Below are 144,179 nucleotides of genomic sequence, written 5' to 3'. Positions count from 1 at the left end.
GACTGGGAAAGAGGCAGGATATAAATAAATATAATAATAATTTTGCACAATGCATTCCCAGTCCTTACTGGAGATGCTGGGGATCAAACCTGGGACCTTCTGCATGCAGAGCAGATGCTCTGCCACTGAACTATGCCCCCTCTCCCTTCTTGATATTTTGAGGTGAGTTATAAGAGGGCTTGGGTTCTAGCTTCTGCAAAATTCTGCATTGGTTTATCACTGATGTGTTTTCTGCCCTGGGCACCATGAGGAGGATGGGGTAGGATATAAACTCAATAAATGAGTAAAATAAGATCATTCTTACCTTCTGGTCAAAAAGGTGCCCTGCAAATAATATTATTTCCTTGTTTTCAGTTGTTGTTGTTTCAAAGTCAGCCAAAACATATTGCTAGGTTGAAACGAGAGAGGGCCCTTAATCAAACCCATATATGTACTTTTTATCCAAGTTTGGGGGTGAAGGCTCAGATACAGCTCTTACGAATCAAAAGCACCACATGAAACCCAAGAGGTTTGAAATCAAGCAGAAACCCCAACATTTGGCCATGGGAAATCCAGACCCTGAGGGCCGCTTCATAATCCGACACTGTTTAAAACAGAGCATATGTTAGCTTCTGCCCTCCCGAGGGCTAGTCAGCCTTGAGGGGTGCTCTTTTTCACACACCAGTGTTCCTCACTGGACCATGAATGCTCAAATATTAGCTTTCCACCTAACAAGACGAGACAGGGGCACAGTAAAGCCCTGCCTGTTTCTTTGCCTTGATGCAGGAAAGCCATATAATTCTGTTAATCCCGTGCGCCCCCCCCCCCCCGCCCCACTGCCGTCTTTAAACGCCACACACTCCAGTGTTTACTCTACCAGGAGGGTAATTTTATCAATTCCCAATAAATGCCGATTTTTGCAGAAGCAATTTATTGCCGGGGGGGGGGGTTCACTCCCTCAACAAGGAAAGGGGGGGAGGGAAATCCTTCGAGTATACAAAGGAGGTATCCTTTCCTTCTTCTTCCCCCTCCTTCTGTCGTCGCTGCCTGCCCCCACCCCTCTCTCTTCTTCCTTTTTTTCTTCCATAATTTACATGTTGTCATTTCACTCAGGCTTCCAGTCCGTCTTAAACAGTCCATTTAGGCTGCTAGCTTATTATAAACTCTACCGCAATGGTCTCCTTGAATTGACCACCCACCAAATCAGGCTGTCTAAACAGCATCTGTCTAACTCGGCGGCACATCCAGTGAGTTAAAAATGGACTCTGTCCAGATTTTTCTTTAAAAGGGAGGCTTCGGGGTGGGTGGGGGGAGAGATGTCAATAAGGGGAGAGAATGAACATCACCAGGAGGAGAAGTTCATTGCAATCAAGACACAATTGACAAGAGAAGCTGAGTAAATGCTCCTTTGTCTTCGTCTCGCCCGCCTTGCCTCTTGACATTTTCTCTCCAGGTTAATTCATTTCGCGAGCTAACGAAAGACAAGGCCTCCCTCGCGGCCAACGTTACCTCGTACAAAAATAATAATAATCTTGGCACCAATTATGGGCTTGTTGTGTGATTAGCGTTATTAGTGACTCGCAGGCAGTTCAGGCCTAATCCCAAATGCATTATCCAGCAAGTCTTTCCATGGCTTCTCTGGCTTAAAGTATCAGGAGGTTACTGCCTCCGATAGGTAAGTGTCGTCCCAAAGAGCCTTCCCAGCAAACCGGATCGTCTTCTGAAAGAACACATTGATGAGAAGCTTGCTTGCTCTGCACTCGTCTCCATTCAGGTCATTTGGAGGCATTTTGGAAAGATTAGGAAGGATTAGCCATTTGAAGCATCACATTGTTTCCAGCTTAACCACAGAAAAGAGCTAAAATGGGTGAAGGAAAAGTTGCGCCATTCAGTTGTCCCAGTCAGGAAAGGAAACTGTTGTAGGCCAATGGTCCCAAGGTATGGCCTGAGGGGACATGAGGTTGCCACTTAGCTGAAGCTAAACTATTTCTGGGTCTGGTCAGTGCCTGGATAGGTGACCACACTGGAAACACAATTACACTACCTCGCCGGGGGGGGGAAAGGAACTGTTAGTGGTCCCCATGGCCTGGATGCATGGGTTGTAACCACCAGGAGCTGTGCATTTAATACTGTGGGCTCAATTTTATGAAATGCGCTTCTAGTTGAGGTCAGATTGGCCCCTGCCCTACTGATGACTTCTTTTATCACAGCAAGCATTTAATTGATTTTATGGTTTTAACTGGTTTTCGTGTCTCTGCAATGCATCTTTGTACAGCGCTCACAGGCTATTGTAGTTAAGTGGCAAATAAATTGTTTATATAAATTAATAGGAAGTGATGCATATCCCAGTCCGTATCTGTACTGAATTTGAAACTGTTAGAATATATTTAATTTACTTGACAGTCTGAATGACACTTGTAGGTCCTTTCCAGATCTTTGATTCTGTATCCAGTGAGGCTTGAAATCTAATAGAAGAAGCTGCAAAACCAGTCAGACCAGTCTCTTTGTTAATGTAATGGCCTTAGCTAGCCTCTTAAGTACTGCCCTTTACATGTCCAAAAAGGTTGCCCTGTTGCCATAGAGACAAATGGATGGGGCTTTCCCACCCCACCTGGTTGCATACCACACCATCCTAGAATGGAGAACAACAGGCCAAGGCGGGCGCTGGACTGGCTCGTGTGGGAAGTTGGAGAGACAGAGACTTCTATTACTCAGTGCTGGAGTCAAAGCTATGGCTTGGGAACCTAATGGGGGGAGAGATCTTCTGGAACATTAGTGCTGTGAGCCCCTCCATCCTATGCTCAGATGGGATATCTGTGTAAATGAAACCATATATCCTGAAGATGACTTCCATTCCAAGGAACTCTGGCTAAGCCCTGGGATCCCAAAGGTCTCTCCAAGCTTAGAGAGTGGGGTGTGTAAAAGAGTATTGTGAAACTGCTTTGAGATGCTTCCTAGGAACCAATTCATAAATTAATAATAATAGTAATTCACAATGCCCCCAGCATGGCATTGCTCTGAGGCACTGTGAGAAATAAAAATCCAGCTACCAGGGCAGGCATCAATGCCAGTCGGCTCTGCCGGAGCACCAACATGCTGGGTGCCAGCTCAGGAACTGCCACACTGAACATCCAAAAGGGCCAGCTGTTTCATTTAGCCAAGAGCAAAGGCTTCAGCAATGCCATAGACCACCTCACTTTCAGGAAAGGGTGCCATTAATTTGCCACAACTGTGATACATGGAAAAATCTTCAAATACCAGCTGAAAATTAATCTTTCAACCCAGATGCTTCCTTCTTTCACTTATCAGGCTCTCTTGGAGGAGAACTCTTTACCCTTCATAAATGTCTAAGGCCTTCACACTAATGAGCCTGCAAGAACAGAAATCATTACCAGGTTTCACACAGATAGATATTTCTGTATAATATATCTATCTTAGGACAAGCTTCTCCAATTAGATGTACCAGCAAATATCAAGAGATAGTTGAATGTTAAATGATTTTCACGTCCAGGAGAGATCCATTTTTACAACCGCGCAACACAGTTCAAATGTCAGCCTGTGCTAATTGGATTAATCTGGCACTCCACATTATCTTCCTCTCTCCAAAGGGGTCTGCTGTCATTTGGTCTCATTAGGGTCACATGCAAAACTCCCGTTTAATTTTCTCCAGGAGGAGACCGGGATCCCACCCAGCCACTCACCCCGGGCAATGCCTTCATTTCATTTGCCTACAAGAAATGGAGCCCTATCACAACGTCCATTTTTCTTCTGTCTGGCCCTTGCTTCTGATATGATAAGGACGGCACTCTCCTTTGCTGGTGACTCCATGCTTAATTAGCTCCAGATGGGGGCTAATTTGGCCGTCTGTGCCAAGCGGATTGCTCCATTCATTGTCACTTGTGTGGTTCTCGCCACCACCACCGCCCTTCACTGTTGCACAGATGAACAAGGTCGAACATGGAAAACAGATGCTGAAGGTGTGGACCAGGCTCCATACAGTGTCTGCAGAAGGACAGATTAAGACCTTTAGAGGCCCCAAGACCAGAAAAGATCATGGTGCCCTCCCCACATATGCAATTTGAAATAAAAACCATGCTAAACCATAAATTAAAATTCTAAAATAAAATACAGATTTAGTGCAATGCACGACAAGATCTAATTTCCCTGCATTACTTATATCTGCATTAGTAAGATGAGATCTATAGGTATAGGGTGATATACAAGAAAGAAAGAAAGAAAGAAAGAAAGAAAGAAAGAAAGAAAGAAAGAAAGAAAGAAAGTTGGAAGGGACCCAGAGGATCTTCCAGTCAATGCAGGAATCTCAGCTAGATCATACCATGACAGATGGCCATACAACGTCTGCTCCAAACTGAATCTGCATAAGAAATTAAAATCCTAAAGAAAATTTGCACCAAATTTGGTGCATTTCCACTAATACACACATTTTAGCATGCACTACAGTAATACCTCCGTGAACATCTGCCTCCTCTAGTATCCGTTCCGGTGAATGTCCTTGGCAAACCCAGCAGTACCGGAACGGGTTACTTCCGGGTTTGCTGCTCAAGCATGCGCAGAAGTGCTAAATCGCACTTCGCGCATGCGCAGAAGCACAAACTGCTCTGTGCATGTAGACGCGGCACTTTGCCCTGAGTCCTTTTCTGCTAGCAGCCGGGGCTCCGGAACGGATCCCGGTTGCAAAACAAGGCACGACTGTATCGCTGAATATTCGCATTTTAGCATGCAATTTTGCTGAATATGCACATTTTGTAAGCAATTTCCCCTAAATCCCTTTTCAGGGGTGTTATTTTCACTAATGCATGCATTTTATGCACACTTTCCCCTAACATGTCCATTTCTGTACATTTTTGGTTGGAGAGCTCCACTGCAAAATTCAGAGAGGTGCAAATTTTGAAGCATAACAGCTTTGCAGGTTTGGGTGACTGCAGATTAGGAAAATTCTCATTAAAATGCAGACCAACCTGAATTCTTCCTCCATCCCTGCTCAGCCATACAGCCCAGTGAGTTAAATGAGTAAGTGCAGTGGCGTAGCCTGGGTTATCAGCACCCGGGGCAAGGCAAGTAATTTGCGCCCCCTAACCCATGGATTAGGGACGCAGGTGGCACTGTGGGTTAAAGCCTCAGCGCCTAGGGCTTGCCGATCGAAAGGTCGGCGGTTCGAATCCCTGTGGCGGGGTGCGCTCCCGCTGCTCGGTCCCAGCGCCTGCCAACCTAGCAGTTCGAAAGCACCTCCGGGTGCAAGTAGATAAATAGGGACCGCTTACCAGCGGGAAGGTAAACGGCGTTTCCGTGTGCGGCTCTGGCTCTGGCTCTGGCCAGAGCAGCGATGTCACGCTGGCCACGTGACCCGGAAGTGTCTCCGGACAGCGCTGGCCCCTGGCCTCTTAAGTGAGATGGGCGCACAACCCCAGAGTCTGTCAAGACTGGCCCGTACGGGCAGGGGTACCTTTACCTTTACCTTTAACCCATGGATTTGCACCCCCTAACCCATGGATTTGCGCCCCCTAACCTGTGAATTTCCCTAACCCCCAGATGTTGCACCCGGTGCGGCCGGCCCCCCCTGCACCCCCCACGCTACACCACTGAGTAAGTGTGCTATATAGTGTTGCACGCAGAATCGGAAATCTCCATCTGCGGTCAACCTTCTGCCCCCAAAATAATGCACCCTTCACATGTAGGTCCTGAAAATATTTGGTGTTTCAGAGCAAAGAAGAAGAATAAGTCCCAACTAATTGATACCTGACTATATATTTCGACTTTTGTCTCTCTTTGGAACACTAATCCAAAATCAGCACAGAGGATGAATTAAATATCCAGCTTGTGAGAGGAGAAGGAAGACAAGGCTGTGCCCACAAGACTCTTTGGGACACAGAGGTTGAAAGGGTGTGTGTCTGAGTGTCCATGTGGTTTTTATTAAACTGCACGAGGCTGACAACAAATCAGGGTATTAGAGATAATTGACCTCTCTCAAAACTAACTCGACAATCACAGAAGCTGCGATTGTGCGGGGAGGGGGCAGAGTCTGAAAGGCTCCACACAAGTGGGGCAGAGGCCCCACTGGAGTGGAATTACACCAACTCGTTTCCAAAGACAAATTTCCTGAAGGTATGTAAGTAATAGGGTAAAAGTATATTACAGGAACAGTGCCTCTCCAAAGAAGAGGAAAACACTCAATCGGAAGCTGGCGACTCCAGAGACTGTTGGCTGCAATCCTAGGCACATTTACCTGGAAGTAAGATCTGCTGAGCGTTGTGAGGTTTACACCTGAGTAAACATGCAGGGACTGGATCCTAAGCATATATACTGTGGAGTAAATTCCATTCAGTTCAGTGAGGCTTACTTATGGGTAAATGCATTGGCTGCTCACAGCACTGGCTTGTCACGTATGAGTGCAGAAGAAGGTTTAATAAGGAGAAGCAGATCTGAATCAGAGAGCATCTAAATTAGAGCAACAGCAGGGAACCTCGGGCCTAGGGGCCAAATGCAGCCCTCCAGGGTTCTCTGTCTGACCCGCTGGATTCTCCCCAGGCCACACACTCTTTCCTGAGGTCTCATCCCTCACCAACCCTGCTCTGCCCCCTTCTTGAGTGTTTTTGCACAGCTGGGGTGTATCCTTGAACTGTGATCATGCCCCTTGCTTGCCTCGGTGCAATGAGATTTATGTCTAGTGTATGCCTGTTTAGAAACCTCTAACTTCTGTGAGGCTAGAATGCATCCTACTGTTCAAAAGCAAGAATCACTTCCATTGCTCTGCCCACTTTTGCCTATGGCCCCTCCCGCTACTGGTATGTGCCCCTCCCAGGTATTCTATGAAGCAATGCAGCCCTCTGATCCAGACATTATATTCTCTGTCCCAAAAGCGAATCTCCCAAAAACCAGGGGGAATGCAGATCCAGGAATGCACCTCCAATAAGAAGTGTGGCATTCTGTCCAGATGCCTTTTTCTAGCAAGATGGAAATGGCATTCCATACATGATCAAGAGCACTCTTCACAAGCTGACAAAAGGCATTCTGCACATGCTGGAGGCACTCTTACTCTTTGGGCTCCTGGCACATACAGTGACTCTCCCTTAGTATTATTGCACACGATCCAGAACTAAAACCTTTGCATGCTTCAGTGAACACTAGATCAAACGAAAGCCAAGGGTTTTTACTCATTTAGTTTAAAAGAGCCAAAATTTCTTATTTTTTACAGTTTGGAATTATTTTGCCCTATTTCTGCGCCCCCCCCCCTCAGTTTTCCATCTGCTGTGCTGAACAGCAGAGACTTCCTGCTGCCACCATCTGGGGTATTTGGGAACTTGTTGGCTCTTTCATCTGCCAAAGACATGCCAAGAAAGAGCCATCAGCAGAACACACTGTTATTCTTGGCCATTCAGAGCAGGAGGGATGTAACTGAGCATGCTTCTCACAGTCACCGACAGGCATTATACAAGATCTGACACAGTTCCAAAAGTGCAGCCTCTCTCCCGCTCCTTTTCTCTCTTTTCCCCCCTCCAGGTGCTGTGAGCTGAACAAAGATGTAAACCAAACCAAAAGAAGAGTTGTATCCTTCCAGATGCAATTTATTATTCAGAATTTCTATGGCGTAAATTTAAGTGTGTGTGTGTGTGTGTGTGTGTGTGTGCGCGCAAGGTGTTTTTACAAGGTCAAAAAGGGCAGATTCACACAAGCAACAAGTTTCTCACTTCACAACTGCTGCATCTGGGGATAACTCAAAAGCCTGGGCAAGATATCACAGATTCAACACCACCAATGCATTTCACACACACACACACACACACACACACACACACACACACACAGCATGATGCCACTTCAAACAAGGTCTGAGGGAGAAATCGAGGTCAGTTTCCATTTAAAGATGAACCTACCTCATTAGCATTTTCTGAAAGAATACACAAACTGAAACACAGCCATCCTATGGAATTTGAATTTCTTCACATTTCACAATGCGGTTCTCCAGCCAAGCAATGTGTACAAAAATGCATATACTGAGGTAAAGTGGGGGGGGTGTGCATAATTTGTGAAAATGGGGGGGATTGCTTTGCAAAAATGTGTATATTAACCAAAAGTGCATACAAACATATGTATATGAGGAGACATTCATACCAACATGTTGATGATTTTCCATGAGAACATGTGGGGAAATCTCAAGTTGTTGGGGAAATGTGGAGAACTGAAAACTGGGGAAATGAGAAACTGAAAGAAGCCCCAGATTGAAGATTCACCCATTCCTACTTCAAATGCAATGGGGTTTTTTCCAGTGGAATCAGTTTAAAGCCACACAGCAGCCATTCCATAGGAAGCTGCTTTATACCAACTCAGACCATTGATCCCTTTTGCTCAGTATTGCCCACACTGACTGGCAGCAGCTCTCTGGGTTTCAGCCAGGGAATATTCCCCAGCCCTCCAGGAACTGAACCTGGGACCTTCTGCTCGCAAAGTGGATGGCTCTGCTGCTGAACAATCAAGTGATGCATAGGTGAACTAGTTTGAAGTACCTTATTCATATTAATGGGAACCCTGTGAAGCTGGTCATTCATGATCCCACTTCACAGATGGAGGGAGAAGAAGATGAGGCCCAGTCTGCATGCATCATGTCTTTTGGTGGCCCTTTGGCTTTTAAGAAATTATTTATTTCAAAGCCATCCAAAAACAGTCAAGCAATATGACAGCAACATACAGAAGTTCAAAAGGGGAGTGTTTTGTTTTGTTTTACCTACAGAGACACTGTCAAGCTTTAACAGTGAATTAGATTGACAACTATCTTTCTCCCTTCTTTGGGTTGTGTTTTGTGTGGTTTTATTTAGACCCCTGCGCCCTATGTTTCAGCTGTCTGCGCTACATTCCAGCAACCATAAGGGCTATTGCAGCAGCATTAGCAAACTGGTTTATCCTGGGGGAATGAGAGGTAAGCCACCACAAGTCCATTGGATAAAACTAAAACCTGCATTGAAGTGATTTATATCCAGAGTAGGCAAAACTGTAGATTAATGTGCAGGGAGTTTGCTGGAATGCCAATTGGGATGGCTTGTGATTCAATCCATGCCACAGGAGGCTTTTTGCTGATGGATGACCTCTGGCCTTTGACCCCACAAGACCTTCCCTGTTCTGGCCAAAGGAACTACTGTCTGTCCTCCGATAACCTTAGCAGTGACATCGCTCAGCTGGTTTCAATTCTTCAACTGGGCTGTTTATTAAAAAAGATGCTACAGGGCCCCTGTGGAGGACCAGCTTATTGAGCAGTCATCCTGAGTTGTTTGCACAAAGCTTACACAGAGGTTAGATTACATCTTGTCTTTTTTGAGCATTCATTATGATTGGTTTGTGGGCTGATTGTATTCCAATGTGTCTTCATCCTACATTTATCCTGATTTGCTTTTGAGGTGTGTACACATTTTCCTGTTAGTCATTTGTCCATCCAACACTTTTCAATGCATTTCCCTCTCACTTTCTAAACTGCAAGAAGTCGGGATTATTTTTATTTTTTTTTAGAGGATTCATTCTACTGGGTTAACAGAACCTTTAAATACACTTTAATTGCAAAATTATTACTAGAACATGAGAATGCAGAAAGCTGCCTTATACCGAGTCAGAGCAGTGGTCTATCTGGCTTAGTACTGCCAACACTGACTGGCAGCAGTTCTCCGGGGTTTCTGACAGAGGTCTCTCTCCCATCCATACCCAGAGATGCTGGGGGTTGTACCTGGGACCTTCTGCATGCAAATCAAGTCATGCTACTACTAAGCTATGGTCCTTCACTTAAAATAGTTTCACTGAATGAAGGGCTGGTTTAAAAAGGAATGTAGAAAGCTGCCTTATATCGAATCAGACCAATGGTAAGAACAGAAGAAGAGCCTGCTGGATCAGGCCAATGGCCCATCTAGTCCAGCACCCTGTTCTCACAGTGGCCAACCAGATGCCTGTGGGAAACTTGCAAGCAAGACCTGAGCACAAGAGCCCTCTCTCCTCCTGTGGCTTCCAGCGACTGGTATTCAGAAGCATTGCTGCTTCTGACCATGCAGGCAGAGCAAAGCCACCTAGGCTTATTAAAACACTTACCTTCCACGAATTTCTCCAGTCTTCCTTTAAAGCTGTCCAAGTCGGTGGCCACCATTGCCTCCTGTTGGAGTCAGTTCCATAGTTTAACCAGACAGAGGGCTTTCTCGGTAGTGGCTATCCTATTTTTAAAAGACATCTGAAGGCAGCCCTGTTTAGGAAAGTTTTTAATATTTAATGCTGTATTGTTTTTAACACTTGATTGGGAGCCGCCCAGAGTGGCTGGGGAAACTCAGCCAGGTGGGCGGAGTATAAATAAATTATTATCAATAATAATAATAATAATAATAATTAATAATAATGCATGAAGACATGCTTTCTTTTATCTGTTCTGAATCTTCCAGCATTCAGCTTCATCGGATGCCCATGAGTTCTAGTGACGTGAGAGGAGAAGAAAAACATTCCTCTATCCACTTTCTCCATGACTTTTGTGTAGCCAAAACTTTTCTCTACCCACTTTCTCTCTAAGTACATCTAGCTCAGCATTGCCTACATGGACTGGAAGGGACGCCACCGCCCTGCCCCCCTCCAGGGTTTCAGATGGGGACATTTCAAGTGCTACCTGGAGGTGATGATGACTGAACCCAAAACCTTCCACATGAAAAGCGAATGCTCTGCCATGCAGGTACAGCACTATTGGTACATTAGAAGACACTGGTCTTCTTCCTTTAGGAAACATGTATTCTGTTGTTAGCCGCTCTGAGCCCGGCTTCGGCTGGGGAGGGCGGGATATAAATAAATTATTATTATTATTATTATTATTATTATTATTATTATTATTGAGTCATAGAAAGAAATGTCTAGAAGTGCAGCTTACCCTGTCAGAAAGTTCTGCAGAAGCAGCAATAGTTTTGAAATTCTCACTTCTGCACAAAATAATGGCAGTCTCTAGGAGAAATGCCTTTTGGGGGCCACCTGCACTCCTGCACAACTGCATTTTGACCCTTTCTAATGCAGCCTAACACTAGCTTATCTGGATCTCACTTTGCACTGCATGCAGGCAGAGGAGAGACGTGGATGGGTATCTGGAATCTGCTAAGCAAGACAGTACTAGATGAAAGCACCACTGGGGCAATTTGGCCATTGTAGGATTTATGGTGTTCACCTTCCTCTTCTCACTCCACCCGCCTCCTGACACTAAAGTGATTGATTTTGTGTCGGTGTGAAAGCAGAAATGTTCCATTTTGTAGCTGACGTCTTCCAAAGCTGAGGATTTACAAAGCAAGGCTGCAATCATGTGCAAGACTGGATGGAATCTTTCACTGATAATTTTTTTTTATCACTGGATCTTCTCCCTCCTTAGAAAGCTTCTACTAATCTTGGATTTTAAGCTGAAAGGCAGCTAATGCCTTTTTCTTTCAATTAGCATTTTTGATGGTACTTTAAAAAGAAGAAGTTTGTGCTGTATCTGGGTGTTGTTGCTTTTAAAGTTTCTAAAGCTGGGAAGAAAGTATAGTGCAGAGCTTAGAGAGCTGCTAGCCTTCTGGGTGTTATTGGACACAAGCTCCACTCAGCTCCAGCCAGCATGACCAATGGTCAGAGATGACGGGTGTTGTACTTTATTTGTTATTTATTTATTGCATTTATATTCCAAGGAGATCAAGGTGGCATACATGGTTCTCCCCCTCCTCATTTGAGATGTGGGCAGGAAGTGGCAAAGAGATGTTGGACTAACCTAATGGCAAGGGAAATACCAACCTGGTCCCATTTCTTCTTCTCTCCCCATGCTTTTTCCTTTTGTATCCTGTCTGTTAGGCTATGAGTCTGTGGGCATGTATTGTTTTATCTTTTAATACATATACAGTGCTTTGTAAGCATATAATAATTGGAATTGCTATCCAATGCTAGTCCTACTTTGAGTAAACTCACTGAAGGTAATGGACACGACTAACTTAGGTTCATTAATTTCAACGAGTCTATTATGACTATAATTTAGTTGGATGCTATCCAGTAATAACATTGTTTATATGTCCAAATACCAGTGTGGTGTAGTGGTTAAAGTGCCAGATTAAGACCAGGGAGACTGGGGTTCTCGTCCCCTCTCAGCCATGAAGCTCACTGAGTGAGTAAGTCACTGTCTCTCAGCCTAACCTACCTCACAGGGTTGTTGTGTGGATAAAATGGAAGAACTACATCCACCACCATCCTTGAGCTCCTTGCGGGAGCTCAAATCAATCAATCAATCAATCAATCATTAAACAAAACAAAAAGTTATCAGTGCTCTATGTAACTGTAAGCTCAAAAAACTTCAGAAATTTTGAAATCAAGTTAAGCATTTATTTTAAATTATCCCCAGAACCCTCCCTTTTGCAAGGCATGCAACACTCTCCTGAGCAAGTGTCCGCTACTTATCTTGAACATGCCAATCCATCTGGATGACAAATCTGTGCTCTGAAAAGCTAGAGAACTGACAGCCCTTTGCCTCGGCTGTCTTCTGTTTCAGATTATCTCCCTAGCAGGTATGACAGCAGCAGTCCAAGAAGGCCGACCTTTCGCTGCAGCGTCCTCTCACTGACCTCAAACCTGACCCTGCAGAGCTGAGACCACCGTCTTCACAGAGGCTGATGTTGCTTGTCTCTTGCTGGCAAGTCAAGCTTTGTGAATGCGTACATGAAATGAGAATTCGGGGAAATAAATTATAATGTGATGCACTATACAAAAAATAAAACAAAACATTTTCCCATTTGGACTGGTGAATCGGGCCTACAAATAAAGGAATGCTGGAGAAGGCACAGCCCTCTTGTAATTTTTTTTTACCCTACCCACCTTTGTGGGGGGGCGCGGGATTAATTTAAACATCATGGTTCTTGCATAAATGGCCACCGTAACATTTTCCCCACTACAGAGACCACATTCACACCATACATTTAAAGCACTATGATACCACTTTAAACAGTTCCCCCAAAGGATCCTGGTAACAGTTTGTTAAGGGTGCTGAGAGTTGTTAGGAGACCCCTGAGAACTTTGGAATCTGCAGTTCCCAGAGTTCCCTGAGAAGAAGGATTGTCTATTAAGCCACTCTTGAGAATTGTATCTCTGAGGGGAATAGGGGACAACTATAGTTGTCTCCTAACAGCTCTCAGCACCCTTAACAAATTACAGCTCCCATAATTCTACGACTGTTTAAAGTGATACAGCACACCATAATGCTTTAAACATATGCAATGAATGTGGCCATATTTGGCTGAACATTTGAAAGCTCTTTATCATCACATAGACAACATGTGGCACCTCACCAATGCAAGACCAGCAGTGCTGTAGTGAATATGGGGTTGTGTGTGGTAGAATAATCACCTTCAGCTTTTTCAAATCTGGGATTTGCAGCAGACAAATCCGTCAATTTCAGTTTCACCGTTTCTCATTTTGCCAAACTTAAATTCTGTTCTCCATATTTTTGCTTCAGTTTGCGAGTCCTCATGACAATTCTTCAGCATTTTAGTGCAAATTTCTCCCAATAGACACATATTTCTTTGCAATTTGACCTAATGCACACATTTTTTAAAAAGCCAACTTTCCCTAACAATGTGTTTTTTGTATGTTATTTTCACTAATATATGCATTTCTAAGCACGCATTGTCCTAGTGTATCAACTGTTGTGCCTATTACTTGGCTGAAGAACTGCATTGCAAAATACAAATTTGCAAAAAGTGCAAATTTCAAAAGGTGGCTGTGTTTTGGTCTGCATATTGTTTCAGATAGTGTGGATTAGGTAGGTTCTGCTTTAAATGTGAAGTGAATTGAATTTCTCGCCCTTCCCTAGTGCCAGATTACACTGCCATTTATCCTTAGGCCATAGCTACAGTTCAGACATAGTGGTTTAACATCCCCTCTTTCTCTCAGGAGAATTCTGAGAATTATAGTTCTGTGGTGTGTGTAAGGAATCCCAAGCAGAATTCTTAGCAACTCCACTAGCCAACAATTCCCAAGAGTCTTTGGGGGAAGCCACTGAGTATAGGTCCAGTATAAATCCATAGTGTAGACAAACCTCACCCTTGTCTGCAGGCCCATGCAAAGACCAGGGGGCAGCTGGATACACTTGCCCCAGGCCTCAGAGAGCTAAGCTGGCTGGGGGAGCCCGCAAGGGGCCTGCTGAACTTATGCTGTCATGCCAAGAATGCCTCATGCCTCCCAGCTGACCAGGGATTCCCACCCTGGGTCTCAGAGAAGCTATGCACCAGCCTGCTTGTCCGCCTTATCCCCAGACATGCAAGAGGTATTATCAGAGTTGAAGGACACATCCAGACAGGCAAAAACACTCATGGAGGGTGCAAAGCAGAGCTGTGGCTTGAGAAGAGGCAGTGTGGTTGGGAAGGGGTTTAGCCAGAAAATCCCAATGGCAAAACGGAGAAGCTTGGAGGGCTGTATTTGACCCTAGGCCTAAGGTTCCCCACCTTAGATTGTACTCTGTGTGAGTGATCTATAAGGTCTTTTCATTTAGCCAATGATGTGACTTCCCTGAATTAAAGGCTTCACACACAGCTCAGCTCCAGGGGCAGAGATGATCAGCCACCGAGATTTTGGATCTCTGGCAGCTGGTGAGTCAGCTGGAGAGAGGGAGGGACTTGCAGGCTCATCTCTATGTATACATTTTTGGGGGAATTCATCCATCGTGATGTGGTTTAAAATGTGCCCCGTCCCCCATCCCCCCAGTAAAAAGGAAGTCATTTGTCATGCACCAAAAAAAAAAAATCAGATCCCCAGACCTCTCCCACATTGACCACTTTTGTAGTACAAATGAGTCCATTAGCCTTTTTTTTAAAAAAAGACCTTGTCTTGACTGGATGAAGCTTGATATTAATGGATCATCAGGAAGGAACACCATGAGGGCCAGGTGTTAAATGGAAATGTTTCATTATTTACTTATTTAAATATTTATATACCACCCTCTTATAAAACATCAAGGAGATGTACAGCATATAAAAAGCTTTTTAAAAAACAACCACACAAAATTAAAAACAATACAAAGCAATCATTAAAATGACTGGCTACTGCTCAAATTATTAACAGCCCAAGGACTACTACTCACACTTGGGACTTTTGGGAAATGGGAGTAAGTGGTGGCATGATGGAAGTTTATAAAATTATGCATGGCATGGAGGAAACCCCCTCTCTCCTAACTGATGGGAATCCAGTGAAGCTGGAATCCAGCTCCAAGGGTCTTCTGGTGGTTCTGTCCCTGCGAGAAGTGAGGTTACAGGGAACCGGCCAGAGGGCCTTCTCGGTAGTGGCACCCACCCTGTGGAATGCCCTCCCATCAGATGTCAAAGAAATAAACAACTATCTGACTTTTAGAAGACATCTGAAGGCAACCCTGTTTAGGGAAGTTTTTAATGTTTGATGTTTTATTGTGTTTTTAATATTCTGCTGGGGAAGCCCAGCCAGATGGGTGGGGTATAAATAATTTATTCTTATTCTTATTCTTCAGGACAGATAAAAGAAAGGACTTCTTCATGCAGTGCAGAGTTAAACTATGGAAACTGTTCCCACAAGATGGCCACCAACATGGGGGGCTTTAAAAGAGGACTGGACAAATTCATTGAGGAGAAGGCTATCAATGGCTCTGCCACCATGGTCAGTGACAGTCATTGCTTCTGAATCTCAGTTGCTGGAAACCATAGCGGGGAGAGTGCTCTTGTGCCAGGGTCCTGCTTGTGGGTTTCTCACAGTTGGTCACTGTGAAACATAGGAGCCAACTCCTAGGGGATATGGGGGCTCCAGCCCCCACAATAAAATATTTGAGGGTGCTGGGCCCCCGCAAAGTTGAAGGGCATTCCCATTCAAATGGTGTGTGTGCACAGCATCATGTGATCCATTATGTGAGACGGAGCTTTCCTGGCCCCCACAATATTTTTTTCAAGTTGGCAGCGCTGCTGTGAAAACAGGATGGTAGACTAGACTGCTGGATCAGGCTCTTCTTATGTTCTTAGAGGATGGGGGAGTAGAATCATCTGAGGAACTGCAAAGTTTCATAAGACTAGCAAATACTTCTCACCATCAGCATACTTCGCAGACCACTAGGTTCTGTCCCAGAACTAAATTCATAGTAAAGTTGGCAGTTTCTCCTGAGTCAAAACATCTGAGGAATTTCAAGAAAGGCTAAAACAATGAGTGGCATTTCGATAAGACTAGCAAAATTTCTCAGAGGTGAGCCAAAATGGAACTCTTAACTTCACAGCCCTATTTGTATGCTGTGAACATGAATACACAGAGAGGGGGGAGAACCTGAGCACAGCCCTTTTAGGGGGCTCTATTCATTCAACTTTACTGTAGGCTTACTATATAGCAGGCACTAAAAATATTGCAGTGTAGGTACTTGCCTGATTTCAACAGAGAGTCCCAAAGTCTAGTTGCTGAAAGATCTATTTCTTGCAAGTGCGGAATAAGCATTATCCACTGTCCTGATTTAAGCAGGACATCCTGAAATTACAGAAACCACCTGGGCTTCTGACTGGATCCGGAATGTCCTGTTTTTTGGTCTAGCACTCTGGCCTGAGTCAACTGGCTTGTGCCAGAGTGCCAGACCAAAAGACACTCATTTTTTGACCTTGCACAGGTCAGCTAACTCCCACAAAAGCTCAGTTCCAAAAAACAAGTGTCCCAATATTGATCAGCAGGATGTTGGGCAGTCTGTATTATGTGGCACCTGTAATAGCACCAGATCCACAGATCAAAGCATTCAAGTGGCCACCTATGGGGTAAGGCAACCCCTCCCAGGACAGACAAGTCCCCACTTGTGCACAATCTACTAGCGCACGACTGCGCACATGCACAGCCCTGGGAACCTGGAAGTGGTGGGTGGCTCGTGGGTAGCCCCAGAGTAGACCCTGAAGAGGGCACCCCCTTTGGCCTCTGGGAAGGGTATCCTTGCAAGCCAGAGGTGCAGCGGGCCTTTGTTGAGGCTGCTCAGCCTCCTTGCCCAACAGCTGGCATGTGGGGTGGTACAGCAGCAACAGGCGCTTTCCCAAGCATCAGCTGAGCAGCCTCAACAAAGGCCCACTGTGCCTCTGGCTCACAAGGAGACCCTCCCTGGAGAGCGACTCCTCAGGAGCCATGAGGACTCTCCAGGGTGCCTCCCACTTACATGCATTTCATTTTTATACAAGGGGGGAGCAGCCTGTATATAATTGTGTAGAATATACACATTTTTGCAAGAATATGTCTGTAATAGAATGCATTTCTGTAAGTTATCTTTACTAACATATGCATTTCTGGGCACAGAAATTCAGCTCATGGAAGGGCCTTCTCTGTGGCAGCTCCTTGTTTGTGGAATGCGCTGTCTGATCCGTGTGTTGGTTTCCTTCATTAACATGCAGGAAGAACTTTAAAACCTTCCTGTTCATCCAGGCTGGAACTGACATTATAAACTGTGACTGTTCCTAAATGTTTTTAGAAGTTCTGGATGCTTTTCGGATGTTTCTTTTATTTTATTTTTAAGTGTAACATTCTGAGACTTTGTTGCTTGCCAAGCTAGGCTCATTTGGGAGAGAGAGAGAGAGAGAGAGAGAGAGAGAGAGAGAGAGAGAGAGAACAAATAAATAAATAATCTGCATGTTTTTGTGCCCAGTTTCTGGGTTGGAGCAAAAGTTCAAGAAACGTGAGTTTTTAAAGCACTTGCTGCATTTAGGTTAATACCAATTTCTCCTCCCACCCACTGGAGTTGTTTTTGTGACCAGAAGCTGTAGTGGATGTCACTTTTACAAAATCAAATTAAAAGTCATATATATGTCACAGTCGTAAAGGGGATTAAGAAAAGACCATAGACCAGCACTATCAGCCTGAACAGCTAAGGGTGCTTTCTAATCTCTCCCTGGCACTATAAATCTGTGGTCGTGTCACATTGCGGCCATCTGTCAGCCGAAAAGGAAGGGAGGCGGTTAATTTTGGGTAGTAAATTTGGGGTAGAACAAGCACTAATGGGCCTAAAATTAAGGAAGAAAAACACTGAGCTAAATGGTAGGAAGCACTTTATAACTGCAGGGTCAGCAAGACAATGGGATCACCCGTCAAGAGAGGCCGTGTGACCTGGATGCATTCAAGGCAAGATTGCAGAGAGAGGAGGGACGATCTTTGGGATATTTGTTTTATTGCTGCTTGAATTCCTTTATTACTGGGGCCTGCCAGGGCAGCTTGGAAGGATGTGGATGGAACAAGCATGGCCTGAATTAAAGAGACACTCTAAGTAAGATCTGGAAACCCTGTCTCTTAAGAGGGGGGCGGATCTTGGTGTGGTTACCTGGGGAAGGGAGTGGGGCCAACTCTGCACATACTCAGAGATGCTGTTTGTTTTTTATTACTTCACAATTGCCAGGACTAAGAAGCAATAGCTTTGTGGGATCACATAACACTGCGTACCCTCCAAATATTTCTCAGATGAAAATAGGGACATCCTACCATAACCTTCAAAATTTCTCTGATAAGGAAAAGGGGATCATTCCATGATCAAATCAGAAACCAGGATGGCTTCTGTAAATCTGGAACTGTCTCTGGAAAAAGGGACACTTGGAGGGTCTGATATCAGCCTGGAAAGAACTGCATCAACTGCATGGGGGTACACAGGAATTTTTCTGGGTGTGTGCAAATTAAAAGAATACTAGGAACTGTGGTTTCACCCTCACAGAGCTGTAAGTCCCAGCAGCCTCAACAAACTTCAATTCCCATGATGCTTTGGGGAAGCCAAGTGCTTTAAATGTGGATTGAATGTGCTTTAAATGTAAGGTGCAGATGGGGCCTTGGCCTAAGGACCATGCAAGCTTTGTGCAAGCAAATCAGGATGAGGGCTGGATAAGCAGGTCATCTGCAGGAGTCCTTATTTGTTCAGGGGGCTCTAAATCTTCCCAGGCAGCAGCTTTCCTGCACTCACCCACCTCTCTCTTTGATAGAAATTATTCGCTGCTGGAGTAACCCTAAGTAGCTCTGGCGTTTGTCTACCCTGGTGCTTGGACAAGCCTCCCGAGGGAGAGGCCTTTTCAAACGCTTGACATTTGAATATGTTGTTGAGGAAGAGGGTGTTTATCGCATGCACAGTAATTCACTTAGCTTTGAAAGCCACAAGTGGTATTTTGAATGGCAAGCAGCAAGTCGAGTTTGCGAATAAATGGCCTTGATTTATCAAGGCTCAGCTAACATGGGAAGCGACCCAAGAAAGGGGCCCAAGCGTAGTTGTTGGTTAATGCAACATTTCAAATCCGGTTTTTTATTTTTATTTTTTATTTTTTAAAATTTGATTCATGAATGCTGTGAATGGGGGAGGGGGGAGGAGAGGGAGGCTGGAACGGCTGGCAGGTGGATTGATTACACTGTAACGAAGGAGGACATCAACATGCCAAGGACAACTACCTGGACTTTGAAAATGAGCATTGAGCCGTGGCCGTGCAAAAATAGTTAACGCCAGCAATGCAACATAAAGCAGACCAGACTCATGCTAGGCCAGATCTGAGGGACCGTTTTCAGCCTGAGGGCAGTATTCCCTTCTGGGAAACCTCCTGGGGGCCACATACATGTGGTGGGCAGGGCCAGGGACAAAAGCTGGTGGAGCAATGAATTTGAATATTTCCTTTACCCCGTAGGCTATTATTTCACCCACTTCACTTCTCTTTCCTCCATTCAGGCAAGCGACAGACATGATCAGAGTTCAGGAACACATTTCAGCCAGGCAAAAGCCCTCAGGGAGAGTACAGAGTGAGACCGCTGAGCATGTGATCTCTTTGGACAGTTTATTATATTGTGGCCTGTTTGGGGGTGGGGAAGTTGTTTCTGTGTTGCAAGAAAACCACAAAGTATTGCAGTATAGCCAGTGAGAGATGGCCCCAATCGGTAACGCATATCCTTCAGAATGTTCTTAGCATTTTGTGCCTGAGATCTGTGCACTGAGGGTGGGTGGGTGTGCGAGCGCATGTGCACAATTTGGGGAACACATTCAGTGGTTGCCTTCAACAGCCTCTTTTGCATTCTGCCTGCTAAAGTGTCTTATTTCACTCTGAAGCTTTACATACCCGCCTCTACCAAAAAATGTTCATCCAACAGCAGGTGGTAGTGGTGGTGGTGGTGATTACTACTTTTATATTGCACCTTTCCACCAAGCAACTCAAAGGTGTTGTTACATCCCCCTCCTCCTTACCTCACAGCAACCATGTGAGGTAGGTTAGGCTGAGAGACTGACCTAAGATCACCCACTGAGCTTCATGGCTGAGTGGAGATTTGAACTCTGGTCTCCCAGGACCTAGTCCAACAGCCTAAGCACTCTGTGCCACATTTTGCTATATAAAAACTCTTTTGCACGTCGTGGATTTTCATTTCGAAATGCAGCTTTGCCAAACAAAGCAAACACTCAACCCTTTTAAGAGCATTCACCATCTTGCTACACCCTTTGAAATGGCTGGGGATCATAACGCTTCAAGGAAGAAAAGAAAAGAAAAACAACAACAGCAGCCCTGGCCTTGCTTTTGTCATTTCCCCAGCTGTGTAAAAGAAAAGGAAGCCAAGGCCAGTTACTTTAACCATTGAGTATTCTGTTGTTCCTTGGTTTGAGGGATCAAAACAGCCTTTAATACATCTTTTTCCACCACCAAGCTGTTCCCATATATATCAGTCCATCTTTCAGTTCCTGGCAGCCAGCTTAAGGTTAACAGCACACTGTTGTTCCCACTGAGGGTACGAAGTGGAGGGGTGGGGGAATCACCATGTTCTAATTTAGCAGATCCATTTAAAGCGCCACCCCCTGCCCCCACCTCCCTGCTCCAAAAGCCTGGAAACAGAGGAAATAGTTCCTGCCTGCACCCGCACGCAACCGACAGAGACCCTTGCCTCAGTGCTGTTTTCTTGCCCAGCTTCAATGCTTAAATGAGCATTGGTCAGGCTCCTTAGCTTGGAATAAGTGGCCAGTAAGTATGCAGAGCCAGCGAAGGCTAAATCTGAGACAGAGCATAATTCTGCTGAGCAAGCAATGCCCAAAGAGGCCCTGACTGCCTGCTTTCCCAATGTACCCTTTTTGAATGAGTTGAATGCCTTAGACATCATCTAGTCCAACTCAGAGGCACTGCAGGAATCTTTTAAGTACAGCATCCCTGACAGATGGGTGTCCAGCATCTGCTTAAGCACCTGCAGAGAAGAAGAGCCCACCACCTTTGGAGGCACCTCTCCCACAATCGGACAGCCCATTCTGTTGGGAAGTTTATCCTAATGTTTAGCCAAAATCTTCCTCTCAGCAATTTCCACCCATTGGTTCACCACGACTGGTGGGCAGCAACACCACAGTCCTTCTCTCCTCTCGGCTTCCCCCTCAGCTGCCTCTGCCTCCTCAGCCACCCATCCTCTGTCTCCTCTCCTCCATAAGTCCTCACCTGGTCCTGCTTCTTTCTCCTCCTCCTAATTTTCATCACACTGAAGTTTGCAAGGCTATCGCCATCTATCAGAAACCATGTGAACTACAATGTGACAGCAGTCTAGTTTCTTTATCATACAGCAGGATATAGCAAGTTGTCTTATGCTGCATCAGGCCACTGATCCATCTAGCTCAGTATTGTCCACACTGACTGGCAGCATTTCAGACAGGATTCTTTACCAGCCCTTCCAGGAGAGGCCACAGATTGAACCTGGAACCTTCAGCAAGCAAAGCAGGTATTCTACCACTAAGCTACATCCCTTCCCCATAGTTGGTGTGCGGGAGACGAGGGGAAGGTCATTCACCTCTTGTAAGACATGAAAGCAAAATGAGTGGATACTTAATCAAAAGGTGAATGTTTTCTTTCTAAGTACCTAATTCAATTTTCATTTTTTTCCAAAGTAACAGAGGACAGACAGTAGGATGAGTCGGCATAATCTCCCACTAACCTCAGCAATCACACCCCCAGTCAATGCACCCTTCTTAATGGCTGAGCAAATGTTGCCATGGTTCCTCTCCCACTCTCCCCCCTCACCCTGACAGTGCCCTTTAAAGCAGGGAGCCAAAAGGGCAAGGCAGATAAGCACTTAACAAATGACACAAGCCCAGCATTTACGTGGAAGAAGCTCATTTTCCAGGCAGCTCTGCTGCATATTCTACTCCCCCAGCCAGACCTCCCTCTCAGCAGCAGAAGAGAATTATCTGGGAATTTGGCAGATATTCCCACTCAAGCATCAGAATGGCAGGTCAAGGCAAATCCCGTGTGAAGATTCTTTCCAGTTTTGCCTATAGAGTGCTCTCCCAACAGTCCTCTGTTTACAGGGCTGACAGAAAGCAGTCCTCTACAGTGGTGTAGTAGTCCAGGATTGCAGGGTGTCAGAGACCTGTTACTATTTCTGCAGCAGGGTCCCTCTCTCAAGCATCCTTCAACCCACCCATTACCCCAAGAGGAGGGCTTTCTAGCTCCTGAGAAGAAGCCTTCTCACCCTTTGTGTTGATTGGAGTCAATCAGAGTGAAAGGAGGTGAGTCACCCACTGAGGATCGGCTCCTAGGTTCACTCTGGAGAAAGCACACAGAGGAGTTTTTCAGAATAGAAAAAACAAGGTGCTTCAGTTTCCAGAGAATGGTGTGCAGGTTCTGTTGTGTACAATACAACTTCATGGGAAATGCAACTCAACTTACTTTGAAATAAGATACTCGTGCAATCCAAATCATTCCCTAAGTACGTGAACAGAAAACAGTAGATCTAGCTAAAAGGCAGCTCATTGATTATTGCCTCCCTAATAATTATTGTTGTATAATCTCAGAAGTGGTGTGGCTGTGACTATAATGAAGAGACCCTGCACTTACTAATTTACCACGACAGCACCAGTAGTCTATTTGAGGGTGCTCTTTATTAGAAGGCTGTCTGGACCAAATTTAAAGATAACCTAAGATGGGAGAGAGATGCCCATCCACAGTGAGCAGCACCAGGACAGCAGACCAAGCAGGTGGCATGTAGGTCACTTGGTCACAGGCTTTACCACAATGAGATATACTGTATTTTAAATTATAATTCCTAAGTTTGTCCATTTACATGAACACATGTACTTTTTTGCAAATCATTTGCCCTCTTTTTTCTGTCAGGCATTTCCTTGTTGAGGGTGATGTGAGAGAGAGCCTTGAAGCCTTCCTGAACATTTTTATTATATCATGTAGTGTGTGGGGGGAGCAGTAACATTTGAATGATCATCCCCATATTGTCATTATTTTATTGCTTTTCATATTTGCTCTATAGAGCAATAGCTAGCCAGCCTCATGGCCTCCCGGTCAAGATTTCCTTCTCTGCAGCACAGACATAATGGCTATTCAGTGCCTGGTCTTGTCCAGCTTTTTGAGAATGTAAATCAACATGTCCCTGTTTTCCATTTTAGAACTTCCTCTTCTTCTAGCTAAAGCAGAACTGCCTTAAGTGTCCAAGGATCATAGCCTAATATCTCAGGCAATGTGTTGCACCAAATACTCTGTCCACCTTGCTCTTGATATGTTCCAGTGATGAAGATTTTGCAACACAGTAAATTGCCTTATATTGAGTCAGACTCACTGGCCCATCTTGTTGGGATGCATCTTGGGAGACGGGGGCAATTGGCAGGCCCCCAGCTGGCTCCAGTCCACCGGCCGGCAGCCGGGCGAACTCCAGTTCTCAGAACAGCAGCAAAACAGCAACTCAAGCCTCAGAGACCTTTAGAGACTGAGCACGCAAGCCAGCAGAGATAAGAACCCTTTGCAACAGAAGTAGCGGACAGAGGCATATGTAAGCATGTTTATTCAGCATTAGAACAAAGGAAAAACATGTCTGCTTCCCTTCGTGTCCAAGCAAAAAGCACAGGCAAAAGCTATATACAACAGAAGTTCCCAGCAGGCTGTGCTGGAAGTAAACAGACATGTGACATACAACAACTCCACATGCATGTTCTAAAGGTGGAATGGAACTATATCCTAACACATCTAGCTCTGTACTGTCTGCATTGACTGGCAGTGACTCTCCAAGATTTCAGACAGGAAGTCTCTCAATCTGTGAAAGGATTTCTGTGCTAGGATGGTGCTACAAATGGGGTCTTGAACCAAAGAGTGTCCAGGCACTGCATTCTCAAAGCCAGTGTTGGGCTACTCAGGGCTGCTAGCCAACCATGCAAGCAAACTGGGCAACAAACAAGTCAGCCAAAATTGTACGGGTGTGTCCACCTCAGTTGTGCAAATGTCTTGGACAGAGAACAACTTTCTGTATTTTTCAACGAGTTGTAGCAGCTCAACAGTTGGTTGGTTTGCCCGCCATCCTGACCTTGAGCTTTCTCATCGCTATTAGCAAAACACTTATAAAGCAGAGAAGTGATATTGAAGAGGAAAATTTTGCTACTCTGCATAGACCAAAGTGCAAGAGGGGAGGGCATGTGGACAAAATTTTAATTCACCTAGGGAAGTAAATTCCTTTTTACAAAATTTTTTAAAAAACTGCACGCTGACCATGTGGCTCACTATTAAAAGGATACTTAAGATAAGGCAACAGAGTCACGTACTTATCACCTGATCTCTGTCTCCCTTCTGGGAGCTATAAAGATGTTGTGAAGCAGCCCTCTGGAAATCTGCAGTGCTCTTTTAAAAACTTTTCTCGGTTGTCGTATCTGGAAACGCATTTTTCCTTTTCAAAGGACTCCTGCTATCCCTGATGGTTTCAGCAGCTGGCGCTTTATGTAGCCCACAAGCCCCCACCCAAAGCCCTCACGGAAGTCACCAGAGACAAAGCTGCCAAAAAGCTGTTCTTTGGGTGCCCCTTGATCAGAAATCCATCTGGAGCCATAAAAAGGCAAGTTGAAAGCTCCTGCGTTAGCAGAGCTGTGCACTCATTGTCACAGCTCCACTGTCTTCCTTGCTTTCATGCGCTCCTGTTATAATGAGAGGAAAGTGACGCATCTCCCAATCTACCCGGCAACGCAAAGATACCAGAAGGTGAATTTGTGAGTGGCTGGAGAATAGTCATTAGATGCCCAAGAGCCGCAATTTTTTGTTGTTGCTGTTCCATACCAGCGCAAGTAGGAAGTTTGCAGGATGTTATGAACTTCCCGTTTTGGTGACCTGCTGAGGAACTGCATGTAAATATGTCTCCCGTTCACCACACCCCAGCGCCAAACTTTTGGCTCCCGTCTGTAGACTGTGGCTTTTAAGATTAATGTGTTTTTCAGCTAGAGCTAGACAGAAACATACTGTTTATTGCATTTTTAGGATGCAAGTTGTGTGTAAGATGATGTAAGTTCCCAGGAGCTTCTGACCGAACAAAGTGGGCATTTTATGTATCACTTGTTCCCAAAGAGCATCCCCCTTGCTCAATAACAACAACCCACCTCACTAAATAACCCACATCATCTGTGCAAACAAATCAGGATGAATGCTCAGTAATCCAGTCTTTTGGAAGCATCCAGAGCATCTATGGCACCTTACAAGCTCATAGATTTATTATGGGATAACCTTTTGTGAGCTACATTCCCCTTTTTCACAGTTCTCAGAAGGGTACACCATAATAAAAGTGCTCTTTAAATGTATGGTGTGTATGCAACTGAAATCTTTAAGTCTCCGCAAAACTCTGGCTGCATACACTCAGCATTTTATTCTAGAATCAATGACAACTACTATTTTTTTTGCAGTCTGCACACAAACTAGACCTATTGTGGGGGGGCGGTCTTTTGCTTTCTAAACAGCGTTTTTTGAGAAACTGGTTTCATTGCAACAATAAAAGCTCATGGTAGGTGCCGGATTTATGTATAAGCTAAGCAAGCTATAGCTTAGGGCCCCACTCTCTTGGGGGCCCAAAAAAATTAAAGAAAAAAACTGGATGTACATTTCCAAAATATGAGATAAAAAACAAATAAAATAAAACCTATATGCAGCAACAGAGTTTTGTGTTGTGTAGGATCCTATGATGTAAGTAATGGGCCCCGCCTGCTGGCCTGCTCCCTAAAATATCACATATAAAGGGCCCCATTACCTTCAGTAGCTTAGGGCCTCATCAAACCTAAATCCAGCCCTGCTCATGGTATATTGTTTCTGCATAACCCTGTAGTGTGTCCATTTGAAAATGGATGTAGACAGTCCTCACAATGGGGAGGTGTATCCACACCTTCCCAGTGACAATGTATGTGAGGTGTATGCCAAGATTTCTTTCTTCATTCACTCACTCAGGGATATGCAGGTAGGAAAAGGCATGGATAACCTAATCAAGGTGACGGTTTTAAACACATATCAAGTAACCCCACCCATCCTTGTGGACATCAGGAACTAGAATCAATCTAGATTGAAAGTAGCATGTTGAGACAGAGCATGAATGATTCCAGATTGAGAAAAACCATGTTTTTGTGCTACAGATGGGTTAGTGTGTACACAGCCTCTATCACTGCAGAAGCCTCAGCTTCTCTGAGGGAACAGGAAGGTAATCACCCCTTGCTATCCCAAAGGCTCAAAAGACCTCCTGCTATCAGGAGCCCATCTCCTAACAATTTACTCCAATCAGTCCCCCTTTCTGTGCTGTTCTCCCTAACAGGGGAATGACCCCAGAAGGTATAACAACATCCTCTGTTTATAAAGCCCACAGTCTCACATTCCTGCTTCATGGATTCAAAGGAAAAGCAGCCTGGCATTTCCCATTTTAAAAACTTTTGGTGTTTCCCAAAGCTGCAATGGGCTCGATGAGAAATGGCTCCCCGAGGCAACATGCAAGCACAAAAGCACATGTAACTGAAACAATAAATTATTATCAGTGTCATCAGCCCTGCCAAGTGATGCTGTGGATTATGCCGTTTTAAGGCTGTGCTAATTTAACGCGCTGACAGACAGCCTGGCAGAGATAGCAGAGTATTGTTCTTGTGAGACTGTGTCTGTGGGGGAGCCGTGCAAAATCCGCTCTTTAAGATGATTCTGTGCCTTTTTAAAGGTCTAGCCTGTTAATGACTCCTAGCATTGCTCATAGATGCAGCGTAACCAGTTAGTCCATGAGTGGAGAACCTCCTTCAGCCGAAGGGCCACATTCCTTTCTGGACAACCACCTGAGGGCCACATGCCAATAATGGGTGGAGCCAAAGACAAATTTCACCTTTGCACAGAAGGCTGGTTTCTACACAAGGTCACATACCTCTCTCAATCCTCCATCCAAACAAGCAAGAGACATTATCTACAGAATATCTGTCACAAATAACACCCCTTATTAAGCATTCTGGTTCAAATAAGTGATCCCATCTTGACAGAAAAATATACCCCTTGAGTAAATAAAACAATTCCAACCATGAAACAAGGAAAGTGTAAAAGCAATTAAAATCCATATAAAAAAAGCAATTTAAAATAATTCCAATATATAAACAATACAAACATTGAAAAACAATTCCATAGATAAAAGCAGTTAAAAATAGTTCCAGTGCCAGAAGCAGACAGGGATAGCTGTCAACTTTAAATCCTGTTGAAAACGGAAGGTCTTCAGTAGGTGCCAAAAATACAACAGACACAGTGGTTGCCTAATACGTAGTGGGAGGGAGTTCCCATGGTTAGGTACCACCACACTAAAGGCCTGATTCCTCTATTACATAGAACAGACCTTCTGATAATACGTTATCTGAAGGAGACCCTCTCCTGCAGAGCGCAATGACCAAATGGGTAAATAAGGGGTAAGATGATCTGTCAAGTATCTTGGTCCCAAGCTGTTTAGCGCTTTGCACACCAGTGCCTTTGAACTTGCCTCAGTAGCTAATTGGCAGCCAGTGCAATTCTTTCAGGAGTGGCATAAAAGGTTGACAATTGTCTGCCACAATGAGCAGCTGCCCTGCTGCATTTTGCATGAGCTACAGCTTCGGGGCAAGCATCCAGGGCAGCTCCACATAGAGCACATTGCAGTAACCCAATCCGGAAGTCAGCAATGCATGGAGAACACCAAAGCCATAATGCCCAGAAATCAAGCTTGCATTCAGCTTCTCTGTCCCTCTGTCTCTGCACTGTTTTGGCTGACTCACTTCCTGATAGCTATTCCTTAATCTGTGCCTTCCCTCTGGGCCACATTTTTTTTTTTGCCCTATCTGTTGTTCACATACACTGATACAGTTGTTGCATACTCTTTAAAGGGGTATGGCTATGAGGGATTTGTCATGAGGAGTGTGTGCACTCTAGAATTTACCATTCTACCACTGGTCAGCTGTGAGCCCTATAGCAATAGAGGAACATTCAGTTCCACTTCCAGCTATAAACCAGCAGTAAATTCCCAGGGCGGATAGCACTTGAGAAATCCAATATAAGCTTCTCTGTCCGAACGGGGAGGGGGAATTTTGAGAATGTGGATTCCTTCCTAATTTATTCACTTCCCACTTTATAAGCTGCCATTTTTTTTCAGATTCCAAGGGCTGTATGAAAAATGGCTGGATCCATTCAATTCATTTTTAATTCTTAGGGTTTGTTTTCTTTAAAAGGGAGAGGGACGAAAAGATGGATTTGGGGCAAACTCTGGAAGGACCGCATCACCACCACCACCCCTATCCAAATGCAAATGCCATAGAATAGCAGCCTTAAGCAATAACCCTGTTTGACAAAGCCTGTTCTGTCCCGACACTCTTCTCAAAAATTCTTGTGTGAAAGTCAGACCTGCCTGGGGGGTAAGTCTCCTACGTACTTGGCCACTGAGAAGGATTTCTTTGTCTTCCAGTGAAACATGGGCATTTATTTTGGCAATGGGCAGGTTATAGATCTTGCACGCTAACTTGGGGGCGGGGGATACCTCGTTTGAGACGTTGCAGTACAAATGAGGTCTTGAGATGCCAGCAGGCTCCCAAAATATCAACTGAAGGAGAGCGGCTTATTAAAACCTGCATGAATATGGCAGCACGTGGTAAATGAGGCTTGTTTATCACAAATATCTTGCCTATATATGTGTGTGAAGGCAGAAAGAGGAATCTTCTAGGTATTTTCTCCTGCTTGTCAGAAGTACAACCGAAGAGATCATTCAGCATACAACTTAAGGGTTAATTATGTTAGTATTAAACCCAACAGGGGGACAGGGTTAACAGCCAGGAATAGTGGCATAGCATTCACTAATTGGCTGTGTATTTCTAAGGGAGCTTTTCCTCTGTATGTTTGGTTGATTATTGACCTGCCCTTTCAAGGAGGTAAATTAACAAACCTCAGAGGCTCAACCCACTTGAATGAGTGCCCATTTTCTTGCCCAGTCCTGCAACTCCAGCTGCTGGCCATATTAAGAGCTATGCCCACTCCTCAAAAGGAAGAGGCAGGGTGTGTGTCACTGTTGGACCAATGTCTTAGCTTGATCTTAGCCATGCAATTACACTACTGTGCCTTGTAAATTTTACCTTGCCTATCAATCTAATTTATGCAACAAAGATTTTGGCGGAAATAGGGGTTTGAGTTCTTCATCTGGCAGTAAGGGCCAGGACACTCAGGGTCAGTGTTGCCCATGTACAACTCAGCAGAGAAGAGGATGGGGACCACACTAAAATCATTTGGCTCTGCCTGGCATTGGGTCTGTTGAACTCCCTGTCATCCACCACACCAATCCCAATAGACACCAAATACTGTTTCTCAAACTATCCAGAGTTTCAAAGGCCAAACTAGGCGTGGAAACTAATAAGTTATGTAGACCAATACTTAGATTTGAGAGCACCTTATTGTGGCCAGGGTGGGTTTCAGTGCCCAGCAAGTGGAAGCTGAGGTAATGATGCTGGCATATGAATATTTTTCTCCAGTCTTTGTGATTTTATCAGGATGCTGTGTTTAGCTTTTGCTGGTGCACATTTGGGAAGATGTTCTTGTCAGCCAGGACAAATACACATACAACTGTCCAGAGCCTGGTCTCTAGGCTTCTCCCTGCCTGTGCAAATCCTGCTCTACATTCCCAGGGCATTCTGGGACAGGCATCCAATGCTTCAGGGTTTGGCAGCACCCGAGCCTGCTGGCGTCACCCTGGAGACAGAGAAGCAGGAGGGGGTTTGTCAACATTCAAGGAGCTTATGCCAAAAAGTGCAAAGAAGTGGAAAGGGGTTACATCATACCCTGGCCTCCCTGAACTTTTTTTTTTTTTTTTTTTTTTTGTGGGAACAGAACGGCAGGAGTTTATATGAAAACCGTGCCCTCAAAACAGTAAATAAATAGAGACAAAGCAGAGCCTTTTAACAAGTCTGCTCTTATTGATCTCTTTGGGAATTCCACTCCTTAAACTGTTTCCATTGGCTCAGGCTCCAAGAGCTTTCATCCATGATGGAATAGCCACAGAGGGGTTCTGTCCATCACATCCGCTTTGTTATGGATGACCCCAGATTCTACTGCAACAGCTTCTCTGATTTCCACCCAATCAAATGTGCGCAACAATTGTATCAGGACATAACCCCAAATATCCTTAGAATACATGGTTTCCCGGGAGGGGGGGGCAGTGGCATGAAGCCCAAATGCAGGAGAAGCAAAACCAGGAATGGACATCTCATATAGATAAGGAGGTTGGGGGAAATCCCTCCTTGAAAGTTCTTAGAAGCAGGCCCAAGATCTGCATCAGGTATAGTGGTGCGTTTCACTGCATCTTCTCCCAATGCTCACAATGGGTGAGGCCTCTTGCAGGAGTTCTGCTGCAGCAACAAACCTCCCCTGCTTGCCAGCTTACCCAGTGGCTGCAACATCAGTGCTGGGTGGTCCCAGAGCCACTGGCCAGCCATTGTGCTCGCAAGTGAGCAAGCTTTCCTGGCAGTAGCAACCACTTTATATTAATCGTGTTCTAAAACAGCTGTCCAGAGCAGCTCAGGGAACAGGCTTGGGGATGGATAACATTGTCATGATGGCTACATGGAACCTCCATGTTCAGAGGCAGTATACCTGCAAGTTGCTGGAATGTCAGACTTGGAGAGGTTTTGTTTTTTTTTTTTTTTTTTTTTTTTTTTTTTTTTTTTTTTTTTTTTTGTATGATCCAGCAGGTCTCTTCTTTACCAGTTTCTGGAGCAAGCTAGAATGAATGCAATGAATGCTAAGCCCAGCTAGTAGAGCAACCCTTCAACAAAGAGAGGAAATGCAGCCACAAATATGATGCAAGTGCACTGGTGTTAGATACAACCTGTGGATTGATTTAAGTGATTGCCCCTTAGTGAGTGTTAAAAAGTTAAAAAGAGAATGACTACCACACTGCCTTCCAGTCCCCTTCAGATATTTCCCCTATACCTGCTTCCCATATTGAGCACAAGCCCCCACTTATCCCAATATTGATGATCAATATTGAATATCTGATAAAGATACCTCACTCTTCACCCATCTGGAACAGGCATAGCACAGTTTTTCAAAGACAGCAAGGGAACAAGAAGCACACAATGAAGCAGACCCAACAGCAAAGGTCTGCACTTTCTGTAGATCTGATGGTGTTAAGTTGTGGGTGAACATATCAGACAACTCTTGTTTATTCACAGGCCAGAACAGAACTGAACTGAAGGGTTCAGCCAGCCTGCTTATATAGAGCTCCACTAGAATGCAACAGTAACCATTTTCTGTAACTATCCAATCACTGAACGTCACTTTCGATCCCTTACTTGCATATGTGGACCTGAACTATCTACAGTATCCCCCTGCTGGCCCAGGGTGAGAACTTTAGTACATAACAGATGGCATGGCATGCTAAAAAGTTTTTGAAGCCCAAACTTCTCAATGTGTGTTTTCTCACGACCCAGGAAACATGTTTTACCAAAGCTGCCATTGCTCCTTCAGTTTTGCCATGTGTCGCAGAAAGGGATTTAACACTGCAGTGTAGGATTTAAAACCACAACACGTATCACCAGTTACTGGATTTGGAGCAAATAAATATGCAAATAAAAATGTCATTTTGCTGAGCAAATTTCATACATCTGGAACATAAAAAGTGCAAACTGGGGACAGAGCTCTCAGCGATTGCGCCTATGAAACAGGTATAGTTAAAGCAAAGTGCGTAATGCTCAATGGAATGTGCCTCTTCACAGTTTCTCCTTTCAGAACTTGATTCTGGAGTCTCTCCAGTTCCTTATTAGAAGAGGACATTTAGGCCAAACACTTGAACAGGCCCAGCATTCTGACTCCCCATGAGCTGAGAAAGAGAGACTCGTTCCAGATGTTTGGGCCAGTGTAGGAACCCTAAGCCCTCTCCAATTACCCCAGCAGGGCGGGAAGGAAAAAGCCCTTCAGTGGAATCCAGCACAAAATGCATCCCTTCCATGCTGGGCAAAGGTTCGGAAACCCCAGGCGTTCTGGAAATAAGGTCTAAGAATGGGCTTTTTCAGCTCTTGGGCTACAGAGATAGATGTTCATTCCAAAAAATTAAAGTGTGGAGGGGAACAAGGTTTCCTTCCAAGGTGGGGGTGGGGGCTGCTGTCACACAGACAGCCTTATAAGTTTTACACACACACACACACACACACACACACACACACACACACTTAACCAGGCTTTTTATATATGTACACAGCATTCAGAATGGAATATCAGAAGCTGCCTTACACCATGTCAGAGCATTTGTCCTTCTAGCCCAGTGTTATATCCCATCCTTCCTCCCAGGAGCTCAAGACTTTTCTGCTGCTCCAGGGGGTAGGACGAGAACCAATGGATTCAACTTACAAGAAAAGAGATTCTGACAAAACATCTGGAACTTTCTGGTGCCATTTAACAGCAGCACCGACCACTTCAGAAGATGGTGAGCACTCCTTCATTGGAGGTTTGTAAACAATGTTTGGATGGCCATCTGTCAGGGATTCTTTAGCTGTGATTTCTGCATTGCAAGGGGTTGTACTAATTTACCCTTGGGATCCCTTCTATGAGTCTATGACTGGATGTGGGTTACCTTTACCCTATACAAATGTTTTCAGACTTTGGCTAGAGAGGAATTAGGAATGGTTTAAGGACTCTAACTGGTGTGAAGCTGGTTTGAGAAATACTACTGCATCAAAACAGTTGTATTTTATAACAAAATACAGGGTATGTATGCATTTTAGAAAAAGTTGGGCAAAGGTGGATTTTAAAAAACAGCACTGGAAATGCTGTGAGTATTCAGTAAACAGGAGTCCTACCACCTCCTCCTCCTCCTGACCTTCTTGCCATCTCTTGTTATTGCGTTACACTGACACCTACTGGAAAAGTAAGGGCCCCAAGTCCTGCATCACTTCTCCTGCCACTTGTTGCTTCCAGGAAGCCTGTTTGTTCACGCAACCTGCGTAGTCTCCTAGAGAGAGAGAAGGCATATTCTTGGATGTGGCCCAAATTCAAGGTATCAAAGAACACAGAAGAAGTTCTCTCCCACAGGCCAGCCTCAGTGTTAGGGGGAGGTGAAATAAAAACAGACAGAGTGGCATTCTGCATCTCTCCACCTCTTACTAATTTGTGTGCTGGCCTTGATGCAACAAGTGTGGCCTTTGGTGGGAAAGAGGCAGGATGTCAGTCCTAAGAGCTGGCTGGGAGAAACAGATCACCCGAAAGGTACCCGTCTGTCAGGATTAATTAAAGGCGCCTTTGAGAAGCAGCCAGCACCAAGTTGGAAAAAGATGTGGACTCGAGGGGACGGGTTGCCTCAACTCCAGTCCTTAAAGCAAAGGCCATTTTTAGGGATTTTCAACCTCCCCCCAACGTGGCAGTTCTCCAACCAGTGGTTGGTTGGTTGGTTGGTTTTTTGAAAAAATGTGTATTTTGAGAGAAAGTGTGCATCATTATATTAGGAGAAATTGCTCGCAAAAATGTGTACGTTAATCAAAACTGTATACAAACATGTAAGAAAATTTCACTAAAATGCTGGATAATTTTCAGGAGAAATGTGGATAACTGGATTTCAACCTAGAAAACTGAGAAACAGAGAGAAGTGAAATTGGCAGAGCCTTCCACATGTTCTCATTATTTATTATTATTATTTATTGAATTTATATACCGCCCTATGCCCGGAGGTCTCAGGACAGTTTTCATCACCCATCTCATGGGGTCCCTGTCTCTTTTACTTGGAAAACACTGGCAGTCTTTTTTCTTTTAATGGATTGATCTACGGTCATCTTTTTGTACTGGCCTGTAATGTCACTACCTATCCCTCTGATGTCAAGGAGGCACATTCTGTAGGAAGATGATGGCCATAAAACCTTCTCAGCTCCATCAGCTGAAAAGCACAAAAGGGCAGATCTCTTGTTGGAATCAAAGTGTCTCTGTTAATCTGTTAGCTCTGCTGTGTGTCAGGGAGTCTTGGGTCAAACCATCCCTTTACTGTTATATAATACTCATGCAGCCTGAAAATATGGCCTGGATTCCACACTATAGCTTTTTGGAGAAAGGCTTCTGTGCCACAGTATTCTGAGACTAACATAATAGGTAGAACCTGAAGCCCATTCTTTCTCCAGTAAGAAGGCAGGCTGGTGGGGCCTGGCTTAGAGCAGGCTGAAGTTGGTGAGGCAGTGCATCTGAGACTGCTTCTCCAGTGCTGGATATAGGGAAGTGTGGGTTGTTCCCACCCACCACCCATAAGACGCTGAGCTAAGAGGGTACAAAATTGAGAAGGGGACATGATGTTGTTTTCTTTATAAGCGGTGGGGGAGAACCCTCCCTGTTGCAAACATAAACCTACCATTATTTTGCAAGGGTTACTAAAGATGTCAAAAAATGGAACAGGGTTTTCCCCCCTCCCGAGAGCTGCTTGTCTGGTGGGTAAGGAGACAGAGAGGCTTTGGAATATACCTTTGCACCAAGACTGTGGTTTCTTTGCCTGTTTCTGTGTATTTTACCCAGCTGGAAATGCTGGAACAAATGGATTTGCTCCCGGTTTTCCAATGCACATTCCTGCAAAATTGGTTTGTCACATACTGTTGGGGGCTGGTTCTTGAGCAGGGATGGGAAACCTGTGACCAAAATAGAGAATTTGCATTTGGGACTTTTTACTTCAGAGAAAAAGGCAAGTAAGAGATGACATGATAGAAGTTTATGAAATTAGGCATCACGTAGAGAAAAAATGGATAAAGAAAAGCTTTTCTTCCTCCTTCTAGAACTTGTGGAAATCCAGCAATACTGAATGTTGGGAGACTCAGGACAGTTAAAAGAAAGGACTTCTTCATGCAGTGCACAGTTAAACTATGGAACTCACTCCCACTGGAGGCAGTGAAGTCCATGAACTCTGATGGCCTTAAAAGAGGATTTAAACAGATTTGTGAAGTAAAGGCTATCAATCGCTGCTAGCCATGATGGCTATGCTCTATTTCCAAGATTGGAGGGAATAGTGTGTGTGTGTGTGTGTGTGTGTGTGTGTGTGTGTGTACACACAAACACTAACCATGGTGCTATACAACCTGGCCACTCCTCAATGTCTTGCAAATTCAGATGCCCCCACCTCCTTATTTACCTTTTGGCCCATGCTTTCTAGGCACAGGCCTGCACTCTTCCAGTTTGTGTCTGAGCATTGCTTTTGGAGTTGGGCCACCCCCACCCCCACTGCTTTCCCCAGGAAAACCTGATCTTTAGTGCTGAATCGGACCAAATGGCAATTCGGATTTCCCATGGATTATTTGATCCAATTTAGCGGTAAAGAGTGGTTTTTCACTGGAGGGGGGGAGTGCAATGCAAAACAAAAACAAAACCTGCTCAGATACGGGCCTGGAAAGCAGAGACCTGTGCCTAGAAATATGGAGCAAAAGTAAGTGTGGATGTGGCCTTAATTTCCCCTTCTGCTGCTTTCTCAGCAACCCTTTCTTTCCCAATATGTTTTTGCCCTATCTGGGCATTTAGCAAGAGGTACACCCAAGAAAAACTACCCAAGGGAAGGCTTAACCCTTCACCTCCTCCCTTAATCTGTACTTGTGGTCTGTATTTCAGCCTATTTTATACTTTAGGCATTGTTATCACTAGACACCAATTAGATATGTCAGTTTGAAGCAGTGTATTATTGCTGCTTTTAGTTGTGGCTCCCATCTGTGTAACTCTCTTCCTGGTGAGATCTACCAGGTGCTTCATTGACCTCTTTTTCAGCACCAGATAAAAACTTGGCCTTTCCCCCAAGACTGAGCTGATTCTGTTCTACTGTTAGTTTACTGCCAAAGTTTCCTATAGCTATTGGGGGGTGTTTTTCATATGTTGTATGAAAATGTTAATGTTCCATATAATGTTCCATTAATGTTCCATTTTCTTTTTTCTATGGTTCATTTGTGGTTGGTATTTTTAAATGTAAGTCACTTGGTTAGGTTACAAATGACTAATAAGTTTATTATTCTGTCTTCCAGAGGGAAAACCCTGATCTAACATAGCTTTCTCCTCTCCCCTCAATGGCCAGCCAGATGCCTTCAGAAAGGGACCGATAATGCATTGAACCAACACACCTGTCCTCTTGTTGCTCCCCAGTAGCTGATATTTGGGGGTATACTGCCTCTGAACATGGAAGTACTATAGAACCAGCATGAGCCTAATAACCACATGAGCCCTACAAATGCTGAAGACATGGATCCAAATCTGGAAAGATGGGTGGAAGGGGAGCAGTAATCAAATTATGCCTACAGAGAGAAACCTCCTGTAGAAATTTGAACTGATGATAAAACCTTTCGCAGGAGCATGACACATCATATTCTGAGGGCCTCCACAGTTTAATCCAGAAGTTTGGGGAACACCAAAGTAGTGGCCTAATGGCTGCAGTTTTGTGTTATGTCCATCAGAGGGAGGCACTCTCTAGGAAATTGATGAGCATGTCGGTGGTGTTTAAAACCACGAATGTGTTTTCTTGTTGCATGCAAGCAAAGCATTTTTTTTTTACCCTCACTGTAAGAAGCCAGCTTGCAAAAGACTGACATCTGTCAGAATTTTAGTGCATTTCCCCCTAATCAACACAATTTTATTGACTGCTTTCACTAACACATGCATTTATATGCAAACTTTACCCTAAAATATCAATTTTTGCACACATTGCTCAGCTGTAGAACTGCATTGCAAAATTCAGAAAAGTGTGAATTTTGAAGGATGGCTGTGTTTGGTTCACATATTGTTTCAGAAAACATAAATTGGGCAAGTTTGCTTTTAAATGCAAACTGAATTGAATTTTCCCCCTGTTGGTGTATTGGAATATAACTAGATAAATGAACCAAATTATTAGGTCCTGTGTTAGTGTTGCAAATCTAGAAGCGGCTGCACCAGCGAAAAATGGTTGTAGAATTATATGATAATCTATACAAAATGATGGCAACAGCATTTTAATTTTTTTTAACCGCCAACTCTGGTTTTGAGTTCATGGTCATACAGTTCTGTGAACTTCTTTTGCTGATGCAGCGGCTTCTAGGCTGAGCGACTGCACACATTTCCAAGAAGCGTTGTGCAATATTAACTTATTTATTTTTCTTTCATAAAATTTATATACAACTTGATTGTGTAAAAAAAAACACCCCAGAAATAACCCTGAAAGTGGTTACAAAAAGAATAAAACAATGAAATTATAAAAAAGGAACTCCTTTTTCACTTCTTAACGGCAGCCAGGGCAGCTGTAGCAAGATTTTGGAAAACCTTTAGTTTGGCTAATTTAGATTATTGGTCTGGCAGATAGCCATGGTTGAGAAAATTTCTTATAAATTTAACTTTTCTAGGTGTGTTTTTTTTTATAAAAAAAAAAGACCAGTTCTCTGCAACATGGTTTGATTTCATCTCATTTACAAACAAAGAGACACACAGACACAAGATCCCTGCAGCTTATACTAAGATACAGACTGCATAAACCATAATAAGCAAGGCTTCTTCTTTTATTTTATTTTTATTCTTACTTCATCTTTATTTTAAGGTGAACAGAATGCCAAAGCACAGGAGACAATGTAATTATTTGAAACACCATTTATTTAACAAAACAGTACACTGTTTATGTCCTTACTTCCAAATACATCTAAATACCTGCTCATATATTGAAGATTTTGCTATAACTCGATGATGTGGTTATAAATAGAATTGTTTTGCTTTGCTTTTTTCTCCTCTGTAAGTTTTTTCTTCTCTCTGTTATTCTAAAGTTCAATTAAAAAATATTATTTGGAGGTGAGACACAGTATAAACTAGATTAAAAACAATTTGAACTCTTCAAAAAATAACTAAAATCAAGGATAAACTAAAAACCAGATTAAAACACCCTAGGGGTAAACATAACAGCGAAGAACAGGAATTTATTTAAAGACAATTATGAAAAATGTTGGTCTGAAATTAAAAGGGATCTAGATGTATGGTCAAGATTGAAACTTTCCTTGTCAGGACGTATTGCTGTTATCAAGATGAATGTATTGCCAAAAATGTTGTTTTTGTTTCAAACTTTACAGATAGTGGATAAAATGGAGTGTTTTGTGAGGTGGCAGAGAGATATCTCTAAATTTGTCTGGCAGGGCAAAAAGTCCAGAATTAAGTTTAAGATATTAACTGATGCTAAAGAAAGAGGGGGCTTTGCCCTGCCAGACGTAAAGTTGTATTATGAATCAGCAGCTTTCTGCTGGTTGAAAGATTGGCTACTTCTTGAAAACACTGATGTTTTAGATTTGGAAGGATTTAATAACGCTTTTGGTTGGCATGCATATCTGTGGTATGACAAGGTTAAAATACATAAGGCTTTCAAGAACCATGTTGTCAGAAAAGCAGTGTTCAATGTCTGGTCAAAATATAAAGACTTATTGGAAAATAAGACCCCAAGGTGGCTATCACCAATGGAGGCTAAGGCCCTGAAAAGACTCAATATGGAGGCCAAATGGCCGAAATATTGGGAAATAATAGAAAAAGATGGAGATAACTGGAGGTTGCAGAGTATGGAGAAAATAAAAGATAAAGTGCGAGACTGGCTACATTATGCTCAGATTAAATAAGTTTTTAAGTTGGACAAAAAGATAGGATTCCAGGTGGAAAAATCAAAGTTAGAAACAGAACTGTTAGAACCCAGCTCTAAGATACTTTCAAGAATGTATAACTTGCTGCTAAAATGGAATACACAGGATGAAACGGTCAAATCAGCTATGATAAAATGGGCACAGGACATAGGGTACAACATCATGTTTGCTGACTGGGAAAAGTTATGGACCACAGGTTTGAGATTTACGGCATGTAATGCCTTGAAAGAAAACATTATGAAAATGATATATAGGTGGTACATGACTCCAGTCAAGCTTGCAAAGATATACCATTTGTCTGACAATAAATGTTGGAAGTGTAAAGAAGCTGAAGGAACATTCTTTCACCTCTGGTGGACTTGCCCTAGAGTGAAGGCTTTCTGGGAAATGATGTACAATGAGCTGAAAAAGGTATTTAAGTATACCTTCCCTAAGAAACCAGAGGCCTTTCTTTTAGGCATTGTCGGCCAGAGTGTGCAAAAGAAGGACCGAACTTTTTTATGTATGCTACAACAGCAGCAAGGATACTCATCGCCAAATGCTGGAAAACCCAAGATTTGCCCACACTGGAAGAATGGCAGATGCAACTGATGGACTATATGGAACTGGCGGAGATGACTGGCAGAATCCGAGACCTGGGAGAAGAACTGGTGGAGGAGGACTGGAAGAAATTCAAGGATTATCTACAAAAATATTGTAAATTGTATGAATGTTAAGAAAGATGTAAGATTAATAATAGTTTGGCTCCAATAAATTAGATATAAGGAATATAAATCTAAATGCAATTGAAAGAAAAGACAAATTTTGGATAAATAGTATGTTATAATTAAGTCTCCAAAAGAGTAATTTAAATTCTAAAATTTGAGATTTAATATCGGGAAATTGCATTATATGAATTGAAATAAGTTAATAATTTGCTAGCAAAATTTATGAGTTTAGAATGCAGGAACAAGAGATGTGAGGAAGTCCAAAGATGAGAATGAAATGTGGATATTGGAAAATATTATGTTATTATGTATGTTTTTTATTGTTTAAACAAAAATTTAATAAATATTATTATAAAAAAAACACCAGATTAAAACACAAGTCAACATTCTACATGTCTGGATAGGTTTGCCTCAACAAAAATGTTTTTAGCAGCCACTAAAAAGAGTACAGTGAAGTTATGCAGCACCTATATAGCTTTTTCTTTTCAATTATATAGCTTCTTATATTTTTTCTATTTTTCTTTGGTTCTTCAAATACAATTAAACAACACCTTAATCATCATTTTCTTAATAAACAAGATTTTTGTATTTAGTCATCAGACTACCACAAGCAAGAGTTTAGCAAAGGGAACGACATACAGTATCTGCATAAAGTAACATGAGGTAACTTCTGTAGAAATTACTTCAGACCCAGATAAAACTATATACAACATAAACCTAAAATTCTGAATTTTACTGGCAGATTACAACATTCACCTTTTAGAAATCTTTTCCTTATTTTGATGGAAGTCACAGTAAAACAAAGCAAAATGAATTTATTCAAAACCTGAATGAACTATGAAAAACCTGAATAAATAATATCACAAACTTCAAATAAACAAGAACATAAACATGAGCAACACCATAAAAATGACAATTAATAATTTCCCCTATATGTGGGTCTTCATTACAAAATTTCAGACAAATTTCCCAAAGAATCTGCTCTGAATGATTATAGACTTTAGAGCGATTTTTCAGAGCTTGTTTTGAATACACTGAGTGTCCTGCCTAAATTGGGGTATATTCATATTAGTAGTTTGAAACACAACATGGTCATTTTCCCATGTGCATTTCAAGCTGCATTTGCACAGATGTTCCTATCATAGAGGGGGTGGAGTGCGTATTCACCTGATGTGCATTAACTTTTTGGTTTCCCCACCCCTGGAAGTCCTGTTCCTTTTTGTCATCTGCGCCTCCATGGCAAATGTTAGAGTATCTTAAAATTAACAACTTACTCCACATTCAGTTTTCTGATCAGACTGAAGCTGGCTTGTTTGTTTGTTTGTAGCATTTGTACGCCACTTTTGAATCAAATTGACTCCCAGAGTAGCTCGCACAGTATCAGTTAAAACAAGACAGTTCCTGTCCACAGCCTCTTAACCTAAAAAAACCTAATACAGCCCACAAGAAAAAGGGGGCAGGGAGGGAAGACAGAGGAAATCAAACTCAGGCTACAATTCTTAAACAGCTGGAGAAAAAACACCTCAAACATCAGTATTTGTCAAGAAACTCTCATTTTCAGCCACAAGATCAATAGGAGTTGCGGCTGATGCTGTGCAAATGCAGCTTCAAAAAGTGGGAGCACAAATGATTAGAGTAAGTGCTAGTGTGTACATACACCTAGTTGAACTTAGCTCCCACTGAAGGCAATGTAAAGTGAAGTCATGACTTATTTCACTGAAAGAGATGTTAGATTATATTAATGTGGACTGGGGGCCAGCCCTACCATTGGGCAAACTTATATGGGGGAAGGCAGTTCTTTAACAAATTCCCTTTTCATAGATAGTAATACAGAATTAGCAATGGGCAAATCTGTCCATTTTAGGTTCTGCCTGTTTCTCATTTTTTCCAATGTTAAGTCTGGTTCTCCACGTTTCTGCATGTGTGTGTGTTTATAAAGTCCTCAGGGAAATTCATGTGAGTGAACAAATTATTAACAGGAAGACATTTAGACACCCCACAAATCAGGATGAACACTCAATGTTGTATAACCTCCCCGCAAACAAATCAGAATGAATGCTCAGTAAAGTCTGGCTACAATCTAATCTCTGCGTAAGTTTTCTGCAAGCCAAGCAGGATGAACGCTTAATAAACACATCATCCGGAGGAGCCATGAAACCCTGGAAAGGTGCTGCCCGTCAGCATGGACAATGCAATGCTAGGTGGGACCAATGGTCTGACTCAGTATAAGGAAGCCTCTTACACATCCCTAGATATATATTCCTTAAGGGCAATGAACCAACACACAAGCCCTGTATTTTGGATTTTCTATGTTGTATTTTAATGTCTTAAGTGGCTCAAATATTAGATTTCCCCATCAGGAAAATGTGGGGTGGGGGGATTAGCATGTGTTAATTAAAGAATTAAGCTGAATATTTAAGGAAGTCAGAAAACCCTGAAGCCTGGAAATTGCACTGTCAGTATAATGCCCTGATTTACAGGAAAAGGCTGTGTTTCTGTTTTCGACTTACCATTTGCTAATGCCCCAATCCTAAATATACACATGAAAGTAAATGCCAATCGAGATCCCTAGAACCTTCTTTCAAATAAATTAGCAGAAGCAAGATGTTAATAGTATGTCCCATATATCTCTACTCAAAAGTATTTCCCCTGAAGTTCCATGAAGCTTGTTCCCAGGCAGGGATAGGGGAGAAATTCTATTCAGTTTGCATTTAAAGGTGAACTGACCTAATTCACTTTCGGAAACAATACACAAACAGAAACACAGCCATCTTTTGGAAGCGGCATGCTTCTGAATTTTGCAGTGCAGGTCTCCTGCTAAGGAATATGAACCAAACTGCAAATGCTAAGGCAACATCTGCATGAAAATGCATATGTTGGTGAAAATAACATAGCAAAATGCCTTGAATTAAGATGATCCTTTGGGGGGGGGGGATGTGTGTTAGTTAAAATTGCATGCAAAACATTAAGTAAGGAGAAATCTGACCAAAATGCTGGTGAATTTTCACAAGGGCTTTTTTTAAAGCAGCAAACCAATATGGAAATGTGGAGAATGGAATTTAAGGTTGGGGGGAAATGATACAATGAGAAAAAATGAAATGGACAGACTTCCAGCTGAATGATTATAGGATTACAACCTAGTGGTTTGCCTGGGCTCAATTCCGGATTGCTCTGCAATGGCTTGGTTGCTTGTCAGGAGCCCACATTCAGACAAGGGCCAACTGCCAAGAGCCCCTCCCAGACCTGCTTCTCCCATTTCACCATTGCAACCTGCTAGTTCAGCTGCCTCTCACTCTGTAGTGAAGTCTACATGGAAACATAGCCTCTGGCCCTAGAGCCTACGGACCTGACAGTGCTCAACTGAAATCAAAGTCAATACAGTGGTACCTCGGGTTACATACGCTTCAGGTTACATACGCTTCAGGTTACAGACTCTGCTAACCCAGAAATAGTGCTTCAGGTTAAGAACTTTGCTTCAGGATGAGAACAGAAATCGTGCTCCGGCGGCGCGGCAGCAGCAGGAGGCCCCATTAGCTAAAGTGGTGCTTCAGGTTAAGAACAGTTTCAGGTTAAGAATGGACCTCTGGAACGAATTAAGTACTTAACCTGAGGTACCACTGTATATCATTTGGGGAAGGGTTGTAACTCAGTGGCAGAACACCTGCTTTGCATGCAGAAGGTCTTAGGTTCAATCCTCAGCATCTCCAGATAACATTGGAAGAAATGTCGCCTGCCTAAAATCTTGGAAGGAGCCACTGCCAGTCAGTGTGGACAATACAGAATTAGATGTACCAATGGTCTGCCTCAGTATAAGACAGCTTCATGTGCTCTTATGTTTCAACACAGATGTTTTAATGCAACTCAAATTAGTGTATTTAGATAGAGTCAGTAGGCTAACACCATGTTAACCGTAACAGGGATTATATGCCTCACATTTCCACATAAATTGAGAAAGATGATTGTTACATAACAAAAAGCAGGAGAGAGTCTCCTCCTCAGTGTGGTTAGAGGTTCTTGCAGTCTTCTGGTTTTGAAGCACAGCATCTCTCAGAAAGAGGAAATGGTTTGGAGACAATTTATAAAGTATCTCAAAATAAATTAAAGCAGACAGGGGTCGAGTTCTCAGCAAGGTGGTCAGCCAGAAACTGATTTGCATCATTTTACCCTATAGGTGGGCAGCAGTTTAATTACCATTAATGCTGGTTTGTTTGCACAGCTATTTGTAAGGAGCTGAGACAATGCTGGCTCTTAATTGTGCGTCCATTCTAATTGGATTGAGGGAAGTTAGACAATGTTACGTTGTCAAGCAAGTGTCAGTCCCATGCTTTCCAATGCATTTTCACATCACTTTCCTTATCGCAAAAAAAGAAAAATAAGAAGCCCAGGTGCTTTGAGAAGTGTGTTTCTTGTGCAAGACTTGAATGATGCCACCTGAATCTAGCCAGTATGTAACTGAGTCCCACCTGAAGACAGAGACAGTTTGGAAGCATCCTGTATATCAGAAATGTTCTACTATACCATTTCCTCAAATCCTTTCTTCGTGAAAGGATTTGAATTTTATTTTTTGTATGAAAGAGCTTTCTGCCAGCTGATTCAGCCACCTAGGATGTTCTTCACAGATGATAATCCTTTGCTTGAAGCTGTCCTCTATTGAAAGTTTGAAGGGGCTGCCGATCCACTGGGCAGTAGACTGAGCAGGTCTTCTGGGTGCTGCTCTAGAAAATCTGCTCATTGAGCATTCATCCTGATTTACTTGCACAAACCTTATGCAGAGGTTACATTATATCTGGTCCTTTTTTTTAGCATTTGCTCTGATTTCTTTGCCTTCATCCTGATTTGTTTGCATCTATATATACAATCAATCATTCATTCATTCATCTCCTACTTTTCATAAATACAGAAAGTCCATTTCTTGAAACAGAAAAAAAAGTGGATTTGTTGCACTAGAATGACAGGGCGCATTTACCTCCTCTAATTTCATATAGCTCAATTTCCAGTATGCTCTTGATTCCCTCCCGCAAAATACTGAGAGTCTGGAGGCAGCCTAGATCAGAAAGTCTTTTTTTATGAACAGCAGCTACTTTCCCAGACAGCCAAAACTGGCCAATAGGGGGAGCGACCATTAGCCTGTCAAGCAGAAACCATCAGCAGCGAAAAGCATTTTCACAGCCCAGCTCTTTCTAGTCTGTTCATGCAAATGAAAGGAGAGCAAGTGCATCCGGCAAAAAGACCCCTCGTAAACACAAACACCATTTTTCCTAAACAAGGGAAATGAGGCCGCCGCCACAATGACCTGTGAAAAAAAACTCCACTCCTTTTAGCTCAGCATTTGCATGGGTGCATGATGTGCCCTGCCCTCTTCTTGCTCCTTTGATGTGCTTCTTATTATGTTTGTTGTAGTAGTAGTAGTAGTTTAATTTAAATGCTGCTTACATGCCCAAATGGCTTCCAAGTAGTTTACAACTATGTTGTTGTTTAGTCATTTAGTTGTGTCCGACTCTTTGTGACCCCATGGACCAGAGCACGCCAGGCACTCCTGTCTTCCACTGCCTCCCGCAATTTGGTCAAACTCATGTTGGTAGCTTCGAGAACACTGTCCAACCATCTCGTCCTCTGTTGTCCCCTTCTCCTTGTGCCCTCCATCTTTCCCAACATCAGGGTCTTTTCCAGGGAGTCTTCTCTTCTCATGATGTGGCCAAAGTATTGGAGCCTCAACTTCATGATCTGTCCTTCCAGTGAGCACTCAGGGCTGATTTCCTTAAGAATGGATAGCTTGGATCTTCTTGCAGTCCATGGGACTCTCAAGAGTCTCCTCCAGCACCATAATTCAAAAGCATCAATTCTTCGGCACTCAGCCTTCTTTACGGTCCAGCTCTCACTTCCATACATCACTACTGGGAAAGCCATGGCTTTAACTATACGGACCTTTGTTGGCAAGGTGATATCTCTGCTTACAACTATAAAAGCAACACTTAATTAAAACACACAATAACACTTCCGTTGGGCACTAAAAATGTGTAATTAAAATATGCATGACAGTTAAAAAGAAAAACAGTTAAAGCAATAACATCAGAAGTTACGTTCTGTACTATCAAACTGTTCAGTATTATTGGATTGTTGATTAGGCAGGTAAGGGATGGGAAGCCCTTTTTACCAAGAAAAGAAAATGTAATCTTGTTACTAGTAATGGGACCTGCAACACAAAGTTGCAGCCTGCCATGCCCCTGTCCCAGGTTCCACACAGTGCTCTCTATTCCAGGATAAAGGTAAAGGTAAAGGTACCCCTGCCCGTACGGGCCAGTCTTGACAGACTCTGGGGTTGTGCGCCCATCTCACTTAAGAGGCCAAGGGCCAGCGCTGTCCGGAGACACTTCCGGGTCACGTGGCCAGCGTGACAAAGCTGCATCTGGTGAGCCAGAGCCGCACACAGAAACGCCGTTTACCTTCCCGCTGGTAAGCGGTCCCTATTTATCTACTTGCACCTGGAGGTGCTTTCGAACTGCTAGGTTGGCAGGCGCTGGGACCGAGCAGCGGGAGCGCACCCCGCCGCAGGGATTCGAACCGCCGACCTTTCAATCGGCAAGTCCTAGGCGCTGAGGCTTTAACCCACAGCGCCACCTGCGTCCCTTCCAGGATACTCCAGTCCATTTCCCCTCCCCACTGCTGTTTTCTGTTCCCTCCCCATACATCAGTCAGCATTCATACTTGGTCCTCATTCTTGGATGACCCTTTGGCAACCTTCTGGTTTCACCTAAGCAAACTGATACCTCTCTCTTGTGCATGAAGGATGCAACTTTGGCTCCATAACAATTTGGAAGGAAGGTCTGTCACTGGTAGAGCATGTGCTGCACATGTAGAAAGTCCCTGATTCAATCCCCAGCATCTCCAGGTAGGAGAATTCCAACAAAGATGAAAGCAGGAGTGGAAATCACTGATGCTCACTTATTCGTCCCATATCCAGAAAGGAAATACTTCCAGCAGATACAACTGGTATTCAGTGTTGTTGTTGCTGCTGCTTTCAGTCTGCAAACAATAACATAATGACAATGTTGCTACATAATTAATGCAGTTGATTACATAACCTATTATGTAAATTACATAATCTTGCCACAGCCAACAGTGAGATGAATAATGTTGATTTTGACAGAAGGCAAACTGCAGCTGAACAAAAACAGTGCAGCATGCAGCAAATACATCAACACAGTATGGACAAAATATGCTATTAAACTCATAACAAGAATTGAATTAAAAGGGTTTGGAATAGTAAAGTAACCCATTGCACTATTTTAAATTAACCAGATAGGCAGCTAATAATACTTATTCTTTGAGCATCATTTATCTCTAAGGCAACCAGTTTATGACAAGCCTTCATGTTATAAGCACCTTTATTGCAATTTTTAAATGGTAGTTTAAGGTATAAATTACAGAGGTAATCTGGGCTTCCAACAAATCATCTTATTTGAGGTGTGGGTGTAGAACAGAGTTCCTGAATCAAGTGCAGTTTTGATGCAGCTGGAAACAAGAATGTGAGGTCAAAAAGTCTTTGAGTGGCAATGGGCAAAACCACATTTATTTTAATGCACACATTGAAGATGTCAGTTGGCAGAAGACTTTCCACTGCCTTTCACTAATCACAGAGAAACTGGGATCTTCTGATTCTAAATAAGTATTCATGGGAGGGAAGGGGTGACATGTAAAGGAATGTATTAATTTTCATATTGAAATGGGGAAGTTTATTACTTTTCATATTTTAAAAAAATCAACAAATATTTAATTTTTTAAAAATCATGTTTCAAAGAATGAATGAAAGATGCACTTCACCTTTCCTGTAAAGCAGTTCTATATCTAGTTCTTAGAAGTGTTTTTAAATAAATAAGTGAAAACAATGCAATATTTTGGGGAAAATATAACTATAAATATACAATACATATATATGCATATACATCATTTTAAATAAATATAATTTAAACAAAATATATGGGGGGGAGAGAGAAGTGTTATGTAACCCAACTCATATTAAGAAACTTATTAAGAGTTCAACAAGATGTCAACTTCATTGATTTCAGTAAGGTAAATATTCCAATGAATGTAACCCATTTTGACTAAAAGTGTCTTTTCTACAAGATGAATGTGTCAAATTCAAAAATATTTATTTGGCATCATTAGGCTGTTCTCTTAATTAACTATTCAGACAATGTGGTTTTTAACTAAGAACTAAAAAGTTCTGGTGGAAATTTCCATGTGCCAATTGATTACAATAATCAGTCCGAGAAACTTAGAAAAGTTTGTGTGCTGAGAAGGCGAGCCATTTCTGAACAACTCTGCCTTTGGCCAAGTTCTGGGCCAACAAGTGGTTTGTACCCACCATCACCACACACAGGTGTCAGGGTTCAATTTGCATGTGCATTATTAAGTGACTTCAGTCCTAGTTTTTCATCCTCAGTCTTCAGTAAGTTTACATTTCAAAAGGCAAATGAGAGAATTTTTTTAATGGTACGAACCTGTGGTAGAAGATGATCCAGCATGAGGGTTTTCTCCATTCCAAAGGATGCGCCTATCCCTAATAATGTTAGTCTTGAGGCAAGTCACATCTGCACCTTATATTTAAATCACTTTTAACTTACATTTAAATCACACAGATTCCCTTAAGAATCCTGGGAATTGTAGTTTGTCAAGGGTGCTGGAGATTGCAGCTCTGTGAGGGAGAAACTACAGTTCTCGGGATTCTTTTCGGGGAAATCCTGTACTTTAAACGTGTTCTGTGTTATGGATACGATACTGTATTCAATTACTTGCACCCAATTAATCTATATTCAGAGTAGATCCCTTGAAATTAATTAATTAATTATAGCCCACCTTTCTCCCTGAAACCTATCTGTAGGATCTTTTGGCTTCTGGAACTGGTGTGTGTGTTTCTCTGCATCCGTAACTGTGTATGTGTTTATGGACCGCGGTATGGACCCAAAGGTGTACACCTTGTGCAGGATCCAGAAAAACTAAGAAGGACACACTGTGAAAAAGAGAGAGAAAAATGGTAGATGTGGGGCCAGTTTGACCAGAATACCAACTGCTACCATTCATTTTCTTGTAAAGGTTACTCTGATTCTCGTACATTGATGTGTGGTTGCATTACATTTCCTTTTCTGGGAGGGAAGGCCTTAGAGAGGGGGGCTAATTGCACAATGTCAGTACAATACACACACACACACCCTTCATCTGTTTCTCTCGCACTTTTTCTCCCTCCCTCCTTCCTTCCTTCCTTCTCTCCCCTCCCCCCTGCCCATACTTTCTCTCAACGGTAAAAGATCCAGGCCGGGGGCCAGGGGGAGAAGCTCCATGCTCAAACAGGGAGGAGGCATGTGTGTGTTGTGGGCTGGGGCCCTTTTATAATTTTTAGAGAAGTTGGGCTCATCCCAAGTTCCTCTCCCACAGATTGTTCCTGTTGTTCTCATGGCCATGGCCTGTGTCTCGTGATTCTTCCACAAGTGTGTGACCTGAATTCAGCTCACCCCATGCTCTGTCCATCTTGTGAGAAAAAGAGGAAGGGATCTGAACTTCAGCCTTTAACCAAAAACCACCTGGACCAGGTTCAAGGCACAGCATGGGAGCTCTCAGATCCTGGGGGTCGGATCCGGCCCAATCGCCTTCTAAATCTGGCCCGCAGACAGACCGGGAATCAGCATGTTTTTACAGGAACAGAATGTGTCCTTTTACTTAAAATGCATCTCTGGGTTGTTTGTGGGGCCTGCCTGGTGTTTTTACATGAGTAGAATTTGTGCTTTTATTTAAAATGTATCTCTGGGTAATTCGTTAAAAAAGTTTTTCAAAATATAGTCTGCCCCCCCCACAAGGTCTGAGGGACAGTGGGCCGGCCCCCTGCTGAAAAAGTTTGCTGACCCATGCATAAGAGAATACTCCCCTCCTGTGGCTTCCAGCAACAGGTATTCAGAAGTATTACTGCCTCTGGCTATGGTGGCAGAGCATAGCCACCATGGCCTGTAGCCGTTGATAGCTCCCTCTTCCATGAAACTGCCTAAACATCCTTTAAAGCCATCTAAGTTGGTGCTCACCACTGCTTCCTGGGGGAGTGAGTTCCGTAGTTTAACTATGAACTGCATGAAGAAGTACTGGAAAACACTCCTTATTTCAAGACACAACCATACCTTGAACAAGGGCTGCAGCTCAGTGGTAGAAAATCTGCTTTGCATGCAGAACGTTGCAGGTTCAATCCTAGCATATCCAGATACAGCTGGGAATGTCTCCTGCCTGAAAACCTGAAGAGTTGCTTCTGGCCAGTGTGGGTAATACTGAGCTAGATGAACCAGTGCCTGGCACAGTCTAAGACACATTTCTATGTTTCTTTGCATACAAGGCTAAATATTATTATTTGCCCTTAATTGTCTCTGGATTGCATTAAATGAGTTATTTTAATTCCTTTTCTGGTGCACATCCTTTTCTACCAAGATGTCTTCTTTCATAATATCCCCACAAACGGTCATAAAGTATTTTAAGCTCTTTATTTCAAGGACTGCATAACTTTAAAAAAACAAAAAACAAAACACCCATCCTTCCTTTTTTGCAAAGTGTGATTCTCTATGACACTCACGCTAATAACATCCATCAATCACTTTCAGAGTTCAAACATGCCGCAGGATTGCAGTGTTCGCTACAGGGATCATTACAGAGCAGTACAGAGATATTTGGTTTCTATGCAGCTAAATCATACGCCGAGTAAAGCCACTGGCATCAATATACTTAAGCAACTTCCCATGGCCATCTGGTCAGCCACTGTGAGAACAGAGTGCTGGACTAGATAAGCCGCCTTTGGCCTGAACCAGCCAGACCCATCTTTGGTTCTCCCTTCAACACTGAAAACATTTTTGTGTAGCCAGCCCTACTCAGATATGGCATGCATTTTAATCTCTTTCTACATATTGCTGATTTTACTTATCAGTCACATGTTTTCAAATACTTTATTTAATCTAGGTTTTAACATTGTTGTTGTTTTGTTTTATTACAATCAAGCAGTGTTTAATTCTTGTACAATAAAATAAATAAAGGGATGGAATTCAACACAGTGCTAAGTAGGAGATGCGCATGGGGGGGAAATGAGGTCCGCTCGCACCCGTGGAAACTTCCTCCTCTCTTTCCACCCCTGCACCCCCTAAGACTTTTCTGGGTTTCCCCCCAAACCACCAGAGCATATTTAGGGGCTCCAGCAGGAGGAAAGGGGAGGAAAGTCCCATTGTCTGAGCAGACCTCATTCTGCACATGCAACAGCATAGTTGAATTCTGCCCAATGCTTTTAAATGTGCTGAGTGGTATTCAAAGCCAATCCTATACACACTGAAGTTAATAGGCATGACAGACTTAAGTTCATTCATTTCAATGAGTCTACACCAGCGTAGGACTTAGTGGACTACAAGCCATTGCTTCAATGAGTCTGCTGTGAGAACAACTTCATTGGATGTAGATCTTTGCCATCAGCCTTTGTTGGGAACGATGCTCAGAAACAATAATCAAAAGAACCACAAAGGAAATTTAGGTACTCTGCCCTTTCAAGCAGAACCACGCCTGGGTTGCCCCCACCTTGTCACACTTCTGTCTGCTGCTTCCTGCTGTCATCTTACTTTAATGATAACCAGCTATTTCCCAAGGGGTTGATCTGGGTGGGGTTCCCCCCCTACTCAGTTTTATAAACAGGAGATATTTCTACACTGCACAAATTTTGAGCGACAGCATGTTCATCACATTCATTTTAAAACCTTGGGCATTCAAGTACTTGTGCTAATGTTTTGAATCAGCATTTGGGACTTTTTAGCTAAAAACAAAAAGTATAAAATGATGTCTGATGTAGAGAAAGTGGATTAAGAGCAGGGATAGGCAAATATGTCAATTTGGGTTTCTCATTTTTCCAGTCATATGCCCAGTTGTCCATAGTCCCACACTGGGTTGCATTTTCATTTTGTTAAAAAAAATCCACAATATCTTATCAGCATTTTATTATACATGCATTTGTGAAAGCTATTTTTCCTTAATATGGTGCACTTCCATGTGTTATTTTCATGAATGGGTGCATTTTCATGCACACAGTTCCCTGAGATGCACATTATTTGGGTGGAAAGCTGCATCAAGAGATCTGCAGGTGTGTGAATTTTGAAGGGTAGCTGTGTTTCAGTTCACACATTGGTTCAGTAAGTGTGAATTGGCTAGATCACATTAAAATAAAAACTGAACCTAATTTCTCCCCTATTCCTAATCAACAAACTATTCCCCATCTCTTCTAACAATCAAGGTCATCCAGTCCAATAAAACTTGGAAGAAGCTTGAAGTAAAAATAAAATCCTTAACAAAACATATAGGGCCAGCTTCAACTACCTCATTCTGTTAGTGGAAGGCAACAAAAGCAGTCTCCCTAATGCAGTGGGGCTCCCCAAAGTCCCCCATGCACCCCCAAAATCCACCCTGGAGAGTCAGGAGAACCTCCAGAATAGCCTACCAGAGGAGGAGAGGAAGCAGAAATATTTGCATTGATGGACAATCTTCTTAGCACTACATTAAATTCCTTTCATAATGTTCTTTGCAGTTCACCAGCATGAGACATGGTGATGATAACTCACTAAGCTTAGATGGTTTGCAGGGTACTATACACTGATGGAGGATAGAGCTATTAGCCACCAGGTATAAATAAAACCTCCAGGTTCAGCGGTATTGTACCACTGAGTAGGGGAAATTGGAGAGAGGTTCAAGTGGAACTAAGTAAGAGGATAAGGACAGTAATCATGGAGCGAAACTTAGTGACGGGGAGAAGGCACAGGTTAAGGGAACAGGTACCAGGAAGTGATTAAACACAGAAACTATAGAGCAGGCATAGGCAAACTCAGCCCTCCAGATGTTTTTGGGACTACAACTCCCATCATCCCTAGCTAACAGGACCGGTGGTCAGGGATGATGGGAGTTGTAGTCCCAAAACATCTGGAGGGTCGAGTTTGCCTATGCCTGCTATAGAGACAGAGCAGGAGTGTCAGCAAGAGTTAAATAAAGGTAAAGGTACCCCTGCCCATTACGGGCCAGTCATGTCCGACTCTAGGGTTGTGCGCCCATCTCACTTAAGAGGCCAGGAGCCAGCGCTGTCCGGAGTCACTTCCGGGTCACGTGGCCAGCGTGACGAAGCTGCTCTGGCGAGCCAGCACCAGCGCAGCACACGGAAACGCCGTTTACCTTCCCGCTATAAAGCGGTACCTATTTATCTACTTGCACTTAGGGGTGCTTTCGAACTGCTAGGTGGGCAGGAGCTGGGACCCAAAGACGGGAGCTCACCCTGCCATGGGGATTCAAACCGCCAACCATGCGATCGGCAAGCCCTAGGCGCTGAGGTTTTACCCACAGCGCCACCCGCGTCCCGACAGGAGTTAAATAAAGCTTGTTTAAATAAAGTTCTTTGATTTAAGGCTCCTTAATGATAATTAACTCCACTTGAAACAGTCCAAGAGCAGTGGCTCATGAGAGGGCCTTCTCAGTGATGGCCCCCAAGAAATGCGGAACTCCCTCCCTACAGGGGTGCCCCTGAGAACGTCTCTTTTGTAGCTTCTGCCTGTTGCTAAAGATGCATCTCTATATCCTTGCCTTTGAAAAATGAAAAACTGATTTTTGTGTTCTCCTTGTAATTCGATGTGTGTTTTGAGGGGTTATGGGTGGGATTTGTGTGTTTTGTTTCTTTTAATTGTATTGTGCTTTTATATGCTGTAACTCACCCTGGAAACTTCTGGAAAAGGGAGGGTAAGAACAAACACAACAACTTTCTAGAGCTATCTGCTCATATCTCTGGGTCTCCTGAATCTCTAAAGTTCCACCCTGCAGTGTCTTCCATCTTGTAACGACTGGCGTATTCATGCATGAGTGGAAAGACTGCTGTATTGAGCAATGTTGCTGCATTGCACCATAAACAAGCAATGCAGAAAGAGAAAAGGAGATGCTTTGAAATGCTAGTAATAGAGACAGGCATTCGCAGCACATTTCATTAGGGCAGTGGTTCTCAAACTTTTTTCTCTGGGCCACACTTGCAGAAAAAAAAATTTGTGTGTGCCACACTGAATTTTTTTATCAATAAGAAATGCATAGGAAAACAAAACAAACAACTCCTAGCAGTGCTTGATTTATAACATAGAACACAACTACTTATAATATGTTCACGGGGTATCCATAAAGTGTAAAACAACACAGCTACATAAGAACAAGAATCATTCCCAACATTATAAATGAGCCTCTTAGACATGCACCTTAAGTATGTATACAAATTCATTGAGGGGTGTGAACAGTGCTTTTTTCCCAGGGGGTACTCAAGAGTACACAGTACCAGCACCTCTTTTATTTGTTGTTAAAAAGTGTGGCACTTACTGTAACAATTGCATGGTGAGTACCAGCACCTATTTTTCTAGAAAAAAAAGCCCTGGGTGTGAGTTTGCTTTTGTTGGGTAATCTATTTCATACTATGTCTAATTTGAGACAAACATACTCTTCTCATCAACACAACTCTTTTCTGATCTTTCATATTTGTCAGAGTTGAAAGTCCTGTTCACAATAATATGTTGTGGAGAACCATAGGAGCCAACTCTGAGAGGGCGAGGTCCCTTCGACCCCTGCCCAATAAAATATTTGAGGGGGCTGGTCATGCTTTCTGGGACGGGTGGGAGCTGGAGTCCCAGGAACATCTGGAGGGTACCATGTTGGGGGGGCCTGGTCTAGACTGCAGTTCTGAGGGGAAAACAGCAGCAGCTGGCTATTGACATCATGCTCTCCTTGCACACTTTCTGGAAGCTTCAGGTGGTTGGTCCCAGTCAGAAACAGGATGCTGGACTAGCTGGGCCTTTGCTCTGATCCAGCTGTGTTCCCCATCTACCCAAGCAACTGCCAGCTATATAAATACTGTGCCAACTGTATTCTACTTGGGCTTTTTTCAAAATCTTTTAAATGAAATTTAACCCCTTTCCCTGTTCCTAGTTATTTCAGTACAAAACACACCCCAAATGGAAAGTGGGGGGGGGGAGAGAAAATGATAGTTACAAGGGTGGGGGATGAGAGAAAGAAGTTGTTTTTAAACACTAGTCCATCTGCCCAAAAAGGGGAAAGGTGGACGGCTTATGTGTGGTTGAAACATATCTAGGGAAGTGTCGAAGGTGTTGATACCACCAACCAGTGAAAATGTGGAAGTAGCTATTAAATAATTAGATTTGTTAGAACGGCCTATATAAAGAATGGAGAGACCATTGCAAGCATCCTTCAGGCCCAGTTTTTGTAAGCGGGGTGCCCTCCAGTCAAAGGAAGCCCCTGGTGTCAAACACCTGGCATGCTTGCTCAAGAGTTCCCTTCTGCTAGTGCATCTGTGCCATATGTTGGGGTGGTTGGTTTCTCCATTAGAACTTTGAGTTCTCTAACTTGGGTTTTTCCTCCCATGGCACCTGCGCTGGGTTCTGACCACCCTCCTAACCACAGGAACCACAGTATTGGTGTTGCAATGATTTGGTTTCTAACACATGGTCCAGACAGCAGATGGCACCTGCCAGAAGCCATAGAAGGAGGTATTGGGTCTCCACATGACCCCTCCATGTATTAACTCCAGGGGCTGCAACTTGGAGGTGGACTAAGTGTCGTCCCTCAACAAACACTGTCCCATTGACCCCAAGCTCTTTGCTCCATGTCAAGTCTAGGAGGTAAGGTGGGGTGACCACTTGGAGCAAGCTATCTGAAACTTTCTCTCCTGCACACTTCCCCTTTCGCTGAAAAGTGTACAGAGAACATCCCACCACTTTTAATTTTTGATGCTTTTTTAGGTGTCTCTTATTAGATGAGGATGGGATTTGGGAAGTGGCCACCAGGTCTGGAGCTTTCAACTTCATGTTTTCACTTTATAAACAATCATCAAATGACTCATGTTTAGAAACCGCCACCACCCACCAACCCCAATCACCTGGTTTCACCATTGGAAATACCCACTATTAATAATATCTTTTGAGACTGAAATGTCTCTTTGAGTTATTATGATGGGAACTATCATAAGACCCACCCTGAAGATCAAACTCTCATTAGGGAGCTGGCTGCATTAAATTGGTTGCTGTCCAAAGAATGGAAATTTGCTTGCAAGGCAGCCTAATACCATACATGGGGGGAAGCTAAAGTTCAGGAACAGGAAAGTGAATCTAGCAGGTAGTGGAACAAAACTGATAAATCATATAGTCCAGAAGTTGTTAGGCTCCACCACCCAGCAGCTCCAACCAGCATGGCCAATGCCCAGGGATTATGGGAATTGTAAACCCACAACACCTGAAGGGTTACAGGTTTCTCATATTGATTGAGTCCAGCTCAACCTGCCTCACAATTATCTCGAAATTATCCCATGGCGGAAATTCTCAAACCTTCCTCTCCTACACTGCCAAGTTTCAAATCAATACAGTGAACGGTTTTCTAACTGTAAGCTACAAAACCTCATCCAGCCTTCCCAAATTTCTCAATATAAGGCCAGATTCACCCAACTCACCATTAACACAGGCCATGATTGTGGCCCTATGATTTCTACCTTTGCTATTATAAAAACTGGCTCCTGTCAATATCCATTATTCAGCAGTTTATTTGAATAATTATGTGCAGCCACCTCTCTGGTTGGCCACCAAAGAGGTGCCTGGGCAGGGAGGAGGCCATGGTCACAGAGGGCAGGCAGAAGAGGAGGCAGCAGCAGAGGGGGCAGCCAGGCACGGAGGAGGAAGCTGCAACGACAGGTGCACATAGAGTACAAGAGATGTAAGAAATTGCATTGTGCCATTCAGGTTAGCAGGTGAAGAACAACCATCTTAGGTAAGTCCCCACCACCAAGTTTAACCAAACAGCTTGAAGCTACAGAAGTCTGATTGGCTTTTTGCTTCTATGAATGTGACTAAGATTTAGCCACAATGATTATAAGCCTTATAAGACAGAAAGAGCAGCAAGGTCTTCAGGCCACTGGGGTTCCCTGCCTCACTTAGTGCATAAACCAGGCAGCATGGCAGACATGCAAGCTCTTGATGCCAAATGTTTAAAGCCCAGAATGGAACATAGTACAATTTTAGCACACAACAGAGGACTCGGAGCAAAAAGAACTGTTTCCTGTTCATTTGCCTCTGAGTTTCAAAGTTTCCTTTGAACGATATATAAATTCACCTCAAGCGGAAAGGGTTAACTGAGTGTGTTGCCGCACATGAATTGCATAACGCTCTCTGTGTACAAGATGCATTTAACCATGTGAACAGAAATAGCCCTCTTCCTGCAATGGACTATTTCTTTGTTTGCAAGGCTAGTGGATCTGTTTATTTTTTTATATCCTAAAATTGTTGTTGTTTTCTGTGTGTGTCCTTTGCATTATTTTCATTCATTTCTTTGATATGGAATTGTATCAGAAACACAAATAATTTTTTTTAATAAAAAAAGATATTAAGTTCTACAACTAGGTGAGGTGGTCTCAGATCACACAGCCCCCCGTTATGTCAAGTGGTGATTGCACATAACTTGGGTATGATCAGGTCAAGCTACAGTTACTGGTAATTTAAACTGAGGGTAGAGAGACTTTTTCAGCCTGAGGACTACAATGCCTTCTGAGCAACATTCCATATATGCGATGAGGCGGGGCAGAGACTAAATTGAGCAGAGCAATGAATATGAAGTTAACCTTTGTACAGTGGGCTAGTGTCTTCACACTCAACCATCCTTCTCTGTTCTCCATCCAGGCAAACATGGATCATTATGACAAGATGAAAGACTTACTCCAGTCAGGCAAAACCCTCAAGGATGAGGAAAAGCAGGGAAGATGAGGGGTGCAGCTGGGGAGAGTCCTGGGGATGAGGTAAGGAGGCCTGGAGGGGCACTTTTGTATCCCTTGACCTGAGTTTTAAACTATGGTTTATTGAAACAACATGAGATCGAATCATGCTTTCTGATCTTGGCTTGTGTCAATGAATCATAGTTTAAGCTGACCACAGTTTCCAGCTCATACGTAGCCACACACCATGGCTAGTTTAAACCAGGAAGTGGGTGCTTCCAATTTCCCCTTTCTAGAGTATGGTGAGGGAGGAGAAGGGAAGAAATGGGACTCAACTACTAATTAGAGGGGAAGAAATGGGACTCACTACTAATTAGCAAGCAGTTCGAAAGCATGTCAAAGTGCAAGTAGATAAATAGGTACCGCTCCGTCAGGAAGGTAAACGGCGTTTCCGTGCGCTGCTCTGGTTCGCCAGAAGCGGTTTAGTCATGCTGGCCACATGATCCGGAAGCTGTACGCCGGCTTCCTCGGCCAATAAAGTGAGATGAGCGCCGCAACCCCAGAGTCGGCCACGACTGGACCTAATGGTCAGGGGTCCCTTTACCTTTACCTTACTAATTAGTATAAGTTACTACATGCTGTCTGTGTACAAGATGCATTTAGCATTGTGAACAGGAATGGCCCTCTTCCTGCAATGGAATACTGCATGGCTTAGTACTGTCCAAACAGAGCCAACCCAAGACATTTTGCTGCCTGAAGCAAATGACATAATGGTGCCTCCCCATTCCATATCCAGAAACTATGTCCTGGCAGTTGACGTATACTCCAACAATGGCAAAGGCATAATACCCTCTACTGCCCCTGAGGCAGTAGGCAAGTTTGGGGGATGCAAGACAGCCTGGGAGTCACATGCACACCTTTGATCTCCAGCAGAGAGAAAAGGCCAGGGGTTCAGGAGCAACAGCGGATACTCTTATGGAATTTCTCCCACAAAGGGCAGTGATGGACACTTCTTTGGATGGCTTTAAAAGAGGATTAGATGCATTTATGGGGGATCAGGATGTCAGTAGATACTAACCCTGATGGGCTAGGCTCTTCCTCCACTGTTGGAAGTAGTATGTTTCTGAATACCAGCCGCTGGCAACCAAAGGAAGGAAGGGGAGAGTGCTCTTGCACTCAGGTCCTTTGTATGGGCTTCTGTGAGAGGAGCAGGATGGACTAGATGGGCCACTAGCTTGATCCAGCAGGGCTTGTCTTATGTTCTTATGCTTCCTCCCCCTGCCAGTATCTGCCACCTGAGGCAATTGCCTCACTCTCCTTCATGAGAGGCCCAACCTGGTGTCAAGTCTCTAAGGATCCATAAAAGAGAACTGCATTTACAGCTCTCCATTTTCAAACAATGCCAACATCAGTCTTAGATGGAAAATACAGAAATTTTCTAAGGCATTTAAGGCTTTGTATTTGTGGGGTAGGTGAGATAGAAAATCTCCCCTTTATATACACCATTGTCAGCTCTATCCAAACCCCAGAAAGAGATTTTTGGAACAGATACTGGCTCCCCTACAGGGACAGAACCCTGAAGTGAAAATATGCTGGTTATTATCTGGCTGTGATCCACTTGTCACATACAAAACACCCCTATTTGCTACAGCTGCTAAAAGTATTTGTGTTAGCTGTATAAAAGACAATGCTGTAGACTGTGCAGGTGATTCATTAATTTGACTTATTGTAAATTGATATACTGCGTTTTTCCGTCTATAAGATACCCCCATGTATAAGACGACCCCTATTTTGGGGGACTCAGATGTAAGAAAATGGGGGGAGATGGCCCTGTGTATAAGACGCCCCCTAATTTTTGACATTTTTGACATTAAGGGACGCGGGTGGCGCTGTGGGTAAAAGCCTCAGCGCCTAGGGCTTGCCGATCGAATGGTCGGCGGTTCGAATCCCTGCGGCGGGGTGCGCTCCTGCTGCTCGGTCCCAGCGCCTGCCAACCTAGCAGTTCGAAAGCACGTCAAAGTGCAAGTAGATAAATAGGTACCGCTTACTGGCGGGAAAGTAAATGGCGTTTCCGTGTGCTGCGCTGGCTCGCCAGATGCAGCTTTGTCACGCTGGCCACGTGACCCGGAAGTGTCTCCAGACAGCGCTGGCCCCCGGCCTCTTGAGTGAGATGGGCGCACCAACCCCAGAGTCTGTCAAGACTGGCCCGTACGGGCAGGGGTACCTTTACCTTTACCTAATTTTTGACATTATTTTTTAGGAAAAAATCTAGTCTTATACACGGAAAAAAACGGTATATCTCTGGATTTCTTTTAACAGGTTTTAATTGACTTGCTGGATCTGTAATTTAATTTGTGATGGCTTTTAGTCAAACACAATAAATGATTGACTGATTGATTGATTGATTGATTGATTGATTGATTGGGTAACACTTATCTGAACATTACTCACTCATCATTCATCAACCTCAGTCATCTATCATAAGTTCCAGAACTGCTATTTCCTCAACACTAGTGAGGACACCATGCAACGCAATGCAGAAATTAACCTACATCACCTACTGCTTTTTTATCTAGAAGCAAAGCATCTCCCTTTTGGCATATTCTTTCCTGCAGCTTTCTTCAATGAGCTCCTTGGAATGAGAGTGGCCAATCACTTTCTCTCCTTTTCTCTGTATAAAGACAAAGATAAAGACAAAAATACAAGCAACACATCAGGTGCTCTTTTGTCACCTTTAATTGGCAAGTGTATTTGGCTCTGGTGATATCCAGTGTGAAGTCTGAGAATCAGCATTGGGGGGAAACAGGGCTGAGTTGAAAAGAGGCCAGAGCACAGGCTTCACAGTCAGAAAGTCATAGGTTCAGTCCTAGGCATCTCCAGTTAACAGGATCTTAGCAGGACTGATAAACACCCCTCTGGCCTGAGAGCCTAGAGGGTCACTGCTGGTTGTTAGACTAAATCCTGGACTAGATGGGCATACAAGCTGACTTGGTATAAAGCAGCTTCCCAGAATATCAACTAAAAGGCTGCTTCTGGGTCACTGAAATCAGGAAAGGGCTGGTAGCTCCATGGTAGAGCATCTGCTTTGCATATAGAATATCCTAGGCTGAATTCCTGGCAACTCCAGGTAGGGCTGGGAGACCCTTTTCTGAAACCCCAGAGAGCTGCTGCCAGTCAATCTAGATAATACTGAGCTAGATAGACCCGCAGTCTAAGGCAACTCCCTATGTTAATGCAGATTCCTCATTCCTTCCTTCCCTCAGTTCTCCACAACCTCTGTCCTCTTAAGTTTCCTTCACACACACTCCTTCCATCTCTGGCAGTTCAGCACATAGGCTTTACTGCATTACTCACAATCGCAATACTTTGTGGTTCGAGAACCCGACCCCCGCGAAGTGAAATGAAGACACAGGGACACGTGATATAAGGTTAATGGGCTAGAAAAGGCCACAACTTTATTGATTACAGCAATGCAAAGGTATTGGCTTAGGCATTGGATCGCGAAACAAGTGGGTTTATTCACCAGGGGTTCATCACCTGTTGATGCTAATCCAACTATAGGCTCACCCCTGATGTCACTGAGGGTCGTGCCATGGCCTCCCGCCAAGCAGGCTTCGGACGGAATACACGACCGCCAGATTCCTTTAACGGAATACCCCTAGAAATTGAAGGCATAGGCGATGGCCACACCTAGCACTTCAACACACCACAACACATTATTCCAATGCCTAACCTACCCACCAATACCACAAAAGTTGTGACGATTGCTACGAGGTAGGCGAAAAAACCAAAAAGCCTAATGCCAAATGGAAAAACTCCTACCAGGCCCCCTGGGCAACCAGGGCGACCAACCTAAGGTCCATAGCAAGGCCAATGACCTAGGCCCTAACTCAAAGGGAGTGGAGGGTGGGTGACTCGCGACGAGACGATGGCGAAGAATGAGGCCGGGGAGAGGCTGGCACTGCAGCAAAAGGCTGCTGAACACGCCCCCTCTGTGGCACCTGGTTGGATGCCTACCGGGGGGCGTGGGCGCCAGCCAGGTGAGGTGGAGGCAGGGGGCTAACGCCCCCTGCTAGGGGCGGTGCTCGGGCTCCCGCCCACAACCACTCCCCTCTCTTTCAGGGAGGAGAGTCTTTGTATAAACAGTAGTTGAACTGGCTGCAACTAAATTTGGCAGCATGAAGTGTTCCTGCTGTTGGTGTGTTGGTGTGTTAGAATCCTTCTTCAGGATACTCCATTCCATTCCCCTTTGGGGTGGGGTTTTTTTTTTCCCGAGGAGCATGTTGTTCCAGCCTCCCATCGGTCAGCATCCCATACCCTCTAGATTTCCACAGTCCTTTGATGGTCCCCGTAAGACTATTTTTTAAAAAATAATTTTTTGCACATTCTGGGACTTCCCCCCTTTGTGTGAGAAGGATGGTGCCTTCTGGATTACAGAAGGGCCAGCCCCAACAGAATCACTATTAATATATATGGTGCAATAAGCAATAGAAAATCCCATGTTGCTTGATCAGTGACACCCACGCCAAGCTACAAGGTTATTCACAAAGGCCTATATTAGACTTCCTCAGCTGGAAACGCACAGCTGCTTCCTTCTAATCATGTGACTTAGCAATTGCTTTTAACCACCTGTAAAGGCAGCAATGCTGGTCATAAAGGTTCCTGCAGTGGGAGGTGGTGGTAGTAGATGATGATGATTATGTTTTTGTACAAAAATTAAAAGACTGGTAGATTTACCATGGCTTCACACTAGCAGGTAATTTGCAACATAGTTCAGAATCCTTTTTAAAAAAAAATGCAATGCATTAAAATAAAAACAAAAAATGAAACAGTTCAGCAAACTGATTAGCAACAGAACTAACCAACTAACCAAACAGTGTTTACAAAAATGCATATATTATTTTACTTTACTTTATTTTTTAATTTGTAGATCTCAGGGAAGTCCACAGTATAAAAATACAACATAAAAGCACAAAATACATAACAAGAAGAAAAACAAAACAATGACCCTCCCTCCCACAACACATTTAAAAGGATATAGGATATATTCGGGGCTTTTTTCATGTGGAACTTGCCAGAACTCAATTCTGGCACCTTTCAGGTGGATGCCAATGCCATTATAAGACAACAAGAGAGGTATTCATGCTGAGTTCCACACGTTTTTTTCTAGAAAAATAGCACTGGATATATTAGAGTTGAACCTGTGCAGTCAGAATTGAGCACCTCTGAGTTCAATGGCACTTACTCCCAAGTAATGATGCATAAGGTGGGGTGTGTGTGTGTGTGTGTGTGTGTGTGTCATAATGAATCAACATAGCTGCCTGCATGACTAGAAACAACACATAGGCCTGCATTTTTGTTTTCATGGCTAAGAACATGAAAAGAGCTTGCTGGATCAGATCAAAGGCCCATTTAATCTGGCATCCTGCTCTTACAGTTGATAACTCAATGCCCTAATGGAAAGCCTGCAAGCTGGCCAAGAGCACAACTGCGCTCTCATTGCAGGTGCAACTAGGGGCAGCTTTCATGATGAGCACCTGTGCTTCAAAATGTACCACTAGCAAATCTTACCCTAATATAGGCCAAATCACATGTTCTATTATACTAAAAGGACAGAAAATACACTCGAGCCTGAATCATGGTGTGCCAAGTTTCACCGAGAAAATATTTGTAATGAAAGTCATTTGAAAGAGAGAAACGATTTGCATCAGTCTTGTGAGAAACTGAGACACTCCGGGTTCTGACTTAGAGATTTCCCCCACCCACAGATGAGAAGGTGAGGTTGCAGAAGTTGATGTGCACTTGGCCTGAAAGCTAAGTGGCAAGGCATGAGTGAGCAATTTTTAAATGCAAAACTCACATACCAAGTGTCCTGATTTTCCAAGGGCAGTCCCAGAATTGCAGAAGCCATCCCGGTTTCTGATTTGATCCCGGAATGTCCCGCTTTTCCTTTTACCTCCCCTCCACATCTCGGAGAACAATTAAAAGTGGTGTATGTGTAAGTGCAAAAGTCCTGTTTGTACTGAAAGGAAATGGTGAAGCTGGCATACAAAACCCTTCCTATAATTTTGAAGGGAAAGGTCACCCATCCACTTCAAAATATTTCATTGCAATGCTTCAGCAGCCAGTTATTTCTTGGGAAATGCATGGAGTGTTTATTCCTTTATTGAAAATGGAACCTTACACAGTCTACTCAGAAGTAAGTCCCACTATATTTGATGGAGCTTACTCCCAGGTAACAGGGCAAAGGCTGGACAGCCTTACACTGCAATCTGAAGCATTTCTACTCAGAAGTAAGTCCCACTGCATTCAATAGGATTTACTCTCTGGTATGTTCCTGATCTTTTGAATAATGGTGCTGGAGGAGACTCTTGAGAGTCCCATGGACTGCAAGAAGATCAAACGCATCCATTTAGCCCTGGGTGCTCACTGGAAGGACAGATCATGAAGCTGAGGCTCCAATACTTTGGCCACCTCATGAGAAGAGAAGACTCCCTGGAAAAGACCCTGATTTTGGGAAAGATGGAGGGCACAAGGAGAAGGGGACGACAGAGGACGAGATGGTTGGACAGTGTTCTTGAAGCTACCAGCATGAGTCTGAACGAGCTGCGGGAGGCAGTGGAAGACAGGGGTGCATGGCGTGCTCTGGTCCATGGGGTCACGAAGAGTCGGACATGACTAAACGACTAAACAACAACAACATGTTCCTGATCATTCTCACGGTTTCCATCATCATCATCATCATCATCATCATCATCTCCTACTTTTTTCCCTCCCTCAAAGCAGCTTACAGCTGAAATTTTGTTTCATTCCCTTTATCTGTTGAATGTGTTGTACACGATGCCTTCCCTTGCACATGTTTTCTCTACAACAATCCTGCGAGGCAGGTTTGGCGGAGAGGTTGCCATTGGCTCAATGTGATTAATGTAGATGTGCATATGATGTCTATGTGTGTGGTGAGATCCAATGCAGGAGAAGTTTCCTGACGTAGAATAGGATGTCCCTGTTTTGATTCGAGAAATGTTGACGGGTATGAACTCAGGCTAAGAAAAGGAGCAATTTGCTGCTTGAAACCTGCATTTCCCTCTCCACATGGAAGCAAATGGCCTTTTAAACCAATGGGTTTCTTGTAGCTTTAAAGCACCAGTGCAAAATCATTAGCAAATTACAACCAACAGCCTTGGCAGGGAATCCCTTATTTAATCATTGGTTATTCTGCAATGCAGCATCTGACCTCATCAAGGGAGTTCTGCTTTCCAGCTGGAAAACTGAAAGGTTGCTGTCTTCCTCTCTCGCTTTCTGAACAAAAGGACATCAGCAGCATCTGTCTGACAGATGGTAGAATAATTCTCTTCTTGGAACACCAAGCTCCAAAATTTAACTCTACCTGTATGTCTTCCTGTAAATGAGGTGTGAGGGGAGACCTGGTGCCCTCCAGATGTTATTGGTTTGGACAGTAAGCTCGTGAATCAATCTATTTCCTTAGGCTGCCTACACATTATCCATTTAAACATGATTGCTCCTGCACAAATAATCCTGAGAGCTGTAGTTTGTTGAGGGTATTGAGAGTTGTTAGCAGACCTCTATTCCCTCACAGAACTACATCAGAACAATAATCAGTGCCTCTTCCCAAGGAACCCTGGGAATTGTAGTTCTGTGTGGGGAATAAGGCTCTTAACAGACTACAGTCCCTAGGATGCTTTGGGGAAAGCCATGACAGTTTAAAGTGGCATAATACTCCTTTAAGTGTAAGGCATAGATGTGGTCTAGGGTACCCATGCACTGAAGTGGCTTTTTCATACAAAAGTGCCACTTAGGTTGAACCACATCCTCCTTTTTACTTTTAGTACTCTGTGGCCATTTGTGTGGTAAACAGGATTACTGAGCACCTTTTCCATAATAGTTTTGGCACCACTCCTGACCCCCCCCCCTTGCCCTTCTGTAACTAATAAGCCAAAACAAAGGTGAAATACCTCAGGTTCTTTCATTGCCTGTTGCTGCCTCCCCTTCCTTAGATCTTTTTCCTGTGTCAGATCTTAGATGGTAAGCTCTCCAGGGCAGAGTCCTGTCCCCTTATACTTAGTACAGATTGTAAGCTCTTCAATGATTGTAAGCTATTGTCTCTGAACACCAAGTGTTGGGTATCACTAGTGGGAATGCAAGTGGGAATTGTATTCAGGTCCTGCTTGTTGGCTTCCCAACAGCATCCATTGGGCCACTGTGAAAACAGGACTAGATGAGCCTTTGGCCTGACCCAGCAGCCTCCTTCTTCTTAAATTCTTCTGCAAATGTTTGTTTTAGAGCAGTTGACTTGAAGCATCTTGCAGAGAATGTCCCAGATTACAAAATGTCAATGTCAAGAAGAAATCAGAGGCATACTTTTTGGAAATGGCCTGAAATTTCACATTGAGCAATAGTTTTCACTGCAAAAAGATTTTTTTTATAAAAAAAAAAGCAGATGGTGATTTTCCAACACATTTTTGCATAGACACAAGAGATTTGGAGGAAGCAGATGCAGCCCAGTGTTCACGGTCCTGAGAGCTTGTTTTAACTGAAAGCAACCTCTGGTGGGTTTTAGCCTCTCCACATTCCCATGAGGTCAGTACCAAAGGAAGCTGGAGCATCCTGCTGGATCTTTCCAGGTTACAGATTCATTGGACCTGAAGCCAAGCACAAAACTGCTGCTAGCCTAAACTTTGGCAAGTCTTCTGCTCTTGTACACAGAATGGCTGGTAGTTATGGTGCATTTTAGCCTTCCATCTACAGCAAGGGTGAGGAAGCATTTTCAGTCTGAGGGCTGCATTCCTTTCTGGGCAATATTCTGAGGGCCGCATTCCAGAGGCAAGTGTGAGAGGAGCTGTAGCACCCTGCTTGTGGTTAACGCTTAGCTGGAATGAAATATTCAACGCAGCAATAGAGAAATTAAAATAATAATTTATTTGTCAGACAAATAAATGAGAGGCACAGTGGCATATGGTTACCAAGCTCTGGCCTGGCCTCCTGCCATTATGGCCAGCACTTATATTTCCTTAACCCAGCCCCCTTGCTCCTCCTTTGGCTGCCTCTGTCCAATCAGCCTGGTTGAAATTCCTATTGGCTGTTTGCTAGAACCAATCACAAAAGATACAACCATTTCCTATTGCCTTTTATGGGAAATAAAAGCTATATTTATAATTGGCAAACAAGTAGCCATTAACCTCTACAAGGCACCTTAATTACCAAATCACCTTTGCCCCCTTAATTCTAAAATAGAGCAGATGGGTAAAACAGATGGTGGCTAATTCTATTTTAAACAGGTATCAAAGATCTTTTGTACGCATCATCAATGAAAGATCTCCTTCATTGGAGGTTCCTTTAAACAAAAACCTGACAACCATCTGTCTAGAGTGCTCTGATGGTGCTTTCCTGCCCGACAGGGGGGCTGGGCTGATGGCTGACTTAATTTCAGGATAGTTACAACTCTTACAACTATATGAAATAAGAATCCAACATTTCTTAAATCCTTTGCATAATTACATTTAAGCCAATATATTTAATACATAACATATATAATTTTTTTATAAGCAAAGACGTTTTCAAAGTAAGAAAAAACTTTAAAACACTTTCCCTATTTCCATTAGCTCTTGCCCTTAGGAAAATGTGGCTCAAGTCTCTAACGGGAGGCACAATAATTCTTACTATTTACCAACTTAATTGTAGCTTAATTGTACTCTGCAACATGCAAGGTCAGTGACCTCGCTCTCAGCTTTTATGACCGCAATAAACCAGAGGGCCTCTCTGGCCAAGAGGATGAACATCTGCCAAAATCTTAGCCAGCCTAGTTCCTGCCTGGCATGAAACATTTGTGAATTTGAACTCATTTTTAAGATACAACCTTGATCAAAAAATATAAGCTTGATAAAAATGCAGGCTTATGATTAGATGCCTCAGAGCAACAAATAGAAATGTTGCCTATATACAAAAAGCAACTTTTTACACACATTCACATAGTCCTCTCCATCCAGGCAAGCAAAGGTCATAATCAAAATTCAAGGACACCTTCCAGCTGGGCAAAAATATTCAAGGAGGGTGCAAAATAGGGTTTAGTGAGGGCTGTCACCTGCGGAGAGTTCAGTGACCAGACAAAGAGGCACAGAGGGCTACATTTGGGCCTGAAGTCCCCCACCTCTGAGCTACAATGTAATCCTTGCCTTGCTTTCCACCTCCCTTGAAAGCTAATGCCACAGTGATGGCTGTGTTGCATTCTGTCCCCTATGCACCACCCCTTTAAATACAACCTAGCATACGATGCTCATCAACTAGGGGAAACTCTGTTGCAGGCCCCTGTTAAGAGCCCTACCAGAGAGCTGTATATAGCCCTGTTTCATAAGCCCTGTTACATGACCAACACCATGTTGAGCCAGAACAAATCTTCATGGTTCAACAGACTGCACAAAAGGCACGCCCACTCTTTTTCGCCAACAAAAAGAATGAATTCCCATGCATTTACTTGAGTGTTGCACAGAATGATGTTCTTGTTGAGGGTGTGTGTGTGTGTCATGGAACCTACCCAGTCCTCAGCTAGAATGCAAATCATTCACTATTGTGATGCTTTTCATAGAATTATAGAGTTGTAGAGTTGGAAGGAAACATGATTCCAACCCCCTGCAATACAGGAATCTTTTGCCCAATCTTTTGCCCTTGAACCCTTGACCCTGAGATTAATGTAGACTAGTCTGTTTATGCGGGTGGCACTGTGGGTAAAAGCCTCAGCGCCTAGGACTTGCCAATCGAAAGGTCAGCGGTTCGAATCCCCGCAGAGGGGTGTGCTCCTGTCGCTCGGTCCCAGCGCCTGCCAACCTAGCAGTTCGAAAGCACCCCCAGGTGCAAGTAGATAAATAGGGATCGCTTACTAGCGGGAAGGTAAACGGCGTTCCATGTGCTGCTCTGGTGCCGGTTCGCCAGAGCAGCTTCGTCACGCTGGCCACATGACCCGGAAGTGTCTGCAGACAGCGCTGGCTCCCGGCCTCTAGAGTGAGATGAGCGCACAACCCTAGAGTCTGTCAAGACTGGCCCGTACGGGCAGGGGTACCTTTACCTTTACCTTTAGTCTGTTTAAAGTGTCACACCCCTGCAGGAATATTGGTGGTCATTTCCAGAGTTGGTGAGGCTCATTTGACAAGAAGGAACTGAGCCTTTAGTGTCATTGGCCCAGTATTGTAGAATACTCTGCCCATAGAGGTGCCTTCTGTTTCAACTTTTAAACACCTGGTGAAAACTATTCTATTCCATCAGGCTTATGCAGGCTGTTAAGAAGATGTTGTTCCACAACAGTTACCTGATTTCTGATTTTAACTTTTATATATATATATTTAAATCGTATTGTTTTTTTATGAACAATTGTTGCAAACAGTTCTAGTTTTTTTTTAAAAAAAAACAAATTAGCAGTACAGAAATATTTTTATAAATAATAATACCCAAATTTTAAAAACCTGTCCCCAAAATTCTATAGCAGCGGAAGAAAAGAAAGGGAGTTCCTTTAGCATGTCTCCACATATTCCTTTAGCATGTCTCCACATATTCTGTGCACTGAAATGCAGATTTCAACCACCACCTCCCTACACCCCCACCAACCCCCCTCCCCCCAGAATACACACAGAGAAAAGCACCACTATCACCCAACAAGACAAATGCAAGCATAATCAGGTGAGACTAAATTTATTTACCCATTTGAAAGCAGACACAAGAGGTTATGAAAGATAGATATTTATTGGCAGGTACCTTTGGTACACAATCACAAAACATTTTAAAACAAGCAATTACAATAAATACTTTGCCTACTATAGATGGAGACATTCAGACTCATCCAAAGCACTGTGTCTGTTCTCAGGGGTGCATAGTCACACACTTTTGAGCGCAAGTTTCCCTGCTCACTTCTGCCCTCAGTGGACAAGACTTTGCACAAGATAGAAGCTCCATGTGGGTGTTCCATCATGCATGTGGTAGCACAGGATCAAAGCAATCACTTTGGTTTTAAGCTGACAGCAAAATGCGCATAATGCCCTTTTCAAACAATGAATGCATCTCCATGACTGCTTTCTCTTTCTCTCTCTCTCTCTCTCTCTCTCTCTCTCTCTCTCTCTCTCACACACACACACACACACACACACAAACAGGCTGGGTCTGTATTAATGATAGCTTGTACACACTCCTAACCTGTACATACACTGAACACATGCTTTAGCACACATGAATGTTGTCCCTCAATGATCTTTGGATTTTAACCACTGTAGTTTTTGCAATACTCTACAAGTGTTTCCCCCCTGGGATTACTGCGCATTCCTCTTCCCCATTTACAATGCAGGGGCGGGGGGAGGTCACAACTACCACCTCCAAACTCAGAGCAAGACATGCAACTCTCTAGAAAAGCAGCAATTAACTCCTGCTTCTCTCCCCCTCCTAGTGATTGTGTCACACCCCTGATGTACCAAGAAGTAACACAGAGATTTACCCCCTTCCTCCTGCTGCAACCATGGCATAAACACAGAGATTGCCCAATCCACACAGCCATGTGCACAAATGAGTTGCAGTGCTCACCCATTCACCTCTTGGCACACACGAAACTGCTCCCTCCACTGGATGGGAGAGCTGTGTGCTCACAGTTACAAGGGATCTCTGAAGCGCATGTGTGCTAATAGCTCCTTAAGAGCCCAGGCTGATGTAGCTCTATACACAGATATTTACATAGCTTCTGATTCTGGGACCCTTCGATTGGTCCTCATTGATGCATATCCTACTGGATCCCCACCAGCACCACCCTCCTATGGACCCACTCGTCTATGCTTTCCCCATTAACATAGATATATACAGCATCCTCCTCCAAAACTTTGCCCGGATGGAAAAGAGCCAAGAACATATTGCTGCTCTTCTTCTTAAAGGTGGAGAACCTCAGGCCTAGGGACCCTCTGGACCTCTCTGTCTTCCCCTTGGGACTCTCTCTAGGCCACACACTCCACTCCATGCTTTCCAGTTAAGATTTGCTGGAGTTTGTCCTAGAATGGTAGCAATGCCTCTCTCCTACTTGCTTGGCTGGAGGAATCGGTGCATAGAAACTGCACAGAGTCACATTCACTGCCTCAGCTACCGCTGTCATGTGACACCCCCATGTGGCCCTCAGACTGAATAAACTTCCCCAACTCTGCTCTGAAGCATCTATCACTTGACCTTTTGAGCTAGGATACTGGTCTCATGCTGGCCACATGACCCGGAAGCTGTACGCCGGCTCCCTCGGCCAATAAAGCGAGATGAGCGCCGCAACCCCAGAGTCGGTCACGACTGGACCTAATGGTCAGGGGTCCCTTTACCTTACTGGTCTCACCAAGTAGAACTGTTCACATTTCGCTCTTGGGATATTTTGTTTACTGAGAAACCCTTCATAGTTAATATAGCTTAAGGGGGTGAGGTACACGTTACTCTTTAAGAATAAAACAAAATCAGGAAGAACCACAGCTCAGTTTTAGAGCATCTGCTTTGTATGCAAAAGGTTCCAGATTCAATCCTCCATCATCTTCAGGCAGGGCTGGAAGAAGACCTCCTGTCAGGAGATCTGCTGCCAGTCAGTGTAGACAAAACTAGGATGGACCCATGGTCTGACTCCGATTCCATATACAGTGGTGCCTCGCAAGACGAAATTAATCCGTTCCGTGAGGCTCTTCGTATAGTGGTTTTTTCGTCTTGCGAAGCAAGCCCATTGACAGCTTAGCAGATTAGCGCTATTAGCAGTTTAGCAGCTTTTAGCAGATCAGCTGATAAGCGGCTTATCAGCGGATTAGCTGATAAGCGCTTTAGCGGCTTAGGAAAAGGGGGGGGAAGGGGAAAAAACCCGCAGGAACTTGCAAGACATTTCGTCTTGCGAAGCAAGCCCATGGGAAATTCGTTTTGCGAAGCGCCTCGAAAACGGAAAACCCTTTCGTCTAGCGGGTTTTCTGTCTTGCGAGGCGTTCGTCTTGCGGGGCACCACTGTAAGACAAGTTTCATATGTTCAGCATTCTGTTTAGTTCTTAAATGACTTAGCATAATCTACCTTCCCCCTCCATCACAAAAAACAACTACGCAATACGAGCTAAAATAAAACTTCACAGGAATATATTACATAGATGCAAAAATGTATAGCTAGGTGTGGTTTCTTAATAGCATAGGTAAGAAGCCACTTGGTCAACAAAGTCATCACAGAATTCTCACCGGGATATATTGAAAATATAAAGAGAGCAAAGCAGCCACAAGACAGCTAAAGATGGGCGTCTTGGGAGCAGGGGAGCAGACCTTGATGACTGCAACATCAAAGAATTACTTGCACATGGGAACAGAGGTGGAGCTAGCTGCTCCAGCACACGCTGTGCACCCAGGGGCAGGGCCGCACACGGGGTGAGCATCCCAGGGTGGTGGCGCCCACAGTAAGTGGCGAGCGTCCTGGGGGGTAGGGCAGTGATGTCACACACCCCTCAGGGATGACACCTGGGGTGGACCGCACCCACCGCACCCCACTTCCTCCGCCAGTGCATGGGAATAAGCTATTGGAGATCACCACCAATAACATTTTCACATCACCCCTAGACTTTTCGGTGGACTCTGCTCGCATGCTTAGCTGCCAGTGATTGAGTGCACAGAAATCAGATGACTTGACATGCACATGTGAATGAACCCCTTTGAGTCCCTTTCTGCAAAGCTCATATAAGCCCATCTCTGCAGCTGAAGCGTCTCTCATTCACTGGGGCTTGCAGGGTGTGTGTGTGTGTGTATGAATTATCTATCTATATCTATCTATCATCTATCTATCTATCTATCTACCTATCTATCTATCTGTCATCTATCTATAACTATCTGTCTATATCTATCTCTAACATCTATTTATCTATATTGTTTACATTCCAGGTACACTGAACACACACACAGCAGCTCCATCTAGATGCCCAGTACTAAACAACACAAGGAGATATGTTTCTTGGGGACACTTCCATATTCCCCTAAATGCAGACATTTATACCAAAGGGGGGGGGGGAGATACAGTGGTTGGAGCTTGCATCACCCCTCCTCTTCAGGAAACACATTACCCAGTCAGCATAACAGCCCTACAGATGTCCCTCTCTGTTCTGAGGCCAATGAATCAACATGGTATGTGTCTTTTTGGGATCAAAGCTGCTGAATCACAACCTCACTTTTTTCCTTTCAAAAACAAAGCCATCCAGCAATACCCTAGTACTGGTTTTAAAGCTACTTTGGATGTATGTTACAGTGCTGAGAAGCCCAAAGGAATGTTTAATTGTTTCCGTTTTTATGTCAAATTCCATATGGGGAAACAAGATGTCACAAACACACTCTCTCTCTCTCTCTCTCTCTCTCTCTCTCTCTCACACACACACACACACACACACACACACACACACACATCTACATGTATAAACCCAGAACAATGTTCCCAAAAGGAAAAATTAAATGGATGATGGTGATACAAAAATAGATCTAAATTGAATCCTTAAAAAACAAATGTTTTGCCCAGGATTCTCTCAAACAGTGATTTGCTGGTTTTCTCGGAAAATGGGTCTTTGGTGTGGTCCACAAGAATCCTGGAAATTCCTATATATCTGGTCATAATGCAGCTCCTCGCCTATTGGGTGGATCAAAGAGTTGCTGTCGCTCTTCCCAGCTTCCTCCACCAACTGACGAATATTCAGCTGCTCAATCTAAAGTTGGGAGAAGATCAGAAATCCTTATTTTGAGCAGTGGCACCTTTGAAGGATTTAATAATAATAATAATAATAATAATAATAATAATAATTTATTATTTGTACCCCACCCATCTGGCTGGGTTTTCCCAGCCACTCTGGGCGGCTTCCATAAAAACCAAAAATACACTAAAATATCACAGATTAAAAACTTCCCTGAACAGGGCTGCCTTAAGATGTCTGCCTTAAGATGTGCAGGAGAATGGTCCTACTCAATTGTGGATACTATTGTTGCTGTTATTGTTGTTGTTACTATTACTATCCAGCCCCTCACCATAAGGCCCCAAGGCGGCTTACAACATTAAAACACAACATGACAACAAAATATTAAAAGCAGTTTAAAACAACTTGCAGTTACATAAATAAGGCAGGTCCTAAAAATATACACCTCAAGTGTCAAAAGCCCGTGCAAAGAGGTATGCTTTCAGCAATCGCCAGGAAGTGTATAAGGAAGGTGTGAGATGTACGTCTGTGGGGAGTTCCACAACTTACAGGCTGCCACAGAGAATGGGTCCTCCTGGACTGCTGCCACCACCCCAAACCTCTGAGGGCAGAGAACTACCAAGAGGAATCCCTCTGCTGATCTTGGTGCTCAAGGTGGTCTGAAGGGAAGGAGGCGGTCTTTCAGGTATTTGGGGCTGGCGTCATTTAGGGCTTTGAACACTAACGAGAGCATCCTGAATTTGGCCAGGAAAAAAAATTGGCAACCAGTGGAATACTACTCTGGGTTAATATTCAGTGCTAGTCCTACTCTACTCTCTTTCTTATAAATATTCTCCTTACAGGATAAACAATTCTGTACACTAAGCCCTTAATTTATGCTGGGGTTATGTTCCAGGGATTGCACCTTAAGCCAAAATCATGTATAGTCAAAACACATTGGATGCCATGGCAGGTGGGATTGCCAAAGTCTTTTTTTCTGGACGCCCACCCCCTTTTTAGTTGTTGTTTTTTTTAAAAAAATGCCAAGTACAAAAAGCTGACCACGCACAAGTTAAATGTGCATAAATTGCAGGATTACTGTAGTCTCTCTCTTTTTTTGTTGCAATACTTGATAGAGGAAATACTTGAAAGAGGCAGTCAAATGTGAGGTTGTATCTATCTGCATTGTCTACATGATGATGATTATGATGAGAGAAACCTCCTTGTGAATACAGCGCTTATCCATCCTTATCCACACCCTTTCCAGGCTGCACTTAAGTTCTGTGTCTGAGTGTGGTTTTTCCCACAGCAGGTTTTGGTGGGTCTGGAGTGCAAAGAAAAAAGGATGCTTGGACATAGAGCTATGAAGCGCAGACCATGCCTGGAAAGACTTCTTCCGTAAAAGTCCTCTCTCCCTTTTTCCTGGCCTTGCTCGTCTCTTGTAGACTTTTAAGCCTTAATGGCAGGGAACATGACACTTCTGTGTTCTCTGTAGGCAGCTGCTTAGCAGGCCAATGGTATCAAATAAATGTTTTGGCACACCAAGCCATTTAGAGAGCAGACCGCTCTCTCTGTGAAGGGGCCTACCTGCATAAAGGGAAGGGGAAGGCCACCTCAGGTTCACTTGCCAAACTTAGGGGAACAGAATGCCTTACTGACACCAAAATCAGGCAACCCTGAGCATAAAGCACATTTTAAAACAATTTCCCCAAAACATGAGGACTAGTACCTTGGTTGCCTGCTTTAAAAACAAAACAGAAAAGAAATGTGCTGCACTTGATTGTTGATGCTACATTGAGGGTGGGAAAGGAGGAACTTCCCTGAATTTAACACTGGGAAGTCACAAGATCGTCTTGCACTATAAATGAGAGAACTCAAGTCAGAGAAGAACTCGGGGGGGCAGAGATAATATAAACAACTGACACCAAGACAGGCTATAATACTTGCCTCAACAAGGATCAGCTTGTAGCGTAAAGGGGTAGCATCTGGAAACTCCTCCCCGAAACATAGAAGAACTTTGCTGTTCGGGAAGCGGCCTTGATTGTTGTAATACTGATGAAGTTCTAGAAGAAGAAAATGGCAAATGTTTTAATTAGAGGCAGAAGTCATTTGTCTCTGTGTCTGGGAGCCCAACTGCAGGTGGGTCTGTAATGAAATGGAGACAGAGGTACTTGGAATGCTGAACAAGGGAATGTTATGTGTGCATAATGCTTCTATGATACTCAAAAATACAATTCAGTAAGGCTATCCTTACTTTTTTCAAAAAAATAATAATCTTGGACAGCATCCAACTAAACAGTTCCGCAGTGGAACTTCCCCTCCCTCTTCTCTCCCCACGTGCCCCCTAAATTTGCTCCACATGGTTGGGAAACTCCCAGAACATATTGAGAGGTGCATGGGGAGGAGAATTCTAGGAATCTCAGCTTTTCATTATTATTGTTTAAAAATGAAACAAGTTTCTAGCCCTTAAGAGTGCAAAAAAATATTTTAAGTTTGTGTGTGGCAATGCCTGCTGAAACCTCAAAAGATGGGGTGAAGAACAGAATACCCAGGACTTAGATGAGATCTTTTTCACCTCTTCCCCATGGAGAGAAGAGACAAAACGAATTGCAATTCCGTGCAAATTTTGAACCTACACATAACTTATGCAGGGTGCAGAATCACACCTGCATTGGGTGACCTTGGCAAAGCACATTGATCTTAGTTTCAAATTCAAGGGTGCACAATGTCCCTGGGCATAAAATTCTCAAGCACATGGGGGCAAGTGAGAAATGCACCACGACCTCCCACAGACCTCTGGGGAGGGAGTGGGTGAATCTGTTGATTTCAGTTTCTTTCAGTTTCTAATTTTTCCAGTCTTTGGTTCAGCTTCCCAAATTTCCACATCAGTTCACAATTATTTTTTTTAAAGTCCCTGTGCAAATTCATCAGTTTATTTTCCTAAACATATATGTTTTTGCAAAGCAAAAAAAAAAACTTACTACTACAATGCAGTTTTTGTAAGTTATATTTTTATGAACATATGCATTTTTATGCCCACTTTGACCCAGAATAATTGTTTCGGTACATATGAGTTGGCTGGAGAATCGCACTGCAAAAATTCAGAGAGGTGTGAATTTTGAAGAGTAGCTGCGTTTCAGTTTGTGTGTTGGTTCAGAAACTGCAAATTAGGTAGGTTCGTCTTTACACATGAAATGAATCGGATTCATCCCCCATCCGTACCTCTGAGAAAGTGGTTGGTATCAAATATCTTGACCACCTCGTCTCGGTCAAGCTTGTTAGGGCGGTCCTTGTAGATCATGGTGTTCCCGCTCCAGAAGACCCGGCCCTGGCTCAGCCTCTTGATGAAAATGCCCTGCCTGTTGGACTGCAGAAGGACACCCCTCTCCAGGTGCCCAAAGAGCTTCTTGGTGATCTGTCTCTGCCGTTCGTTTGGGATCATGTCCGCCGACGGGAACCGCACGTGATCAAAGCTTTCCAAGGCATAAGGCAGCTCTCCAAGGGAGATCCGGCAACCTTCGGGGCGAGAGGTTGTCGTGTTTCCCACCAGCTTCCCGCCATAGTAGAAGCTGATCACCATCTGGGAATAGCCTGTGAAGAGATATGTGGCAATTACCAATCAAGGGGTTGTATGTGGCCAAGTTATTTACTTATTTATATAAAGCATTGTTAATACTGCTCTCCAGCAAAAGAAAATAGCTCCTAAAGTGGCTCAGAAATATCTGTGGTAACACAGTGCCTGTCCCCCGGTTTAAAAGACACAACATGAAAGGAAAAGGGGTCTGGAGGGAGAATGAAAATGGCAAACTCAAGCACCTAATTTCAGCTACAAAGTTATAGTGGCTCTGACAGGGGCCTGTCACCATGGACTGCTTTTACTGGGGGCAGGGAAGCAGGAGTTCTTGGTATCTTTAACTCCCCCCCCCCTCAAAAAAATTAGACTTGGGTTGAAAACGAAATGAAACAAAGGCTAACTGTACCAGATGTTAACTGAGGGAGGAAGCTGAAGAGTCGCCATACCTGAATGAACTGCTTCGTAGCCAGTGAGCCCACTCATCAGCGGTAAAGCTGTGGGTTTAAAAAAAGAAAAGAAAAGGTACATGTGTTTATTTTATTTACTTCTATAACAAGTGACATCCTGCCCTTCTGGTGTCTGCACACCACTTAGGGCAGCTAACATCTGTACAAGCCAACCAAAAAATACATTATTATTTTCTAAATTACATTATAAGCAAAACAGAAACAGTGGCTAAAACAGAGGCATTGGATAAATACTTATTTGCCCACTAAAACCAGTGCCTGCCTAAACAAGATGGCTTATGTATTTATATTTATAAAAGTATTTCTGTAGTACAACTGGCAGGACATAAGTGGACCTTGTGAGCCCTTATGGTTGCTAAGAGATTTATACTTTCAGCCTGGAAGGGTAAATACCCACTGCCTATTACTGAATGATCTGGGGACCTCACTGTCCTGGCTACATTGGAACATATTTCATATAGACCAGAATTTCATGTGGACACCTGAAGGGCTTATATATTTAGCTTCTGCGTGTAACTTAAAATACACATGCTGGTGTTTACTGTATCCATGATGTGAGCACCTTGACTTTCTGAGAACATAACAGTGCCTTACCAGGACTTGACTGCTGAGTCCACCACTCAGGTATTGGTGGATTTCTTCCAGTCTCCTGAAGCGGTGAAGGGCTTCGTTTAATTGTGCCAAGGTATTCATCCACTGCAGAGGGGGGCTGGAAAGTTTATGGGGGGTGGGGAGAGATAGAAGACGACCATTGAGATGGCAATGTTAACATTATAAGTACTGTATATGTAACCCGAAAGCAGTGATGCTCCTGAGAGTTATTCTGTTGCTTCGTATGACAAGATGTCTCCCAAGAGCCCCTCCAGAAATAAAGAGTAATACTTATAAAGACATAGGAGATACAAATACACACACACAAATTCTATGTGTGTCAGAGAGAATTTGACTTTGAGAGAGAGGTGGGGGGGACAGAGAGAGGAAAATTTTGTGTGTGTGTGTGTGTGTGTGAGAGAGAGAGAGAGAGAGAGAGAGAGAGAGAGAGAGAGAGAGAGAAGAGCATGGACGTAGCCAGGATTTATGTTGGGGGGACAGACTTTATGTTAGAGGTGCAGAACCAAGCTGTTAGTTTCATTTATTTACTTGATTTAGGGGAGCAACTGCCTCCCTCCCCCCCCCCCCCCGCTTGGCTACACATATGAAGAGAAGAGGTCAGTGTGTCCAGTGCTGTTGCTTCTTATCAAGTACTCACATCTTGATAACAAGATTCATGGATGGCAGCACAAAATGGCAGCAGAACCAGCAGTAAAAAAAAAGGGATGGTACCCCCAGACCACTGACTACTGTCCCCCAAAAGCACTGTGTGTTTCAAAGCACTTAACATTGTTTCAGTAATTTTTAAACCACCCCTAAGGTAGACACACACACACAAATCAAATTGCAGCTTGACAGTTGTGAAACTGTGGTTTGCACACAATCCAAATGCCAAATGGGGGAAAGATTTGTTATCCCACAAAGGCTGCATGTTTCCCTGTGCAATAAGTGGATTATCTCCAGGGCCCAATTTCCCCATTACAGCTGAAGAACTGCTTTTCTGGCAGTTCTTTACTGTGAGAACATAGGAAGCAGCCTTATATTGAATCAGAGCATCTGTCCACCTAGCTCAACATTGCCTACATTGACTGGCAGTGACTCCCCAGAGTTTCCAGCCCTATCTGGGGGTCCTGGGAGCTGAACCTGAAAGCTCCTTTACGTGCATTACAGATGCTCTGCCGCTGAGTTAAAGCCCTTCCTTACTTCTGCATCACTACATAAGCAAAGAAGAAGAAGGGCCAAACTATGTTTTAAAGGTGGCTTCCAAATTCTGGCCTTGTTTGGAATCCATTAACCATAGTTCCCATTTCATGCTTAATAGGATGCTATAGCTACCCGATATGTGCACATTTCAATCTGCAGAGCTTGCACTTTTATAAGTGCCACATAATGTTTGATCTGCACTGGCAAGAAATCAATATTGTAATGTGGCAGCAGCTATTCCTAGGAACTCCCAGCCTATTGATATTAGGAAAGGCCCTTTATTGTCCTACTTTCTTTGCCTGCTAAGGCTTTTTTGTTTGGGCAAGCCTACAAAGACATTTTATTTTATTATGTGTATTTGTTTTGAAAACTGTTCCTTTTGTCTATATTCTTATTACTTCATCCACCATGTTTTTAATGTATTTATTTGCTATTTTTTAAAAAATGAATATTTTATTAACTTATTTATGTAAACAGCTTACAGGTTTGTTTGTTTTTAATTAAACAATATATGAAGCTTTCTAAAGAAATAAAAGAAATGAAAATTTGAAATGGTACAGTAAATTTTGTTCTGGGTGGGGTGAAGGGGGATGGAATGAAGGGAATTTAACACCATCAGCCCAGTCCCGCTATGGCACTACACATAAGCCCTCCTCAGCCATAGAGCCTGGACACTCAAGGGCAAAGGTGTGCATGGAATGAGCATGTGTGGAGAAGGATAGAGGAGAAATTCAATTCATTTCACATTTAAATGTGAACTTACAAAATCTGCACTTTCCAAGGCAATACATTAACTGCAGCACCGCCATCCTTTGAAATTTTTGTAATGCCAACTAATGCATACAAAAATACATATACTGTACATGTGACCCTTCAAAAAAAAGAAAGTCTGAAGAAATAAAGTGATATATTAGCATGTGCAAAGGGGGTGTTAATTACCTCTTTCATCAAGTCATCTATTGCAGAAGCACTGCACTCCATTTCCGTTACTTCACTCAAGCTGCACCCATTCCCCATCCCCATTTTGCCTGGGAAGAAACACAGTTTGAATACCATTACAAACTATTCTAAAAGAGTGGCAACTTTGGCATGTAGTTTAGCCCTCTGCAAGAGGGTTTTAGGTACTTCCGTAAGGGCCATCCGACTTTCCACCCCAAATAATCTGAAAACTGTTTGACAATACCCTGCGATCCAGGTTGTTTGCATGCCAAGGCCCCCATGACTCGTAGTCCCCTAGTGGCTAATAAACACACAGACACAAGTATTTAGGTTTATGGGTTCCAAAAAGCCACAACTTTATTGGTTACAGATGTGAGCAGTTTGGCTTAGGCACTGGGTGAAGCCAGGCTATATCTCAACTCCCACCCATCTGCAGGGAGTCCAACTAAGGGTAAACCACCAATAGGGAGAGCCCTATCACTTAGGCAAACTCGGCCCTCCAGATGTTTTGGGACTACAACTCCCATCATCCCTGACCACTGGTCCTGTTAGCTAGGGGTGATGAGAGTTGTAGTCCCAAAACATCTGGAGGGGCAAGTTTGCCTATGCCTGACTTACATCAAATAGGGGCAACCCTAGGGGTCCCCACTGGGGTCATGGCATGGCCCTAGCCCATGTCCAGGCATCAGACAGGATCCACACCTGCGGATCCCTTTAACAGGATACCCTTAATGAGGAGAGGCAGGCAGAGGCTACAACCTCTCCTCCATCCAAACAAAGGCTTACCCAATGCCTAACCTCACAAAGTTGTGACGATTGCCACAAGGTAGGCGAAAACCAACTTGCCAAGTGGAAAAAAATCCTATCCAGCCCCAACAATATGGCAGCCGACATTTGTCCATAGCAAGGTCGTGTCAGAGCAAAGCATGAAAAGAGGGCGGGTGGGTTGGGAGATCTGGTAAAAAGGTGAGGGGGGGCGGCCGTGCCACGTTTTAATTTCCCACGGCCACGTCCCTCTACCGGCACTGATTGGCCAGCAGGGCCACAATGGGCCAGTGACACGGCCAGATCGGCACAAGGGGGCATTGACTCCCCGTCCTCATGCCGGATCACTGCAGGGGCCCGGATGCCTGGCCACAATACTGCCCACTGAAAAAGGTAAGTGGACTTAGTAAACAGTGGACAGTTTTCCAGAAAAACTGCAAGCCGTTTGCATGAGCATTTACTAAGTGGACTTAGTAAACAGTAAACAGTGGACAGTTTTCCAGAAAAACTGCAAGCCGTTTGCATGAGCATTAAGCCTTGCAGCCTTATGGGGGGTGATTTCTTGACAGCTCAATTCTGTATGCTTGAAAAGTCACCACACACCAAAAACCACAGATAAAAATAAAACAGAGCGAGGCTCGTGTAATACCGGACATTTCAAAGACAGACGTTCTGTGTTCTGTTACTGTAACCACAAATGCACAGCTCTGCTTTACTCCGGCAAAGGGCAAATACGGAGAGTTGTTGCTCTGTATCCTTGACATCTGGGGCTTTGCAAACCGAGCACTGGGGTGTGGGTGCTGAGGCTGAGCTGACAATAAAAGGTGCTGTAAAAGCTTTCTCACAGCGCCTTTGACACTGGGATTTGATACGAATGGAGACTTCGATGAATGCAAGACACATAGTAATGTGGTGTGGTTTTCAAAGAAAGCTGTATCAGTCAAGGGAGTGGGGGACGCCATCAGAGGAAAAAAGCACCTTGATGAATTTCTTTTACTTGTGTGTAAATCAAATCCTGATGTGCAGCAAGCTCCATCTCCCATTCTCTCAAAGAGAAGCTCCCTTGTACTTTGGGGGTACAGAACCTGCTTTGCATACAGAAGGTCACAGGTTCAATCTCTGACATCTCCAAGTAGGACTGGAAATGTAATTTCTGAAACCCTGGAGAGCCTCTGCCAATCAGTGTAGACAACACTGAGCTAGATGGACTCAGCACAAGGCAGTTTCTCCTATGTTCCTATGCATGGTTCTTGGATATTACCTAGACAGAATGACTGGTGAATGACCAGCTGTCATGGCAACTGCAGGACATTACACATAAGGACTGGTGGTTAATGTGTGTTCAAGGGGGAGCAAGATCATGCACACTAGCTGCACCACATGCATGCATTCATAACTTCCAAGAGAGCCTACATGTGAACAGACTCTGCATGCAACTGGGAACCAGTAAATAGACACAGTCTGCATCCCTGCATGCAAACAGTTCATGCACATGCAGATTCTACTGCAGGTTATGGCGTACATGCAAAGGGGGCCGCAGCGGACACAATCCTGCGGTGCATTCAACTCACAATCAGTCTTTTACTTCAGTTTCAAAGTGGTTTGCAACTTTTGAATTCAGGTAGATAATATTTCTGTCTGCAAATCTCTACGATGAAGATGATTAAGTAACTATAGAATCAGGAGAAGAAATTGATTTATTAGGAAATTTACATCTCCGTTTTCTTTATAAAATAAATATAATGTAGTTTTAAAACACAAAAAATGTTTTCACAATGTATTTCCTCCCAAAATTCATTTTCTCCTCAAGAACAGCCCCTCAGTTTGTTCAAAACACATAGATATTTGAGGCTTGCTGTACAATAGATATGAAGAAACTTTGTATGTGTCTTTAAACAAATCATCTCTTGCCTGTGGTCTGAAGCAGAATCTACTGTGAGCTACACCATGAGATCCTGCTTGGTTCCATTACACTTACATTTCTGTTCTTCCTCTGGTACAATGCGGTAGACCTTATATGGCTCTGAGATGTCCAGTTGTGACCTGTCCGTCACTTCCTCAAAGTCGGGGCTCTTATTCAAGGCACAGCGTAACCTTGTCTTCCACGTGGCTGGTTCAGCTTTATCACCTTCCTTGAATTTCCCTTTGAAGACTGCCCAAGCCTAGAGGATAAGCAGGAAAGTTTCTCACAAAGAGGTACCACTGCTTTCTGAGGTTCCAAATGGAGAGAAAAAATATCAGTGGACTTTCACTGAGAACAATCTCTAAGCAAGACCATCCCTGCCATTCAAGTGCCTCAATGGGCATTCCAGTCTTATTAAATGTGATTCCCATTCCAGTTCATGTCTTCTCTATGCTTCCCCTCATCATTCAAAATCTACATCACAGTCTCACTATTTTAAAAGTTCAAATGGGTATCCTATATGAATTGTATGGGTATTTTTCCTTCTATTGTATGCAAAGCTGTACTGTATTGTATTGCTTTTTTCTCTCACTAGGTGTCACTACAGGATGATTTGCACAGCTAACAGATTGAGGACCATGCAGCACATAAATACACAAAAAATATGTTCCTTTTTCAAACGTATTCTTTCACACGTTCTCTATGTAAAAGCTACTCCAGCTGCATAAGATGAGCTTTGGAGGCCTTACTCATGTTTCTGCATTTTAAGATCAGTTAGACTGGCAGGCACTACAGATAGGACCTTCTCAGTGGAGTTCCCTTCTGAGATATATATGACTGGCTCCTTTGGTTCAGGTTTTTAAGAAAATTTGTTCTTACTGATTTTTATTATTTTGAGCATTTTTTAAATTGGCTATTTCATTATGATTCAAACTGTACATTTTAATATTTGTTATAAATAAAACAGAGTATATTCATAGTAATGTAAACTGCCTTGGGAAAGCTATAGTTTGAAGGGAAGCGAAAAATAATTATCTGAAATAAACGAAGCTTCAGTAAAATGTAGTAAGAAGCCGTTTTTATCAGGTAGTTTTTAAAAGAGGCTACAAAAACTACTGGGAATAAGCCACGGAAGGGCAACCAAAGTGAGCAAGAGGCTTGGACAACTTCAAAATGTTAGTTTTTAGTTCATAATAAAGGTGGGACATGATATAAGTACATAGAATTATGCATGTTTTGGAGAAAGTGTTTCCCTCTCTCATAATATTAAAACCCAGAGTCATCCATGAAGCTGAATACAGGAAGACAACAGGAGGGACTTCTTCACATATGACACAATTTGCTCCTACTAAAGGTAGTGATGACCACCACCTTGGATGGCTTTAAAGGGGGATTTGACCAACTGATGAAGGATAAAGTTATCTATGGCCATGATGGCTATCTAGTCCAAACCCTGCAATGCAGGAATCTCAACTAATACATCTATGACAGGTGGCCATCTAACCTGTGCTTAAAAGCCTCCAATGAAGGAGAGCCCACCACCACCTTCTGAGGAAGCCCTTTCCACTGTCAAATAGATCTTACCATCAGAAAGTTCTCTCTGCAGTTTAGTTGGAATCTCCTGTTTGGTTTGGGTCCTACCCTCTGGAGCAGGAGAAAACAAGATTGCTCCATCTTCCATGTGAAAGCCCTTTAGATATTTGAAAATGGCTATCTTACCCTCAAGATTCCTTCCAACTCTACAATCCTATGAGTTCCTGTCAGAAGCACCATGTTACTGAGTAACAGTTGCTGGGAATCACAAGTGGGGAGAGCGCTGTTGTGGGCTTCCCAGAGGCATACGGTTTGCCCTGTGAGAACAGGATGCTAGACTGAATGGGCCTATGGTCTGATCCAACTGAGCTCTTCTTATGTTCTTAATATAGAGGACAAGCCCAGATTGTGAAAATGCACCCTCCAAAAGACTTACAGAAACCTCAAGAGTTGTGACTTGAAAAGTTGTTGTTTGCTTTTATAAAGGTATAGAAAGTTTCAGCTACTAAGGAACTCAGGAAAATAAACAGATTTGACATTTGCAGCATTGCTGTAAGGCATATTCTTCATACCTTGAATATGGATGCATCCACCTCCTGGTTGTAATCCTGCTTCCCTGCGTGTTTCCATGGGATACGGAACATGGTTTTCTCATCATTCTCCCAGATCAGGCCAGAATACATCCCGCTATCAATTTGTTCAATCAGCCATTGCCTGAGCCGTCTTCCACCGTTTCGATCGCACATCCTGAATGGAAGCATTTGAATGGCTTTTATTAGGAACCTCTCCAGTCAATTAGTCAATCTAACCATCGGCTGCATTTGCCATCTATGGAAATCCAACATGGCCAGATGTTCAGCACACACACCTCATCCCATCCTATGCACATTTACTCAGAAGTAAGCCTGAATGATCTCAGTAGAGCTTTTCTTCATATAAGAGTGCATAGGATCATGTCCTAAAACAGTGATGCAGTTGCAAGTCTGAGGACTAAGAAGGTAAGAGACTGAGGAAGTAATCAGGTTGCAAACCGGAAAATGAAAGGGAGAGTCTGGGGGCTGTAACACAATGCTAGCTTAATGTAAAGCACAAGTAATTAAAATAATGCTGGATTTGCTCATTTAAATGTTGATTCTGCCCTTCCTAGAGACTCTGAGCAGAGTGACAATATTTTAAACAGGAAAACAGTGTGAAACGAACAACTGTAAAATTTAAGACAAAGACATTACCCTCCCACCCCAAAAAATCTTGTTCAGCCCAAGTTGAGTTTGGCCATACTTAGTAAACATGAGATCTAAATCCCCACTAGTTTATCAGAAAGCACCAAATTCAAGCTCTGAATAGGTCTTCAAGAGAACAATGTTCATCTACAGATATCAAACAACTGATATCTACACCCATCCTTACATGTGGTACGTGGATAGGAACATGGGAAGCTGCCTTATGCTGTGTAGCTCAGTATTGCTTGTTCAGCGCTGACTGGCAGCAGCAACAGGAGTCTTCCCCATTCCCAATCCTACCTGGAGATGCTGGGGACTGAACCTGAGACCTTCTGCATGCAAAGAAGATGCTCTGCCACTGAGCTATTTCCCCACCCCTTGGCACACAGATTCCCAAGGAGGAAACAGTGTTAATTTGCAGCAAAACGAACTAAGGCAAGGCTAGTCAACATGGCACTCTCCTGATATTGTTAGACTCCAACTCCCATCAGCCCCAGCCATTACAGCCAATGGTCAGAAATGATGGGAGTTGGAGTCCAACAACATCTGAAGGCACCATATTGGCTATTCTTCAACTAACATTTGATGGGCCAACCTGGATCAGAAGAATGTCCCCTTTAATCCAGCAATATGTTTCCAACACTGGTCAGTCCGTAAACTCAACATGGAGGACATTTAAGGAGACAGAATAATATATGTAATAAACTGCTTTGGACCAAAAGTCAGAGACATGATGTTGCCCTTTAAGGACCAAAGGAGCTAAGCCTTCAGAAGATTTCCTATGCTTTCAAAAATAGCTTAAAAGGGGGAGGGGAGCAAAATCAAGGCCATTGTGCTGCATTAAGACGTTCTATTATTTCCTCATGTCAAGTTTCTGACCTAAATTGCTCAGCCACCCAAAGAAGCCACTTGATGCCCCATGGTGGGAAACACACAGTACACACAAACAGAGAGAACCGGGAACAAAAAAAGACAGCTTCAATTTGATAAAACTCTTCATCCAAGGAAATCATAAAATCAGGGGATTTTAGAGCTAGAAGGCCCCTGAAGGTCATCAGGTCCAATCCACAGAGTGTAATAATCTACAGCATTCCTGAAAGATGCCCATCCAGCCTCTGCTTAAATATCTGCAGCAAAAGAGGCAGCATTTTCCACTATTGAAAAGATCTTACCATTAGAAAATTTTGCCTAGCTGAAACCTGCTTGCCTACCATTTCCACCCATGGGATCTAGAACAGGTTTGTTCCATCTTCTATAATCAACTGTCAGCTTTCCCCTTAGCTTACCTCCTCCAGGTAACATGGCCAACTCTTTCAACCATCCCTCACAGGGTTTGTGGTCCAAACCCCATCACCATCCTAGTTGCCTTCCTCTGGACGTGCTCTAGCCCAGGGGGAAAACTATATTGTGGACTGCAACTCCCATAATCCCTAACCACTGCCCATGCTGTTTGGGTCTGATGGGAGTTGTAGTCCTCAGTATCTGGAAAGCAGCTCATTGGCTGTCCCTGCTCTAGCATTTGACACGGCTAGACCTTAGGAACTGTTCAAAGTAGTGTGCAGTTGTTTTGTAATCAAGAAGAAATTAAACCTTTCCCTTGATAAATAATTTACACAAAAATGATTTGAGACCAAATCTCCAGCTAATTTATTATCCTTGGAAACAGGCCGCATACAGAGCTAGATACATAGAAAGGCAGACCAGTAGAATATGAGCACTAAAAAGAGAGGTGAAAAAGTCAAGCAATGCAAGTTCCAATTAGCAAAGTTGTGTCACGGAGACGCCCCCAGATGACTGTCTTGTCAGAAGGGAACTCACTTAATTGTGCAATGCAATCCTATGCTTACCTACTCAGCTTAATGAGATTTACTACCAAGTAAGTATGCATAGCATTGCAGAGTTAGAAGGGACCGCAAGGATCATCTAGTCCACCCCTCTTCAATGCAGGATCTTTTGCCAATGGCCCTGATATTAAGTCTTACGCTCCACCAGTTGAGCTACTCTTCCTGTAAATGCACAGGATTGCAGCTGTAATCTTGAGTTATTTGCAACAGATGAGAAACACGAAGGCCGAAGGCTAGTGTCTGTAAACAAGGATTCCATTTCAAGTCAATATTTGCATTTTTTTAATGCAAGCCACTCGGAAACCTTTTAGGTAACAAGCAACTAATATGTCTAATAAATCATGAATGTATTATTCTAATTATTATTAATTTTCTAGCCTTCTAGCTCACTACTGTGTACATTAACCGGCCACAGCTCTACAGGCTCTAGGGTTTCAAGCAGGGAATCTTTCCTAGCCCTACCTGGAGATGGAAGGGGTTGAAGATGGAACCTTCTGCATGCATACTAGTACCTACTGTACCTACACCACTTGTCTGAACTTGAAGGGCTTATCTTCTGCAATTACTGCCTGCTTCACATAGCCACACTTAACTGTAAACCAAGATACCACACTGAAAATTCATTTTAGAATCTGAAATTTTGAATGTTTCTTCCAGAAAAGAAGTAGTAGATATACTAAGTCAAATGAAGAGGAATTACTCTGTATGATCATTTTGCTTTTAAATCAACTAAGAAGAACTGCTATAATCATTGTATTATTCATTGTACATGTTACTGGACAATCTTTTATATAGGCACATTTTAGTAGATGAAGCAAGTTACACTTTTTAGAATTCTTATTTTCTTGTTTTTTCCATTTTATACAGTCCAAGGCTACTTGTGCATTCCTTTGCACACTTGCATGGGAATCAGAAGCCCATACAGTGGGTTCAACAATAGGCTTAATACAGAAAAGGGGTGTCCCAAGATTATTTATTTGTTTTATTTAACAAGATTTATATACTGCTTCATCTGAGAAACCTCTAAGTACTTTACATAAAATAATATAAAATATTCATAAGAATATACTGATAAAATTAACGGACCTTAAAAAAATAAATAGACATAATAATCAAAATGCAGATAAAACCAACAGTTTTTAAAATATACATGATAAAATTACATGTCTGAGTAGGCTTACTTAAACAAGGTTTTTTAGCAGACATCAGAAAAAGTACAGCAAAGGCGACTTCCTAATATTGATAGGAATCAGGTTATTTGTGATGTGTTTTGCATAGGGTTAGCAAGGTGTGAATCTGTTCTGAATTTCCAGTACAGAACGTGGTTTTTTTTAAAATCCATGACACAATTTCTTTTAAATTCCACTCAAAGCACAATATAAACGCACAACACAGAGAGGTGAGAGACTTACAATCCTATGCATCCTTTCTCAGAAGCAACAGCACAATGCTAAGTAAATTTACTCAGGAGTAAGTCCAATGACATTTACTGCCGGGAGAGTGGCTTCAGCCAACTGACTTTATTCTGTCCTGAGAATTCTCTCTTAATCTAGATGGCAGTCAACAAAACTCCACAAAGTTCTCATACATAGATTTATTGAAGATCAAAAGGCACATGTAGAAATATGTACTCACATTCCAACAGGCTGTTCTTTAACTTGCTACCAAATAAACGTGCATTGAATTAAAGAATACATATTATTCAGAGCTAGATTATTAATATTAATGATATTAATAGCAAAAATAATAATAAGGATAATTCAATTCTAAGTTGGTAAGAATAAAAAATATGAAAAAATTAGGGAAGCATGCAAAAATAAACCCGTTTCACAAGGAGGCAAATATTTATTATGATTATTTCATTTATATCCCGCCCTTCCTCCCGAAAGAGCTCAGGGTGGCAAACCGATGCACAATTTAAGAACAAAAATCTTCAGGTCTGGCAAGGTCTAATAGCTAAGCAAAATTTTGTGCCCCTTATTAGTAGTCTGGAAGCCCCCAGGCTAAATTGCTATTTTCGCTTTGCAAGAAAAAAAGTTAGCCGGCAACTCCAGCAAAAGGAAAGTACTGTACGCCTGGACACACAGAGCACTAACCTCCACATCTGTGCCGGTTGCTGATCTTTATCTACGCTAGATCCCAAGTCATGGAAGATGAAACAGAAGCTCGCCCAGCCAATATATATGTATATCTATTTCTATTAGAGCCTGGAGGATATGCAGTTTCCTCCCTCCGTAGGGGGGGGTGTCTCTGAACCAATGGGAAGAAAGAAGGAGGAGGGCTGGCCAATCAGGAGGGGCCAGTACAGCGTTCCTTCTTCTCACTACATTCTTTTCCGAGAAATCGGCAGTCTCGCTCGCTCGCTCTCTCGGGAGTCCGTTCGAGAGTACCAGTCCAAAGTTCCATCCCCGCGTCAACATTCGACTCCCAAGTCAACGTTCCATTGTCCCCCTGTCCTTTCACTTTCTTTGCTCCGCCCGCGCGCCTCTTAATTCTGACTCCTCTAAAAATCCCCCTGCGCCCACGTGTCGAAAGTTTGGGGGTAGGCTGGATTTCCTGACAGCCTGTGCGCACTCTTTAGTTTTCCTAGTCCCGGGTTTGTTTGTTTGTTCGTTTGCTGTTTGTTTTTAAAGATTTTGATAGTGGCATCCCTAGCCCCCGCCCCTGCGCTCACCTTTGTTTCTGCAGCCTTCTCATTGATTTAAAATGATAGTATTTTTTAGAAAGAGGTTGGACTGATTCGATGCATAATCTAGTTAGAGTCTAGCAGCTACTGAGCCTTGCCGAGAGAGGCAAGGGGAGGTTTTGGCTGAGCCTTCAGGAGGTGGAGAGGGGGAATTTCCATAGGAAGGGCAAGTTTTCTTTGGAAGCTGGAATCTGGAAAATCCCAAGCATCTGATAGAAGAACAAGAGGAGTTTGGATTTGATATCCCACTTTATCACTACCCTAAGGAGTCTCAAAGCAGCTAACATTCTCCTTTCCCCTCGTCCCCCACAGCAAACACTCTGTGAGGTGAGTGAGGCTGAGAGACTTCAAAGAAGTATGACTAGCCCAAGGTCACCCAGCAGCTGCATGTGGAGGAGCGGAGACGCGAACCCAGTTCCCAAGATTACGAGACTACCGGTCTTAACCACTACACCACACTGGCTCCCAGGGATGGGTAGGCAAACCTGCCTGATAAGCGGGAGTTTTTATCAAACTGTGTGAGGCACACAGACACCCCCAAAAGACCCAGGGCCTGAGGTGCTACTTAAAACACATGTGCCTGCAGCCCTTCAAGGTCTGAAGCAAAGAGCTTTTCCATCACCAACTACTTGATCCCTGGAGATGCCATAACCCTGTATCAGGAGTCTGCTGCATGGCCTCCCCAACCACCCACACAACACACTGTGTTACACAGATGTGAGATTCATTACTTTTTGGGTTCCTGGGCCAAAGCTTGAGTCTGTTAAAATCAGAGCTGGACTAACCACTAGGCACTATATATCCTATGGGCCCTTCCAGCATGTCAGGATTCCAGGTATTGCTCTGCAACCCATAGTTGGAATGAGAAAGTCCCTGCCATTTAAGAACAAAGGAAAAGTCTGGCTTCTGGATCAGGGCAAAGAACCATCGAGGCCAGCATCCTGTTCTCACAGTGGCCAACCAAATACCTATGGAAAGCAGCCCAATAGCAGAACTTTACAAGCTGGGCTCAGCCTGCTGCAAACTGCAGTACTGGTGAGACATCAGCCATCTTAAATTTTCCAATAAGATCTCTTTACATTCATGCAAATTTGTGGCCTGGGCCCATGCTCCGGGTCCTCTACATTCCTATTAATGCCCCTATCTAGCTGGATCTGATCAAAGTCCACCCAGCATCCCATTTCCAACAGTTGCCAACCCATCCATAACCAGGTGGCATGAAGGTTGTTGCTCTCCAGCAACTGGTGCTCTGAAGCCTCTGACTCTGGAGTTTTTGTATGACCATCTTGATTAATAGTCACTGATGGACCTCTTACTATGTGAATTTATATAATATGCCTTCTGAAGGCATATAGGAGAAAATAAACTTGACAATGCCAAGGGAAGGACAGTAGTTCAGTGGTAGAACACAGGCTTTCCATGCAGAAGGTTCCAGGTTCAATCCCCAGCATCTCTAGGCTAGACTGGGAATGTCTCCTGCCTGAAGCTCTAGACATCCACTGCCGGTCAGTGTGGACAAAACTGAGCTCAACTAACCAATGGTCTGCCTCAGTATAAGGCTGCTTTCTATGTGCTTAGTGCAGGAGTTGACATTTGTAACACTAATGAAGTGCCTCACCATCTGTTGAGTAACAGGATATCTAATAATAGGGCCACCTTTATATTCAGAGGCACAGGAGTATCTTCATAAGGATCTGAGAAAGTTCATCCATGTGCAGACTTGACTCTTTAATCATCATTACTTAATCCATTGCCAGGCTCGGCTCTTTTCATGTGTATGGTGACACCTACTGTCTGCAACCAGATAAGAGGGTTATTCCAAACTATGTTGCTGGGGGAAACAATTCTTCACAAGGAAGTGAAGTTAGTCCAAGTCATCGTGGCTTCAGCAAAACTCTCTCCTTATTTCCTGGAAGTTGATTCATCACAACATGTTTTCCTCCCACTTCCTGGAAACCAAAAGGCTGGGTTACTGTGATCACTGACACAACAATGATTATAAAGTCCTAATGGCAGGGGTAAGTAATGTGGTCCCCTGTAGCTGTTATTGGACTGTATCTCCCATCAGACCAAGCCAACATGGTCAGTGGCCAGAGATCATGGGAGCTGGAGTCCAACAACATCTAGAGATCCACCAGTTCCACATTCTTGTCTTGCTGATTACCATAGAAACTGTCCAAATAAATGTTTTTAGGATCATGTCCTTAGAAAGATTGTTATTACAAGCTTGGAGCAGACAGTATTTTGCATTGTTTTGTAACAGGAAAGCTGTTGTTACACCATGCCCATGTTCTTTGATTTTCCATGGAAAAGAGGAACACACTCAGATTTTATTTTTGATTTATTTTGATTTTTGATTTTTGATTTTTGATTTATTCAAATGTTATAGGAATTCTAAGGTATTGTGTGTGTGTGTGTATAGTACAAGGCAAACACGTACATAAGTATATAAACCACATGTCTGAAATAGTACAGGAGAACAATCCTGAAGCCATTTTGGCTCTCCCAAATTGACCTCAAATATTTCTCTGCAAGTAGGAAGGAAATAGGAAAAGCTTTCCAATTGTCTTTGGACTGTAGGGGCTCACACCTCCCTGAAAATACAGTTTGCCAAGTATCTGTTAAGCTGAGCACACTATCTACATGAGTAAGAGATTCAGAAACTAAGTACAGTGGTACCTCGGGTTAAGAACTTAATTTGTTCTGGAGGTCCGTTCTTAACCGGAAACTCTTCTTAACCTGAGGTACCACTTTAGCTAATGGGGCCTCCCGCGCTGCCACCACACGATTTCTGTTCTCATCCTGAAACAAAGTTCTTAACCCAACTTTTTCTGGGTTAGCGGAGTCTGTAACTTGAAGCGTCTGTAACCTGAAGCATCTGTAACCCCCGAGGTACCACTGTATTTACTGCCTCAAAGGAATGGCCAGGCTACTCAGAAAAGGCAATCAGACAAGGCATTATCAGGTATCCTGGCAGACAGGAGAGAAGCAACACACTCAAATTTCTGCTGGGGACCACCTCTTTCTGTGATGTATGTATGATGTTTTGGGCAGTGGTCTTGAGCTACAGGGTAGGCAATTTCAAAAATCTATATAAGAGCTTGCACAGCAATGTTCTGGATGGGGGGAGTGGGAGACCCTGTTGCAACAGTTTAATAAAGATCATGCTTACTAGCTGCTTTGCTTCTCAATATTCTCTGGTTGGCCTCTGTTATTTTTTCCTACCGATACAGAACCTACATAAGGACTCTATATGGGCTCTTGTTGTTGTTGTTGCTGTTTAGTTGTTTAGTCGTGTCCAACTCTTCGTGACCCCATGGACCAGAGCACGCCAGGCACTCCTGTCTTCCACTGTCTCCCGCAGTTTGGTCAAACTCATGTTGGTAGCTTCAAGAACACAGGCTCTTAAATACCCCATAAGGGAAAGGGAGCAGTATTTTTTCTTGTATTGCATCTGTTTAGTTTTCACCTCTGACTTTCCACTTTGAGGATTTACCATCAAAAGACCAAATATGTACTGTGTGAAAAGTACACCTAATGCAGATCAAGCAACCTTACAGATGTTTTGAACTACGACTCCCATCAGCCCTAGCCAGCATAACATCAGGTTGTAGGTTGATGGGAGTTGTAGTCCAGAACATCTGGTGGGCATCAGGGTGATGGGAGCAGTAGTTCAGACCATCTAGTGGGCATCATGTTGGCAAAAGCTGAGGTGGATTTTAAATCTTAATTTAAAATGCTCCTGTTTGACCAGGGCATCCTTATACAGCCTCTATCACTCGGTGACACCTATTGTAAATGTAATCTCTGCTTATCACATATCTATTATAACTTCCTATTCCTACCAAAATCAGCCTCTCTTCTCTTTCTAATGCACATGTTTCACTGGTGGCTTCCTGCACCATTTACAGAGCAAACAGACACACTGTCTGGGCTTTTGCCTAACTTCCTCCCCAAGCCACTTTGATTAACAGCAGAATTTGCAATTGCTTCGCAAATTGGCTCCAGCCGGTCACTCTCTCGGGGAGTGAAGGTTACTGGCAGTGTCTTCCAGCAGCTGTTGTTTGTTTATTTATTTATTTATTTTGCCATTTAGCTGCCATTTTTAAAGGCCAAGGAGATGCAGGCCAAGGAATAATGCAAAGAGCACGTAGTTCTACTCCTCCACCCCCAAATAGGTGAATGTAAAGCTGGATTTAACAGCATTCTTCCCAGCATGTCTGCATTATGCTATAACCTTGGAAAGAGGGAGCTTTCACAGCAGCTGAGACTGAATGCTAATTTGGGGGGGGGAAACCCTGGATTAATCTCAACCTCTTCAGACTTTGCCATTTTAATAATTGGTGCTCCCAATTGAAACTGGTAAGGATCTCCTTCTGTCTTAGCATTAAAAGTTAGTCAGTACTGAACCAAAGGTCAGTTGTAAAAATTACACCAGGGAATAATAAAAGTAAGAAGTTATGAAACATTTGTTCAACTGATAATTTGTAGCTTTCAGCACACAAAGCGTAAGATAGAAGATGGGATTTCCTATGTGACTTGACTTCTGCTGGTAGAAATGTTTACCAGGAATAGACCTTTAATTATCTAATGAAACAGAATCAAGCTTTGTGCATGGCACAAATGCACAGAAAGTAAGGTTAGCCTGGGTAATATTTTAAATGATTCGATCACTGTTATATTTCATTGCATGCCACTTAAAAACTACAGTGGTACCTCAGGTTACATACGCTTCAGGTTACATACTCCGCTAACCCAGAAATAGTGCTTCAGGTTAAGAACTTCACTTCAGGTTGAGAACAGAAATCGTGCTCTGGCGGCGCGGCAGCAGCGGGTGGCCCCATTAGCTAAAGTGGTGCTTCAGGTTAAGAACTGTTTCAGGTTAAGTACGGACCTCCGGAACAAATTAAGTACTTAACCCGAGGGACCACTGTACAGTGTTAAGCAGTATGGAAATTGTTGGAATAAATAACAAATAAACTGAGGTTTTCATTTAAGTGATATAGAAATCATTTTAGGGACGGGGAAAACGCCAATATTCTTTGCCCAACCTTTGAATCTGAAATAAACTTGAATCATAAATAATATGATTTCCCCATTCTTGGGACCACCTGGGAAACTCAACAAACCTACTGTACATGGAATTGCATGTGAAGAGTGTAGCTGGCTATTTAATGGGACACAGCAGTGGCCAGCCTGAGGAATCTCCATCCACATTGGGCCTGCCCATAAAAAAATAGAGTGATGTCATCAGCAACCCTTCTCTGCGTGAGACTTCTCTAGGAGAGCTGAGATTTTGCTTGGGCACTGGGTGAGAGTCAAGGTGAATGGGTGCCATTCCAGGTGACAGCCAGGAGGCTGAGAGAGAGGGTATGTCCAAATGTGAAAGAACTGATATCAGTTTATATTTATTAGTAATGTTGTATTAATGTAAGTTTTCATATGATAACTGTATATTTTTGTAATATGGAACTCTTAATCTCAGTGTCATGGGTTTGAGCCCCACATTTGATGAAAGATTCCTACATTGCAAGGGGTTGGACTAGATGAGCCTTGTGTCCCCTTCCAACTCTACAATTCTGATTCTATAACTTGCTGTACACCACTTAGAGATATTTTAAAATATATTAAGCAGTATGGAAATCGGAAAGAAAGAAAGAAAGAAAGAAAGAAAGAAAGAAAGAAAGAAAGAAAGAAAGAAAGAAAGAAAGAAAGAATTGTTTCTAGTGCATTTTATATTTATTGGTATTTTGGAATATGGCTTTCAGCAACAAAATACACAACAGCTAACAGCTCCTGATGTTTTGCTGGCTCTGAATGAAAAGCACTGCAAGATTCAAGCATGTCCTGGAAATTTAGTTCTGTGCAATTAAAGCCCTGTTGGATTAAAGCCCTCTTGCCGCCCTAGTGCAACAAATCCACTTAAAAAAAGAAAATGAAACTGATTTTTTTGCTGTTAGGAAAGTGATGGGAAATGCTTTGAAAAGTGTGTGGTTAATGAACAATTAACAAGGAGATTTGTAAATGCCCTGCAAGCAAATAAGGAAGAATGTTTATTGTTGTATAAGCTCCCTACAAAGAACTCAGAATGAATACTCAATAAAGATTGGATATAACCTAAGCTCTGTGTAATCAGACTGAATGCTCAATAAACAGATTGTCTGGAGGACCTCAGAAATGAAAATGCCTGGACTCAAGCCAAAAGCCCTCCACGTCACTTGGGAAAGCACCCCCAATACCAATGAGCCAGTCAACTTCCATCTGCTCATCATGCTAGATTCAATGTTGTTGTGTCTCAAATTTCTCTTCCTGGAAACCTCATCTTTGGCTCTTAAACCATCATCTTACTTTCTCTCATTGACTTCAGAAAGCCCCCAATGGCTGTGCTAATCCCAACTACCAGGGGCGCAACCCAAAGAGAGACAACAGATGCTACCTAACAAGGCCATACAACAAGCCTGTGGCAGAGGCGGGGGTGGGAAATAGAGTGAGTTTGACTCTGAACCACTGAGCAATGCCAATTGCACCCACAACATGTCCAAGATGCAGCTGATCTATTCACTCCTCATTGTGGGTCAGAATAACTAAGCTGTGTTCTCCTTAAAGAGATAACAGGCAGAGTTTTTCCAAGTCTTTAATGAGCTCTTGCTATCTATTCATCCACCGGCTGTGGCTGCAGCTGCTGTCATAGGTGGTATGCGGCTGAGAGCTAGTTTGGCTCGGGGCACTGATCCAGTTAGTTTCTCTGAGTCCACCTTGCTGCTGGTTTACTTTCTCTTCTTGCTGGGAAAGTAAGCACTGCAAGTCCTCTTGGTCACTGAGTGGGTTCTTGCCATACTCCTGCTGAATCCAGGCCCTGTACTGTCAAGACAAAATCCCAGAGAAGCTGCATAAGATATGAAGGATGAGCAAAGACAATGCAGGCAATGCAGGTAAAACCAATTGGCACAGTGAAGCCTTTCCCAAGTTGGTGCTCTCCAGATGATTTGGACTACAACTCCCATCAGCTTCTACTGACTGGGGGCCAGTGGGAGTTGTAGTCTTAAGTGTCCAGCGGGCATCAGGATGAGGAAGACTGGCCTAACAGGTGTATGTCAGAAGCACCTGGCCTTCAACAATTATGATGAAATGACAAGTGAATGCAGTAGTCTATTTTGCAAATGGATTCTCACTACATTTTTCAAATAGCCACCTAAGTGGGGAGGATGTCATTGCCCAAAAGCAGTTTCTCTGGTTTGTATCCCCTGCCTTATGTTATTATTAGTATCCTACTCAATATCTCCTCTTTCTCCCCTCCTCTCTTGTCTGCTTGCTGTGCAAAAATATGACAATTAAAAAAAACTTTTTTTTTTGAAAAAGCAGCAGCTGTGTTTTAAATGCAGAGTCATTGCTGTTTGGTTTTGAGCAAGACATTTGAGCTAGTTAAACAGGGGGGCAGGGAAATCACACCCTGTGTGTTCAATTCAACTCAGAATAAAAGTTGCAGGAACTTACCTAAAACCATGTGAGTAAAGAATTAGGAAATAATGAATACATAACCCTTACAGCTGATTCCCCACGCAGGGAGGATGCCTTGTGAGCACCGCCACCTCCCACGCACAGCCGTGCTAATGGTCCCCTGATCATTCATGTCCTTAAGTGGGCTACCCCCAGCCTATTGGGGGACTTCCAGTGGGATTTTCTTTTTAAGATTGCATATAATAACATATCTGCCCTCTGGGCCATGGAAATCTAATGCACAGCTTTTATTCTTTTAATCAGGAAAGCATGCAACGTTTTGTTTCAAGGCGGAGGTGCAATGCTGCTAGCTAGCCACACAGTAAAAAGGAAACTTGGTTTATTTCCTATCAAGGACTTGCAAGTAAACAATGTGATCCATAACCCCAAACTGCCACAAAGTAACCGATCCTGCATTCACGGCAAAAGTCAAGTGTCATTCTGCTTGGGTGGGTGGGGGACTCTGTTTTGCTTGCACCCTGTATGAGACTTGGTTCTTTGTTTTACTAAGTCTTTGGCTTTCAGTGAAGTTGCCTGTTTTCTAGAGATATTTTTAATGTGTATTGTTTGTTTGTTTGTTTGTTTGTTTGTTTGTTTCTTGAATGGGTGATGTTTTGCCTGCTTTTTGGTAGGTTCTGAGCTTTGCTAGTTTTTCTTCTGTGAAATGGGTATTTTGTGGTGCAACCACAACAATTCCTTAGATTTCCAAATGTGCCCCTGAGCTCAAAAGTGTTCAAGGACCTCTGCATGTTAAACTCTCTGCTTTCTCTGCAAAATAGGTTGTGGGCAGCATACCCATACTCAGTTACCCACTGAAAGCCATGGCTATTAATTTCAATGGAGACAACCCTAAGAAAGCCATATAGACAAGAGGGCTTTGCAAGTAGCTTAGGCTTCTGGTGGAAACAGTGGCTGTCTGCTGGAATGGTTAAGCTGTGTCTCCACCTACATGCAATCTGTGTACCTGTAAATATAATGCAAACATTGCAAAGCGGGGGGGGGGGAGTCACCAGGACCAGTAGCCTCCTTCCCAAGAAAACCAAACAAAGGGAAGCACCTGTCCCTGGAAATCTTCACAGTGAGGGTAAGCACAATGATATTGCTATTTTTATTTCTCTTATCTGCTGCTTTGGACATGCTTGTCAGTTGGAAGCCAGCCTCAAAAAAATATATTTAAATACATAAACTGCCCGAGAAACCAGAGATAAGCTGGTTGGCTTTGCCCTGTGGAGCAGAACATCAGTCCTCCACACCCAAGTCTCACAGTCTCCACCCACAGATATAGCTGCAGCACAGAGTGACTTTCATTTAGAACTGAAAGTGAAAGTGGTTCTTGCCACTTTCTAGAGACAAGAGGAGCCCTGTTCAATCATATCAAAGGTCAGGGTTGCCACCTTTGGTCAGGCCAAATAAGGGACTGGTTTGGGGGGGGGAGAATTGGGGGGCTAAAAATTACTTTACCTGGTGCAGACGTGACTTCAAATCAATCCATTACAATTGTTTTGATATGGGCATATGGGCCTACCTCTCTCTCCTCCACTGGACTAGGCCCCTGCAAACTGCTTCTCTTGCTCTCCAACCCATCACAGCTCCCCTGCCCACACAAAACCCGAGACTGCACTGTAGCAGACCTGTGCACTGCAGACCCCCTCTCTTGCTCTCTGCAACCCACCCTCTGCCTCCTGGAAGCCCACAAGCTGACCAAAAAAGGCAATCAGGGACGGACCCGTTACTATTTCTGCAGCAGGCAGGGTCTCTGTCTCCAGCATCCTATAGCTACCAAATCAGCATAAAAGGGGAGCTTTTTAGCTACTGAGAAGAAGTATTCTCATCCTTTGTGCTGATTGGTGCCACAGTGAAAGGAGGTGAGTCAGCCACTGAGGATTGGCTCCTAGGGTCACTCTGGAGATGGTGCTCAGGAAGAATAATGAGTTCTTCTGTATCCTCCAAAGCTTATGTATTTAGGAGCACAGAACCATTAGGTCCAAATCATTTGCCCACACACGTGCACAGAAAATAGTAGATCTAGCTGAAATACAACAAGGGATCTGCACAGATTGTTTCAATGCATCCCTTATTACTATCATTGTATAATTGTAAGATTGTTCTATAAACTTAGAAGGCTGTATAATGTTTATGACTACCATGAAGGGACCCTGCACAATTTACCACTACACCACATGGGAATGGATATGGTCTGGGGGGAGTTCCAAGGTCCAGGTAGAGAGGCCACATTAGGCCCTCTGGCCTGAGGTTTCCCAGCCCTGCCCTTTCACATAGAACAGATCTGCATTATGCCCCAAAACAAACAGTAGTAGAGTGAAAAGGGCCACTTCATATCTTCAGCAACCAAATATCCTTCCCTGGGGAAATGTTCCGTTCTGCAAGGAGGCATGCCTGACGCCCAAGTCAGCTGAATTCATGGGGGATGCCCAAATCAGCTGAATTTGTGCCCTTTGGGGGAATGCCGGGCTCAAATAGTTTTTGCAAACTGTGGTACATTTTTCTCCGAAAGCCTTCTTGTGCAGCACCACCTCATCTTTCCACCCTCCTTCAGCCCACTCCTCAGCATGGGATATTCTCAGAATATCCTGGAGGTTCTTTATTTTAAAAGAAAGCAACAACTTTCTGAGAAGGGAAGTTAAAGCACAGGGCACTAGACCCATAAATGTTGGGAGTCAGGAGGAACCTGCGGACAGTCTCAGCTGTGAGACATGCTCACACTGGGTTTTCCTCGGGCACTGGGGGGAAAAATTGTTGCAAAGAAAAAGTACTTTCACTTGCTGTCTCACTGTTCTTCAACAATCAGCTTAGGTCCAGGACACCTTCAAAGGATGGCTTTATTTTGGTACAAGTATTGTTCAGAAAATGTGAATTAGGGAGATTTGCCTATCAGTGCAAAGTGAATCTGATTCCTCTCTCATCACTGTGTGTGAGAGAGGAACAAGGAAAGAGCTAACTTTCAGCTATCTCTGAAGACATGAGCCTGTAAATGTTGCTCTGAAGTGCCAACTGGGTTAGTAGACCAGAAGCATGAAGTCTTACCTCCTTGAGCAAAGTGACTTCATACTCCTGAAGCTGTTCCTGGAAGCCAAAGTTGGGGCTCACGTAAGAACGGACAGCTTTGGTGGCTGTCAGGCACTCTTCCCAGCCAAAGTTAGTGACCGTCATGAGATAGGCCACCAGGATGGTGGTGCTGCGAGACACTCCAGCTAAGCTGTTGAGCAGAAATAAAGGAGCAATGTTTTCAGTTAGGAACAGGAGTGAAGAAAACCCATGTTAGGATTGTGCAAGACCCCCAAGTCTTGCTCCCTCCACTCTTGGACATATTCCCAAGTTTCTACATGCACTACAGCATTCATGTATCATAGAATTCAAGATGGACGCCCTCTTATCAAGTACCATTTTGCCACCTAAATGTTATGGAGGATAAGGCTATCAACGGCTGCTAAATACCACAGCTCTATTCTACCTCCTTTTTCAGAGACAGTATGCTGCTGAATACCAGTTACTGAGGATCACAAGTGGAGAGATTCTGCATGTATTTAGGTCCTGCATGTGACCTTCCCATAGGCATCTGATAGACCACTATGGCAACAAGATGCTGGACTCAATGGACTTCTGGCTAATCCAGCAGGGCTTTTCATATTTTCTTGACTTTATTATTAGCTTTCAAAATCCTTGAGTCTTCATTTACGGTATTTATTTAAAGATTTCTAGCCCATGCGTCCAATGCCTCCCTGTGTAATATGCAGAGTTACTTACAACAGTTTAAAGTTACTGTGTTTTGTTGTTGCTGTTTATTGCATTTACCAGTAACTTTATACCATTAAAAGTTTCAAAGTGACTTGACTAGCTAAAATATAACAGATAACAGCAATGTAAAACTAGGAAAAATTAAAACCACCAACAATATAAAATATATAAAATGCTCATCCGGCAACATATTACTAAGGACAAGTCCTATCCACCCCACTAAAAGATGAGCACCCCTGTAACAGGCAAAATTAATTAATCTAAGGGCTGGGTAAACAGTTAGGGCTTAGCCTGGTGCCTAAAGACTGACAAAAATGGTGCCAGGTACATCTCCCTCAAGAGACCATTGCCCAGACAAGGGGCCACCACTTAAAAGGCCTGTTCTCATTACTTCTAATGGCAGTTTATTGTGGACTCTGTGCTACTCAGGCCTGCAAGCTTTTTTGCAGTGTCCATATGACATCATCCTCATCAAAATGCCAAGCAATATTATTTCTTCATTTACCTTTTCTGCCAGAAATTTGGTAAGTTATAAAAAGAATACTCCTGAAAGAGTAAATCCAGATGAAATGGAAGGGGAAGATATGGGATGGCCTTATGATGGGTGCACTGTTGTGTGGATGCTGCAAAAAATGGACTCCACCATGAACTGCCATGTGGCAGAACCCACAGCATCAACAACATAGATTTACAATGCCATAAAGGCAGAGGTCACAGATTAAACTTTTTTTTTATTTGATTAATTTTATGACTCACTTCCCATGGAGCATATCAAAGCAATTTCAGAATTATTAGTAGTAGTGGTATTAATTTCCTGACTCGCCCTTCACTTTCAGGTTGCCAGGGCAGGTTGCAACAATTTAAAAATCAGCATTAAATCAGCATTAAATCAGCATTAAAAACAGTTAAAACAAATGGCAGTCACAGGGTGGGATATGAAAAAACCATTACATGTATAAAAACTTGACATGATCTTGGTGTGACTCTTGGCTATCAAAATGAGAGACAAGCAGGGAGAAAAGGCTTTGAAATGATGGACATGGTTGATGACAGATGCTGGGAGTGGATTTGACAGTGAGAGTGGAGTGGCTCATCGCCCTTTTGAAGCCTCTACTTGGCTAATGAAGCCATTGGCTAGGATCCAAAGAATGGGGCAAAACGAAAGAGGCAGAATAGAGGAGTGTGTCTAGTCGGCAGCGGGTATCTTCATACTCCAGCCCCACCCTCTGCAAATGGTTTCTGCACAATCCACATGATATATTGACTGGTTTATAAAATCTAAATAAATTTGCTGCAGCTTGCATAAGGAATCCTTTTTTTGGGGGGGGGGTAGCTCAAAGCTGCAACAGCATGCCAAACTAATCCTTCAGTGCTAGCTGAACGGAACAAAAGCAAGACCTGCTTCTTTAGCTCAAGCCATTGGTGCTTTCAGAATTCCAACGATAACATCCAGCTTTAGAGAAAGCAAAATGTTGTTGACAGTGCAATCCTATCCATGTCCACTTAAAGTAAAAGTATGCTCACTTTACCATCTTAGAGCTCAGCAAAGTTGTTCCCTGTCCCCCAGGCATTTCACACCTCTTCCCTCCTCCGTTACAACTGTTCACATCAGCACCAGCTTCAATTCATCTCCGTTTGTGTGCACACCAGGGAGCACTGACAGAGCAAAGATGTCTTTACCCCATGGCAAGATATGAACTAGGAACAGCTTAAGGACTGCAGTCAGCGAGTCGCTCATTTGAGAAACTACAATGCCAAACAGTAGTACCATAGAACAAGAGATACATATGCATTTTGGATAATGTTGTGTGAGCATGGATGAAAAACCCAGCACTGGAATCACGGAAGTGCACAGCAAACAGTAGTATGAACACAACCCAGGGATGCTTCCAGGCTGTTGCTATTTTCTGGTGGGACTGAATCACATATCAGCAAATTCAGGTGGTGCAAGGGAAGTTTATTTGGAGCTTCTGCACAACAAATCAGCCCCCCCTAAAAAAAATTAGACTCTTTGCAATAAGGAAAGTAATGGGAAGAAGCACAGAAAAGTGTGGGATAATGTTTCCTTGATGCAACAACATCTGACCTCCCCACAAACTAATCAGAATGGACTCTCAGTGACTACTGGGTGTCATCTAACCTCCCTGCAAACTTTGTACAAACAAATCAAGCTGAATGCTCAATAAATTTGTCACCTGGAAGTGGTTAAAGTCCCGCTACATTCAATACGGCTTCCTCCCGAGTATACATAGATAGGATTGCAGCCTTTATTTTTCTCCTATCTCAGCCTATATTAAACTCTAGCAAATTTGCATGACCTAAATGTATATATATCAATCAATCTCTTTATAATGATCACTGACCAGTATTCAAAAAAGAAACTTTGTACAAATTTATAAAATAAAATAAAACCATACAAAATAGAGAACCATAACAATAAAATTACTAGTAAATGTACTGTACTGCAGAACACCAGTCACAAAGAACAGAATTGTGAGTTTGCTAAAATTAGTCCCTGGCAGGTATTTAGCCATCCTGGAAGAGGTGGGTGCCTTGTGATCTGGAAGCATAAAATGCATCCAAATCCCCTGGAAATTTCCAGTAAAAATGTTAGGTATATCATGAGGAGAAGAGCAATACATAAGAGCATGAGTTGTTGAATCTTCCTTCCCAATTCACATTTACATTGACGTTAGGGAATTCTCTGAAACCTCCCCTCCAGAACAGTTGGTGTAACAGCATTTAAATGCACCAGAGTGAAGACTCTGTGGTGTTTTGGAACAGAGAGCAGATAAAGATGGCTGACTGGTTTATAGGATTGAAGTACTCTGTCAATTAGCATGTTATTTGAAGTTAAACCTAGATCATTTTGGCATTCAGCATCTGCAATGTGTTGTCTGAGTATTGTTCAAGCAATTTCATTTCCCATGAAGATAAGATAACTCATGGAAAAACCCATAACGCTGCCACTTTTCAGTCAACGATTGTTTCCAGCCTGAGTGAAAATCAACCTGCAAGGTTAAGGGAGCCAAATCAGTTGAGTATGTATGTATAGTTTAGGAATGACTGCCAGCAGGTTTCCAGAGATATATAAATGTCCGTATATATATATATATTATAGTGTGCTCCCCATCCTGAAAAGGAAATACAGAGAAAAGCAGCTCACCAATGAATGAGACATCCTCCTCCGTGTAGCCGACATTCATGAATAAACTTGATGCACTCCTTGAAGTGTTGTATCCTGAGAGCAAAGAAGAAAAATTAGGAATTGTTTGCCCTGAACTAGAGATGAAGGTGAAAATTGATTCAGCATGTGAACCAAATCACAGCTATCCTTCAAAAAGTGTTACTCATCCAAAATTTTGTGATGCAGTTCTCCAATGGAACAATGTTTACAAAAATGCATATATTAGGGGAAAGGGTGCAAATAAATGAAGGTATTAATGAAAATACCATACAAAGATGCATTAAATTAGGGGGAAATGCTCACAAAAATGTGAGAATGAGTAAAAACTGCATGTAAAAATGTGTTTATTAGCAGAAATTTGCTTTGACGTGCTGAATAATTTTCATGAAGGTTTTTTTTAATGCACTTGATGTGATGGTGGCAACTGACTTAATAGTGTCAGTATGTTGCAGGACAGATTGAAAGTTAGAAAAGTGACAAGGAAATGCATTGGAAAATATGGAATGAATGAATGACTAATGGGAAGGTGTAACAACACCCCTCAAACAAATCAAGATGAACGTTCATTGCCATATAACCGCCCCACAAACATATCAGAATGAATGCTCAATAAAGACCAGACCAAGTCTAACCTCTGCATTAGCTTTGTGCAAGCCAATCAGGAAGAATGCTGAATAAATTGGTCATCTGGAGAACTTAGATGGCTTTCAAATGGAAATAGACAATTTCATGGAGGAAATGAGCTTATCAGTGGCTCATAGGTGTGCTGGTAGCTAAATAGAACCTATAGAACTATACTGTCCAATGGCAGTATAGCTGTGAATGCTAAACGCAATTGCAGGAGAGGCTTGTAGACTTCCCAGAGGCATCTGGTTGGTGAAAAGGTGGCTGATGGAATAGATGGCTTGTTGGTCGGATGAAGAAGGAAGTGCTGTAGCTCAGTAGCAGAACACATGAGTAGCCTGCAGAAGATCCCAGGTTTAATCCCAGCATCTCCAGGTTTAGACCCCTGTCTAAAATCTTGGTGAGCCACCGCCAGTCTGACTCAGTATAAGGCAGAATTAGGCAGTATAAGGCTCAGTCCCCAAGGACGTGCTCTATGGGGAACTGACTTCAGGCTCCAGGCACATTGACAGACCAACTCTGTGTTACTAAGATGTCTGCAAATGTGACATGAAGGCTGACAACATCAGCCCTGCCCTGTGGGGATCCCTTGCAGTGCCTGGAGACAGACAGACAGGTCGTGTATCCATAGCAGTGACCAGACGAGGAATGACTGTGAGGAGCTCAGGGAGAAGAAATGCCATGGTGCATCTGCAGCAGCACAACTAAATGCCTTGGTCTGCCCTAGCTGCAACAAAACATGTCTGTCCTGTATCAGTCTCTACAGCCACAGCAGGTGGTGCACTCCTCCATTGTCTACCGAGACAATGCCAACAAGTATAAGGCATCTGTGCAAGCCTGCACCCTCCTAAGTCTGCACACAAGGGGCACAAGATCACTGCATCACATCACTGAGAGTTATCCACACCTGCAGTCAGATCTGTGCACATTCCTGCCCCTCCCCCTTCCCTTTCACCCTTTAGTGCCACTCCTTTGATGCTGGCAAAGGAACTGACAGCACCTCCTTTGACCTTCACTTACGAAAAGGAAATGAAAGAAAAATGAAACCAAACAAAGGTGTGGGCAGCGCCAGAAGCAATGCCAGTAAAGAGGCACTTAACACTGTACGTGGCAGTCAGATTTCCTGCTTGATGATAAGCCTGGTAAACTTGAGGCATGCTGAGAAAAAGGAGACTCATCCCAGGTCCTTGACACCTCAACAAAAGGTGTTTCCATTCACAGAAATAACACTCAGGTACTGTAAAATCCCCTTCTCGATTTCTTCACTCTGGCCTGATGAGAAGTGGATGACGAGGTAATGAATCCTCTCAATTTGGTAATCTATTTTTAGATCCTGAGTGCAATTGTTGTTTATTTAAAAGTCAAAATGGAATTGTTGTTGCTGCTGCCAGTGGTGTAGTGTGGGGGAGCCATAGGGCAGTTGTCCCGCACACAACATTGTCAGGGATGCAAAATTTCAATACCCATTGCTGCCTCAGTACAGCTGCCCACTTTCGTCCCTGGGCTCCATTGAAAACGGCTTCTCCATGAGAACCAGAAAGTGACCTTTCCATACAACAGAGTGACTCTTCTTTTCTTATCTCTGTGGCTGCAATATCCTGGGTGATGTTGGCACCATTAGGCAGTTGAACGCACATGCGTACTCTGTCCATTTCCCTCCCTCCTACCCACCCGCTACCCACAGCCTCGGGAGCTTGCTACCCACGCTACACCACTCGTTGCTGCTGTTCTTGTTGTTGTAATAATAATTAATTTTCTTCTCTGCAGGATGCACACACTTTTTATTTCAGGCATTTTAAGTGAGTTTTTCTGATGAGATGACTAGTTTTAACTGATCTTAAGATATACTAGCAACCTCATACCCATTGTTGCTCAGGAATTCTAAAAACCAGTGCAGTTTTGAAATCCTTGGTTAAAATATCAGTGCAGTTTTGAAATCCTTGGTTAAAATCAGTGCAATTTTGAAATCAGTGGCTACAATCAGTGCAGTTTTGAAAGGTTCAAGCCCACCATCTTGATTCCAAATGGCACCCAATTGTATCTCAGCATAGACAAAAACCCACTCTTCGATCTCAGGAACTAACATGTAAAATTAGGTGATGATAACTTAAGAGATGTCCAGATGCATAGCAAACAAGCAACTTTCCACAATATGCAGTTCATGCTACATTCCTATTTTACCCAAATACATATTAAGTGGTACATGCATTATTAAAATAAATAAATGACCCTACAGCAGTGTGTAGTTTTCTCTGTTTTTCTTCTTCTTACAGGAGTAGCACCTGTTGTGCCATGAATTATAAAATGTTTCATAACCCCTGGTTGGAAGTTGGCTAGTCTCAAACAAGCTATAGTTAAGATTAACCACAGTTTGGAAGACACAACAAACATGGCAGGGGAGAAGCTTCCAGTCTCCTGGTGGTAGGGCTGAAGGAGAAGAGGAGGAAGTGAGAGCCAGAGGCTACTTGTGGGTCTTTTCCATCATGATCAGACATAGCACCCTTTATCTGGCCTACTCCACTCATGACCAGAATGGTTAAAGCACCTCCACATGGTTTTTCCTCCACTCTTTCACTGCAAGTTTCTGAATGTTGTGAATGTACAAAATGGTACAGTCATCATTCTTGACCAATTTGCAAGGAGGAGGAGGAGGAGGAGGAGTTTGGACTTGATATCTCGCCTTTCACTCCCCTTAAGGAGTCTCAAAGTGGCTAACAATCTCCTTTCCCTTCCTCCCCAACAGGAAACACTCTGTGAGGTGAGTAAGGCTGAGAGACTTCAGAGAAGTGTGACTAGCCCAAGGTCACTCAGCAGCTGCATGTGGAGGAGCGGGGAAGCGAACCCGGTTCACCACATTACGAGTCCACCGCTCTTAACCACAACACCACGCTGGCTGTGGTTAAGGCTGTGGTTAAGATCACCGAGGCTGTGATCTTGCAGGTGTGGCATTAAAACCCTCTTGGAAAGCAAGAGTGGGTGGTGATGGGTCACAACCCCCACTTTCAGCCCACTAACTATGGGTCATTCCAAGTCACCCAGTCTCATCTGGACTCTTGGGGGGGGGGGGGGAACCTTTCTAAGTTCACCAGGATTGTGAAATTCAGAGTCTAATGCAATGTGCAGAAAATAACCCCTTAAGAGCAAAACTTCCTTCCTGTGGCCCATTGCTTAGAGGCATGTTATGATTGAAAGAAAAAGAAATAAGAAGGGAAGAGAATAAACAAAACACCCTCTCCTCCCCCCCCCAAAAAAAAACTTGCTGGAGCAGGACTTTCTTGGCAAGCTTCTCAGTCCCCTCAGAGGGAACCTTTAGCTCAGGGAAGGGGCCCTTTCATCTGAGGGGGTAGCTTTTCAGTTGACATTGAGACACTGAATCCTGTGCCCATAAAAGAAAAGAGATCAGGTCATGCTTCGTCTTGGGGGTAAAGAACCATTTTCAGCCTGAGGGCCACATTGCCTTCTAAGCAGCCTTCTGGGGGCCACATGCCAGTGATGGGCAGGGCTGGAGGCAAAAGTGGGTGGAGCACCAAATGTGAATTTTCCTTTTTTACAGACAGCTAGTTTTTACACACTTTCACACTGTCTTCCATTCAGCGAAATGAAGGGCAGTGTCAGAGTTCAAGGACAAATTCGAGGTTAAGCACTCAAGCAGAGTCAATGAGTGAATGATGTGGTCTAAGGAAATGAGGGCATGGCCAGGGAGAGGCTTGGAGGACCACATTCAGGGCCCAGCCTGAGGTTTCCCATCTCTGCTCCATGCACTAACATAAGATGGATCAGTGTGTTGATTACAAAACCGGTTTCTCTGATGAACAACAAGTGAGGAAAACAGGATTGCTCTCCAGGAAAGCTAGCATGTTTGCATTGTATACAGGCTGAAAACCCTGAGAGAACTTACAGGTTTTGATTCGAAGAGTCTGAGGCTGATATGCAGAGGTAGGTCATGTCCTGTGAAAAAAGAGACAAACTTTACAAGGGACTTGTGCATTCCACTTCATGCAAGAGGCACAGCACAGTAAACAAATGGCGGGACATCTGCTATTGTTCTGTGATAGTCCTCAGCGTAACCTCAGATTTGTTATTTGCACTTAGCACAACCTCATCTGATTAAGAGCCAAACAACTCATTATCTTGGAGCTCCATTTTAGAAATGTGTACTGACCACGAGATTTAGTTCAGACCACAACATTGTAAAATAGACTTGAGTTGGCTTAGACTAAATTGGAGACTACCTGGTCCAGCTCTGGGGTCAGATTCTGCTTCATTCCCTCCACCACCAGGCATGACTGGGGAATCAAAACATGGCCACAACTTTTTTCCCCCTTTTGAAAGCCACTCAGATAAGAGGCGTATTATTATTATTATTATTATTATTATTATTATTACCCACAGAAGTGGGTAAAATTTGCAGACATAGTAACCCATCCAGGTTCAGGGGTACTTCTGTTGGACAACTCTAAAATGTTGTCATTTGAAAAATAATAATTGTGGCACTATGGAAAACAGCACTATTTGTAAGTCTGGATCATTGAGGTGCTCCAGGGCTCCCTGCTTCAAACTGTGCCCCTATGATGCTTTCCCTTTACAGAGCCCCAGCATAACAGGTAATTATGCCCCAAAACTGCATTACACCCTCTGCACCAGATTGATGGAAGAGTTCTGATCAGATGCAGCCAGCCTGATGGAAGAGTTCTAGGAAACATAAAACCTTGCTCACTGTTTTATGATGCTTTAATCAGCCCCAATGAAGATGGTTTCTGTCAGATGACCTGTTAGTTGAGCATTAACCCTCCCTGATCTCTTTGCACTAGGTCTGCGAGGGCGCTAAGCAACATCAGCTGCTTGCTGAGCATTCATTCCTATTTGTTTTCAGGCAGGTTAGAATTGTACATTTGGAAGGGATCCCAGGGGTCATCTAGTCCAAGCCCTCTGCAATGCAGGAATCACAGTTAAATGTCGTTGTCAAGCAAATATCCCAGGCATTCCACTGCATCTTCCCATCACTTTTCTCATCCCTATAAGCCTAATGCTATGGTGGAAAAGGTTTGCTGTGCAAGAGCACTGAATCAGCTTAAATGTGAAACCTGAATAGAGTTGTACCTTGGATCCTGAATGTCTTGCGAGTCAAACATTTTGGCCCCCAAACGCCGCAAACCTGAAAGTGAGTGTTCCGGTTTTGTGAACGTCCTTTGGAACCCGAACGTCCAATGGGGCTGCTGCAGCTTCTGATTGACTGCAGGAGCTTCCTGGAGCCAACTGGAAGCCGTGCCTTGGTTTCCAAATGTTTTGGAAGTCAAACGGACTTCCAGAATGGATTCCGTTCGATTTCTGAGGTACCATTGTATCTCCAGCTCAAAGGACCTCAGGTGGCAGGTGATTGTGGAGAAAGCTCTCTCTCTTCCCAAGACCCTGGATAGCTGCCACCAACTATCTGTTCGTAAGTAGACAATACAGGGCTGGAGAAGCCCATGGTTTGTGCTGGCATATCACAGCTTCCTATGTTCAGATGCAGAAAAAGAGAGAGGGCACTGATATAATCCAAATTAACCATCAAACTAAGCACACCACAGAGCAGAGGCCTCATCCAACTTGAGTCTACCTGCTGCTGCTGCACAATTTTCAGATTGTTTTCTATTGGACCAAGTCATTCCCAACTTGGTTCATCTATACGTACGTTGTTGCTTTTTTTTTAAGGTGGGGGGACACAACACCACTAGTATCGAAAATACTTTTTGCGGACAGTGTTGCAACACATTTGCAACAGTAAAATCTTCCAGGCAGTTGCTAACCTCTCCCTCTCCTGTCCTCACCCCACCCCATCCTTCCCAGGCAATCACACAACAATACACATCAGGATTAATTACTATTCTCCACAGAAGCTTCCTCCCACCCCTGCTCACTACCAGAGATGGGACCCCCCCACCCCACCCCCATGCACACTCTCTCAGCATTTGCTGGAGGGCTAGGCATGGGAAAGGAGCTTGACTCTGCAATTCTTTTTGCCAGAGTGACAAATTGCTCAATGCACCCGTGTGTTTCCAGTTCCCCTTTTCTCCCCGGCCTCATTCACTCCATCATGTTGTAAGACCTCTGCGCCCATTTGCCATCTGTCTGGCAAGTCTGCAGAGATGCGGTCCAAGCAGCTGCGGCTTTGGTGAGCGGTTTTTGGTCCCTGCATTTGATTTCCCGCCCCCCCCCCCTTGATGACATTAGTCAGTATCTCTTACCAAGAAAATGGCTTTCATGGAGTTCATTTTCAAAATAAATACATACTGTATTTTCTTGGGAAGCAAAGCAGCATGTATCGGCTGGGCAAATTCACCCACCCAAAACCAACACCATCAGTACACACACACAACTCTCTACAGCTGTATTCAGTCATACGGTTTATTGCATTAGTTTTACTGGTTACAGTGCTAGTGCCGCTATCCTGATTTCTAACATGTCTTTTAGGCTACATTTACTCTATAAATTTAAAGTGCTATCATGCCACTTTAAACAGTCATGGCTTGCCCTAAGGAATTCACTTAGTTCAAGTGCTGAGAGCTGTTAGGGGAACCCTGATTCCCCTCACAGAGCTACAATTCTCAGAGTTTCCCGTGAAGAGGAGTTGATTAGTAAACCACCCCAGATTTCTTTGGTGGAACTATGACTGTTAAAGTGGCATCACAATGCTTTAAATTCAAGGTGTTAATGTGGCCCTGGAAACAGCTAACACAGAAATAAGCACTGAACAGCTGCTAGATTTCCAGAAGTGGTTCTTTGGCTGTGTGAAGTATCACATAAAGTGTGAAAATTATCAGGTAAGGAAACATCAGGGAAGCAGAATAAACTGCTATTAGCAGCAGCTGCATCAGAAGGTGCCTTGTATCATCAGATAATTGGCGCATCTAGCTCAGTATTGCCTACACCAAATACAGGAAACCTCTGGCCCTCCAGATGTTGTTGCACTACAACTCCCATCATCCCCTGGTCGTTGGCCATGTTTAATTCCATTTTATCTGAACAAAAAAGTCCCCAACGTAACTGTAAGATGCTGGAGAGGGAGGGCCTACAGCAAAACCATAACCCAAAGTGAGGGCTAAAGAGCTGAGGAGGCGGAGTATAAGAAGCAGTTTGTATGTGCCACATTTTATTATGTTTTAAGTTGCTTTTATGGGACATGGGTTAAACCACAGAGCCTAGGACTTGCCAATCAGAAGGTCGGTGGTTCAAATCCCCACAAAGGGCTGAGCTCCCATTGCTCAGTCCCTGCTCCTGCCAACCTAGCAGTTCGAAAGCACGTCAAAGTGCAAGTAGATAAATAGGTACCGCTCTGGCAGGAAGGTAAACGGCATTTCCATGCACTGCTCTAGTTCACCAGAAGCGGCTTAGTCATGCTGGCCACATGACCCAGAAGCTGTACGCTGGCTTCCTCGGCCAATAAAGCGAGATGAGCGCCGCAACCTCAGAGTCATCCACAACTGGACCTAATGGTCAGGGGTCCCTTTACCTTTACCTTAAGTTGCTTTTAGCCCTGAAGGCAACAAAAAAACCCACTATTATTATCATTTAAATTGGAGAAATGCTAGCCAATCATAGAATCACAGGGTTGGAAGGGACCTGAGGTTCATCTAGTCCAGAGGTTCTCAACCTTTTTGAGTCCACGGCTCCCTTGACCAACTGCATTCTTTCTACAGCACCCCAGTATGACCAGTGGTTGAGGATGATGGAAGCTGTAGTCCAGCAACATCTGGAGGGATGCAGATTCCCCATCCGTATACTAGGCAAATCTGGCATTACAAGACAACTGAAAGCAAGACCTGTTAATGTACAGTATGTGGAGGGAGGGAGGGTTGGGAAACCTGGCATAATCATTTCTGTAATTGCACTGCCCTCTACTGGCTTGTGACATTTCATTAACTTCACCACAGAAATAATTACCTTCATGCATTCACATTTTAGCTGGGGAAGCCAAAGAAATATGAATGAATAAGGTGGCAAATGGCCTGCAGCTGGGGTCCCTAAAGCATTTTACATATTTTCCAGCTGTCATGTTTTAAGTAATTGGATTCCTCCTTATTGCTATGATCCAAGATGCTCCAGATCTCCTCTCCGTACTCACTTCCAGCACAGGCTTAGCATTATTATGCACCGACAAGATGTGTGTGATCCCATTCTTCACTAAGTTCTCTTTGTCCTCAGAATCTGGAAAGAAAGAGAGACATCCAAGATGAATAAAAAGGTGCATTAGTTCATAACCCTTGCTTTAATCCAGCAAAGACCAAAACAGGATGTTACATAGAAAGATGTATGTAAACTTTCTCCCATTTTTTTAAGGGAAAAGCACCCTCTGGAAGCTGTAGATTTATCACCAGAAAAGTGCTATGGAGGACTTGACCCTTTCTCTTCCAGCCAATGCAAAACGTCCCTCAAGTAAAGATATTGGTACTTATGTGTAGCTTCTACTTTGGTCCTTGTGTTAAGCAAGGATTTGCCCACATTTGGACACTATTTAGCTGTTCATCCACTTCTCCACCTCCTGTTGAATTAAACCACAGCAGTCCACCCACACATATATTAGGAGCAACTTCAGTCTTTCCCATTCACAACAGGAGGCATTCTGTCTTGTGATTGTCCCCACCTTCTAATCTGTTGATTCCAGTGGCGTAGCGTGGGGGGTGCAGGGGGGCCGGGCGCACCGGGCGCAACATCTGGGGGTTAGGGTTAGGGGGCGCAAATCCACGGGTTAGGGGGCGCAAATTACTTGCCTTGCCCCGGGTGCTGACAACCCACGCTACGCCACTGGTTGATTCTAATATGTGGGCTGATTTTTTATTATTATTTTTTCTAGTGTGTACGTGTTTGCAAGGGGACTGGTTGGCTTTTAATGCTGTTACCATAAATTATTGTGTGATTTTTATTTTGCATTTTTGTTCTTGTTTTCTCTCTTTTCGAATACTGTATGTATAAGACCCTCTGGGGAAAGCACTTGATAAGCGGTGTATATATTATGCAAATAAACAACTACAGATTAAACTAACTATGAAGAAATTATGAACATGCACTCTTGCTTTATAACATTAAATCATCTGGATGGATCCAGCCCCAGATTAAGACCCTTAGTGTTAAATAGTGGGTAGACATATCAGACGGCACAGCGATTCTTCAAACAGCTCTTGTTTATTCACAGGCCAGAACAGAACTTAACTTAACTGAAGGGTTCAGCCAGCCTGCTTATATAGAGCTCCACTACAACGCAACTGTAACAACTTTCTGTAACTATCCAATCACTGAACATCACTTTCAATCCCTTATTTGCATATGTGGACCTGAGTGAAAACCATCTACAGTATCCCCCTGCTGGCCCAGGGTGAGAACTTCAGTACATAACACTTAGAAGCACTGAAAATATTGTTGTGCCCTCCCCGCCCCATACGTAACTCAAAATAAAAGCAATGCTAAACCATAAAATGAAATTTTGTTTTTCCAAAATGGCACATAACTTACCTTTATGTTAAAATGGCACATATGCCTTGTGAAACACATGGCTCCCTTGCATTATATCAATCTATGTTAGTAGGACACTTCCTGGTCTTGGTAGGGATAAGTAATAATACTCTAAATCTATAGCAATACATACACCATGCAAAGATGAAACCAGCTCATCATTCCACATTTGTACTAGATTCTAGGAGGAGGAGGAAAAAGAGGCCACATACACTGTTCATAATCAACATCTGCTAGGAGACAGGCAGAGTTTGAAAAACACTTACCCCTGATGTTTCCAAGGTACAGCCCCCCCACAACCTGAAAATAAGCCAAGAAAAATAATTAGTGCTGCAGGCGCTGTCCCTTGTGAACAAGATCCTCCTGGGCTTCTTTTATTTATTTCATAAAATTGATTGTAAAAACAAAAAAACAAGCAAACCTCAAAGTAGCTTACAAAAAGATAAAACAAGAAAACAAAAGAAAATATTACAATATTTTAAAACATACAGAAAGTTAAATTACTAAAAATAATAATTAAAATTCACACTTTCTATGCATCTAGGTAGGCTTAACAGTAATGTTTTTTAGAGGAAAAGAGATGGAAGTATCTACCTATTTTTGTTGTCTTCATTTCTCATTTTTCTAATCTTAAATTCAATTCTCCACATTTCTGCAAGAATGGTCTCATTTAAAAAAAAAAACTCATGGAAATTCTTCCACATTTGGGGAAGAATTTCTCCTGGCACATTTTTGCACCCAGTTTTGAGTCACATACATGTTTTTGCATGCAAGTGTTCATAATGCATTTTGGTATATGTCCATTAATGTATTCAATTTTATATTGTTCTCATATTGTTTCAGGAAGTGCGAATTTGATAAGTTCAGCTTCAAATGTGAATGGAAATAAATTCCTCCCCAATCCCTTCTCCCAGAGCACAGGTCAATCCTTGAGCTGACTAAGGGTAGACAGAATGAAGACCAGTATCTACTGGTAGATCACTGAATGATTTGCAGTAGACCAATATGGATTTCTCCTCCCCTCCCCACCCAATTCTTTAACCATTGCAGTAACTTCCCAATCCCCAAACTCGGCTTCTGAAATGAAGAAAGCATGAGAGGAGAGAATTCTGAACAGATTTTGGGGGCAGGGCTGTAGCTCAGAGGCAGAGCATCTGCTTTGCATGCAGAAGGTCCCAGATACAACCCTCAGAATCTCCAGGCATGGGCGTAGCCAGGATTTTTGTGGGGGGTGGACTTTTGTGGGGGGGCAGGACTTTCGTTAGTGGGGGCAGAACTGACGTGATTGGTTAGTTAAGTATTTCTATTGTTTTACTTGATCTGGGGGAGCAGCTACCTCCCCCTTGGATACACCCATGTCTCCAGGTAGGTCAGGGAAAAGCTCCTTGCCTGAAACCATGGGAACCTACTGCCAGCCAGAGCTAGATGCACACATGATCCAACTCTGCATATCTATCTATCATCTATATCTATCTATCTATCTATCTATCTATCTATCTATCTATCTACCTACCTATCTATCTATCTATAATAATAATAATAATAATAATAATTTATTTATACCCCGCCCATCTGGCAGTGTTTCCCCAGCCACTCTGGGCGGCTTCCAATCAAGTGTTAAAAACAATACAGCATTAAATATTAAAAACTTCCCTATCTATCTAACTATCTATCTATCTGTCTATGCCAGCTTCCTATGAGAGGACTGCAAGCTCAGTTCTAGGACAGGGCCATAGATTTGGTGCCTTTTAAAAAGCAGCATTCTGAATCCTTCGCCCACTGCCAGCCTCAGAAGGAACACACCAAGCGCCAGGCAACCTAAACATCAAGCCTTCCCGGCGTGACCTTTCAAACAGACACGGCTTGGCTTCACACCAGCAGCAAGGGTCTGCTGCAGCCCAGAGACGCCACGGCTCTGTTTTGCGTTTCTATAGCAGCCAGCGCAGATCTTCCAAACAACTCCACTACGAGAGACGGCAACCAGAGCAGGCTCACACAAGGGTGCTATTTTTAAATGCTTAGCTCGAGACATCTGAACAAAACAGGCCCCCTCTCTCTCATTCCTTCCTCCCGCTCTGAAGAGCAAAGAACAATTACAATGTGCTGTGTTCCCCGCCTGCCTCCTAACAAAACGAACTTGGGCGGTGTGGTATAGTGGTTAGAGTGTTAGACTAGGACCTGAATGAGTCAGATTTTGTAGAAAGCATTATGACAATGAGCTATCCTCCATGGTGGGCGGTGCCTATAGGAGCTAGTAGGGTGTAAGACAGGGAGCCCAACAGTAGGTGGAGCCAAAGCCAGTGGCAGATGCAGACAATTACTGTACTAACTGAGCCAACTCAGCCAACTAGTTTTGCCCCCATCCTCCTCCCTGCTGTGTTCTACAAGGGCAACATTGAGACTAAGGAAGATGAAGCTGACAGGCAGGGCCACCCTCCTTGAACTGGTTGGAAGTAGGAATGCAGGCAAGTAGGAGCAGGCTGAGTTTGGTGGGACAGTGTCCCATTTGCCCTCATAGACCTGCCTCTGCTGAATATCCTGCCTACCGTTGCAGGAAAGTGAGCCAGCCAGCTGAGAAAACCTCTTGTCCGCAATTATTTCAATCCAGAAACAGGGAGGTCGGCAGTCTCTGATTTGAGCAGGCATTTTTATCTGGGTCAGAGGATCTAATTTTAATTCAGTAAAGCTGTGACTTTCCCTGTACAGGCAGTAAACTGATCCCACTGCCAGGCACCCAGCTGCATGTTAGACAAATAGTTCTTCAGTGAGTTGTTGTTGTTGTTAAAAAGAATACCAACCAATATTGCTGAATGTCTTCTGATAAAAACAGGAGGCTGCAGCAAGTGTAAGTGGGATGGAAGGCTTACCAAATGGGAAAAGTAAACTGGAGGGAGTTGGGGGCTCTCTGGAAACACAGACCAATAGTTTAGTAATCCTTCTAACATCCCTGCAAAGTAGGCCATTGTTGTTATCGCTCATATTGCAGACAGGGAAGGCTGAGGGAATATAGCTTGCTTGGGGCCACTGTAAATTCTTCGCAATAGGAAAGTATTTCTCTGAATTACCAGTTGCTGGGAATTTCAAACAGGGAGAGTGCTGTTGTGTTCAGGTCCTGCTTGCTCACTTCCCAACTGGGGTATCTGGTTGGCCACTGTGAAGACAGAGTGTTGGACTTGGTGGGCCCTTGGCCTGATCTAACGGGGGTCTTCTTATGTCATGAAAATTTGAACTAGCAGCTTCTCAGCTCATCCTTCCATCCAGTGCTCTTCGGTGGAGCAGCTGGATAAATTTACACGATGGACTTAATGGTCTTACAGCAATGATCAGGTGCGCTGCTTCAGTCGTGGAGCTGACAGTCAATGCTTCTTTTCCCTCTACCCTGCTGTTCCATGGCTTACAACTACCTCTGCATCCCTGATATGTTAGAGCCATGCTCACCAAGGACCATGTGAAAATTGCTGATGGTTTACTGCTGAATGTTTTTTTTGTCTGTTGTAGCAGTTGTGATGCACTGTGCTCAATACTGTATGGTTTTTAATTGTATTTTTATTGCTTGCTTCATTCATTCATTCATTCATTCATTTATTATTGCATTTATATCCCACTTTCTTTTTCTTCAGAGAGCTCAAGGTGGCTAACATGGTCCTCCCCTCTCCATTTTTTTATTCTTACAACAACCCTGTGAGGTAGGTTAGGCCCAAGGTCACCAGTGAGCTTCAGTTCCTTGAACCCTGGTCTTTCTGGACATTCTGAGCACACTGACTCAGTGTTTACTTTTTTACATTACTATATACTATTGTATTACAATTTGCAATCAATCAAACTGAATTTCTAATGAAAGAAGCAATAAACATACAATTGAAAATCAATATGACTACTGAATGCAAACATGCTTTGAAAGACTACCTGAGTGAAGTTTCTGGACCACTGGTGGTCCACAGTTTGAAAACCCCTGTGTTTAAGCAAAAAGCCACCAAAAAAGTCGGTTTTTCCACCCCGGTTAAAAATATGAAAGTGTGCATCAGGCATAGGCAAACTCGGCCCTCCAGATGTTTTGAGACTACAACTCCCATCATCCCTGACCACTGGTCCTGTTAGCTAAGGTTGATGGGAGTTGTAGTCCCAAAACATCTGGAGGGCCAAGTTTTCCTATGCCTGGTGTGCATGCTTAGACTCACTTAAATCACAGCCACATTAATGGATAATTAGAATTTGCTGCTGCTGCGGTGTTAACACATACCCGACAATAATGAGCCAATTTTTAAGGTAAAAATAATAAAAACGTCTACATGCCTACCTGGCTGCCACAAGATTATAAAGTGTTTTTAAAAAGGAAAGGAAGGGAGGACACTGGGATGGCCAGTATCAAGCCTGTTCAGCCCCAGCATACAGTGCCTGTTTGCTGCTGCTTCCATCCTCGTCATGGGTGGGGGAGGGCAGGAGACTGGACTTTGGCCCTGGGGTGCGGCCCTGCTGCGCCACCAGCTGCTCCACAACCACTCAAACTGAGCCTTATTTCTTTGACATAAATTGCTTCACTGCAGACTTCCCCAACCTGGTCCCTTCTCGATTTTGGGGGACTACCAAGTCCCATCAGCCCCAGTCGTGCTAGTGCAGTCTCGTTGGCCAAGTGTCCAGCCAGGACCCAGGAGACCAGGGTTCAAATCCCACTCAGCCATGAAACTCATTGGGTGACCTTGAAGACCAGTCCCTCTCAGCCTAACAGGGTTGTGGTGGGGATTTAATGAACAGGGGGAGAACCATGTAAGCCAGCTTGAGCTCCTTGGAGGAAACAATGGGATATAAATGCAACAAATAAAATAAAATACTACCTTACCACCCCCATTCCCACTTTTTGCTAAGTTGCAATGAACCCCAAGGATTGTACCTTACTCATACCGGTCCCCATGCCACCTTTGAGTTCCTCAGCAGGCAGGCTCATACACAAAACCCACAGTTGCTCATTCCAGTTTCCCTGTTTGTCACCAGGGCACTGCAAAACAAGGAGAGAAAAGGGAGGGAAACACCCTTATAACTGAGACTTGCTTTCCTCCTCTGACTCATTCCGAAAGGTGCGTTTATCTGCTGAGGAGTGTTATGGGCCAGGAAGAGCATGCGCTGGTTATTATGGGGTGGGGACTTGCAGGAAATCTCCGTACACTTACCAGCTCTGCCGCATCTGAAGCGGGAGGACAGAGTACCAGGCAGGAACTGACACACACAGAGAGAGAAGCAGTGGCGATAATATTAAGGGTCACAACAGGACACGGAGGAATGGGGACTCGGGATTCTCATCCAGATCTGCAGATCTTACGTCACCAGCTGTGACATGGGATCCTTGGTCAGTTGCTGGCGGACTCCTGTGTGGGGCATCGATGTTTGCCACACAAACACACACACTCCCCTCCCATCTCTGCTTCATGAGTCACTGTGCTACAGCTGTTGCTGCCAAGTGAAATGTCTAACATACTGTTGCAATGCAGAGGTTCTGCCTTACTGAAAAAGACAAAAAGAGGGGAAATCAACATCACCCTAAACAAACTTTGGAAGGGGGGGCTTTAATGGAAACAGCTGTCCCCCAGACTTTGCTTATCACAGAAACCCTTCAAAATCTGCACTTCTCTGGATTTTGCACCGCAGCTACCCAGCCCAGTAATGTGCACAGACATTGCATTATGTGCAGGCTTGAGTCAATGTATATGTTGATATTAGGGGCTCCCCACCCCCCCGCTTGCTCTGCCCACCAACTCTGCCTACCCATTTGCCAGCCACCCTTCCCCCACCCCTGACCAAACACTGCTCCCTTTACCCCTCACCCATCCCCTTGCCTCCCCCCCCCCAGTTTGCTCCCAGCTCCGTTCTCTTTTAAAGGAGGGAAGAGGCACTTCACAGAGTGACTTGCTAAACCACTCTGTGAAGCACCTCCCGCTTCCATTTAACCTCCCTTACATTTTTATGTATAAAGGAAGAAAAGTCATGTACAAAAAAAATGCATTGTATTGGGGTTTTGTTTTGTTTTTTGCAAAAATGTGTATACTTTGCATACAAAAATGTATTAGAGGGGAATAGGCTGGAATTAAAAAAATATTTTTTAAAAAAAAGATAATTGCAAACTGATGCAGAAATGTGGAAAACTGAACTTAGGTTTGGAAAAATGAGAAAGTAAAATTGTCATTTGCCCATTCCTACCTCTCAGGTAAAGGCTCCAGTTCGGCTGCTCTGGAGTCCTGCTAGGAGCTTCCTCGGAGACAGCAGCAAAGCGCATCCGCCAGCAGAGGCATCAGCTCCTTTCTGCTGCAGTCATGCTTTCTTTGGCCAAGATACCTTCATTCATTCCTTGCTTGCATCTCTCCAAAGCCAGCCTCCAAAGAAAGGAAGCGGGAAAGGGACCTCTGTTTTGGTACATTATCAGGATTCACCTGAAGAGGGTGCTGTTGCAGAGGCCAGCCGGCCTCTCTCACAGGGATTCAGAAAGCAGGTCAGCGACTGTAGAGTCAGTGAAGGCAGCTACTGCTATTTTCAGGCACAAGCCACAGGCAAAGCACTTCAGCTCAGAGGGTAACCTCCCCCACCCAAGCGATCCGTATATTGCTAGGCTGCAAGGGACGCAGGACGCAGCTGGCTTATTAGCTGACCTGCAAATCCCTAGCACCAGGGAATGAACTGCAAAATGCTATTCACAACAAGAGAGGCGGTGTGGTGTAGTGGTTAAAAGCATCAGACTTAAGAGCTAAGTGCCTAGGGCTGAAATCCTGTCCCTTCTCAGCCATGCTCACTGGCTATCCTTGGGCCAGCCAAAAGGAGGAGGGGAACCCTGTACACAACCTGGAGCTCCTTGGACGAAAGGTGGGGTATAGATGTAATAAAATAGTATAAAGGGGTTGACAAGAGCCGATAGGGCTGATTCACACCTATGTCAATACATCCCCTGAATGCGGCAAAATTTAAATCTTTCCCATGCAGTAATAGTGACAGGATCATTCATGGTCCTGCAGCTGTATTCTGCAGATGTGAACCTTTACAGCTATGCAAACAGCCCGTGCGATCTATAGTAGCTTATGGCTTTTGTTGCTGTGCATGAACAAGCATCAGTCGTGTTCACTTTCAGCTCAATATGCAGGTCAAGGAAAGAACAGCAGGAGTGACCCCTCCCACTCCCTCCTCTTCTCTGTGCATTGATTCTCCATGGAATTTTTTGGGGGGAGGGGGAGAGACTCCCAACTGACTGCATGAACCACCTCCACAGAAAAAATCAGGTATGAGAGTTCCAGCAGCAGCACTAGAGATTATCTGTCACTAGGCCTCCTCCTATCTTGGATTGTTTCCAAGTTACACTAAAGAGCACCAAGGTATTATGAATTAGCATTCACAGATGGATTTCTCAAAGTAGTGTCATGACATCTAAAGCTGCCTGTAGAGGCAGACTGCAACATAGATCAGATCTAGTGCAATGTAGATTTCAAGTTAATGATATTCTGCAGTCATATTTGTTTTTGCCACCAATGTGACTTATCACTGCCATCAAGCAGCTCCCTTTGCCAGCTCAGCCACACACATACCCTGTGGGAAGCCAAAGGCAAAGTGGTGCCAACCTTTGGGAAGGCTTCCAGAAGGTCAGCCCTCAGGCAACAGCTTTGCTGCATTGCAGTAGCAGAAGCTGCTGAGCACTTGGTGCAGAACTTGAGCTAATTCAGGGCAGCAGCATCCAAACCTATAGGCATCGTTGAAGGCAGATTTATTGCCTACATTATGTTCTGCACACTCTCAAGTTTTATGCAGAATGAGAGGTGTGGTTTCCCTGCTGATTACAATCTGTGGCACAGTGCATGTTGACGTGTCATGCAGCGGTCCTGCCTTTCAGCATACACTCAAAAGAACACAGAATCGGTTTTTTGCCAGGCCATTTCTGCTGCCATGGTTTGACAACTCCAAGCACTAAGTGCTTATTAAAAATGCATCAGCACACTAGATGCTTCCAGAGTTGCTGGATCACATAAGATGCATTTGGTATTTCAGCAGCCAGAATCCCCCAGAGATATTTTCTAAAAAGATTATCTCCAAGAGATGGTCACAAAGTCCTTTTTTTTTCTTCAACTTTTAATCTTGCTGTGTAGATTTTACATCTACAAATATAGCAAGAGAGACAATTTATACTTCCTTGGACCCTAGAACAAAGCAGAATAAACTTGTCAAGCAAACCAAACATTTATTAAAGGTTTCTCTTTCAATAGAGGGGTATTTTCTTCCCCATACACAGAAGCAGCGAGGTCACATGGAGATGAAGGAATGGTTTCAACATTTCAAGCCAGAACAGGAGTGGCGATCCCTGGAGTGCATTTATTTTTTCCATTCATTCTTTTCGTAGTCCCACTTGTTCGAGAAGCCGTCAATTGGGTTCACTCTCATATCTAACATTCTTTTGGTCTGCATGGCCTTCCACTCATCTGTGAAAGTGTGAGGGATTGGCCCAAAAACTGTAAATTGAAAAGCAAATTACAATAAGCTCATGACATCTCCCAATTTGTCAACAGTAAGAAGTACATTCCATCCAAGCTTTCCCCAAGTCTAGAAACAATAGAACTTATTTGCTTCCCAAAAGGATGCAGAGATGAAAGCCCACTCCACAGTTAACTCAGAGCAGGGGTTTCAAGTGCATCTGTCACTGTTTTGTGGAACAGCATCCTAGTAGAGATACGACAGGCACCCTCCATTTGTATTTTCTGCAAACAACTGAATAATTTTTTGTTTCAACAAGCTTTTTCCAGCAGGATGTTTTTAAGTCTCCCTGCGCCTTTTTTTTGGTACTGTTTTGCAAACTACTTTAGTTGTTTTTATTGTACGTTTGTATATTGTTTTGTGGCTTATGTGAAAGGAGATTCGTAAATAAAAAGTATCTGCACATCTGATGACTGCAAGTCATTTAGAGACTTTATATTTTAGCATCCAACTACCGCCATCTGACTTAAGACCTCTGAACAGAGACACAACGCTCTGTGCGAGTCAAAAGCTCAATGCTCTCTCAGCATTATCTGGCCCAGGTACATTTGAAAGCCACCTCTGCTCTGCCTTCAGAACTAAAACATGAAAACCTCTGACAAACATCTTTTGGCCACATAATAAATAATAATATTTTTTTATTTATTCCCCGCCCTTCCTGGTTTAAAAACCGGGCTCAGGGCAGCTAACAGCAAATATAAAACACTGATTAAAATGTATTAAAACAGCATAAAATACAACATAAATGCAGCATCAATGTCAATAAAATTCTAAAATTTAGGGGTCATGGCGGGGGGGTGGAAACCCCAGTCAGTAGACATCAAATGATCACCAGGGCTAACTGACTAAGTTGGTCCTACTAGGGCCAGCAAGGAGACCAAGGAAGAGCTTAAATGTGGGGTCCCATAAGGGTTTCTTCATAGAAAAGGAAAGGGGAAAGGGAATAGAGGATCAGGCTAATTCAGACTGAAGGCCAGGAGGATAGCTCTGTCTTACAGGCCCTGCAGGAGATCGTCCTGCAGGCCCTAGTCTCATGGGACAGAGCATTCCACCAGGTCGGAGCCGTCACTGAAAAAGTCCTGGCCCTGGTGGAGAATAGTCAAATCTAGTTTTATGTTAACAGATATTTGTTCCCAGTTCACACTGAATTTACTGCATAGCAGCTGAGGTCCACCCAAGGCCTTTTGCTGCCCAAAGCAAAGGGCAAGATGTGGTGGAGGCTGCTGCCTATTGGAACCAACAGTAGGTGGAGCCAGAGCTAATGACAGGTAGGCCACCCCTCGACTGGTTCTAAGAAAGCAGGCAAACTAAAGTTGGTTGGGCTGTGCCCCATTCACCCTAAGGGTCCTGCTTCCACTGACCATATGGCGCCCGCTCACTCACACCCATCCCAAGTACCAAAGCTAACTAGATTAGCCACTGAATCTTACTTCCAACACTGGCAATGGAGCAGTGTCCTCCACACCTCAGGGAAGCAACCTGGCTTAAAAGGCACGGGACAGGTTGTGTGGCACTCATGGCTCTCTCCTCCAACAGAGGCAGTGGCTGGTGGATCCAGAAGCAACAGGCAGAGAGATACCATTACTGCCCCCCTCAGTATCTGCTGCCTGAGGAAGTTACCTCTTTGGCCATTGATAGGGCTGGCCCCAGTAGCAGCTAGTGAGGACCGCACACAATAAACAGAAGGGAATTACTTTCTGTAAATTCAATCACTGACACACCTGTCAAACGACTGTGGACAAATATCCCATGAAACCAATAATATGATTATGTGGGCGGCAGTTTTAAGTTCTTAAAATCTGATTAGGGCAAACTTTGTCAGAATGGCAGGAGCAAATGCAGCTTGCTCCTTTGCCCTGCCTTAGCCAGGAGCGTACTGATTATTTTGACAACACAGATTGAAGCAAAAAACAGTTGAAGGTAATCCTACTTGGAGAATTAGTCTGATGCAGTACCATGCCTGCCTTCTAAAAACCGACTTTTACTTAATCACTAATTTAATGTTATTTTATATTCCATCCTTCCTCCCAAAGGAAGGAAACTGTAGGCTAGCCCTGGGTGTAAAAAGGATGAAAACCTACAGAAATGTTAATGAATTGTGCACAGTACTAAGTAGTTACTCTAATTCATTTACAGTGGTACCTTGATTTATGAGCTTAATCCATTCCAGAAGTCCGTTCTCAAACCAAAGCGTTCTTAAACCAAGACGTGCTTTCCCATAGCAGCGCAGGACTCAATTTACAAATAGAACACACTCAACCGGAAATGGAACATGTTCTGCTTCCAAGGCAAAGTTCACAAACCAAAACACCTACTTCCGGGTTTGTAGCATTCTTAATCCAAGTTGTTCATAAACTAGGCTGTTCTTAAACCAAGATACCACTGTATTTGTTTTAGAGTCAGTTTCACTGTTTAAGATACTACCAAAAAAACACCTTGTAATTATATTATCATTTGGCTTGATGTTTAAATATTTTGCTGTTCTAAAAATTTGTGCTATGTAATACCTGACTATTATTTGATCAAATCTTTTTTTCTGAGCAGTCAGGTGTCTAACTCTTAATGGCAAATCAGATTGTCTCCAAGTAATTAAGGCTAGAAAGCTTAACAAATGTTTCAATCTATTGTTGCTTGAGATGGCAATAATTTATGTAGCTGAAATGCGAGCAGCTAAGCTAACGACTTTTGTGAAGTTATACACACCCCATCTTTTAAAAGGAAGACTGGAAAATAAGCCATCTGGGGCACTCTTGCCCCTATAAGCTTATGGGAGATGGGGAGATGTCTATCTACCTGAAGATAGACAGACACCTGAGATTTGCCTGTCCCTATTATGACAAAGATGAACACTATGTGTTTTTCTGCCCAGGGCCTCCCATATCCTGCTATAGATCCAAAGCCAAGAACCTGTGGCATGAAAAAGAGTGAATAGCCCCATACGCTGTTGTGTTGGCTATTAAGCTGCCTCAAGTACAGCCATCATATTATAAAAAAAGACAGCTCTGAATTGCCAAAGCAGCTTCCCAAGAGAATACATGGATTTAGGTACTTTAAATTGCCAGAGCATAGCAATGATGCTCTTCAATGACTTAAAAGAGCCATATGTTGGCACAAATACACCTGCAAGTGTAACTGCTTAGTTCTTCTATATTACTCAGTGCACATGCACACACACCTCTCTCCTTACTCTTGGGATGATAAGACATGCACTTCTCACTTGAGACACCTTGCTATCTTAATGGTTAAGATGCTCCTTAAATGCCAACTACTTACCATACATCCTTTGCCAAATGACAACAAAAGCAGTGAGGCCTATAAAGAAGAGTGTCCCACCAAGAATAGTCTTCCATTCAGATGACCCCTTGTTCATTTCAGCAAAGGTCTCATTGAACTTGATGCGGTACACTGAAAGGTGGGGAGAAGAGAGGGTGCAATTGAGATGCTGAAGCTTAAAGTCAGCCAAGCCACCTTTGCCTGCCACCCTGCTTTCTCCTGTTCCAACAGAGCCCACCATAACCATAAATACTTACATGCAACCTTCTCAGCAGAAGAAAGGGCAGTCCATGATGCCTTCTCTTTCTCCTTCAGGGCCTTCTGCTCCGAAGAGAGACTTTTTGTAAACTGAACTTCAGGCAATGGAACATCCCGACGATCGGCGTAAGCTGGCAGGCTGAAATCTTCCGTTTTTGCAATACCTGTTTGGCAGGGAAAATAAGAGAAATCTCACACAGATACAATCCCAGGAAGCTTGGAATAGCATAAACCAAACAAAAGTACCAGAGCAGAAGGGCACACACTAAAATTTGAACTGGGCAGTTTCATCTTTTAATTTCTCTTAAGAAAGGCAGAGGCTTTAAAGACATGCTGGTCCTTCACACAAGAGGACCCACAAGAAAAATAAGTTAGTTCTGGAAGCATTGTGTCATTATGATGGAATAGATGGGGGGCAGGGAACCTGTGGCCTCCAGGTGTTACTGGACTACAACTCTCATAATCCCTGACCATTGGCCATGCTGGGGTTGTTGGGTTCTATCTCCTATCAAGATCACAGGTCCCTCATTCATGGAACAGACGATGTGGAGGGCCACAGGTTCCCTGCCCCCCATCTATTCCATCATAATGACACAATGCTGTAATAGGGTATGTGGCAGATTTAAAGCCATTCAGCTTTTTTCACTTGTATGGGAAAGTCACTATTTGTCACTCTAATCTATTTTAAAGGAGCTGTTGTGATGAACTATCACGGTATATGCTGAAATGTACTAAACCTATGTGAACAGTTTTAGGATAATTAAGTTAAGATGAGATCCAGGGTGAGGTAGTGGTTAAGAGTGTTGGATTAGGATCAGGGAGACCCAGGCTTATATTCCCACACAGCCATGACAGCCCACTGGATAGTCTTGGGCCAGTCATGCTCTCTCAGCCTATGTCACAGGATTCTTGTAAAGATAAAACAGGGAAGGGGAAGACCGCTGTATATCACCTTAAGCTCTTTCAAAGAGAGGTAAGGTAAAAATGTAATAATAAGCCATCATTTTACCATGCCCATGGGCTCTCACACAGACTGAAGTGGAAATGGCCCGCTTGCCAAGAAGACTAAATGTCCGAGAAGCCAACATCCTGAAAGAGAAAAAAGGTACAATGTTATATATCAGACTGAATCCAGAAAAAGCAATTTTCCTTCTGTGTTACAAGTACCATTGGCAGTTTCTTGCAAAACACTGTCCACATGTCATTTCTTGCAGCATTGTCTTTCTTGCAAAATACAGTGTTGGAATCTCAAAACTCTAATGACCATCCAGCAAACCAAAATGTAGCCTACTGAGTAACATTTGGAGAAGATGCAGACTTAGGTTTTAAGGGCATAAGATAGAAGGCATCAACAAGCAACAGACTCCCAACTCCTCTCCCAAGGACTATCAACAGTTTCTGCATTCAACTAATCAACCTCTCACAAACAAAGAGCTGGAAGGGAAAATCTTCCACCCACAGGTGACAACAAAAAAATCACGGGAAGGGTAGTTGCAGCTACAGAGTTAAAACTGAATGTAAGCTTCTGCACAGCATCCTCCTTTTTAAAACAATCTGGGACAACAGATACCTGGGATTTTCTATGCTCTGCTTTCAATATATTTGCAGCAATTGCATATACGCATTGCAAGAAGGGCAATAAGCATCCCACACATTTAATGGATAAACAAGCATAGGACTGCAGCCCAGTGTGTCTTCCCAACAGGTTGTCAAGTAGCCTGGAGGGAAAATGCAACTCTGTTCCAATTCACCTAAGAAATAAATCATAATGATCTTGGTATCGTCAATATCAGAAGCATGGAGGTGGTGATACAAGAGAGAATTTTCTGTGGTTGCTCCCATATTGTGGAATTCTCCCCCAACAGAAGATAGATTGGCTCCTTCCTTGGTATCATTCTTCCAGCAGGCTAATACCTTCCTATTCAGACAGGTCATTGAAAACTAGGTGCAGACAATGTTGACCTTTTGGTTGCTACAAGGGCAATTATTATTTCAATGCTATTTTAAATTTGTTGTATTTGTTTGTTAACTATTGTTTTTAACTAGTTTGTTTTTGTTCCTTTGTATTTTATAAGGATGTTTTCAATATGTAGTGAGCAGCCTTGAGTCCCAATTTGGGAGAAAGGCAGGATATAAATACATTAAATAATAGTAATAAAACTTTTCATGCCATAGAGAAGCATTACCACTTGTTAATTGCTGTTATTAACAGGTTATGGGATATCTCCTGAGTTGACAACCCAACTTCCCAAAAGGAAGGAACCCAAAATATTTGTAACAACATTTTGTTACTTTCCAGAGTAGGGGTAGGGAACATGCAGCCCTCCAGTTGTTATGGGAGGACAACTCCATCTGCTCCAGCTTGCATGACCAGTAGTCGGGGATAACAGGAGTTGCAGTTTAGCAGCATCTAGCTGGCCACAAGCACCCCACTCCTGTTCAACCCTGAACATATATACTCAGATGTAAGCCCCACTGTACTCAACAGGCTAGTGGACAGAGAGGCTTTCAGCATTAATTATGTACTTCCTCAAAAAAGGCTCCACAATGCAGGATTTAGACATATGCATAAGGCTGGGCCTTACAGGTGTAAACAATGGCACTTTTACTTTCCTGCATCCTATGCATGAGGCGGAGCTAAAATGCTTCTGAGTGTTTACCAGGGAGCAAACCCCAGTCAGATCAGTGGGGCTTATCTCTGAATAAGGGTTGGTCCATTAAACCCCAATGAGTGAAATGGGGCTTACTCCCAGGTAAGCGTGCAAAGGGAGACATGTACCTGCCTGCCTGCCCCCTCGTCTCTCCCAGCAACTACCAGCATCTTTTCCGTTCTCCATCACCAACCCCAATCAGGATACCCCAATCAACCGGGAAACCCCAATTAAGCAGGATGCCTTCCTTCTCCCCCTCCTCCCCGCAACTCCCCACTCCCCCCACAGGCCCTCCCCCTCACTCTTCTCCGTGGAAGCGGAGCCCCTCCCTCACCTGCCACCACAAACCCGAGGCAGCTCGTGTCCTCTAAACCCCGCAGAATGAGGACGGAAGAGGGAAGGAGAGAGAAGCGGAAACGCAAGGCAGCATGGGATAGCGACGGACCAAGCAGCGAAGAGGGCGGAAGTCCCTCCTCTCAGGCGGTGCCTAAAGCCTTCCGCCGCGAAGCATGACGGGATACGACGAAAGACATAGATAGATATAGGAAAATGTAAAGTAATCAGGTATCGTTTACCCCATGGGGTGATTTCCGCGTTAACATCAAGAACATCCAGCTTCATTGAATTGACCTTCCAGAATGAAAAGAGAGAATCTTCTCTCTATCCACTTACTTCGCATCGTGAACAACCTTAGACACCTCTAAAAGTCGCTCCTTCGTCTTTTCTGCCGTAAACTACTAGTGGTCCAAAACGTGTAGGGCTGGTGAAGTCTACTATAGAAAAAGTACAGAGAAATATAGAACTGTTGTTTACCTGTGATTGGGTAGCAATGCTCTCTACCAAAAACTCCAAAAGTTTTTTTATTGGAAGAAGGAAAGGCAAAAAAGAGATTCAAAAGCAACTTAGAAGGTGGTTTTTCAGACAATTGTGTGTGTCACTCTTCCTTTTTTCTGTTTAGGAGGGGCAGGGAGAGTAAGTTTCCAAAGTGCAGTTCACAATAAATAAGACCTCAATCAGATGCAATGTTAACTGCTCTCTTTGCTTCTACGGGGAGGGAGAGATATCCCGCCTAATAGTAATGTAGCTACGCTAAAGTCCTTTATTTTCTCCACTTTCCAGAGGAGTAACAGAGCAATCCTTAACAATGTCTACTCAGAAGCAAGTCTCCTTGAATTCTGTGGATCTTACTCCCAGGTAAGTGGCGTTAGGATTGCAACCCAAGTCTATTGCAGCAAAAGAAAAGAGGGAGTGCAAAACGTGTTGTAGCATCTTAAGATTAGTAGAAATTGTGCCATAAACTTTCGTGGACTAGAGCCCACCGTATCAGATGCACGTTTATGCCATAATAAAATGTGTTAGCTTTTTAGATGCCACCCAAAAAAAGACAAAGAGTTTTCCTCCTCTGTTTCCTCCTCGGAATCTCTTGCCTGTTTAATCCCACATAAGACAGGGGAAAAACGGGAGGGGGCCGTCAAAAATAACCGAGCAACCTTATTTGTAGACAATGGACCAGTAACTCTATGCGTTCAAAAAAAAGAACCACTTTAGGTTGGCTTTTTCGCCGCGGGGTATGACGGGAGTTAAAGAAGGCGGAACTAGAGAAGACCATAGATATGAGGCTAGAAGGGCCTTCGCCACCCTTCCTCTGTACTTCAGCTATGGGACTTGGAGAGGCTCCTTTCGCGACACTTTTGCGCCGCTCCTCCTCCTCCCCGTTCCCAGCTTTACGGCCGGTGCTTGGCGGCGGGCCCGTGGAGCCGGAAGCGGGCAGCGGCGGTGGTCGTGAGGGAGGCCGGAGCTGCCCCTGCCGAGCGGGGCCCCATGAGGAGGAGGAAACAGCAGCGGCGACGGCTGTGCTGACTGAGGCGGGGCCCCGGCCAAGATGAAGCTGAGCACGCAGGCCTACTGCAAGATGGTGCTCCACGGCGCCAAGTACCCGCACTGCGCCGTCAACGGGCTCTTGGTGGCCGAGAAGCAGCCGCAGCACCACCAGCAGCAGCGAGGCCGGGAGAGGGAGCCGACGGGGCCTCACCTGCCGGCGCACGCGCTCTTCGTGGACTGCATCCCGCTCTTCCATGGCAGCCTCGCCCTGGCGCCCATGCTGGAGGTGGCGCTCACGCTGGTGGGTGGGCCGGGGGGGCCGCCAAGCGGGGGGGTGGGGGGCAGAAAGCCGGCGTCGACAGTAAATTGAGCTAGACAGATGAACCAATGGGTCTCACGCGGTATAAATGCCTCATATTGTCATCATTCAGAACCACGAGGACTAGTATCTTGCTTTGATTTTAGGGGAAGGACCCTAACCCCCGTGGTCGAGCACCTGCTCTCCATGGAGAAAGTTCTTGGTTCAGTTTCCCAGGTAGGGGCTGGGAAAGACTCCTCCCCGTCTAAAACCTTAGCCACTGCCAGTCAGTAAGCCCTGAGCTAAATGGGGCAGTGGCCTGACATAAGGTAAGGCCGCTTCCCATATTCTCCTTTAAACAACCATGAGGACTAGTGTCTTATATTACTTTTAGGGGAAGCGTCTTAACTCCATGGTAGCGCATCTGCTTTACATGCAGGAGGTTTCTGGTCCAGTCTGCAGCACCATCTCCAGGTAGGGGCTGGGAAAGCATACACTCCTGCCACTGAAACCCTGGGGAACCTACTGCCAGTTGGTGTAGACAGTACTAAGACTCCATATAAAGCAGCTTCTTGTGTTTCTTTCGTCCTCAATGGGAAACTGGTCCTTAACTTGTTTGCTGCTTTTTGGGAAGGCTTCCCTGTGGGTGAATAGAGCTTCTATGCCTTATAGTGAACATCAAATCCTCACTTCATCTAGCTCAGTATTACCTCTCTGGCAGGGGACATTCCTAGCCTTACCTGGAGACTCCAGGGATTGAACCTGGGACTTTCTGCATGTAAATCATGGGGTCTTCTGCAGCCTTTCCACTAAAAGTAAGGTTCTAGTTCTCATGGGTCTGAATGAAGGGTTAACATAGAAGTTGTCAGTTGTACTGTGTCACTCCATTGGTTTCTCTACCTCAGTACTGTTGACATTGTCTGGCTGGGAACACCAGGAATTAAGCCTGGGGCCTTGCTTCTATATGTGATGCAGTTGATTTACGGCCTTTCTTAACTGCTCAGGTAATATACTTCTAAATATAAGATTGTGGGGAGGGAGCAAACAGCAAAGCAGGGGGTCTGTTGCCTTAACTCATGGCAGATATGTCCATTGAATGCTGTTGACTATAAGAACTAAATGGGGCCTCCCTGTCTGTAGGCAATATAGCTCAACGTGCCACATAATGGGACAGATGAGAAAGGCAACTGCTACCTCTGTACCTCAAAAAACCTATGGCTGGCCAATGTTGGAAACAGGATGCTGGCCTATATATAACCTTCCCGTGAAGAGGCAGGATGCCTTAGAAAGACAGCTGCTGGGGAGCTTCTTTTGGGCTGTCCTTAAACATCCACCCACCCACTATGAGAAATTGAGGGTGCAGTGCTAGATGAACTGTTATAATAACATCCCCTAACTGTCCTCCAGATTTTTGTATAACTCCCTCGAACTCTAGTTGGTCAGAATTTGGGGGTTGTGGGAGCTGTATTTCTAAACATCTGGAGGACACCAGGATGGGGAAGGCTGCCTTCTACACAAATTCACAGATGATCAGGCAGCATACCTTTGGATATCACATGCATGCAGAGGACAAACAGCCCTTCCCATTATCTAGCACAGAGGAGATTATGCTCTATAGAGGTGCTAGATTATGCTCTAGCACCTCTATACTTTTTTCATTGGTTTGTAGAAGTTGAACTTTCAGCAGTTACAGGACTGCAGGGGGGTTGAAAAGCTTCACCTGCTCAACGGTCCTTGGCAACACAACTGCTAAATGTACAAAGGTCCTTATGTTAAATATTTCACAGCATCACACCACAATACCTTGAAAGACCTATTGTCTCAACATGTGTCTGCCTATACAGTATACTAAGATCTTCAAAGGAGGCTTTTGTTTTTGAGCTCCCACCATCTAAGGGCAGTGGGTGGCTATAAGACAAAGGACCTACACAGTGATGGGAACCCAACTTTGGAATGCTAACATGGCATCCACCTTTATGACATTTTGACACCAAATATCTTTTCATTTCCCCCAGCTTTTTCATCTTTAGTCTTTATCAACTTGGTGGCCTCCAGATATTTGTTTACTGTAGCTTACATCAACCCCTGGCAGCATGGCTGTGCTGACTGGGGCTCATGAAAGTTGTAGTCAAAACATCTGAAGGGTGCTATGTCTGGGAAGGGCGCTCTTCATATTGTTTTTGCAGTGCTTGCTGTTCATTTTAGTTTTGCTGGCTGATATTTTTTTTTACTGCTTTTTAACATGATGTTTTAATGTTCCTGTTTTAATTTTTTGTTGTGGTTTTAAAAAACTTTTTTGTAATTCACCCTGGGAATCTGTTGATGGGTGCACTATAAATCACTATAAATTATTGAAAACAATAAACATTTTGGCCGCTGGACAGTGCATAGCCTGTGATATCTCTTCAGATAATAACCAGTGTGTTCACAGCCCCTCTGATATCAGAGTACTTAAACCAAAAGCATCTAGAGGATGCTGGGCAGCAATGGAATAAGTTGTGTTGCTGAGTACAAAGGTGAATGAAGAGCACCATGGACATTGAATTTTAAGGGCAGTGAGTCACTTTGGTATACAGAGCATTATGGCAGCTCTGACTTTTACCAAATGGAAATCTTTGCAAAAACAGCTTGTAGCTCTAATGGGAAATTGAAATAATTGCAGAATTCATGAAATGCTGCAAGTCCTCAAACAATCTAATTATGAAGAAATTGTATTTGTGCATTTTAAGCTGAGTTGGGATTTGTCAAACTTTAATCAATTAGCAAATCAATGTGGCATGCAAATATTGTTTGTGGCATCTTTGACAAACGTAATCAAGGATAGTGCAAGATGTCTTAGAAAGCCAAGGTGCTTATCCATATTTGCGTAACTTTTTATTGTGCTGCCTTGTGGTTTTGTAAGTGGCATTCAGATTTAATAGCCTATTTGCTGATTGATAGTAGAAACACCAGAAGATGAAATGTGTATATCAACTTGGGTCCAGCAGTCCTGGTTATATGTCCAGCCAAAAGCCACAAAGTGCAGTGCTGAGTCCATCACTAGAAAGATTGAAGTCTAAAGGATAAGAGCAACCAAGCAGGTGCATGAAGGAGATACAGTATTGAGAGAAAGTGTAGAAAGCAGAAGTTCCCAGTGAAATATTTATTCTGTCCAAGGAAGAGTCTTTGCTCACATCCTGTCCTTTTAAGGTTATTGTCAAGGTACAAGAATACTTAAGGAGTTGCAGAGTAGTAATAGAGAACTCAAAAAACCACACGAGGCCTTGTTTTAAGGGAAGGTGATCCACATACCAGTCCTCCCACCACCCCATGCATAATGATAGGCTTACACAGTTAAAGCCACAATGAAGCAATCAACAAAGGATGAATTAACCATGTGAGCCAAGCAGATATGCCACGGGAATAGGGTAAAATTGATTCCTCTGCCCAACCAAGGGTCACTAAGCCAAGCTTGTTGGTAGTTGTCCATTTGTTGGGAGTAAATATTGCCTCTGGCTGCCATGCACAGAACCCAGCGAAAGCTGCCTGTGCATTTGCGTTAAGGCCACAAATGACTAAATGCACTTGTGGCAAATGAGACAGTTAACTCTTGGGAATTGCAAGGAGCAATTTGAGAACTACTTCCCAACGGTGCCTGGCCATCTGCAAAGCACATCTACTGAGCTGTCATGAGGAAACCTTATCGCCTGGTAGGGCAGTGCTTGTTTTAAGGCAGGTACACGTGCTTGGTGATGTGTACACATTGCCAATATTGAGCATTTGGCTCAATTTGGTTGACCAAAATTAAAATGTAAACAATTTTTTATTTTCACTTTGAACTGTGCTCCCACACTCATTAATATACAACACTATATTGTTTCATTGGTAACATAAGAGGAAAAATGACTATTACTCATACTTAATCTAAGCACAACCAAAAGGGCTCCTGATTAGGCGTTTAGCTGTGCGATGTTGAATGTTATCTGTTAACTCTGTTCTATCCTATTTCCCCTTTGTTTTTGTTTAAATCAATTCACAAACCCAAAAACTTAAAAAATTGACCACTAATAATGAAGCATGTGTTGTAGATATTCCTGCAAATTTATTATGCTATTTTTGTGATGTACAAATGACATGAGAAGACTTGGTCCATTTATTTGTATAATTTGTTTTTCATATGATCCTTGTTTATAAAACCCAATAAAGTGTTACTTAAAAAAACCTGTTGCAAACAAGCCAGAGCAGAGCTGTCTCTCTCTGTTGCTCCCCTAAAATTGAATAGAAACTGAGCCTCCTATTGAATAGCAAAAGGAAAATTTCAGATCAGCTTCTTAATGTTTGCTGTGAGCAAGAATGTTTTATCCGGGTGTTTAGTTTTTAGTTAAAAGATCTCAACTTGCTGGCAATTAAAATGGCATCTATAAACCCTTGAAATGGGGGTTATGATTACTTCAGCAGTTGCCTCTTTAACTACAACAATGCCAGCAAATGACAATTTAATGAAACACATAAATCCATGTCATTCTTTTAGAAGAGATTATTTGTGTGGCTTCGTTCTGCTTTTAGACAGTTTAATTCAGGGCTGTAATTATTCTGCTAACCATGAGATTGATGTGTTTTGCAGGAAGCTGGAATTCAGCATCCAAAATGTTCTGCAATCCACTTAATTCCCCCTCCCCCCATTTTTTTAAGATAGTAGTTGACAGCAAAAAGCACAATTGCTAGCTCGTTTTTCCACCTCCCAAAATCACTGGATTATCTTAATCAGTTACATTTATTGTGAGTAGCAAATATGGGGATGTATTCAAAAGCCACTGAAACTGGGCCAAAATCTGATATGGATAAATGCAGCACTTTAAATCCTGCCTCATAACACCCAAGATGAATTTGCCCCTTTAATTCTCACTGGGTATTTTAACAAAGCTTTGTGGCAGATCAGATGATACATTAGGATAAAATGATATTATGCAAATATCTTCACTAATTAAAGTGACTGTTGCAGCAGGGGTGGAGGTGCAGAGTAGACACAATAGAATCTGCACCTTATCACCAATCGAGGATCATGTTGCTCTTCCTGCTAAAGCCCACAGCCCTGGTTGCTGGGCAGTTTAAATGTGGGTCTTTTAGAGTGGGGCTGGTGACCAGTTTTCTCGCCCCTTCTCCTTCCATGAGAGTACTAGCAAGTCCAGAGTCCACCAGCCCTTCATTCTGCACAGCGAGTAGGGGACAAAAGAACAAGGAGTTCCCTCCACTCTGACTTGTGCCATCTGTCCTCTCCCCCCGCCCCCATGAAGTTTCTACACACATCCTAAGACCCCTCTCCACTCATTCTGCCCCTTCACTTTCATGCTTAATGAAGTGACCAGAGGAAGGGCAAGATGGTCTCTCCCCTTCCTTATGCATACCTCTGCTGTCATATTTTACTTCTCCATAAAAGCCCTTCTCTGGCTTGTCTTTTCCATGTGTCTGTCAACCAGGTCGGGCTTCAGGAATCCCAACTTATCTGTAAAGGAAAGGAATTGCTATGGCAGGCATATAGCACTTACAGTTAGAGCATTTCATGGTGTTTGCTTTGACCACTTTCAGCAGCCGCTAGTAGATCACTGTCTCCATGGCAGGCTGAGACTGTGCGAATGTCTTACAGAAAAACACAATTAAATCCAGGACCAAAGTGATAGCTTTGAACCCAGATCTCCTGCATCCATTGCACTGATAGTTTGATAAAACCCTCTATATCTTTCTAAGTTCTACTCAATAGATCCTTTGAAATTAGTGGGCATGACTAAATTAGGATATTTAATTTCAGTGTTTCTCCTCTGAGTAGAACTTGGAAACAGCTCATTGAGGTGGCTTTCCACAGCTTTATGAGAGGGTTGGGCTGATATCCAGGTGTCCCGAATTTGTCCCACCTACCCTGCAAATTGTCCATGGCCACCTAGATCATATTTTGTACAATGGAAATAAAATGTTCCCTGTATTACAGAAGCCCGACTCGTGTTAACTAGAAGTCAGGCATTTAGCGTTGCTGATTCTGTGCTGTGGAACACTCCAGCAAAGATTCCTCAGGCATCGTCACTTTTGAGTTTCAAGCGTCTCTTGAAGACTTATGCCAATAGGCCTTGGCAGTTGTTTATTTTATTTTATTAGCCAGTCACCTTAACCCCTTCATTAAAAAAAAAAAATGCTTCCTGTTTTAATGCCACCATTGTATTCTATGATTTGGCATTATAGAAATTCTATCAATATAAATAACATAAATATACATAATAGTGGCCAGTTTCACCGGGGTAGGAGAGCATGTTATATGTTGTATAGAACATACATTTAAAGTCTTTTATGAAATGATTAACAGCAATAATGTTTCATTTGAGAAATAGATTTTTTACCTAGTAGCCTGGCAGCCGAAAAGTTTTCATTTTGTCCTTGCAACAGCTCTCAAAAGGGAGGCATGTTTTCCCATGCTAATAGGTATAAAGTGGCTATTTCAATCCACTAATTCACTAGCTATCACCCCCTGCCCTCCGGTCTGTGTGACGTTAGCCAGTGCTTTGAGTTTTGAATGCTTACAGGTTTTTTATTTATGTCCTCTTTCAGATTGATTCATGGTGCAAAGAGAATAGCTATGTAATAGCCGGGTACTATCAAGCTAATGAACGTCTGAAAGATGCCAGGTATGTTGCTGCAACCACCTTGCCACTGCGACCCATTCAAAAATGGACATGAGCCACATAAAGGGAGAGGGGCTTGGAGAGAGAAAGAAAGAAAGAGAACCGAATCAGAGGCTAACCCTAACAAAACACCTAGTAGCAAATTCTTCCTGTAGTGCTGTGCTTGTGGCCTTGCAAAACAATAATTCCCAGGACTCCTTAAGGGGAAGCTATTACCATTGGTTTAGTTAAATGTGTAGGCCAGCTATCCCTGACCTGATGCTGTGGGAATTGTAGTCCAGATTATCCAGAAGGCACCAGATTGGTTGCAGAAGCCTTATTTTAATTTCTTGAGCTTTGCTTAATGCCTGGTGCAATGAGGCCCATATCCCATGTCTCTGTTACAAGAACAGGAGGTTGGCCAGCATGAGTGAGCAGAATAGAGGACTGTCCAGCCACCATCAGTTTATTTCAAATCTGGTTTAGCTTTAGACCAGGGTTAAGGAAACTGTTGCCCTCCAGATGTCGTTGGACTCCTAGTCCAGTAAGTCCCAGCCAGTGTGGTGAGTGTTTTTTGGGATGAAGGGAGATGTTGTGCAACAACGTCTGTAGGGCCAGAGGTTCCCGATTCTTGCTTTAGGCCATATAAAACGTTTCCTCTTGAGCGCATCATCGGACATCTTATCATCATCTCTTCATTCAAGTGTTCCAATTTCATTATGATTGATTTGAAGAATAGCAGAATTGTAAGTAATTTGTGTGCTTTTTGTAGTCCAAACCAGGTTGCTGAAAAGGTTGCCTCCAGGATTGCAGAAGGCTTCAACGACACAGCCCTCATAATGGTACGTAATATCCTTCCCCTGCCCCCCCCCCCCCCCCCGCTGCCTTTTTTCTTTATTTAGTGTAAACTTCATGGCCATAGCTAATGACATCAATTGCTTAGATTACATTTTCTGAAATGTAAGTGCTTCAGTTATTTGCAAGTCTTGTAATACAACCCTCCCTCACTACCATGAAGTCGCACCATCGCCCTAAAGCAGTGTGCTTCAGAACTGTTTTCCAGAAAATCCTTCAGTTGCTCAAGTTTCTTCCATTTATTTAAAGTAAAACAAGAAGACAAGTAATGGTGGACAAAGCCCTATACTGTTTCTGACCTGGGTACTCTGATCACTGGCTTCTCTCTAAGAGATTGGGAACCACTACGTAGGGGATATGGTCTTTCTCTCTGGCCTTTGGGACTCTTCCAAGACATGCCCCTCACCAGCCCTGCTCTGCACCCTCCTCAAGTGTTTTTGCCTAGCTGGAAAATGTCCTTGAGCTTTGCTTGCCTGGATGGAGACTAGATAGAGGTGTCTTGAGAGTGAAGTAAGTAGCCTATTCTGCAAAGGTAAAATTCATAATAATTTCCCCATTTTGGCCTCTGGCCCCACCTACTAGTGGCAGTTGGCCCTCAGAAGATTGCTTGGAAGAGAATGTGGCTCCTGAACTGAAAAAGGTTCCCCACCCTTGCTCGACAGCTACCTGTCTTTGTAGTGAGATCACTGCTAGCGACACTTTCTGAGGCCCCGGCTATTTGAGAACTAGCAACCAGCTATTGTTTTAGTGTGGATTGTTTTAATACTGTTTTATTGGCTGCCATCCTGATCATATTAATTGAATAATAAACTGAATTAATAATGATGATGCTTATTTCCTTGAAAGTTTGTTTCCCCTTCACTACGGGATTTATACCTGCAGTGTACAGCTGCAGGGAAACTGTTGGGTGTGTTCAACAGGGTGTGTGTGGACTTGGGAGAGCCCTGACAACCAGGTAGAGAGGACAGGTGTTCCCCATACCTGGCCTACACTGGCTGGCAGTAGTTCTTCAGGGATTCAGGCAGGGGAACATTTCCCAGTTCTGCTTGGAGCTGCCAGGGATTGAACCTAGGACCTTTTGCATGCAAAGCAGACATTCTGCCACTGAGCTTTCTGTTCCTTCTCTCTGTTCTGCATCAGGTGGATAATAGTAAATTTACAATGGAGTGCATAGAACCGACTGTTCACGTGTACGAACATCACGAAAACAAATGGAGATGCAAAGACCCGCACTTGTGAGTATTCATAGAACAGACCTTTGCTCCTAAGCAGCATTTACATTTTTATATTTAGCATATTTTACCTTGAAACGAAGCCTAAGTTTGGAATGCCTCCAAAATAAGCAGCTGGCTATGAGTATGAAACAGTCAATGCAAAAATATACAATGTACAATCAATACAAGGACACAGCAAATCCAAACAGTGAATTAATTCAGCCTTCTTCAGCATGTGCTGGTTGTCTGGGACGGATGGGACTTCTATTCTGAAACATCTGGGGAATTTGGGCAGCTGAATGAAGTAGTTTTTTGCTCTTATCCCCAAACCAACTTGATAAATAAATAACATTTTAATGACCTAGATCCAGTGTTAACCTAATAAAATTTCAGATCTGCCTAACTGAATAATATTTCAAACTGTAAAGCCAACAAACTCAGAATAGCAACATAGTGTATGAAACATATTACCAAAGGAAATTGTTAGGTATGGAGGTGGGCTGGGGGAAGAGAGGAAGGAGGGTTCAGATGTGAAACAACCAGAGTAGCATCCATTGGGAACTAATCACAGTCAGTTTTTGAAAGGTTTTCTGCTCTCGCCAGAGCTTTTCTAACATGAACAAATAATGTGCAGGGCCTGTCCATGGTATGTGAAACAGTTTAAGGGTCATGCCTCTACGCCCCTGGCACTGGCCTTGTTAGGATGCAACACTAAGCTCTTGTTCAGCCTAGCCTTCCCCAGCCTGGTGCTCTCCAGATAATAGAACTACCAACTCCCATCAGCCAACACAGCCATGCTGGCAGTAGCCTGTTGGGAGTCATAATCCAAAATGTCAGGGGAGCATCAGGCTGGAGAAGGTGCCACCAAGAGGAGCAGGAGGAGGCGATCAGAAGCTTTCACTGAAACAAGCCAGATTAATAACAACGGTTTGAAGTTGCCCTCTTTTAATAAACCATTACCAAGACTGGCCACCGTTTGTCAAGGTTTGAACATAATGCTCTACTGTGCCTAGTTAAAAATAGAAGCATTAGCTTTGAATCTCCTTGTGACTGAGATGGAAGAAGAGAAGGGAGAGGGAAGTGAAGTGAGGTGAGTTAGTTCATCGATGCAACACTTAAGTCATAGATGTAGCACTGCATCTGAAGAAGGTCTCTGTGTGAATTGTAGCTCTGTGAGGGCTGCCTAGCAGATACTTCAAACAGGTGCGCCTCTCTTGTAACTCCCATGTTTCCTCAGGGTGAGTCATTTTGACTGAAGTGTTTTTTTGTTTTTGTTTTAGTTCGTAGTGTAGCTGACCCTCTGCTTGTCATTATGCATTGCTGATAGATTTTTCCTTTGCTTTCACTCCAGTGGACTAGGAGGCTGGTTGGTTCCTCCTGAGGACCATTAATTCTTTACTTTTTTCTTGCTTCCTAGTGATTACTGTGAAGACTGGTCAGAAGCCCAGAGGATCTCTGCCTCACTTCTGGACAGCCGGTCCTATGAAACACTAGTAGATTTTGATAATCATTTGGATGACATCCGGAATGATTGGACAAATCCAGAGATTAATAAAGCTGTCCTGCACCTCTGCTAGGGAATCTCCCATTGACTTGATTTGTTGGCATTTCCACTGTGCTGAAGAAGAAACAAAAGGGGGAGATGAATACTTTTTGAATGTAAATAAAGTACTAAAACGGTTCCTTCAAGTGATGTGGAAAGCCAATGAGTGAGACACATCACTTGGGAGAGAGAGAGAAAAAGGATGTGTCACTATGCAGTCAAATCTTTTTAATGAGAATCCTTGAGGTTCCAACCGTAGTTTGCAGATTCCTCTGTGGACTCTTCTCCTCCTCGGCATAATACGTTGCTATAATTCTCCAGCCGGGAACTAGATCCACTTATCCAAGCTATTCATATTAAAAAGTTTTGACTAACCTTTTATAACCTTTAGAGAGTAATTTTTAAAAGATTTAAGATTTATGAAATATCTTCCAGAGAGCTAATTGCTAGTTTTATTTTTTAAAGAATCAAATCTATAACTATAAGTGAAAATACGTGGCCAGTTTGAGAGCTGTTGTTCTAAGTGCTAACTGCTGGGTGTTGTGTGCCACCGTACTTGTTGCTATGACATGCTGCACAGGAAGAAAACAATAGCTTGACAAGCAATATACCCACCAGATGCTGCCAAGTTTCTCTGTCGTTCTGAGAATGCTGCAATTTTTCTGCCTATCAGACTCAAATGTAATGAGCCTGGTCGTTTTTCACCATGAGTGGTTTGCCCATTCCAAGGGCTCGTTGTGTCTTGAAGTGGTAAAAAAAAAAAAAAGCAGAGTGAGTTGCAGGATTGTTCTTTGTTCTTGTTGTTTGTTTCAGGAGTGCTTCTCTTAACCTTGTGGTTAGAAGAACCTTGTAACTTCTGTACAAATGCACACCCATGTGGTATAAACAAGATTACAACTATGAATTTCAGTTCCCCTCATTTTACTGACTACATTCAGACATAGTTATGAGCACAACAGCTTTTGGCCTCAGGCTCATGAACTCCCTCTTCACCTTCTCCCTTCCTCCTACATGTTTTGCAGAAAACCATAGCTTCTATTTTGTCTGGACCTGTCTGGGGATTCTGGTTTGCAGAAATCATAGTTTGCCAGGGATCAGACGAAACAGTGAACTCTGGTTTATTGTAAGCTTGCAAGAGAAGTTTTAATCTCCCCTCCCATGGAGGAAGGGAATGTGTGAATCCGAAATTTGTCATTGCATCTGACTGCAGCCATTTTGTGATGGTATAGTTGTATTTAAGAACTGCAGAAGTTAAAAAATAAAATAAACACACAAATATGATGGGACGCAGCTCAAATCAAAGTTGCGTTTAAATGATTAGGAATTGCTCATGAACACGCCTGAAAGTCTTTTATGGGAGGCACTCCTGTTTGTTAACGTCCTTTATGTCATGCAAACAGTCTTTATAAAGTGAGTTTCAAACAGTTACACTTAGTACTGAGCCACTTTTGCCCATTCGGAAAAGGCTTGTAATATAATACTGTAGCATAAAAGAGTCTTAAAATGCTTACATGTGTCAGTTTAGGGTTTTCTCTTTTCTTTTTCTCTCCACATTTACCTCGTGATGGAGAAGGGGTGTGGCATCTTCCTTGTCATTATTTTACATGTATTTTGTTTGTCTTTTCTATTCCTACGGACCCTGTATTAGCTTAACCTTTATTTATAACACATTCTACATTTTAAGCAGAAATGGTTTGAGGTTTTATGTTGGGAGAAAAAAATGTTTAGCTGACCACCTGCATTTCCTTGCTCCTCCCCCCTCCCCATCACCTTGAAAATAAAACCAATGAAATAAGTATGGCTTTTGTAATGATTTGTGATTTCGAGTATGTAGTCCAGATGTAGCTATTCAGACTGGGGCTGATGGGAATCTTAACAGCAACCAAAGGGCTACAGGTTCCCCACACCCAATGTGACAACTGTTACTAGAGCTAAATTTAACACCTAGTTGTTGTAGCATGGAGGAATTCTCCTGGTTCTGAAATCTAGACTGTACTGCTTTGGAAGGTAGAAGGCAGAACAGAGCCCAGAATATGAATGCATCGTTATCTGAGGTTGCCACTTTTAAAATTTCTGCTCTCAGGAAACAGCCTTCATTTCGCCCTAAACCTTGGCCTGGCATGCAGTTGTCTGGGCCCACCCTCCCTCTTTGTGTAATGATCTGAAGTCCTCTGATGATGCCAAATGATGAGTGTGTGTTGAGTGCAGTGCATAGAGGAGATTTTATTGTAGTGGCAACTTGCATTTTATTGTCAATTGGAAAACATTCTACAGATGGAGATATTGCTTGGCTTGCATTTAACTAACAGCTTTGCTGATACTCATGTTTAGGTTGATTGCTCAGAAAAGAGCAGAAGGCGTGATGGGCCAATAGAGTCAAAGGCATAATGCAGGTTGCCTCTTCTCTCTGCTTTTCAAACCCTGTTAGCATTACCTTTATTTTCTGCTCGCAGGGGTTCCCACTAAGTGCACTGAAATACTGGCTTCCAAAGTTTGCTACACTGCTTCCTTCCCAGATATGTGGGCTTTATAATCACCTGGGCACATGAAAGCAGCATTGCGTGCTCTGCTAATGGCTTCTGAAAGAAAAGCATCATCTGACTTCTGGATTCTTATTATTTATTTGAAAGATTTATAACCTGCCCTTTCATTTGCATTGCTCAGAACAGCTTACAACAATGATTAAAATGCAGGCCTACAGTTGAACAATATAAAAGGTATTATGCTGTCTTCAGTGTAAGGTTTTCCCAGCTGGGGGATGGAGGTGGAAAGGGATCTTAAATATTTATTAAGGTAAAATTTACATTCATTGCTCTTCCCATTTTTGCCCCTGGCACTGCCAACCACTGCTATATGACCCCTCAAAAGTTGCTCAGCAGGAAATA

At 43.4% G+C, this 144,179-nt stretch overlaps 4 protein-coding genes across 8 annotated transcripts; 1 reads left to right on the top strand and 3 right to left on the bottom strand.

Moving 5' to 3' along the window:
- Positions 1 to 71,693: 71,693 nt before the first annotated feature.
- On the bottom strand, positions 71,694 to 89,218 carry IRF8 (interferon regulatory factor 8). 4 transcript variants are annotated; one of them, XM_079988879.1, is made up of 10 exons: positions 87,024 to 87,298; positions 84,529 to 84,703; positions 82,499 to 82,682; positions 79,756 to 79,844; positions 77,617 to 77,731; positions 77,002 to 77,049; positions 76,204 to 76,572; positions 74,929 to 75,044; positions 72,125 to 73,017; positions 71,694 to 72,087 (listed from the first exon to the last, which is right to left on the bottom strand). In XM_079988879.1, exons 1-9 carry the CDS (start codon positions 87,062 to 87,064, stop codon positions 72,841 to 72,843), a joined length of 1,314 nt encoding a protein of 437 aa, XP_079845005.1. In that variant the 5' UTR covers positions 87,065 to 87,298; the 3' UTR covers positions 71,694 to 72,087; positions 72,125 to 72,840. The 4 variants fall into 4 exon arrangements, with proteins under 4 accessions (XP_079845005.1, XP_079845004.1, XP_079845002.1 ...); XM_079988878.1 differs by lacking the exons at positions 71,694 to 72,087; positions 72,125 to 73,017; positions 87,024 to 87,298 and adding an exon at positions 88,656 to 88,768 and having other exon boundaries at positions 73,282 to 75,044; XM_079988876.1 differs by lacking the exons at positions 71,694 to 72,087; positions 72,125 to 73,017 and having other exon boundaries at positions 73,282 to 75,044; positions 87,024 to 87,303.
- Positions 89,219 to 95,423: 6,205 nt separating this feature from the next.
- Positions 95,424 to 120,599, bottom strand: LOC307223095 (dual specificity protein phosphatase 22-A-like). The gene is made up of 9 exons (XM_079988936.1): positions 120,449 to 120,599; positions 119,425 to 119,755; positions 119,148 to 119,252; positions 114,526 to 114,559; positions 112,875 to 112,957; positions 108,669 to 108,718; positions 104,126 to 104,200; positions 100,249 to 100,420; positions 95,424 to 96,567 (listed from the first exon to the last, which is right to left on the bottom strand). Exons 3-9 carry the CDS (start codon positions 119,199 to 119,201, stop codon positions 96,355 to 96,357), a joined length of 681 nt encoding a protein of 226 aa, XP_079845062.1. The 5' UTR covers positions 119,202 to 119,252; positions 119,425 to 119,755; positions 120,449 to 120,599; the 3' UTR covers positions 95,424 to 96,354.
- Positions 120,600 to 122,445: 1,846 nt separating this feature from the next.
- Positions 122,446 to 129,425, bottom strand: COX4I1 (cytochrome c oxidase subunit 4I1). Its single transcript, XM_079986558.1, has 5 exons — positions 129,272 to 129,425; positions 127,296 to 127,375; positions 126,286 to 126,450; positions 126,029 to 126,160; positions 122,446 to 122,733 (listed from the first exon to the last, which is right to left on the bottom strand). Exons 2-5 carry the CDS (start codon positions 127,372 to 127,374, stop codon positions 122,597 to 122,599), a joined length of 513 nt encoding a protein of 170 aa, XP_079842684.1. The 5' UTR covers position 127,375; positions 129,272 to 129,425; the 3' UTR covers positions 122,446 to 122,596.
- A 135-nt stretch (positions 129,426 to 129,560) lies between these two features.
- EMC8 (ER membrane protein complex subunit 8) lies at positions 129,561 to 143,089 on the top strand. 2 transcript variants are annotated; one of them, XM_079986557.1, is made up of 6 exons: positions 129,561 to 129,617; positions 130,057 to 130,131; positions 137,630 to 137,706; positions 138,455 to 138,524; positions 139,678 to 139,772; positions 141,169 to 143,089. In XM_079986557.1, exons 1-6 carry the CDS (start codon positions 129,576 to 129,578, stop codon positions 141,326 to 141,328), a joined length of 519 nt encoding a protein of 172 aa, XP_079842683.1. In that variant the 5' UTR covers positions 129,561 to 129,575; the 3' UTR covers positions 141,329 to 143,089. The 2 variants fall into 2 exon arrangements, with proteins under 2 accessions (XP_079842683.1, XP_079842682.1); XM_079986556.1 differs by lacking the exons at positions 129,561 to 129,617; positions 130,057 to 130,131 and adding an exon at positions 130,651 to 131,059.
- Positions 143,090 to 144,179: the final 1,090 nt, after the last annotated feature.

Source organism: Podarcis cretensis, assembly GCF_951804945.1.
Source record: "Podarcis cretensis genome assembly, chromosome: 8".
Lineage (NCBI taxonomy): Eukaryota > Metazoa > Chordata > Lepidosauria > Squamata > Lacertidae > Podarcis > Podarcis cretensis.
Note: the sequence above shows the minus strand (reverse complement) of the source record. Positions and strands in the feature narration are given on the sequence as shown.

Excerpts from the sequence above, each read along its gene's own strand:
- IRF8 (XM_079988876.1), bottom strand. The coding sequence starts at position 87,064 with ATGCATACTTACTTGGTAGTAAATCTCATTAAGCTGAGTAG. Across the intron at positions 79,845-82,498 it reads ACCAGAGGAAGAACAGAAAT|GCAAAATGGGGATGGGGAAT; the intron begins GTAAGTGTAATG and ends GTTTCTTCCCAG. Across the intron at positions 75,045-76,203 it reads TACCAACCACTTTCTCAGAG|AACTTCATCAGTATTACAAC; the intron begins GTACGGATGGGG and ends TTCTTCTTCTAG.
- EMC8 (XM_079986556.1), top strand. The coding sequence starts at position 130,820 with ATGAAGCTGAGCACGCAGGCCTACTGCAAGATGGTGCTCCACGGCGCC. Across the intron at positions 131,060-137,629 it reads TGGAGGTGGCGCTCACGCTG|ATTGATTCATGGTGCAAAGA; the intron begins GTGGGTGGGCCG and ends GTCCTCTTTCAG. Across the intron at positions 137,707-138,454 it reads GAACGTCTGAAAGATGCCAG|TCCAAACCAGGTTGCTGAAA; the intron begins GTATGTTGCTGC and ends TGCTTTTTGTAG.
- COX4I1 (XM_079986558.1), bottom strand. The coding sequence starts at position 127,374 with ATGTTGGCTTCTCGGACATTTAGTCTTCTTGGCAAGCGGGCCATTTCC. Across the intron at positions 126,451-127,295 it reads TGTGAGAGCCCATGGGCATG|GTATTGCAAAAACGGAAGAT; the intron begins GTAAAATGATGG and ends CCTGCCAAACAG. Across the intron at positions 126,161-126,285 it reads TTCTGCTGAGAAGGTTGCAT|TGTACCGCATCAAGTTCAAT; the intron begins GTAAGTATTTAT and ends CCCACCTTTCAG.
- LOC307223095 (XM_079988936.1), bottom strand. The coding sequence starts at position 119,201 with ATGAGCCTGCCTGCTGAGGAACTCAAAGGTGGCATGGGGACCGGTATG. Across the intron at positions 108,719-112,874 it reads ATGCTAAGCCTGTGCTGGAA|GACATGACCTACCTCTGCAT; the intron begins GTGAGTACGGAG and ends CTTTTTTCACAG. Across the intron at positions 96,568-100,248 it reads AAGTCACTTTGCTCAAGGAG|TACAGGGCCTGGATTCAGCA; the intron begins GTAAGACTTCAT and ends TTGTCTTGACAG.